Raw genomic sequence first — 144,179 nt, 5'->3', positions numbered from 1 at the left:
GGCATTAAAGGCTGTTACTCATACCCCGAAGAATCAGTGAATGTTCATTACATGCAGTGAAGAAATACAGGTGTACTGGTCCCTCTATTAGTTGCCCTGCTCACCTCAAAGTCAGCTGACAAATCTCGCTACAGTGAAGTTATCTCTGATCGAGAAGAGCTGCCATATACTGATGTTACTATTGTTGCTTATTGGGTCACAGATATTGTCAGTATAAACACATATTTCTATTGTTGAACCAGATTCTCTCTTTTTATCGTGTTTTATGTTGATCCTATCCAGTACTACCTATGGAAATTATTATATAAATTTTTTCTTCTTCACAACGCCCACTTATGGTATGGTTTGTTCTAGTTGAACCTGTCATGTTAATAAACCTACACTGACGCAATCTCAGAATAGCCGTAGTTGAAGGTCTACACTCTTCATAGAGTTCTTACTGCTCAAGGGCGCCCATACCCGAGAGCAATTATTGGGGAGGTGGGCAGGGGTCGCTCTCTGCCCTTGTTCTCAGGGGAAAGAAAAATATGGTGCAATTAGGTGTTTTTCTTTCAGTGAAAAATTAAAAATCGCTATTACGCTCATTTTTACGGCACATTTTTATGGCTACTTGCTAGTTGTCATTAGTCTTTCAAAATATTAGAAACACTCCATACCCTCAAATACAGGCCCCCCCCCCCCCCCACCCTCCACCCCCCACCTCTCTATCGTATGAGAGCCCTTGCCTATTGCTTAACACGAAAACTGCGGAGAAGTACAAGAATGCATTCCGTAGCGCTTGTAGAAAGCAATTTACACGAAATGATAAAGAGGATACATATGGGAAATTGCCATAGGTGACGTTGCCGCTAGAAAACTAAACATCTGTAGTTTGTCACTGCATAGAATAATCTTGGCAGGAGAACAGGGTAGTTGAAACACGAAAGAACGGGACATTTATGATTCTTAATGTCATGGTTCTGCATAACTCAGATGGTGAGCACCTACTGGAGGATGTGGATGATACGGTGACAATGACGTATATTTTTGTTGACACTTGCGCATTTCTACTTAGATGTACGGAAACAATGGAAAAATGTAATATACACGCGCTGTGTATGTTGTTAAATGGGCGGTTGCCGTAATTGTATAAATTTCCTCACTTCTTGAACGCCTAACCTTCTTAATTACATTGGGCTTTGCATTTCCCGACTAGAAAAGTATTTAGATATAGTTGCTGAAGAATTCACTAGAATGCTGCAAAAATGGATCTTCATTACTTTTCATCTTGTCAAACTATTGTTGGATGCTTTCTTTTGCGTATAATATCCTTCTTCGAAACATGTGCTTAGTAAATAACACTTTAAAATTTTCAAAAAGCCTTCATTATCTGGCAGCACGCTAACGAATTTGTGAAGCACCGTTGGGAAACTTTACTGAGGCAGACAAAGCCAGACGGTTTCAAAGCTGTAAAGTTGTCAGTCGCAGATAATGATCGTTTCTTATCTTCGCATGTGATGACCGTCAGAGACTGCGGAGGCGTAGGGACAAGAGGTTTTTGAAGGTTATATAGGAAGGCGAGCACACATCTGCAAAAGTAGTGTGTCAGAGAAGGTGCCATCGAGCGGCTCCAACATGAGGAGGGCTTTCGTCTGCCTGGCTGTCTCGCTGCTGACGGCTCCGCTAATCGCCGTCCAAGCTATCGGTACGTAACGTCCAGCCTACCTACACAGCAGCAGCTCTTAGATCGTAGGGCTGAGGACCGAAGTCTTTTGGTAAGTAGTACCGAAAGACGTAGACTTGCGTAGATGGAAGAAATCGTGCAACTTGAGTGTGATTGCGCTTCCGTGGAGGAAGTGATGCTGTTAATGATTCTTCACATCACACTGCATCCCTAGCAGCGCGATTTCCATTGAAGTTGAAGTAAAACACTTATCCCCTCCAGTCACTCCTTTTATTTCATCCCACGACTCGTTTCGAGAGTTTACATTCTCACCTTCAGGTGCATCAATGATATTGTGTTACAAATTTGCTCGCAGGACGCTGCCAGTTGTTTTTTTTTGCTGTTTCATTTGGAATCTGTTCCATTGCTCACACCCCACGATTCGTCATAAATATAAATTTGTAACTTAAGTTTTCTCACAGAATACGAACCAGTAACATTATGTTCGTGTGTATTTACGATGAACCGCAGGGTTCCGTGCACTGGAACAGATTCAGAATGAAACTACAACAAACAACTGGATGCATACAGCTAATAAATACATAACACAATACCACTGTTCCACCCGAAGACGAGAGTGTGAACCCTCGAAACGCGTCGCAGGATGAAATAAAAAGAATGACTGACGCATATAACTATTGTATTTGAACTTCTTTTATCACAAACAGTCGCATTTCTTTACAATAGTCCAACATGGACGACGTGAGGTTGTAATTCGCATCACCTATATTGAATGTGATGCACGCTAGTGTCCAAAATTAAAGCAACAAACGGAAATTTTGTAAGGTTGAGTCTATTTTGTCACAAAACAGGATGAACAGATGAGAGTAAAGTAGAAACAAGTAAGGAATACAAATCGTGAACAACTGCAGCATGCGTAACGGTAGACAAAAAGTCCTTCGTTGTTTCCAGCTTAACGGATTTGCACACACATTCAGACAACTGGTTAATGTGCTCAGTACGGTGTGTGGCCACCTCTGGCAGCAATACAGGGCTGACAACGACTGGACATGCTATGACTGATGTAACCAGTAACCAATCTCATGTCGAGGCAATAACGCCAATTATTCCTACAGAGCTGCTCGCCGTCTTGGAAAGCGTTTGCTGGATGCCGACGTGATGGAAGCCTACTGCATTCCAGGCATCCTCTACGAGATTCAAATCGAGAGACCAAGCAGGCCACGACATCTGTGCCGCATTTCCCGTTTCTAAGAAAAATAAAAAAAAAGACCACCCGTGCTCTATGAAGTCGACCATCATCGTCCATAAATACGAAGTCTGGGCCGACAGAACCTCGAAATAACCGCAAATGAGGTCCGAAGATCTCATCACGATACTTGACAGCAGTTAAACCTTGCCGATTCACCCATACAATTTCATGAAGAGTTGTAAGAGGCGTAAACACCCACACCATTAGGGATCCTCCTCGATAAAGGTCTCTTTTCACAATGTTTCGGCTTCGACATCGTGTTACACTTTCCTTCCAGATGCGAATCTATCGAGAATCACTCGCCAGACCACATCGAGACTCATCTGTTAAACAACATTGGCCCACTGTTCGAGTATCGGGGTGCCATGTTGAAGACTCCACTCTAGACAGTCCATTCCGTGAAGACACTTATGAGGTATACATACAGTAGGTCTCCAACAGTTAAAGCCAATCTGCCGAAGCCTTTTGCACACCGTTTGCCTCGATACAAGACATCCAGTAGGTGCCGCGAGCTCACAAACCAGTCGCCGTCCAGTACTAAGGCCGTACTGTCGTGTCCTCACAGATAAATAACGGTCGTCTCTTCTGGAGACACACGTGGTCGGCCCTGCCCTGGACTTCAGGTTACAGTTTCGATCTCTATAAAGTGTCACCCGTCCGAGGAACAACTGAACGATTCACATTAAGCCATCGGACCGCATCACTTTAAGTGTGTCCTGATTCCTGTTTTTCTATGGCCCTCCACCGCAGAAAGTCTCCTAGGCATCTCCTCTGTGCCATGCTGCACCGTCTGTGACTGTGTAGACAGCGATTGTGGGTGTGGGGCTACTTAGCAGATACTGCTTCGTTCCCCAACGTCGTCGTTGCCATGTCCACCCCGATAGCTGAGTGGTCAACGTAACAGATTGCCGTCCTACGAGTCGAGCTTCGATTCCCAGCTGGGTCAATGATTTTCTCCGCTCACGGACTGGGTGTTGTGTTGTCTGTGCCATTTCATCCCCATCCGGCGAGCAGGTCGCCCAATGTGGCGTCGAATATAATAAGACCTCCACTCACTACCTCCATGTGACAAAATTACAGCATCTAAACTCAAATAGCAACAGTGAACTACAAATAAAATAGTGACAACCGATAAATGAACACATTGTAGCCGGAATACCGACAAGCAAAACAAAAAAGCTGCGAATTTATGCACCAACCTGATAGATTGTGTGTTCAGTGGACAAGATACGCATTGGGATTTTTTCGTGTAGAAAAGTAAGGTAAGGTTCCGCGTTCTGGCCCAAGAAAGAATAATCAGCCCCGACTGACCGCCATGTCACTTTCTGCCAACGTCGTCATCAGATGTGATATGAAGGACTTAGGAACCGACACTAACCTGTGAGTAGCTCCTCAGTTGGGATCTCCATGCTGATTGCTCCCCACAGCAATCTTCCTACCAAGGAATAATCGCTGGCAGTACCAGAAATCAACCCTGGTTATCCGCACTGCAGTGAGCCTCGCTGATCATCCATCTAAGGAGAACATTTTTGTATAGTATCCGAACTAAAATATTACTGACGAAATAAATCTCGGGTGAACAGCCTGGTATGAGTGTGCATAGGACACAATATTTCGGCAATCGACCACGTTGCCATCATCAGGTGCGCTGATGTAGTGACCGGCGCCGGCCCACCGCCGGTCAGTGCATCAGCGCACCTGATGATGGCAACGTGGTCGATTGCCGAAATATTGTGTCCTATGCACACTCATACCAGGCTATCCCGAGATTCATTTCGTCATAAAATACTCCTGGAGAAATTGATGGATCACATAAAATATTACTTACTTTTATTGATACCTCGTTAAGCTGTTACCTGTCGGAAACTACAGTATCACCATGTATTCAAGCCGTAACATACCCTCTAATGTTCTGTTGGTCATACCGCGAAACAGAGCTACTCAGTTGTTGCTTATAACTAAGACCTGACAATCAAAGCCCCCGACAAAATTCTGAAGTATAACATGAACAATTTCTCCTTCTGAATGATTCCCTTTCCCAAGAATTTATATTCTCATACCTACACTGAACTGCAACAGATGCGTTCATCTTACACTACAGACACACAAAAGGAGCTAGATCAGAGCTGTAGGTTTCATGTTTGTCCTTACATAACCCAAAGCTCATCTGAATTCAATCCGGAAACTTTACTATACAGAAAATACCTCTTCTGTTTCTACCTGATTTAGGCCGCAACCATATCTAAATTAGAAATGGTGCAGCTGCTTTAATGAATAAGAAACAGTGATATGTGGTGATGTAAACTTACACAAACAAAATGAACTGAGGAATCGGTGAGTCAATGAGCAAACAACAGCCTGTTCCAGTGCTCAAGCCGTATTATTTGGAACTTCTCAGGTCACAAATAATCTCTAATACTTTCGTAGATTGGGAAATCTACAGACGTACCTTCCATGGCCATTCATTATCTCGTGAGAAACGTCTCGGTGTGGTATGTTATCTAATCACCTAATCTGTACCTTATAATTAATTAGATGATTATCAGTGCGCTAGGATGAAGGTACAGCGTCCATTGTTTAAGTAATCCTACATACATACTATCAGAAAGACGCTGGGCCGGGTTGCACCTATAAATGAAATGGCATCTATTAAAATGTGTTTGTTTATAACAAAATATTTTAGAATTTATTTCTTATTCATTTTTATTTGATTTTGTTCAATAAGTGAGAAAGGTTATAGCAGAACAACTAATATAACCTAAAACGGAACTGTAACGGTGAAAATGTCTCGCAACTAATTTCGCATTTTAGATCTTGGAATGTATTGGCACTTTATTTCTCCTACTGTAAAATTCTACAAGCAAGCAAATTATTAAAATCTGTCTGTCACGTTTTTTCAGTTTTTCGGAACCTACAGCTAATTTTAAGGTATTGTACAGAAATGGTTTCTGTTGTTCATCTGTTCCGGGTTCCACGCTATTATATAGGTGACTGCTGATGTTACTATAGCTGAAACGATTTTTTGTAGAAGAGCTTTCAGATGGACTGGCAATATGTTTGCACGATTTCCCCACTACCTTGGCACTATCAGATTCGTCCAAAATGAGATCGACAGCGCTTCATGCACTAGTTGTTCATTACGTTGCTTATCTTGCAGAGGAACGCCAGTTTTCTCAGCTTAGAGCTTTGGCAGGTTGGTCCATTTCATCCAACAGTCATATGCTTTGGAATATAAGAAAAATATCTTATGAGAACACAGTGGTCGTGCTATATATTACAACTCTTTTATGACTTCTCGTAAACTGATTATTTACGGTAGGGGCTAATCAAATATATTATAGAAAAATGTAAGAAAGTACGATTGTGTTGCTATGTAAAAATGGTAAAGAAAGCGAAAACTTCCAAGCTTAGAGTTCTGAAGCCCCAGACTGTGTCAAAACTGACTCTTGACTGAGACCACTTTGGGTATCAAATTACAAGTAACCACTGTAATTCCATTTTCTAATCGCTCAGTACTTACATACACTTGAAAATTCAAGTTTAGCAGTGCTGACGATACCAGTAATTTGAACGCGTCCTCATACGGGATGATGTAAGGAGCACATAATTTAATAAACATCGAAAAATTGCTATAAATATGAGTCACTGCATACATTTCCCTTTTTCCTGCCGGATTAACAATGATATTTTTCTGCATATTTCGATGACTGCAGCAGTCGTTCAGATATTGTTCAATTAAAACTACAATCGCTAGCTTATCTAGGCACAATATTCACAACCAGCGACTTCATGTTAATCTCGGGGATTTGCTTTTACATGCGCCACAGCAACACTTATAAAGTAGTTTTTATAGTTTTATGACAGCAGCTACTGAAAACCCATAAACACATGTACAGGCGGTAGTTTTATTGCTATAAGTCTACTTCTTAACAATATCTATACACTAATTGGTATAACACTGATTTTGACAATGTATACTGAACTATCACGACGTGTTTATCTTAGTACTTATATCAAACAGTGGTCTTCTCTTGAATTACAATCACAAAAGAGATTGTTGAAAATGAATGCTTCATTTACACAAAGGAATGAGACTTCTCAGAAGTAATTAATGTTTTCGATATTTCCAGAAACTCCTTCCTAAAACATACATATTTTTATCTGTTCCCACTTACTTCATACTTCAGTTGCGGTGATAACATAAATTTTTGTCATTCTCACTATATAATGAGTCCCACGAAACGCCCTGTGTGCTACTGTGTGAAAAAATTACTACTTTTCCCTTGCCAGACAAAATCACTGATAAACTTGAAAGAAAAAGACAAAATTCTGCAACAAGCATTGCGAATCCGATTACAAGCAGTTCATTTTCAGTACTGAATCCTCACAATTAATGATACTGCGAGTAAATACGATATTAGCCTGTTCGGTTAGCAGATCGGTCTAACGCACGGCTTTCCGGAGTGGGAAGGAGCACCTGGTCCCCGGCACGAATCCGCCCGGCGGCCTTGTATCGAAGTCCGGTGAGCCGGCAAGTCTGTGGATGCTTTTTAGGCGGTTTTCCATCTGCCTCGAAATGCAGGCTGGTCCCCCTTATTCTGCCACAGCTACACTATGTCGGCGATTTGCTGCGCAAACAAGTTCTCCAGTACGCGTACACCACCCTTACTCTACCACGCAAAAATAGGGGTCACACTTGTGTGGTCTGAGTCGTTCCTGGGGGGGGGGGGGGGGGGGGGGGCATTGGCCCGAACCGCACAATAACCCTGGGTTCGGTGTGGGGCGGCGGAGGGGTGAAGTGGACTGCGGTAGTCGTCGTGGGGCTGTGGACCACTGCGGCTGCGGCGGGGACGGAGCCTCTCCGTCGTTTCTACGTCCCCGGTTAACATACAATACAATACAATACAAAATACGACATTTGGTGAGAGAAACGAAAACCTAAGACCTGAAGAACGGCAGAAATCAGCTGAAAAATATAGAATGAGTAGAGTCCAAAATCAAAAAATGCGAGGAATATCTTACCTAGGGACATTACGTCGATTGCTGCTGCCAAGACGTAAGCAGAAGGTAAAGGTTAGTAATTCTAAAATTGATATTCAGCTCTAAGACATGGTGAGAAGTGTTTGGAAAAACTATAATGTTGCATTAACAGTTATCGTCTTACGAAAATGTCACACGAATAACAGCTGTAATGTTGCACTGATAATATTCTTCTAAGCGTGGAAGTACTTATCCATTCTATTAACACGCTATGTTTTAGGCTCTACAGTACTAAACTCTATAGTACTAGTGTAGCACTTCTATAGTATTGGTTTCTTTTAAGAACACAGTGCACTAACCACAGTTCACAAGAACAGTGCTACTGGATGCAGACGTCAGAATAAACATGCATTCTATTAGGCACATACGAATGACATGCTTGGAGTTTATGAAAACTTTCCCCCAACTACACACGGCTCTGTGCACTAACTACCATCATTTTAACGTTTTCATTGCCTCGTGCCTCAAGACTGGAGCCTTGAAGTTATCACGTTCAGTGTTACATCTTTCTGCATATGTTCAGCGCTCATGGAAACAAATGAAACAAATACCCTGTCGTTGTTGAAACTATTCTCCAAGCAAAGACTTGGATCCTTCAAAACGCATTTCGGCAGAGAACCGAATATTTTTCAGGCCATCTATAATTGAGCACCGCCTGCCGCCGTAGTCTAGCGGTTCTAGGCGCGCAGTCCGGAACCGCGCGGCTGCTACGGTCGCGGATATTGCTTGTTGCGCAACAGACCGAATTTGTTGTGAGATGATTCGTCATGTGGCAGAGCGATCCATCACTGCCACTCACGCAATATGTCTATCATCACGTGTGGTGGCGCAGCGAGGTGGGTGGAGACGGTCCCGTCGGTCCGTCTTTCCCTCTTGCATCCGTCGATTACGGATCCGCATCGCAGTTGCCCGGTTCCGTCCATCAAAATGGTTCAAATGGCTCTGAGCACTATGGGACTGAACATCTGAGGTCATCAGTCCCCTAGAACTTAGAACTACTTAAACTTAGCTAACCTAAGGACATCACACACATCCATGCCCGAGGCAGGGTTCGAACCTGCGACCGTAGCGGTCGTGCGGTTCCAGACTGTAGCGCCTAGAACCGCTCGGCCATTCCGGCCGGCCGCCGTCCAGCACGACGACCGATCTGTCTGAAGGATAATTCCTGTAGACAGCTATCCTTCCTCGGCCAAACTACAAAACGTGCTCATAAGCCGCTGGCTGTCGTCTAACAGGCATCCTAAAGCAAAAAAAACCGCACGATAGAACAATTCCATTAGATCCGTACGACTGTGTGTTCCCACTTCATATAGCGCTTCCAGGTGGCGTTACTGGTGCCTGAGATGCCAATCATGTGAATCTCTCGTCGCCGCAAATGCATGCTACAAATTTCAAGTGGGTTGAATGCTTCATTATAGTGTTGAATTTTGGGTGTCGGAATGCCGACACCAGGAGTTTGCTACAGACAAAGCTATTGACAACAAATATAGTGTACTTAGTGTTACTTGCGCTTTATTGATAAATCTGAGTCAGCTATCTGCAGCAAGGACACGTACATGACATCTCGGCAATTTACAATGAAGTGCGTGACACAGAGTTCATCGAAACCAAATCCAAGATATTTCTGTACCGTTCCACTCTCGAACAACGCGTGGGAAAAGCGAACACTTAAATCTTTTCGTGCGAGCTCTGATTTCTCTTATTTTTTATGAGGATTTGCAGAAAAGTAATGGCTCCGATTTCTTATGCGAAAACTCTTAAAGCTTTTTAAATAAAACAAACGTTATTGACATTCTGCATCTTTATTCTTCAAGTGTACATATTTATTTCTCAACATATTGTCACTAGCGACGAACACATTTATCCCAACGGCAGACTGGTTTGTCTGATACCGACATATTAGAATTTTTGTCTTCGTTGACGGTGCCATCACCCCACTTTTGGTAGAACCGCTTCATCACCATCAAATTGAGTTTCTCTAACGTGTTCTTCAAGTTTAAGCAGAAGATGAAAATCGGATAGGGGCAAGTCGTGACTGTTTGGAGAACGATCGATGACAGTGAACCGAAGGCGTCGGATTGTTGCAGAGATCACAGCGCTGGCGTGTGGTGTGGTCCGGCGTTGACATGCTGAAGGAGAGCGTACTCGATGTGCGAACAAACTCTTCGAATTCGGAACTCGTTTACAGGACGCTGTTGTCACGTACTGATACAGTTATGTTACACAACGCCATGTTACACGTTACAATTCGGAGTCCTGTAGGGCGAGACGGCTGCAGATACGAGTAATTAGACATGAAGTACAAAAAAACTGAAATACAGTAGAGCGTCGATTATCCGAACGACGGTCAACCGAACGACCGCTTAACCGAACTGCGTACTTGCTTACACCTGTTACTCTCCCACCCTACCGTCCATCATCCCCCTCACTCCCAAACCAAGTTTCCCACAGTAGTCGCCGCACTGGGCCACCGCTGGAGGAACATTGCTTCTAATGGGGCCTTCACAAGGCGCTGTTGACCGGCCAAGCCGCCAGTCGCTGTGTTTCAACAATCAGCACACTGCTCTCGGCTTGGCACTGGCAGTAGAAGTAGCGGCAGTATCAAAGCTGTTCACAGCAACAGCTGCGCCAGCTTAGAGTTGAGGCATGCCGCTCCGCGCAGTTTGACAGATTGCGCGCGCCCAAGAAGAGCTTCTCACGGTGCGAACAGTGACCTTCTGTTCTCTGTTACGACCGCTTGTGTGCTGCTGCGTGAAGAAGTGAACTTGACGATACAAAATGCTTAACGTGAACGTGTTGTCCTTTCTATGAGGGACAAGTACGAGATTATTACTATATATTCCTACTGAAGTTGCCTTTGTATGTTACTTTGTAATACCAAAAGAGATGCCTGTTTTCATGAATAAATTTACGGTACAGTACTTCTTTTTGGCAAATAAACATGTACAGTTCGATTATCCGAACAAACCAGTTTTCCGAAAACCCGTGTCCCCCAATTACTTCGGATAATCGACGCTCTACTGTATTAACAACGTTAGTATTACTTACAAAGTTTAATGAATTTTCAGACAAAAATATTCTGAGGCATGGGCAACGGCCTTGCCGCAGTGGATACACCGGTTCCCGTCAGATCACCGAAGTTCAGCGCTGTCGGGCGTGGCCGGCACTTGGATGGGTGACCATCTGGGCCGCCATGTGCTGTTGCCATTTTTCGGGGTGCACTCAGCCTCGTGATGCCAATTGAGAAGCTACTAGACCGAATAGTAGCGGCTCCGGTCAAAGAAATCCATCGTAACGACCGGGAGAGCGGTGTGCTGACCACACGCCTAACCGCATCCTCAGCTGAGGATGACACGGCGGTCAGATGGTCCCGATGGGCTACTTGTGGCCTGATGACGTAGTGCATTTCTCCCTATGTAGATGGGTGTCAACAAAATACTTTCGCGTTCTGAGGAGAAAGTTTGAGATTAAAATTGCATAAAAACATCCTACCGCAACGAAAAACGCCTTTGTTTTAATGATCGCCTCCGCCAGTCCTGTCTGATGCAGAGCCCATGCCGCACAGCAATATTCCAGATGAGCACGGGAAAGCATAGACTTGTTGCGTCTTCTAAGTGATTTGGCAATAAAACGCAATCTTTAGTTAGAGTTCCCCACATTATTATATATGTGATGGCTTTTGCTTTAAGTTATTCGTAATTATAATTCCTAAGTAATTAGTTACATTAATAACCATTAGATGTGTGTGATTTATCGTGTAATCGACGTTTAGCAGATTCCTCCTGACTTCCAGAATGAGATTTTCACTCTGCAGCGGAGTGTGCGCTGATATGAAACTTCCTGGCGGATTAAAACTGTGTGCCCGACCGAGACTCGAACTCGGGACCTTTGCCTTTCGCGGGCAAGTGCTCTACCATCTGAGCTACCGAAGCACGACTCACGCACCGTAGTCACAGCTTTACTTCTGCCAGTATCTCGTCTCCTACCTTCCAAACTTTACAGAAGCTCTCCTGCGGACCTTGCAGAACTAGCACTCCTGAAAGAAAGGATATAGCGGAGACATGGCTTAGCGACAGCCTGGGGGATGTTTCCAGAATGAGATTTTCACTCTGCAGCGGAGTGTGCGCTGATATGAAACTTCCTGGCAGATTAAAACTGTGTGCCTGACCGAGACTCGAACTCGGGACCTTTGCCTTTCGCGGGCAAGTGCTCTACCATCTGAGCTACCGAAGCACGACTCACGCCCGGTACTCACAGCTTTACTTCTGCCAGTATCTCGTCTCCTACCTTCCAAACTTTACAGAAGCTCTCCTGCGAACCTTGCAGAACTAGCACTCCTGAAAGAAAGGATATAGCGGAGACATGGCTTAGCCACAGCCTGGGGGATGTTTCCAGAATGAGATTTTCACTCTGCAGCGGAGTGTGCGCTGATATGAAACTTCCTGGCAGATTAAAACTGTGTGCCCGACCGAGACTCGAACTCGGGACCTTTGCCTTACGCGGGCAAGTGCTCTACCAAGGTTCGCAGGAGAGCTTTTCGCAACGTTCTGTTATCTTGCCTAAATCATTTCGCAATTTGTTTTCATGCTCTGATTACTTTACTCGACATAATATGACACTACCATCTGAAAAGTCTGTCCAACGCTACACGCGATGGGATGGTCTTTCCATCCATTTCTTACCCAATTTCACCCCTTCTTTTGATGCTTCGACGGTGGTGGCCAGAACCGCCCAGCATTGAAATCAGGCGTTTTTCTTGCGGGTTGCGGAGGAAAACATTTCAGAGACATTTCCGCTCAAAGCCTATACCAAAAGATCTCAGAGAGTGGCATAAATGGTGTTAATGACATCACCTCTTTTCTTGGAGCGCTGCTTCCCACACATTTCGCGACCGAAAACGACAGTTCGCGGTGCGGTATGCAACACCACGACGTTTGTGACAACCTTTGACACTGCTGACACCTCGTCGACGATGCCTCACTTCTCTAACGTCGTGGGGCTGGCATCGCATTGAGCATCATCTGCTCCTTTGCAGTACATCGCGATCGGAATTTTTGCCCTGGTAATTAGCGTGGAACTATTAGATACTATTCACACCCATTTGACGAAATGTAAATACGATACGAAGCTGCAAAGGGAGTTTGTGATTTTTCAGCCCTTTGTCTCGTGCCCTTCTGTAACATGATATTGTAAGTGCGCAACGTTGATAAGAGTGAGAATGAAGCGGTAAATGGTCCTAAGGCATCCACTAATTCTGAAATGCATTCGGTGCCACCCGTGTAACTTTGCTCAGAACTTTAAAAATGTGTATCTACAAAGACACCTATTCAGTTGATTGAGGCTCTGCCGCTGCCCTAGCGCCTGATCTGCGGATAGGCGGAAACTAACTGGTGTCGAAACGGCAAAGTCCCCTCAGGCACTAGAGCAACAGCGGGGTGCTACTTAAATGAATGGATGTCAATGTCTCTGTAGATGCACATTTTTAAACTGCTCAACAGACATGCACGGATGGCAAATAGAGTGTTGTCAAACTGGTTGTGGTGGTGGTTGAGAGCCATTCTTTGTCGTTTGATTCATGCACTTGTCAATGTCACACCTTCCATTTATCACGCCACAGGTTTGTGCTAAACAGAAGGATTGAAAATACACAAAAACGATTTACTGTTTCGGATAACGTACCAATTTCATCGAATCTTTATGGATGGTCCTTAACGGTTCCACTTGTACACCAGAGCAAAAACAGTGATCGCGCTAGGCTCTATAGGGGTCAGATCAGGGTCAATGTTGTGGCAGCGTTATCAAGTTCAATTTAGTGGCAGCCCTTGGATGTACTTAGAGAAGGGTGGAATCACCTGCGGGTTGACGGCAGTGTCAATGGTTCCCACGAACGTCGTTTTCTTACACAGTCCACTACGAACTGTTGGTTTCGAGACGCGAAATATGTGACAGTCAAAGCACTAAGAGAAGGGCTGGTTACATTGACGACCCTTACGCAATCCCCTAACGGCTTTCCGTTCCCATCCTGAGTGGTGGAGCGACTCGAACGGTATCCTCGGCAACCCGTAACAAAACTGTGTGAGTTCAATGCTGGACTTCGCGGTTCTGACCTCTTACCGCAGAGGCATCGAAAGAAGCTGCAAATGGGGTTAAGTTGGGTGTGACGACGTTCCCACTGGGTGACACGACCATGGTGGTGTTAAAATTTGGCGTCAGAGTGATATCGTTAAACCCATCTTATAGGCCTCATAAACTTTTGAGCTCTGGACTTGTTTTGGAGCGTGCCAACACCTTGGTTTTTGAAATGTCGCCGAGACCGACGCTGACTTCGCAGGGCGCCACGCGTTTGTTCTATTGCAGGGGAAATTTGTCGGCACCTTTGCGCCAAATTTTAAACATCTGCGTCATAATGGGAAACAACTTCATGGTCTCAAGGATCTGATCCTTTAACTGTTTTGTGTAGTATAGATTCGCAACAGCACAGGGCAATTGGTCGATAGCACTCTTAATTTCGTATGAATAAACTGCTGGTTGTGTTACAAAAGAACGATATTTTCTGAATCTGTGCTGACTTTTTGTCAATAGATAGTTTCGTTCCTGGTAATTCGTAACATTCTAACACAGTATGTGGTCCAAAATCCTACTGAAAATCGAAGTTAACGACGTGGCCTGTAATTCAGCTGATTACTCCTATTTCCTCTCTACAATATTGATGTGCCATGTTCAGCTTTCCTCTCTTTAGGTATGGATCTTTTTTCGAGAGAGCGGTTGTAGATGTTGTTGTATCAGCATACGCTGAAAGGAATTTAACTGGTTTAAACTCTGTACCTCAGGACTGGCTTTTATCAATTGATTTAAGCTGCTTCGCTAGACCGAAGATATCTACTTTTAAGTTACTAACGTTGGCAGCTGTTCTTGAATCGAACTCTAGAACATTTACTTCGTCACTAAAGTGATGAAATTACGAAAAACCGTTTTTCGTAGGTACTCTTTAGTGGCACTTCCATCGTAATATTAGCATTGATATCGAGCAGTGAAGGTACTTACTGTGTGTTGCTGCTGGCACACTTTAGATGCGGCCAGAATCTCTACGCGTTTTCAGTCATAATTCGAGACATAGTTTCGTTGTGGACTACATTAAAAGCATCTTGCTTAGAAGTTCGCGCCAAATTTCGAGCTTCAGTAAAGTATCGCCAATCCAGTTTGAATGATGTTTTCGCTGTTTATGCGTCAGCGTTCCGACCTGTTTAGTGAGACATGTTGGATCAGTACCATCTCTTACTATTTTATTTTGTATATATCTCTCAACTGACGTCGATAATACTTCTCTGAATTGAAGCCACATCTGCTCGCATCTATAGTACCGAAGGAGTGTAGACTATCTCTTGGGAAAGAGTGAAGCGAATTTCCAATTGCTTTTTAAAATAGAAATATTTTGTGCTTGTACTACTTTCATTTACATGTTACGTTATGCAGTCTTGCTACAACGACATTGTGGTCATTAATCCCTGTATCTGTCATGATTCTTCCTATTTGCTTAGGATGGCTTGTTGTTAAGAGAACAAGTATGTTTTCGCAAGCACTTACATTTCGAGTGGCGTTCGCAAATAATAGTTTACATTATTTCCAGGCAAGGCACTCAGTATGATTTCGGAAGGCATTTTACGCATACCGCCGTCTTTAAATATGTGTTTTCGCCAAAACTTCAAGTGTAGATTAAAATCACCACAAACTGTAATTGTGTGAGTGGGATACCTATTTGAACTGAAACTCAAGTTTTCTTCGAACTGTTCAGCAACTGCATCGTCTGGGTATGGGCTCAGTAAAATTTATCAGTTTCTTCCCTTTGTCAGGTATAGCCTCTACCCACGTTACAGGAACTCTGTTTCAATTACAGAGTATGCTGTACATCCCCGAACGTAAGTGGTCAGCGCAGCTGACAAACATTTGGGGGAGTCAGGTTCGATTCCCGGTATTGGTGGTGTTTTTCCTTCGTATGAGAATTTTTATTGGGTGCACTCAGCCTATTGGGGCCGACTGAGGCGCTAATCGATCGATTAGTAGCGGTTCCAGAGTCAAGGAAGCCGACTGCGATTAAAAGTGTGCTCACCACAGATCCCTCCATGTCGCATCCGATGACGGCATTGGCAGCGCGTGACAAAGCTACCCGCAAGGGAAAAATTGCTCTTACGTGGAACTTTATTTACTTTTCAACTACAATTGAAACTACCTCCAACAGTAATAAACACTCCACCACCAACCATATTTAATTTTTGCTTTCTAAATACCATTAGATGCTTTGTAAAATTTCGGCAGAACTAATCTACAGCTTCAGCCAGTCTCCAGTACCTTCACCGATTTCAGCTTCATGGCTTTGTACTACCGCTTGAAGCTCAGGTTCTTTCCCAACACAGTCATGACAGTTTACAACTACAATACCAATTGTTGCCAGGCCTGCTCTCGTCCTGCATATCCCCTGCACTCTTTGAGACTGAAAGCCTTTCTGCAATTTCATAAGCCCCGTAACTTAAAAGAGCGTGCAGTCCACTTCACATAGCCCCCGCTACCCGTGTAGTCATTACTTGTGTGTAATGGACTTATAACCAATTAAGAAGAACCCAAAAACCAACCACACAATGTCGCAAGTCGAGAAATGGGGGCTTTTTCTTTTCTTTTATTTTCTTTTCTTTTTTTGGTTTGATGCGACCCACCGTGTTTTCCGATCCTGTGTCAACCTCTCGAACTCAGAGTAGCACTTGCAACCTACATCCTCAATTATTTGACGCATATATTCCAATCTCTGCGTTCCTCTTCAGTTCTGCCCTCTTCAGCTCGCTCTAATACCACTGAAGTCATCCCCCGATGCCATAACAGATGTCCTGTCATCCCCTCTTTTCTTCTTGTTAGTGTTTTCCACATACTCCTTTCCTCCAAGATTTTGCGCAAAGTCTCCAAAATCCTTACCTTATCAGTCCACCTTATTTTCAATATTCGTCTAAAGCACCACATCTCAAGTGCTTCGTTTATCTTCTACTCTGCTTTTCCCACAGTAAATATTTCACTAGCATACAATGCTATGCTCCAAACGTACATTCTCAAAAATTTCTTCCCCAAATTGGGACCTATGTTTGATACTAGTAGACTTTTCTTGGTCAGGAATGCTCTTTTTGTCAGTGATTTTCTGCTTTTAATGTCTTTCTTGTTCCGTCCGTCACTGATTATTTTGCTGCCTAGGTAGCAGTATTCCTTAACTTCACCTACTTCGTGACCATCAACCCTGATGTGAAGTTTCTCTCTGTTTTCATTTCTGCTACTTCTCATTACTTTCGTCATTCTTTGACTTGCTCTCAATCCATATCTGTGTTCATTAAACAGTCCATTTCGTTCAGCAGATCATGCAATTCTTCTTCACTTTCATTCAGGACAGCAGTTACATAAACGAATCGTATAACTGATATTCTTTGACTTGAATTTTAGTTCTCCTCCTGAACCATTCTTTTTATCCATCAATGTTTCTTCAATGTGCAGATTGAACAATAGAGGGCGAAAGACTACATACCTGACTTACAGGCTTTTAAATTCCAGCACTTCGTTCTTCGTCGTCCACTCTTAGTACTCCCTCTAGTTTGTTGCACGTATTGTAAATTACCCGTCTCTCCGTATAGCTTACGGCTATTTCTCAGAATTTTGAACATCTTGCACCATTTTACATTGTCGAAACCTTTCTTCAGGTTGACAGATCCATTGTACGTGTTTCGTTTTTCTTAAGTGTTGCTTCCATCATCATACCCAGCGTCAGAATTGCTTCTCTGGTGCTTTCCCCCCCTCCTAAAGCCAAGCAGATCGTCATCTAACAAATCGTCAGTTTTCTTTTCCATGGTTCTGTATATTATTCTTGTCAACAACTAGGATGCAAGAGCTTTTAAATTGATAGTGCGATAATTCTCGCACTTGTCAGCTCTTGCAATCTTCTGAATAGTCTGGATGATATTTTTTCGAAAGTCAGACGGTATGTCGTGAGACTCACACATTGTACACACCAACATGAATAGCTGTTTTTTTGCCACTTCCACCAATGATTTTAGAAATTCTTTTGGAATGTTTTCTATCCCTTCTGCGTTATTTGATCACAGGTCCTCCAAAACTCTCTTAAATTCTGATTCTAGTATTGGTTTCTCTATCTTTTCTAAATCGATTCATGTTTCTTCTTCTATCATATCAGACAAATATTCTCCCTCATAGAGGTCTTCAATGTACTCTTTCCACCTGTCAGCTCTCTCCTCTCTATTTAATAGTGGAATTCCCGTCGTTGTTACCATCCTCGCTTTTAATTTCACCAAATGTTGTTTTGACTTTCCTATCTTCTGAGTCAGTCCTTCCGTCAATCATTTCTTTTTCGATTTCTTCACGTTTCTCATGCAGCCATTTCGTCTTAGCTTATCTGCACATCCTATTTATTTCATTCTTCAGCGACTTATATTTCTGTATTCCTGAATTACCCGGAACATTTTTGTACTTACTTCTTTCATCGATATACTGAAGTATCTATGGTTTCTTCCCAGCTACCTTCTTTATACATCTGGTTTTCTATCCAACTTCTGTAGTTGCCCTTTCTAGAGATTTCCGCCGTGCCTATTGAGCTGTTCCTCATTGCTGTATCTTTGGAGGACTTCAAGCGTATCTAGTCATTCCTTAGTAATTCCGTATCCCACTTCTTTACGTATTGACTCTTTTTGACTATGCTGTGAACTTCAGCCCACGCTTCATCACTACTGCATTGTGATCTAAATCTATATACGCTCCTGGGTACGCCTTACAACCCTGTATCTAATTTCAGAATCTCTACGGCACCATGATTTAATCTAACTGAAATCTTTCCGTATCACCCAGCCTCGTCGAAGTATACTTCCAACTTGTGATTCTTGAACAGGGTATTCGCTATTACTACGTGAAATTTATTACAGAACTCAAATACTCCTTCTCCTCTCTCATTCCTTGTCCCAAGCCGATGTTCTCCAGCAATTTTTTCTTCTACTCCATTCCCAACAACTGCATTCCAGTGGCGCATGCATATTAGATTTTCATCTTCCTTTACGTACTGCATTACCGTTTCAATATCCTCATATTCTTTCTCTATGTCTACATCTTCAGCTTGCGACATCGTCATGTATAACCGGACTATTGTTGTTTGTTGTTTGCTATCGATTCTGATAAAAAAGACCTATCACTGAACTGTTCATAGTAACACATTCTCTGTCCTTTCTTCCCATTCATAACGAATCCTATTCCCGCTATACCATTTTTTGCAGATGTTGATATTACCCAATGCTCATCTGACCAAAAATCCTTGTCTTCTTTCCACTTCACTTCACTTCACTGACCACTGCTATATCTAGATTGGGGCTTTGCATTTCTATTTTCTGGTTTTCTAGTTTCCCTGCCACGTTCAAGCTCCTGACATTCCACGCCCCGACTCGTAGAACGTTATCCTTCCACTGATTATTCAATCTTTTTCTCATGGTTACCTCCCCCTTGACGTTCCCCTCGCGGAGATCCGACTGTGGGACTATTCTGGAATCTTTTGCCAATGGAGAGATGAACATGACGCTTTTCGATTACAGTCCACAAGTCCTGTGGATACAAGTTATGTGTAGTTAATGTAGTCGTTTCCATCGCCTTCTGCATCCTCATGCCGTTGATCATTGTTGATTCTTCCGATTCTTCCGCCTTTAGGGACAGTTTCCCATCCGCAGAACAACAGAGTTCCCTGAACCTCTGTTCGTTCCCCCGCCCTCTTTGATAGAGCCGTAGGCAGAATGAAGGTAACTTCTCACGCCGGAATTTCGGCCGCCAATGCTTATTATTGATCAAAATATAAGCGGTGGTGAGTTTCGAACCCAGGACCAAGAACTTTTTGAATACTAATCAAAGATGCTAGCTCTAGACCTCGGATAAATCGACGTGGCCATAAAACCATGTGATCCTCTGGTTGAGACCCTCCAACCGTCTATGTATCAAAGGTCCCATCGACGATGCTGCAGATGGTGAGCTATACCTCCAAATCACAAGCAAGTCTAAACAGGTCGCTAATCTGATGTGATAAAAAAGCCAATAGTCCCGCTGTTGCAAAGTAATAAGTGCCCCATGACAGAGAAAAGAAGTAATAATCATTATCGTAAAATGTAGGACCATACTGAACTCTTACTAGATTCGTCTCTAACTTCCAAGTTCCACTTCCTGATATTGAATTCCAGTGTCCGAGGAATTTATCAGTAATTTGATGCAAAGGAGAAACTCGTTTGAGTTGAAAAGGTTTGCACAGGAGACGAATTCGTGACGGGCCGTAACAAACCAGTCAAAAGACTGATAGGCAAAAAAAGAAGCCCGGTTCTGAATGATTGGTTGTCCCGATATCGAGGATAACTTATATCAAAATATAAAATAACCCTGAAACATCTCCGAAATTTTGTGGTACTGTTCGGGCTCACCCTGTACAAAATGTCTTAAACAATTCCATACTTGGGGTTGCAGACCATGGAATGACGGGTGGAGCAAAACCAGGCTCAGAAGCGATGATATAATCCTTCAGTTAATATCTCTAGATTTTTCACTCAGATTTATCGTGGGCGGCGTAGCTATATAATCTGCCAGTGCTGGTTCAAAAATGGCTCTGAGCACTATGGGACTCAACTGCTGAGGTCATCAGTCCTCTAGAACTTAGAACTATTTAAACCTAACTAACCTAAGGACATCACAAACATCCATGCCCGAGGCAGGATTCGAACCTGCGACCGTAGCGCTCTTGCGGTTCCAGACTGCAGCGCCTTTAACCGCACGGCCACTTCGGCCGGCCTCTGCCAGTGCTGATCTTGGTGCTGCAACAGTCGTCTGTCGTACATTAATGGAGTGGCGGTAGTCTTGAAGAGGGCCTTAAAAGCACTAAAAATCGAAGTACGTCACAATGTGGCAACTAATGATATGAATGATGGGCAGCTGCAGTGAGTTGGATTCTTGTCTACATGAAGTCATTAATAACGAAACACTTCTGAAATCGGTCCAGCTTCCGGATCAGCTGTTCAGGGAGATGTACCCTTATCAATTGCACTTTGTCCGACCACTCGTCGCCTTTTCAAGTGGTTGGAGTGTGATAAAGAGGCCAAGGTGCCTGCACTCCAGGACATATGGAAGCCACGTGTTTGGTATTGCGAAATGGCCTGTCTCATTGCTGTGATAGCCGATTTCGTTATATTCAGGTTTGCGCTACTTCCTTGACGAAATTCTCAATTCACAGTTTAGATCTTTTGATTTCTTCTTCACTAGTTAGGATGATCCTGTTGTGTTTCTTTCTTCTTTCAGAGCTAGCTTCAGGCGAATTAAAGCGATATGCGAACGTCTTAGATGTTCCATAATACACTCTGTGTCTTCGGGATCGTGATCGCAATTGATGTGAATGAATAAACAAACACCGTCTCGTTCACATTTTCTTTCATTAATGATTATATTTCTCGTTACGTCCAGCAGAGGAGCTTCAAATCTGGCGCTGTAAGGAGGTGTTCGCAACAGTGATGTGTTATTGATACCGATGTTGAGAATCTGCAGTTTGCAGTGCCAAATCCGAAGCTGATCTGCTGCTTTAATCGAAATCTATTATCCGAAACGGTGTTCATTCAAAAAAATGGTTCAAATGGCTCTAAGCACTATGCGACTTAATTTCTGAGGTCATCAGTCGCCTAGAACTTAGAACTAATTAAACCTAACTAACCTAAGGACACCACACACATCCATGGCCGAGGCAGGATTCGAACCTGCGACCGCAGCGGTCGCTCGGCTCCAGACTGTAGCGCCTAGAACTGCACGGCGACTCAGGCAGGTGGTGTTCATTCAGTCATTATTGTCTCTGATGTTGCTCTTACGCAGTAGCGTACAACATTTGTGACGAGCCGCCTCACATTGTTCAAGTGTTTAAGAAATATTATGAAACGCGTTGTAATCTACATCTGTAAGCCTCAAACCACCTTACGGTGTAGGACGGAAGTAACTTTTGTACCATTGTCACGTCCTCTTTCTTCTGCTGCAGTTCCGAATGGTTTGGGGGAAGAAAGATTGCTGCTAAATCTCTGTTTGGCTCGATTCTCTCTCATTTTATCATCAGGGCACTCTTGAGACATGTCTGACTCTTCTAGTAACGTAAGTTCTCTGCACTTAACTGTAAACCACACCGCGATGCAGAACGCCTTTCTTGCGGTTTCTGCCACTTAAGTGGGCTGAACATCTCGATGACGCTTTCGTGCTTCCTGATTGAACCTGTAACGATACGTGCTTCTCTGTTTCCTCTATCAAACATACCTGGTACGCCTCTTAGACTGAAGAGCAATATTTACGTATTTGTAGGGTAGACTTCCTCTTTTGTTGGCAGACTACATTTTCTAAGGAGTCTTCCATTGAATCTCAGTCTGGCATCTGCATTAACACAATGAATTTTATATGGGCGCTCCACTTCAAATCGTTCCATACGCATGCGCCAAGACATTTAATTGTAGTAACTGCTTGCAGTGCTTGTTTCTTAATCGTGTAATCATACAGTAACGAGTCTTTCTGTCTAAGTATACGCAATACATTACACACGTCTAAATTGAGGGTCAGTTTGCACTCGATGCTCCGCTCATCGATACCCTGCAGGTCCTAATGCGTTTTCTCGGGCTGCGTTTTCTCTGTATGCAAAATCATCATCCGTGAAAAACCTCATGGAATTTCGAACGTTGTCTTGTATGTAATTTACTCATATTTCGAGAAGTGTTTGTCTTGTAACACTCCCCTGGGGCACGCCCGAAGCTATTTTTATATGTAAGGACTTCTCGTCGTTCAGAATTAAGTGCTGTGTTCTGCTTGCTGGAAACTCTTCAGTTCAATCATGATATGTGTTCGGCAAGCTCCTATATTGTTCATTAGGTGGCAGTGCGGAACTGTATCGAATGCGTTCTGGATGTCAGCGAACACGGCATCCATATGAGCGCCTGTGATTATTGCTTTCTGCGTCTCATGGGTGAACAGAGCGAGATGGGTTACACACAGTCCTTGCTTTCGGAACACATATTGATTCCTCCACAGAGGAGAAATGATGTAATCCGCGAGCACAAAGTATGTTCCAAAGTTCTACAACAGGCCGACGTCAGAGATATTGACCTATAGTTCTAGGTGTCTGTTCCTTCATGAAAACAGGGATGGTCTGTGCGTTTTTCTAACAATTAGGAAAGCGTCACTCCTCCAGAGACCTACGATACATTGCTGAAGCAAGAAGATCAAGTTCTTTTGCGTATTCTATGTAGAATGACATTGGTATCATTTCACATTCATTTGCCTTTCTTCTCATGAGCAGTTCCAGTTGCTTTCTTATCCCAAGGTCACTTATTTCGATACCCGTCATTTTGTGGTTCGTGTGACGATTTATATACTTAAGAGTCAAAGAAACTGATACACCTAACTAATACAGTGTAGGGCCCCCGCGAGCACGCAGAAGTGCGGCAAAACCACGTGGCGTGAACTCCACTAACGTCTGAAGGAGTGCTGGAGGGAACTCACACCATGAATCCTGCAGGGCTGTCCAAAAATCCGTAATAGTACGAGGAGATGGAGACCTCTTCTGAACAGCATGTTATAAGGCATCCCAGATATGCTCATTAATGTTCATGTCTGGGGAAATTGGTGGACAGCGGAAGTGTTCAAATGGCTCTGAGCACTATGGGACTCAACTGCTGAGGTCATTAGTCCCCTAGAACTTAGAACTAGTTAAACCTAACTAACCTAAGGACATCACGAACATCCATGCCGAGGCAGGATTCGAACCTGCGACCGTAGCGGTCTTGCGGTTCCAGACTGCAGCGCCTTTAACCGCACGGCCACTTCGGCCGGCAGCGGAAGTGTGTTGCTGCAGCTACTGTGTAGCAATTCTGGACGTGTTGGGTGTGGCATTGTCCTGCTGGAATTAACCAAGTCCGTCGGAATGGACAATGGACATAAATGGATGCAGGTCATCAGACAGGATGTTTACGTACGTGTCACCTGTCAGACGCATCAGGGGTCTCATATCATTCCAACTCCAGACGCCCCACACCATTAAAGAGCCTCCACCAGCTTGATCAGTCTCCTACTGACATTCAGGGTCCATGGATTCATGAGGTTATCTCCATACCCGTACTAGTCCATCAGCTCCATATAACGAGAATCATCTAACGAGGCAACATGTTTCCAGTAATCAATAGTCCAACGTTCCTGTTAACGGGCCCAGGCGACGCATAAAGCTTTGTGTCGTGCAGTCGTCAAGGGTACACTAGTGGGCCTTCTTTTCTGAAAGCCCATATCGATGTTGTTCCGTCGAATGGTACGCACGCTGACACTTGTTAACGACCTAGCATTGAAATCTGCACCAAGTTGCGGAAGGATTGCATTCTGTCACATTGAACGATTTGTAACGTGCGCGTGGGGCACACAATACTCATTAAAGCCTGTACTTTGGTAAGTGAGTGGGGTTTACCTTACGAGACAGGATTTTTGTGTAGATATTGACCGCGCGTACCTGAATGGAGGCAAATCAGACTTACACCCACTCTGTAATAACAATGGTACGTCAAGCAAGTCCGAAATGCCACTACACGTCAGGACGGACAAAAAGCAACACAGCAGATGCCACCAATTTGTTAATAATACGGTCGCCAGCCTAATTAGGCATTAACTGAGTTTCTTCTCTGTACAAGGTGATGTACATTCATGCAAAACAACACGTAGTAACACTGCATAATATAATAAATTTTAGAACTAGAAAATCTATTGAACTGATAGTTTCACTTTCTGTACTGATAGGGAAAAACCATGAGTACACAACACCATACTATAATGTATACTACCAAACTTCGTACTGTCTATTGATTTGATTAAAATCGGGCATAGGTTACCCTAGAAATAGTAATTTCGTGCCAAAAACAAAATGTCAATTTTAATAAAGATAAAACACTGATAAATTTTGGCTTTTATATTGACTTTAACTTTTGCTGTTCAAATCAATTTAAAACACTTCAGAATTCAAATGAATAAAAAAAAGGGGGGAGGACCTTGAAACTGTTATGATCACTGTGTTAAAAAAAAATTAATTACTGACACTATTATGCGCTCAAGATTTCCAATATATGAGTTACTACTCTCTTTATCTTATTTCCTACTCATTTAAATACCTTTATATCTGTCTCGAAATAATTAAACTCCATTACTAAATCAATATTAAAGTTATCTTCCAACTTTGTCAGACCTTGGTTATTCATTTACTGGTTCATTAACAAAACAATTCTTTAAACACCATTCTAACATAGTTAGGTCTGCAGGTAATTATTATTAACACAAACTTTAATTTTTCATCTCGGGACACTCGGATTGCACAACATTTGGAAAGGACCCTATCTAGGTTAGTTGTGAGGATAATTAAATGATAGGAAAGTTCTGGTAAAATTTAATTTGTTATTGGACAGTATGGAACAAAATTAACACTGGTCCATACGAATACAGTACTAAAAGTTTCAACCTGTTTGTATCAATGCGGCGGTTGGCAGGCGGCGAGATGGCGAGGCACAAAGCACACATACAACCACAGCTATGGCTCTTGATGTGTCGGCACTTTAATTCTTCTTGGCGTCGCAATACTTTTCCATTTAGTGCCTATGGAATTTTGCCATGCTGTATGGGCGTTGTAACGGCATACCCGAGGCTCAATGAAACTACGTCTTCCAGGAGAGCCTCCCCGCTCCAGAACGTGTTGCTCAGACCAATGCCAAACTCCAACTACAACAGTTGAGCCCGTTGTGCCGTGCAGCGCCCGTGCTCATTTTCCCGCGCTCGCCTGCCTACCTTAGAAGAGAGGAGGAGTGGTACTCAAGCGTCAACTTCAGGTTACAATATCTCCGGATGTAATTAACATTTTACAATGCAACAAACGGCACTGATTACGTATTTGTTTATATGCTCAGATGTGCTAACAAAACTAACGGGGTTCCATTTAAAAAAAAACGTAGGTTTGTGTCAAAAAGCATACTTCCGTGCATTTTTGTATGGTTTGTATTAAACAATTAGACTAGCCCCTCTCCTCACGTTCGGTCTGTGGAATCGGTTCGTCAGTATTTGATGTGATTTACGAAATATATCCAGCGTTAACGTTAGGTAACTCACCCTGTATTTGTTGACATCGAACCAGACGTTGGGCCGATAGAGAAAGTATATTATTATACTGAGCGATAAATTAAGTATGTATAGGAAGGTGAAATTCTGATAATCATGACATACTGGAATGCAGTTGAAAGGGAAAAAATAGCAGAAAAGCTTATTGCAGATTATGGGATTTGCAGTAGAAATGAAAGAGGGAAAAGTTTAATTGCATGAGAGAGGGGAAAGACTAACTGAATCCCGCAATTAATATCAGATGGTATTAACAAATACACTGTTAAAGAATCACAAAAGAAGGAGTACGCTTTCGAATGGCCCAGAAACACAGGAAGATTCGACTTGGATTACATAATGGTCAGAGATTTCGAAATCAGTTATTGCAATGAAAAAAGAAATAGGAGACGTTATGGAGGAAAAACGGCTCCAGTATTAGAATCAGAATTTACAAGAGCTCTGAAATACTTCAGATCAAACGTGACGGATTGGATACATAACATTCCATCGAAATTTCTAAAACCATGGGAGGGAGTTCTATGGCAACAGCTATTACAGATGGTGTCTAGAATCTATATGACTATATACGAAAGATCAGACCATCGGAAAAATATCATCAACGAAATTCCGATGACAGCAAGGGCAGATAAGTGCGCACAATGAGCTTAACATCACATGGATCCAACATTATGACAAGAATAATGTACAGCATAATGGGAGAAAATGAGGATTTGACAAATGAGCGAGTTGGTTGTGGAGTGGTAAAGGCAGCAGAGAGGCAGTTCAGATAATGCGCTTGATAATGACAGCGTGCCTGAAGAAAAATCAGGATACATTCATAGGATCTATCAACCTGGAAAAAGCATTCGACAAAGGAAAACGTTGCAAAAAAATTAGGAGTAAACTACAGGAATAAGCAAATAATTTGCCAGAACCAAGAAAGAAAACTGAGATTTGAACACCAAGAACGTGGTGCTCGGATTAAAAAGGGCATAAGACAGATATGCTGTTTGTCGTCGCTAGTGTTCGATCTGAACTTGGAAGCAGCAATGAGGGGAATGAAGGAAAGGTTGAAAAATGGGATTAAAATTTAGGGTGAAAGAATACCAATGATAAGATTCGCTCATGACACTGCTATCCTCATTGAAAGTGAAGAACAATTACACAATCTGCTAACTGGAACGAGCACCCTAATTAGTACAGTATATGGATTAATAGCAACCGGGGAAAGAGAAAAGTAATGAGAAGTAGAAATGAGAATAGTGCGAAACCTAACACCAAAAAAACAAAGTAGACGTAGTTAAGGATTCTGCTTCCTTGGAATCAAAGTATCGCATGACAGACGAAGCAAAGAGAACATAAAAAGCAAACTATCACAGGCGAAGAGAGCATTACTGGCCAAGATAAGTCTACTGGTATCAAACATAGACCTTAGAATGAAGAAGAAGTTTCTGAGAACGTAAGTTTGGAGCGTTGCGTTGTATGGCAATGAGACATGGATAATAGGAAAACCGGAACAGAAGAGAATCTAACTATTTAAGATATGATGCTACAGAACAGTGATGAAAATTAATTATTCTGATATGATAAGCAACCAGGTCAGCCACAGAATCGACGTAGAAAGAAATATACGACAAACACTGGCAATAAGACGGGACAGCATGATAGCACATGTCTTCAGACGTCAGGGAAATATCCACTATATTAGAGGGAACTGTAAAGCGTAAAAACTCCGGAGGAAGATAGAGCCTGAAGTGTTATTGTTGGGGTGGTCTTCAGTCCAAAAACTGGTTTGGTGCAGCTCTCCATGCTACTCTGCCCTGTGCAAGCCTCTTCACCTACGAGTAACTACTGGAGCTTAAATCCTTCTGAATCTGCTTACTTAATTCCTATCTTAGTCTCCCTCAACGTTTTTTATCGGCCCAATTCTATTCGTTACCTCCTTTCTTGTTATGTGATCTACATATCTAATCTTCGGAGTTCTTCTGTAGCACCACATTTCGAAAGCTTCTATTCTCTTCCTGTCTAAACTCACTGTCGTCCGTGTTTCACTTCTATACATCGCTACACTCCATACAAATACTTCCAGAAAATATTTCTTACACTGAAATCTACATTCGATGTTAACAAATTTCTCTTCTTCAGAAACATTTTCCTTGCCATCGCCATCTATATTTTATATCCTCTCTACTTCGACCGTCATCAGTTATTTTGCTGCCCAAATATCAGAACTTATCTACTACTTTACGTGTCTCATTTCCTAACCTAATTATCTCAGGATTGCCTGACTTAATTCGGCTACATTCCACTATCCTCGATTTGCTTTTGTTGGTGTTCACCTTATATACTCTTTTCAATACACTGTCCATTCCATTCAATTTGCTGCCTCTGACGGAATTACTGTGTCATCGGCAAACCTCAGAGATTTTATTCCTTCTCCCTGGACATTAATTCCTACTCCTAATTTTTCGTTGTTTCCATTACTGATTGCACAATATACAAACAACTTTAATAGCGTCGGGGATAGTCTCACTCCCTTCTCCATCACTGCTTCCCTTCCATGCCACCTGACTCTATACCAATTGTACATAACCTTTCACTCCCTGTATTTTACCCCTGTCAATGTTATCAGAAGCTTCCTCAAAATCTACAAATCCTAGAAACTTAGGTTTGTCGTTTCTTAATCTATCGTCTATGAGTAGTCGTATGGTCAGTATTGCTTCGCTTGTTCCTACATTTCTCCAGAATCCAAACTGCTCTTCCCCGAGGTCGGCTTCTGCGGGTTTTTCCATTCCTCTGTAGAGAATTCGTGTTAGTATTTTGTAACCGTGACTTATTAAACTGACAGTACGGTGTTTTCACATCCGTCAGCACCTAATTTCTTTGGAATTCGAATTATTATATTCTTTTTGACGTATGCGGATATTTCGGCTGTCTCGCGCATCTTGTTCACCAAATGGAAGGGTTTTGTCATGGCTGACCCTCCCAAGTCTATCAGTAGTTCTAAGGGAACGTTGCCTACACCTGGGGCCTTGTTTCCACTTAGGTCTTTCAGCGCTCTTTCAAATTCATCAAGTGATATCATATCTCCCATCTCATCTTCATCCACGTCTTCTTTCATTTCCATAATATTTCCCTCAAGTATATCTCCCTTGTATAGTCCCACTAAATACTGTTTCCACCTACCTGATTTCCCTTCTTTGCTGAGGATGGTTTCCCATCTGAACTCTTGATATTCATGTAGGTAGTTCTCCTTTCTTCAAAAGTCTTTTTAATTTTCCTGTAGGCGGCATCTACCTTACCCGTACTGATATACGTTTCTACATCGTTATAGTTGTCGTCTAGCCATTACTACGTGGCCGTTTTGATCTCATATTTTAGTCGTTTGTATTACGCTTCACCTGTTCCGTTTATTGCAGTTTTATACACTCCTGGAAATTGAAATAAGAACACCGTTAATTCATTGTCCCAGGAAGGGGAAACTTTATTGACACATTCCTGGGGTCAGATACATCACATGATCACACTGACTGAACCACAGGCACATAGACACAGGCAACAGAGCATGCACAATGTCGGCACTAGTACAGTGTATATCCACCTTTCGCAGCAATGCAGGCTGCTATTCTCCCATGGAGACGATCGTAGAGATGCTGGATGTAGTCCTGTGGAACGGCTTGCCATGCCATTTCCACCTGGCGCCTCAGTTGGACCAGCGTTCGTGCTGGACGTGCAGACCGCGTGAGACGACGCTTCATCCAGTCCCAAACATGCTCAATGGGGGACAGATCCGGAGATCTTGCTGGCCAGGGTAGTTCACTTACACCTTCTAGAGCACGTTGGGTGGCACGGGATACATGCGGACGTGCATTGTCCTGTTGGAACAGCAAGTTCCCTTGCCGGTCTAGGAATGGTAGAACGATGGGTTCGATGACGGTTTGGATGTACCGTGCACTATTCAGTGCCCCCTCGACGATCACCAGTGGTGTACGGCCAGTGTAGGAGATCGCTCCCCACACCATGATGCCGGGTGTTGGCCCTGTGTGCCTCGGTCGTATGCAGTCCTGATTGTGGCGCTCACCTGCACGGCGCCAAACACGCATACGACCATCATTGGCACCAAGGCAGAAGCGACCCTCATCGCTGAAGACGACACGTCTCCATTCGTCCCTCCATTCACGCCTGTCGCGACACCACTGGAGGCGGGCTGCACGATGTTGGGGCGTGAGCGGAAGACGGCCTAACGGTGTGCGGGACCGTAGCCCAGCTTCATGGAGACGGTTGCGAATGGTCCTCGCCAATACCCCAGGAGCAACAGTGTCCCTAATTTGCTGGGAAGTGGCGGTGCGGTCACCTACGGCACTGCGTAGGATCCTACGGTCTTGGCGTGCATCCGTGCGTCGCTGCGGTCCGGTCCCAGGTCGACGGGCACGTGCACCTTCCGCCGACCACTGGCGACAACATCGATGTACTGTGGAGACCTCACGCCCCATGTGTTGAGCAATTCGGCGGTACGTCCACCCGGCCTCCCGCATGCCCACTACACGCCCTCGCTCAAAGTCCGTCAACTGCACATACGGTTCACGTGCACGCTGTCGCGGCATGCTACCAGTGTTAAAGCCTGCGATGGAGCTCCGTGTGGCACGGCAAACTGGCTGACACTGAAGGCGGCGGTGCACAAATGGTGCGCAGCTAGCGCCATTCGACGGCCAACACCGCGGTTCCTGGTGCGTCCGCTGTGCCGTGCGTGTGATCATTGCTTGTACAGCCCTCTCGCAGTGTCCGGAGCAAGTATGGTGGGTCTGACACACCGGTGTCAATGTGTTCTTTTTTCCATTTCCAGGAGTGTATTTTTTTCCATTCATCAACGAAATCCAGTATCTCTTGTATTACCCAAGGATTTCTACCAGCGCTCGTGTTTTTACCTGCTTGATGCTCTGCTTCTCCTCGGAGGTTCGAATCCCCCATCGAGCATGGGTGTGTGTGTTGTCCTTAGCGTAAGTTAGTTTAAGGTAGTGTGTAAGCCTAAGGACAGATGACCTCAGCAGTTTTTTCCCATAGTCCTTACCACAAATTGCTCATTTTCTCTGCTGCTTTCTTTATTTCATCTCTCAAAGCTACCCATTCTTCTTCTACTGTATTTCTTTCTCCTGTTCTTCTCAAACATTCATTAATGCTCCCTCTAAAATTCTCTGGAACCCATCGTTTTTTCAGTTTATCCAGGTCCCATGTCCTTAAATTGCCACCTTTTTACAGTTTCTTTCATTTCGATCTACTGTTAAGGGTCGATAAATTGTGGTCAGGCTCCAAATCTGACTTTGGAAATTTCTTAAAATTTAAAACCTGGTTCCAAAATCTCTGTCTTACCATCAATCTGAAACCTTCCGGTGTCTCCAGGTCTCTTCCACGTATACAGCCTTCTTTCAAAGTTCTTAAATCAAGTGTTAGCGATACTTAAATTATGCTTTGTGCAAAAATTCTACCAGGCGGCTTCCTCTTTCATCCCTTTCCCCTAAGTCAATATACACCTACTACTTTTCCCTTGCTTCCTTTTCCTGCTATGGAATTCCAGTCCCCAATGACTATTAAGTTTTCGTCTCTCTTAACTATCTGATTAATTTCCTTTATCTCATCATACAGTGCTCCAATCTCTTCATCATCTGTGAAGCTAGTGATTTGTACTGGAATACATGAAAGAAATATGGATGTAGGGAGCAGGTGATACTCTGATATAAAGAAGTTAACACCGGAGGAGAATTCGTAACGAGCCGCATCAAACGAGTCAGTGATAACAAAAAAAAAAAAAAAGAAAGATGTACGTTAGCCTGGAAAAACCATTCTCAGAGTCAAAGGCGTAATGAACAGTTTGATGTTTGCTACACAACCATAACTACTCATTATTAGGGCAAGTCTGACAGCGTACAGCACCAAACAAGAGTAACTAAAAGCACAGTAACTTGACACGTGTCATGAAACAGCTTTCTGAACAATAAACTACTGTCTTGTTTACTCCACATATTCTGTCACGGAACATTAACAATAAACCTTAACATGCAATGTAACACTGTGCAAAACGAGGCTACGTAATGTCTCATCTATAACCAGCTCTATCATTAATAATCGACAGTTAACAAAATTCTTTTAAAAGCAAAGTGATAGACATATGGAATTAGTTGCACTACTGTAACACTACTGAGAATGTTAAAATCCTCCATATTTAATTGCTATTTCAGTGAGCGTGAAATGATCAAACTTCAGAAAGAGTAACCATACCTGTTCTTTTCAGCTTATTTTTTTTCAGTCATAATTTTTTGTCCTTCCTTTTATATTTCAGCTACTCGCAGTATTTGGTTTCAAACGTACGCTGAAAAAACTTTATCTTACTATCAAAAACAACAGATAGTTCAATTTCCTTGGTGCATTAAAAAAAGAAAAAAAGTTTCTTCTCTACTAATATTTATTACGACTCTTCAAAGTATGTTCTTGATAAAACATTTTCGTTTCCTTTCATTGTTAAACCACTGTTGCACATTAGATGCGTCTAACCACTAATCCTTCAACGAAATCATGCACTTACAATTCAGAGTTCAGATCTCTCACAGCAAACTGGATCTCCAATCTCTAAAAACATCTTAAAATATCTTGAAACTTCTTCGAGCAAATGCAGTGTTTTCTCCTCGAAAAACCTCAGAGTCCCTAGTTCTTTATACTCTGTTGGACCCGCAACCTTGTTCTACAGGTGACCTTCCTATGAAATTATGGAGAACAAATTGTCTTTGAAGTTCTACCGCTCGTAATACATATTCCTCCAGAAGGAATAAAATTTACAAATGTGTAGACATACATACATAATACATGATTTACAGATTAACCGTACGAAATTAACATCTTTAAAAAGTCGATCCTGAGATACAACATCACTAGATTGAAAACATTTGCAACCACTAGCACCCCATGACTATCACCAATGAATCAAGCATATCTGTTGTGCTACACAAAGAAGAGATGGCGTCCGGCGTCCATATATACCTCTTGTCAGTAGCCCGCATCCTAGTCGTACATACTATCACACACATATGCAGACGAGATACATTGATACGTTATGAGTCCTTCCTACGATAACTTATTTTTCGAAATTTGTACAGTTTTCCTGCACCCATTTCGCCTTGGTTTCTCTGTACGTCCCATTTATTTCATTCCTGAGTGATATGTATTGCTGTTTTCCTGTCTTTTCCTTAAAATAACTGCACTTCCTTCTTTCGTCGACCAATTGAAGAAATTCTTCTGTCAACCAAGACTTCTTCCATGTACTTGTATCTTATTGGACAATTTCTATGATAGCCCTTTTTAGTGGTTCATTCTTCATCAAATAAACTGCCAAGCCGAAGAGAACTTAACACCTTTCTCGCCGTTAGTTAGTACTTCAATATTCCACTTCCTTCCACAATGGTTCTTCCGAACTGTTCTCTTAAACTTCAGTCTACTCTTCATCATTACTAAATTGTTATCTGAATCGATATCTGATCCATTGTACATCTTACGGTTTCATACCTGTTTTGGGAAATCATTGTCTGACCATGATTTAAGGGGCTCCGGAAAGCCCTATACTTGCAATGTTAAAATAACCCTTATAAATTACATATTTCCTCAAAAGTATTTGCGGTAGGAAGTTGAACTTTTTACAGATTATTTATTGGAATATGGGCTACAACTTAACACAGGGATTTTACAAAATTTTAGTTCAGTTATTAAAGATGATTTTTTTTTCAATTGTAATGAAAATTCACAACATTTTTTTGCAATTTTTTATTTATATATTCAAAAATATACAGTTTTTTGGAAAAAGGCTGTGTTAAATTATGCAGAAGGTACTGTGCAACATTTACTGAAAGTTTGAAACAAATATGTTTGGAAGATCCTTAGAAAACATGCAATTAGTATGAGACAATAAAAGTTTTGGGAATCGAGCGACAAAGATTGGATTAACGTTTTAGTGCATTCCAGGTCCATAGGATGGATTATTGTCATCCTCTGCAAACTCCTCCTGCAGCTTCCTCTTGTTCCTCCTCCTGTTTACTCTTGCTTGTATTTCTAGACTCTTTACAGCCCTGTCTGCAGCCCGAAGGCGTTCCTTGTCTAAAGCAAGCATCGCTCGTTGTTGTGTTCGTAGATTTTGCTACCATTTTCTTCAGTTGCAGTTACTGCAACACTGTTCCAAAAGGTGGTCATGTATGAACACTTATCACATTTCAGCTGTATTTCACGAGCAAGTCCTACGTGCTTTATTATGGAGAGTTCCAGACCAACATCACTACAATGAATACATCTTACACAGTTTGAAAAAATTCCTTTGAGAACCGACATATCAAATACACTCATGGAAATTGAAATAAGAACACCGTGAATTCATTGTCCCAGGAAGGGGAAACTTTATTGACACATTCCTGGGGTCAGATACATCACATGATCACACTGACTGAACCACAGGCACATAGACACAGGCAACAGAGCATGCACAATGTCGGCACTAGTACAGTGTATATCCACCTTTCGCAGCAATGCAGGCTGCTATTCTCCCATGGAGACGATCGTAGAGATGCTGGATGTAGTCCTGTGGAACGGCTTGCCATGCCATTTCCACCTGGCGCCTCAGTTGGACCAGCGTTCGTGCTGGACGTGCAGACCGCGTGAGACGACGCTTCATCCAGTCCCAAACATGCTCAATGGGGGACAGATCCGGAGATCTTGCTGGCCAGGGTAGTTCACTTACACCTTCTAGAGCACGTTGGGTGGCACGGGATACATGCGGACGTGCATTGTCCTGTTGGAACAGCAAGTTCCCTTGCCGGTCTAGGAATGGTAGAACGATGGGTTCGATGACGGTTTGGATGTACCGTGCACTATTCAGTGCCCCCTCGACGATCACCAGTGGTGTACGGCCAGTGTAGGAGATCGCTCCCCACACCATGATGCCGGGTGTTGGCCCTGTGTGCCTCGGTCGTATGCAGTCCTGATTGTGGCGCTCACCTGCACGGCGCCAAACACGCATACGACCATCATTGGCACCAAGGCAGAAGCGACCCTCATCGCTGAAGACGACACGTCTCCATTCGTCCCTCCATTCACGCCTGTCGCGACACCACTGGAGGCGGGCTGCACGATGTTGGGGCGTGAGCGGAAGACGGCCTAACGGTGTGCGGGACCGTAGCCCAGCTTCATGGAGACGGTTGCGAATGGTCCTCGCCAATACCCCAGGAGCAACAGTGTCCCTAATTTGCTGGGAAGTGGCGGTGCGGTCACCTACGGCACTGCGTAGGATCCTACGGTCTTGGCGTGCATCCGTGCGTCGCTGCGGTCCGGTCCCAGGTCGACGGGCACGTGCACCTTCCGCCGACCACTGGCGACAACATCGATGTACTGTGGAGACCTCACGCCCCATGTGTTGAGCAATTCGGCGGTACGTCCACCCGGCCTCCCGCATGCCCACTACACGCCCTCGCTCAAAGTCCGTCAACTGCACATACGGTTCACGTGCACGCTGTCGCGGCATGCTACCAGTGTTAAAGCCTGCGATGGAGCTCCGTGTGGCACGGCAAACTGGCTGACACTGAAGGCGGCGGTGCACAAATGGTGCGCAGCTAGCGCCATTCGACGGCCAACACCGCGGTTCCTGGTGCGTCCGCTGTGCCGTGCGTGTGATCATTGCTTGTACAGCCCTCTCGCAGTGTCCGGAGCAAGTATGGTGGGTCTGACACACCGGTGTCAATGTGTTCTTTTTTCCATTTCCAGGAGTGTATTTCATTCACATCCGATTCGCCCATAAAATATTCATAGTTTTCACTCATTGAACCAAGCTTCTTCTGTGAAGTATTTTCTTTCCCACTTTGACTGCTATGGGCAGGTGTACTTGAGAGGTTAGTTTCACTCACTTGGTTATCGTCTTTATTGTTTACAGTAATAACACATACCTTTGGCTTTCCAACATTTCTCTTTTTCTTAAAAGCCTTCAGAGGATTTCTAATAACTTTACTTTCACTCATTATTATACTTCAGCAAAACAGAGACTCAAGAAACAGAATTAATTACGAATATTTTCGAGATAACGACAGAGTAAATAAATATGAAACAATCGACAATCACACCAGCGATATATATTGAACCATCACAGGTTAGCCACAACACATAGTTTATCTCACATCACTAAAATGTACCTGATGAACACGGACGTTAATAATAACACCATTTGACAGCAGTTTAACAGCGCCACAGTGGGTCACGCCCATGTAGAACACATTTTAAAAAAAAATTAAAAATAGTTGTAGTCTTCGGAATTGAATAAATTATATATCTATTAAAAGGTAATAGAAAACGCAAAAAAGTAAAAATTGAACTTTTCATGATTTTGAGCCTTTCCGGAGCCCCTTAATATAGAAGACACTGGAATCTTTTCCATCTATATCTCCTCCTCTGCTGATTTTAGAACATCGTATTTGCTGTTATTAACTGAAACGTATTGTAAATCTCGATTAGTTTTTCTCCCCTTTATTTCTACTACCAAGCTCAAATTATCCCATAACTCGGTCACTGCCGCTTCTCCTACTACTGCATTCCAATCACCCGTGATTTTTAGACTTTCATGATCGTTTACATACTCAATTACCCACTCAGTACATATGCTCTCTACCTCTTCCTCTTCTGCTTGTGATGTGACCTGTATAACGATGTAAGTACTGTCTCTATCTTTTCCTTTCCTGCTTGTGATGTCGATCTGTATACCGTAACTATTGTTGTTGGTTTTCTGTCTATTCCGATGAGAACGACCTTTTCACTATTCACATCGGCTCACCCTCCACCCTACCGTCCTATCCGTAACGCATTTTGCTTCCTGTATACCAATTTCTGCTGCTACTGCTATTAATCTCATCAGAAATCCTTACCTTCTTTCCATTACGCTTCACTGATTCTCACTATAACTCGAGTTAATCTTTCCAATCTTTACCTTCTTTCCATTACACTTCACGGATTCTCACTATAACTCGTGTGAACCCTTGCATTACTTATTTCAGATTTTCTAGCTTACCAGCCTTGTACAAATTAATAACATTCCACGCTACGACTTGTAGAGTGTGAAACCTTCCCGTCTCCTCTATACCTCTTTTGTTACGCAACCTTCCCTTCTAAAATAACCTATTAACATATGAAACCTTCCCTTAGGATTTCTATCTCTTGCTTAACAACAAATGAAATTTTCCCTTTGAAATTCTCTTTCTCAATCTTCGCATACAAATTTAAATGCTGCTTATTAAACGTCATTTTCTGATTATTTCGACGAAACATAGAATGTGTCGTCGTCGTGGTACTCAGTCGTTACCTGCAATAACCCAAAACTGTTCCTCACCTTTTTTACTGTTACTTAATCGCCATCTGACTGCTACATCGAACTGCGACATGAATATACTTACTCTGTTTTACCATACTCTATTAGCTGCTGGTGGACTGTCATAATAAGTGGCTGTATTTATTACCAAAGCTGACGTTATTCTTTAATAGCAAAGCTGACGTTATTCTTTTATTAATTTGACTGAAGTTGGGTAATTCATAGTTAAACTTCTTCTTGACAACAATAAAATTTTGCAAAGTTTCACGTTGATGGTTTTGGGGATGGATTATGATCAGTAATGCAATATTGCTGTCAAAAATTAATTATATTCTGAATGAAACGACTTTACAAACGTTCACATGGGATTTGCTTTTTTACAATAATCTTACAACTAGCATTGCGCCAACGTACCTTCAGTAGTCTTGAGTTTCTCAAAAAAAAAAAAAAAAAAAAAAAAAAAAAAAAAAAAAAAAAAAAAAATAAATTTCAATAATATTAGTTCCTCTTATGATAATAGTTAGCTGATGTCTCTGTACATCCGTTTATAATCTCGTGTAAATCATAGCTGGTGGCTGGCAGGCACACCGCTCCTCTCAACCACTCGCTTCAGACCTACTACCGACTCGCCTCACATCTCGCTTACTACTGACTTCCTACGAAGGCTAAAGTGCGGTCTCTCCCGCCAACAATGTTTTCTGGTGCTGAGAATCCCTGCTACCATTACAAAATGTATCAATGCGAGGTCTTTCCCGCTCTTTTCTTAAAATGTATCCATACGCGGTCACTCCCACCCTTTTAAAAATTATATCAATGTGTGGTCTCTCCTGCCAACAATACTGCCACAATTATTTCCAACATGACAAATATTAATTATTTCTACTTAATCCTATTAATAAAATATAAACATCTTTCATAAATTGTGGTGTGACAATAGAAATATACACATCTTACAAGTGTTACCTTTTCATTGGTGATTCAACTTTTCTTCATACTCACCTCCGCGTTGGCAGTCTCGTCCCGGAGCTCCGAAAGAGTAATTAATCCTAAATCTTTTGTAAATATAGAGACGATACTGAGACTTGTTTCAATTACATACCAACGTGTAGATACACATTGTGTGTCTTTAATACAGTGGCTTCCATTGCCTCTGTGACTAGTGGGGTTAACAGCTGCTGATTCTTCTGCCTTTTAGGGACAATCAACAATCCATAGGGCGAAGGTTGCCCAGAAACTTCGTCCGCTCATCCGCCTTCTTTGGCTAGGTTGTTGGCAGCATAAGCGTTACTCCTTGTAGCGTAATCCTTCGGCCCCATTGCTGTCGGTCTTACTTAAAAATTTAAGTAGTGGCAGTGTTCGATCCCGCGAACACGAATGTTTTGATTACTAGTCAGAGGCGCTATCATCAGTGTAAAATGTCTCCACATAAACGTCAATTTATCCTATTTTCCAATCGTAGTCGTTTCATTTAATGTGCGCTTCAATTTTAACCATGAAACCTCTGTCACTGGACGCCGTAACATTCTTTCTAGCCGACAACGTGATAAAACTCTACGCTGGTCTTAGAATTTTTTTGTCACCTCTCTCGATCCAGTCTCTAAAGTTCATCAGCTTTAATATTTAAGAATCGGCCAGAAAAGAGTTTTGTAGGCCGCTCTTCCGTTGATTTCCTTAAGATTCTTGCAATGAATCTCAGTCAGGGACCTACTTTCTTACAACTAGCCTTATGTGCTCGTTCCATTTTTGGTCTATCTTGACGGATACTCGAACATAATTTTTGCACCATCAGTTGTGTGAAAGCGGATATCGTTTTCTAGACATTAAGGAAAGAACTGAAAATTTGTGTAAGAGCATGATTTACGTAATATGACTTTGTATTTTCACGTTACAGATGAGCTGCATCCTCGTCACCCATCGCCTTCATCGCGATACCGAATTGGAACCGTGGATGAGGTCGAAAAAGGTAAGCACGCATCACTCTTTAAGTTCAGTTTTCAAACAATATTAAGATGGTATAGACTTAGTTGCTGAGAGTTCGTAACTAACGGGTCTCCAGCAAATGCCGAAGTGGAGAGGTCAATTAATTGCATGCCTTATTTTACGTATTAATGGGAATGAAAGCAAGAGATGAGGAGGACCTCAGTGTGACGTCCTCTTGTGAATACTCGAGACGCATCCAAGACGTTGATAGTCTAAGGCAACAGTAAATGATGACCGAGACTGCAACAGTTTGACTGTATAACAACGATCTTGGATCTGACAGGTTTAGATTACGCCATTGGCATTATGGCTGGAGATCGCTCTAAATATCTCAGGGGTCTTATAGACAGGTATTATTCAGTTTCTTTCGCCAAACCCGACACAGATTTGCATAGCTGCAGAGGACACTATACTATCCATTACTCAGTTGTGACAGATCATAATATGGCTGTGGAAAATTAGCTAAAACTAGACATCGGTGGAAGTGTAACGTGTGAGAGAAAAGCTATCGAAAGAATAATACATCTAGAACAGAGAAAGCCTTGGCTGATGTATATGCTGAGGTGACAAAAGGCCTAGGATAGCGATATGGACAGTGACAGATGGCGTCAGTATCGCGTACACAAGCTATGAAAGCACAACTGGTTGGCGGTGCTGTCAATTGCCCTCAGGTGATTCATGTGAAAAGGTTTCCGACGCGATTGTGGCTGCTCGACGGGCAAGAGTCGAGAACAGCACATTTCAGGCATTACCGCTCACCACCGACAACGCAGTGGCCGACAGCCTTCACGGAACGACCGAGGGCAGCGGCTTTTGGTAGGGTTGTCAGTGCTAAGAGGCAAGCAACACTGTGAGAAATAACTGCAGAAATCAAATTGGGACGTACGACGAACGTAACCGTTAGAATTATGTGGCGAAATCAGGCGTTACTGGGCTATGGTGGCACACAACCTAAGCAAATGCCTTTGCACACAGCACAACGTCCCCTACAGCGCCTCTCCTGGTCCAGTGACCACATCGTTTGGCCCATTGACGACTGGAAAACCGTGGCCCGGTAAGATGAGTCCCAATTTCAGTTGGTAAGGGCTGATGGTAGGGTTCGAGAGTGGCGCAGACTCCACGAAGCCACGAACACAGGTTGTCATAACAAGCCGCTGTACAAGCAGGTGGTGGCTACGTTTACATGAAATGGACGGGGTCATCTGGCCCTACTGAACTAATCACTGACTGGAGATGGTTATGCAGCTATATGGAGACAATTTCCTTACATTCATGGACTTCGTGTCCCAAACGATGATGAAACTTTTATGGATGACAATGCGCCATCTCACCGGGTCACTAGTGTGGTCTGAAGACCATTCTGGACAGTTCGAGCGAATAATTTTGCCATCCATCGAACATTTATGGGACGTAACCGGGAGATCAGTTCGTGCACAAAGTCTTGCAATTTTTGCAGTTATGGGTGTAGAGGTTGGAACGCTCAGTGTTTCTGTATGCGACTTCCAAAGACTCTTTGGGTCCATGCCACGTCGAGTTTCTGCACTAAACCGGACAAAAGAAGGTCAGACACGATATTGTGAGGTATCCCATGGCCTTTGTTATTTGTTAATGTGCTGAGGAGGCGTCTTCGTGATCGTTATATAGGTGCTGCAACATGGTGAGACGAGTCCCAGCGTGTTCGGTCGGACTCCACCACTCATGCAATGTGGATGTCTCTCGGCTGGAAGCAATTGCAGTTTAGTGTGGCCAAAAATGGTTCAAATGGCTCTGAGCCACTATGGGACTTAACTGCTGAGATCATCAGTCCCCTATAACTTAGAACAACTGAAACCTAATTACCCTAAGGACAGCACACACATCCAAGCCCGAGGCAGGATTCGAACCTCCGACCGTAGCGGTCGTGCGGTTCCAGACTGTAGCTAGTGTGGCCAGCAACGGGTCACAAGTGTGACTTAGATGGTAGACACTATCCAAGTTAATGAGGCAAGCTGTGCTCAGCTTCTAAAAACACATCTTTCTGACCTAGATAAACGTAAATGGCCTGCTCCAAGAAGTGTTGCTGAACGCAGTGTTGTCTGCCTCACTTACAGTAGTTCATACTCACACTGCAAGCTGAAGACACCACACGTCTGCAGTTCCACTAAATCCTTATTTCAGGCAACTATATCCCTAATCTTCTGCGTGCTAGGAGGCTTGCTCTAACATCATATTTCTTAAGGATCATTGCAATGTTAACAATTGGTTGTCCTAATTATGTCAGAAACGGATAACCAAGACACTGTCTCGACACTTCGCTGGAAGATGAAAAGAATTACACTTAATCCAATGTCACACCACTTACACGAAATAAATGTGGATGAAATCCGTATGTTAGTTCAACTTGACAACAAAGACAACGAGGTCTTACTTGGAATTTTTTGTGTTATTAGTGTTTCATGAGTACTGGGAAAGCTTCTGGAGGTACAAAAGATAAATCCACTGAGGTATTTATTACTTCTGCATTCATCTCAAAGTTGTGTTCGACATCTGGTGCTGAGAAAAGTCCAATGCACATAAATAATTGAAAGCATATATTTTACTTATTTTTCCCATATCAATGTACCGGAGAAAATTCTAGACATCCTTAGCAAATGGCAAATCGTAATTTGTCCTCTAAACTGGAAAATACCCGTTTACGAGAGTAGAAAGCATAAACTCCAATATGTGTGGAAGTGAAACACGGACGATAAATAGTTTGGACAAGAAGAGAATAGAAGCTTTGTAAGTGTGGTGCTACAGAAGAATGCTGAAGATTAGATGGGTAGATCACACAACTAATGAGGAGGTGTTGAATAGAATTGGGGAGAAGAGTAGTTTGTGGCAAAACTTGACAAAAAGAAGGGACCGATTGGTAGGACATATTCTGAGGCATCAAGGGATAACAAATTTAGCATTGGAGGGCAGCGTGGAGGGTAAAAATCGTAGAGGAAGACCAAGAGATGAATACACTAAGCAGATTCAGAAGGATGTAGATTGCAGTATGTACTGGGAGATGAAGAAGCGTGCACAGGATAGAGTAGTATGGAGAGCTGCATCAAAGTAGTCTCAGGACTAAAGACCACAACAACAACAACAAGAGTTGTAAGAGCTAGGAAACGGCTGTTAAATTGCGCTGGAGGGTTTGTAACGGTAATGAAGTAATCCAGCTGGTACAGTCTGACGGACATATTAATCATGTTACGGAGGGTTAAGGAAACACGTGGAGTTAAGAAAACATGCTGACATGTCTAGAAGTTTAGTAAATTATATTAGGAAGCGAAGGTGTCATTTTTCTCACTAGTTATAAGCATCTAGTTCATTCGAGGGTGATGCAGCGATAAGGAAAAGAAATTAACAGACAAAAAGGGAGACTTTAGCCTACTGGAATAATTAGTACCTCATAGAAGTCATTTCAGTTGAACCACTCAAATAGCGGCTAACGATAGCGAGCAAGTTTAGGGATTCAAGGTGGTCCGCCGATCGCGGATGGAATCGGCAACGCGGATTAACGACGATGCATGCGAGATTTAGACGGTTTTCCGCACCCGAATCAGTTAATACTAGGTTTTTACCCCAAGACTCCGTCCTCAAAAATGTGTGCTGGGAGTTAGACTCCAAATTTACTTTCATTTCTTTCCCAAGTCCCGATCCAGTTAAACGATGCATAAACACTTCGAAAAGGCTCACAGAATGTCGCAAGGACAACTGTAGACCCAGACAGATGGGGTACACAATTTCCGTCCCAGAAGGGAATGGGTAGCAACGAAAAGGGTTTTGGGTCGCCCAATACCTCCAACAATGCCAAATCCAGAACAATATGACTACTCCTCGTTATTCTACAGGGTGACAGTTATTGAATTACATGAAAAAACGTAAATCAGTTACAAACATGTAAACGTCAAAAATGTTTCAAATGGCTCTGAGCACTATGGGACTTAAAATCTGAGGTCGTCAGTGCCCTAGAACTTAGAACTACTTAAACCTAACTAACCTAAGGGCATCACACACATCCACGCCCGAGGCAGTACTCGAACCTGCGACCGTAGCGGTAGCGCGGTTCCGGACTGAAGCGCCTAGAACCGATCGGCCACACCAGCTGGCACTGATATTCGTTATTAGGTTATGACATGTTCGATTTGCGTGCCATCATTGGTGATGGTGTGGCACGGACGAATATCGAAATTCTGCATGACCCGCTGAAGTGTCACAACATCGATGCTGTCGATGGCCTCCTGAATGGCTGTTTTCAACTCAGCACTTGGTTTTGGGGTTATTGCTGTACTCATTGTCTTTAATACAGGCCCACAAAAAGAGTCCCATGTGTTCAGGTCAAGAGAATACAGCGGCCAATCGATGCCTGTGCCAGTGGCATCTGGGCCCTCCAGAGCCAGTATACGGTCCCTAAAATGCTCCTCCAGGACATCAAACACTCTCCTGCTTCGAACGGGTCTAGCTACGTATTGCTTAAACCACATCTTGTCGAAATCAGGGTCACTTTGGATTATGGGGATGAAGTAATCTTCCAAAACCTTCAAGTAGCATTCGGTAGTCACCGTGCCATAAACGAATATGGCACCGATTATTCCGAGACAGGACATTGCACTACACACAGTCACCCGTTGAGGTTAAAGAGACATCTCGATCGCGGCATACAGATTCTCAATCATCCAAATGCGCCAGTCTTGCTTATTGACGAACCCATCCGAATGAAAGTGAGCCATGTCGCTAAACCAAACCATGCATAAGCATACTAATTCCCATCATGCCTCGCGGTCAACCGTGTAGTCTGAACAAGCTAACTCAAACCTTTCACAAGTTAAGACGATTTTGTTTCATATACTTCAATAATTGTCATCCTGTAGGATAAATCTCAATGAAAAAGAAGTTATTTGTGTTGGTAATTTCGATGTTGACTCGGGAACGCACTGAAGCGATATACCTTTGATTACGTATATCATGTGGATTAGTGATAATATTGGAAGGAAAAAGGAAGGAACGTTGGGCTTTAACGTCCTGTCGACATCGCGATCATTACAGATGCAAGCGATGATGGTGCCAAGGAAGGGGAAAGAAATCGAAAGTGCCTTTTCAACGGAAACATCCCGGCATTTCCCTAAAGGTATGTAGGGTAATCACGCTAAATTTAAGTCTGGATAGCCGCATGCGGGTTAACAGCCGTCGTCTCGAATGCGAGTCCAGTGTGCTAACCACTGCGCCACCCTCGCTCGCTTGCAAAACTGGCGTTCTCGTAGTCATTCCGCTAGTAAAGACATTTTCTACAAGAATTTTTTAATCGATAATAGTTGTACTGATATTCAGTTACGTCTCGCCAAATATGCACCCACTGCAAGCATCTCAACCCGGCACTTTTAATACAGAATTGGAAAGCTCAGCACTTGATGAAATGTAAAAAAGCAGCAACCCTTCCTCGCAATAGGAGATAGATAAATTATTCTGTTCTAGAGCCAAACTTCTCTAAACCGTCCCTATTTCCGAGAAGAAATACGTCTGCATTTTCGTGTCTTTAACATTTTTAGCACCTATTTAATTTTTTAAATTTTTGTAAGTTTCAAAATTTAAATTTTATAAATCAATTTATTCCTAAACACAAAGACACGTATTTCAGATTGTTATATACCTGATGTCACCTGTTATGAAATAAGCCTTGGTAGCTGCGCAGTTTCCTTGGACCACCACCTGAAAGTTCTGTTGTAGAATTTGTTCTTAAAATGAATTTTAAGTGTGTAAATCTTTAATTACGTCCTCAAGAACCTAACTATTAGTGTTTGAACACAGTTTGTTAGTACGCACATTTGCGTAGGTTCGTAGTTAGCTGTGCAGAAGTAAAACTACATCCAGATTAGAGGAAGTGATCATAATTAGTTTCAACCGCAATTAAGAAGAAAACAAAGTCACAGGACGGTTCCTACACAGGTAGTCAAAACTATTATTCCACTATGAGATTTTCGCTATGCAGCGGAGTGTGCGCTGATATGAAACTTACTGGCAGATTAAAACAGTGTGCCCGACCCAGACACAAACTCGGGAACTTTGCCTTTCGCGGGCAAGTGCTGTACCATCTGAGCTACCGAAGCACGACTCACGCCCGGTACTCACCGCAATACTTCTGCCAGTATTTCGTCTCCTACATTCCAAACTTTACAGAACTTCTCCTGCGAACCATGCTGAACTAGCACTCCTGAAAGAAATGATACTGCGGACACATGGCTTAGCCACAGCCGCGGGGATGTTTCCAGAATGAGATCTTCACTCTGCAGCGGAGTGTGCCTGATATCAAACTTCCTGGCAGATTAAAACTGTGTGCCCGACCCACACTCGAACTCGGGAACTTTGCCTTTCGCGGGAAAGTGCTCTACCATCTGAACTATCGAAGCACGACTGACGCCCGATACTCACCGCTTTACTTCTGCCAGTATCTGGTCTCCTACATTCCAAACTTTACAGAAGCTCTCCTGCGAACCATGCAGAATTAGCACTCCTGAAAGACAGGATACTGCAGAGACATGGCTTAGCCACAGCCTCGGGGATGTTTCCAGAATGAGATTTTCACTCTGCAGCGGAGTGTGCGCTGATATGAAACTTCCTGGCAGATTAAAACTGTGTGCCCGACCCAGACTTGCACTCGGGAACTTTGCCTTTCGCGGGCAAGTGCTCTACCATCTGAGCTACCGAAGCACGACTCACGCCCGGTACTCACCGCTTTACTTCTGCCAGTATTTCGTCTCCTACATTCCAAACTTTACAGAACTTCTCCTGCGAACCATGCTGAACTAGCACTCCTGAAAGAAATGATACTGCGGACACATGGCTTAGCCACAGCCGCGGGGATGTTTCCAGAATGAGATCTTTACTCTGCAGCGGAGTGTGCGCTGATATCAAACTTCCTGGCAGATTAAAACTGTGTGCCCGACCCACACTCGAACTCGGGAACTTTGCCTTTCGCAGGCAAGTGCTCTGCCATCTGAGCTACCGAAGCACGACTGACGCCCGGTACTCACCGCTTTACTTCTGCCAGTATCTCGTCTCCTACCTTCCAAACATTACAGAAGCGCTCCAGCGAACCATGCAGATCTAGCACTCCTGAAAGAAAGGATACTGCAGACACATGGCTTAGCCACAGCACCGGGGATGTTTCCAGAATGAGAATTTCACTCTGCAGTGGAGTGTGCGCTGATATGAAACTTCCTGGCAGATTAAAACTGTGTGCCCAACCCAGACTTGAACTCGGGAACTTTGGCTTTCGCGGGCAAGTGCTCTACCATCTGAGCTACCGAAGTACGACTGACGCCCGGTACTCACCGCTTTACTTCTGCCAGTATATCGTCTCCTACCTTCCAAACTTTACAGAAGCTCTCCTGCGAACCATGCAGAACTAGCACTCCTGAAAGAAAGGATACTGCGGAGACAAGGCTTAGCCACAGCCTCGGGGATGTTTCCAGATTGAGATTTTCACTCTGCAGCGGAGTGTGCGCTGATATGAAACTTCCTGGCAGATTAAAACTGTGTGCCCAACACAGACATGAACTCGGGAACTTTGATTTCGCGGGGCAAGTGCTCTGCCATCTGAGCTACCGAAGCACGACTGACGCCCGGTACCCACCACTTTACTTCTGCCAGTATCTCGTCTCCTACATTCCAAACTTTACAGAAGCTATCTTGTGAACCATGCAGAGCTAGCACTCCTGAAAGAAAGGATACTGCAGACACATGGCTTAGCCACAGCCTCGGGGATGTTTCCAGAATGAGATTTTCACTCTGCAGCGGACTGTGTGCTGATATGAAACTTCCTGGCATATTAAAACTGTGTGCCTGACCGAGACTCGAATTCGGGAACTTTCCCTTTCGCGGGCAAGTGCGCTACCATCTGAGCTACCGAAGCATAACCGACACCCGGTACTCACCGCTTTACTTCTGCCAGTATCTCGTCTCCTACCTTCCAAACTTTACAGAAGCTCTCCTGCGAACCATGCAGAACTAGCACTCCTGAAAGAAAGGATACTACAGAGACATGGCTCAGCCACAACCTCGGGGATGTTTCCAGAACGAGATTTTCACTCTGCAGCGAAGTGTGCGCTGATATGAAACTTCCTGGCAGATTAAAACTGTGTGCCCGACCGAGACTCGAACTCGGGAACTTTGCCATTCGCGGGCAAGTGCTTTACCTTCTGAGCTACCGATACACGATTGACACCCAGTACTCACCGCTTTACTTCTGCCAGTATCTCATCTCCTAAGTTCCAAACTTCACAGAAGCTCTCCTGCGAACCATGCAGAATTAGCACTCCTGAAAGAAATGATACTGCGGACACATGGCTTAGCCACAGCCTCGGGGATGTTTCTAGAATGAGATTTTCACTCCGCAGCGGAGTGTGCGCTGATATGAATCTTCGTGGCAGATTAAAACTGTGTGCCCGACCGAGACTTGAACTCGGGAACTTTGCCATTCGCGGGCAAGTGCTCTACCATCTGAACTATCGAAGCACGACTGACGCCCGATACTCACCGCTTTACTTCTGCCAGTATCTGATCTCCTACATTCCAAACTTTACAGAAGCTCTCCTGCGAACCATGCAGAATTAGCACTCCTGAAAGACAGGATACTGCGGACACATGGCTTAGCCACAGCCCCGGGGATGTTTCCAGAATGTGAATTTCACTCTGCAGCGGAGTGTGCGCTGATATGAAACTTCCTGGCAGATGAAAACTGTGTGCCCGACCCAGACTTGAACTCGGGAACTTTGCCTTTCGCGGGCAAGTGCTCTACCATCTGAGCTACCGAAGCACGACTGACGCCCGGTACTCACCGCTTTACTTCTGCCAGTATCTCGTCTCCTACATTCCAAACTTTACAAAAGCTCTCCTGGGAACCATACAGAACTAGCACTCCTGAAAGAAATGATACTGCGGACACATGGCTTAGCCACAGCCGCGGGGATGTTTCCAGAATGAGATTTTCACTCTGCAGCGGAGTGTGCGCTAATATCAAACTTCCTGGCAGATTAAAACTGTGTGCCAACCCACACTCGAACTCGGGAACTTTGCCTTTCGCGAGAAAGTGCTCTACCATCTGAACTATCGAAGCATGACTGACGCCCGATATTCACCGCTTTACTTCTGCCAGTATCTCGTCTCCTACATTCCAAACTTTACAGAAGCTCTCCTGCGAACCATGCAGAACTAGCACTCCTGAAAGAAAGGATACTGCGGATTTAAGGCTTAGCCACAGCCTCGGGGATGTTTCCAGATTGAGATTTTCACTCTGCAGCGGAGTGTGCGCTGATATGAAACTTCCTGGCAGATTAAAACTGTGTGCCCGACACAGACTTGAACTCGGGAACTTTGATTTCGCGGGCAAGTGCTCTGCCATCTGAGCTACCGAAGCACGACTGACGCCAGGTACTCACCACTTTACTTCTGTCAGTATCTCGTCTCCTACATTCCAAACTTTACAGAAGCTCTCTTGTGAACCATGCAGAGCTAGCACTCCTGAAAGAAAGGATACTGCAGACACATGGCTTAGCCACAGCCTCGGGGATGTTTCCAGAATGAGATTTTCACTCTGCAGCGGAGTGTGCACTGATATGAAACTTCCTTTCATATTAAAACTGTGTGCCTGACCGAGACTCGAATTCGGGAACTTTGCCTTTCGCGGGCAAGTGCGCTACCATCTGAGCTACCGAAGCACGACCGACACCCGGTACTCACCGCTTTACTTCTGCCAGTATCTCGTCTCCTACCTTCCAAAAATCACAGAAGCTCTCCTGCGAACCATGCAGAACTAGCACTCCTGAAGGAAAGGATACTGTGGAGACATGGCTTAGCCACAGCCTCGGGGATGTTTCCTGAATGAGATTTTCGCTCTGCAGTGGAGTGTGCGCTGATATGAAACTTCCTGGCAGATTGAAACTGTGTGCCCGACCGAGACTCCGCCGCAGAGTGAAAATCTCATTCTGGAAACATCCCCGGGGCTGTGGCTTAGCCATGTGTCCGCAGTATCCTTTCTATCAGGAGTGCTAGTTCTGCATGGTTCGCAGGAGAGCTTCTGTAAAGTTTGGAAGGTAGGAGACGAGATACTGGCAGAAGTAAAGCTGTGAGTACCGGGCGTGCGTCGTGCTTCGGTAGCTCAGATGGGAGAGCACTTGCCCGCGAAAGGCAAAAGTCCCGAGTTCGAGTCTCGGTCGGGCACACAGTTTTAATCTGCCAGGAAATTTCATTATTCCACGAAATCATAATACTGATTTTGGTGTCTGTTTCTCACGAATATAAAATTTGTTCTCTTATCTTGAGATAACCGAACGCAGAGGCAACACATATGTATCCCGAGGCTGAACTAAAGTACAAGACTGATGTTGTACCACACGAAGACTAGGAGCACAATGAAAAGTATAGAATGAACAGACTGATTGAAATTACGCCGGGTTTGGCCTTATAAAGTCTCGCTCCAGGATATCATTCAATTTTTTAAATTTGTAATAGTTTATAAACTCCATAGGAATAAATTTTTGCCTTTCTTTGGCTGACAAGATTGTTATTATATTTTGTTTATATATTATTTGGTATGCGCGGCAGCTAATAAAGGAAGTAGCACTGACCTGTGTCTATGCAACGCTAATCCCAAGTTAAGAACATGGAATCCATTCCGGAATGTTAAAATTTAATTATTGAATATGTAGCACTTTTATTTAGGTTCTTGCGCTCATCAATATAAGTGTCAATGAATTTGGAAAAAATTATCCAATGGAAAGTATGTCAAAACATCCCGGAAATTTACTGTGGTTTGGCTGTAATTGGCACTGAATGTTTGAACCATGTGAAATCTTTAATCAACAATACCTTCTGAACTATTTAAGTTTGGTTTAAGGTAAACATGGTGCTGATAAGTGGAAAAGCAGCTCTTCAATTTGAAAGAGGTCTTTACTTCCGAATTCTCCTATTAACTCATCAGATTTTCCCTATTTCCCGATGTACGAAATTTTATAAGCGCAATAATTGTTTATTACCATCACTTCTGAAAAAACTAATTAGCTCGTCGCAACCAGAACAACAAGCTTAATGACCTGACTAACAAATTCTTATGGAGGGAATTTCTTCCTAACATTTCGAGCAGTTGCATACTATGCGCTTGATGCAGGAAATTTAGAATCAGAATTTTGAAAAGAACGTTAGCATAAATTTCATATATACCGTAATACATGAAGCAGGGGTGCATACAAAGTAAGACAGTGGGAACCAATCGGTTCTGTCACATGGTCCTGCAGATCCCTCCTTAGATGCACCGATTTCAGTTAGTGCCAATATGATCACAACGTCTTCCCTCCTATTTACGCATAGCTTCGTAAATAACAGAATCATGCATTTATAAAATAACTGATATTCCTACTTCCATATCACTCCTGTATTTTTATTCCTGGGCCTAGTTACGTCTTTAGTAGCCATCTAGCTGAGTTATTTATTTTTTTTTTTTTTTTTGCTCTAAGCTTCATTTACATTCAGTTAGAAGCGCTATAAAATACCGGAAAATTAGTGACTACACCTCTGAAATTAGTTCATTACAAAATATTGCACTTCCGTTACAAAGAATGTATTGGCTCTAATTACTCGAATTTTCTCCTCGTGGTCAACACACGAGATATATGTGGGAGGAAGTAATATGTTGTCCGACTCCTCCTGAAAAGTGCTTTCCCAAAATTTCAATAGTAAATCTCTACGAGATGCGCAACGTCTCTCTTGTAACATCTGCCAATGGAGGTTATTTAGCATCTCCGTAAGATTCTCTCGCTAGCTAAACTATCCCGTGACAAAAAGCGCCGCTCTTCGTTGGATCTACTCAATTTCCTCTATCAGTTCTACCTGATATTCATCCCAGATAGGTGAACAATACTCAGGAATCGGGCGAACAAGCGCCTTCTAAGCCACTTCTTTCGTGGATGAGTTACATTTCCTTAAGATTCTTCCGTTGAATCTGAGTCTTCTGTCTCCTTTTCCCACTATCTGTTTTATATGGTCATTCACTCTGGATAGTTATACCTAGTTATTTTACGGCAGACGGTGTCTCCAGACTTTTGCCATCAATAGTGTAGCTGTACAGTAGTGTATTTCTTTTCCTATGCATGCACAATATGTTACACTTGTTTACGTTCAGGGTCAACTGACAGAGTCTGCACCATTCACCAAATCTCTGCAGGTCGTTCTGCAAATTCTTACTATCTTCTGGCGTTGATACTTTGGTATAAACAACTGCATCATCTTCGAATAGCCTTAAAAAGCATCCGACGCTTTCCACTATATCATTTATATATATTGTGAATTTCAACGGTCCTATCATACTTCCCTGGGACTCCGGATATTACCTTTACATCTGTCGATTTAGTTCCGTTAAGAGCGACATGTTGAGTTCTGCCTGGAAGAAAGTCTTGAATCCAATCGCAGGTCTGCTCCGATACTCCGTAAGCTCGTATTCTTTTCATTAAACGGCAATGTGGAACGGTGTCAAAAGTGCTTACTGAAATCAAGGAACACGGCATCAGCCTGAGCGGCGTTGTCCACTGCGCTGTGGGTCTCATGGAGGAACAGAGCGAGCTGAGTTTCGCAGGATCTCTGTTTGCGGAATACATGTTGATTTTTATAGAGGAGCTGTTCATCTTCCAAAAACGTCATAATTCTTTAGCATAAAACATGCTCCATAATTGTACAACAGATTGATGTCAACGATAAAGGTCTATAATTTTGTGGATCTTTCTAACGGCCTTTCTTGAAAACGGGAACGACTTGTGCTTTTTTCTAGTAGTTAGGTACATTTCGTTGCTCAAGCGATGTACGACAAATTACTGTTAGAAGGGGAGCAAGTTCTTTCGTATAACCCTTACAGAATCTTATAGGTATCTCATCTGGTCCTTAAGTCTTTCAATTACTAAGCGATTGTAGCTGCTTCTCATTTCCGTGATCGGTTATCACAATATCTGCCATTTCGACATTCGCACGACGATTGAAAGGAGAGACAATGTTACGATCTTCCGCGGTGAAACAACTTCGGAAGACAGAATTCAGTATTTCGGCTATCTCTCTGTTGTCTTCCGTTTCGGTGCCGGTGTGGTCGCTGGGAGAATGAATACATGATTTTTGACCCACTAACTGATTTTACATCCGACCAAAATCGGTCAGGGTTTTTACTCAGGTCGGTTGGCAATGTCTTACATTCGAAATCATTGAATGCTTCTCTCATTGCTCTCCTTGCGCTCTTTTTCGCTTCCTTCAACTTTTGTTTGACAGCTAGGTTTTTACTTCTCTTGAATCTGAGATGAAGTGCTCTTTGTTTACGTAGCGCTTTTCTAACACTGCTATTATACCATGGTGGATCTTTCCAATTCCTTAAAACATTACTCGCAAACATATTTGTCTAGGGCACATTGAAAGATGCCTTCGAATTTTTTCATTTGTTCTCCACATCTTTGTCCTCATCATGGAATATTTGATGCTGACTGCTGAGATATTCTGAACTTTGTATCTTGTCACCACTGCTGAGCAAATATATCTTCCTACCTTTCTTAACATTCCTCGTAGATCGAGCCGGCCGGTGTGGTCGAGCGGTTTTAGGCGCTACAGTCTGGAGCCGCGAGACCGCTACGGTTCAGGTTCGAATCCTGCCTCGGGCATGGATGCCTGTGATGTCCTTAGGTTAGTTAGGTTTACATGGTTCTAAGTTCTAGGGGACTGATGACCTCAGAAGTTAAGTCCTATAGGGCTCAGAGCCATTTCAACCATTTTTTTGTAGCGGGTAGAACCGCTCGGGCCCCCCGGCCGGCTTCACTAACCTACTCTTACGATAAACATTCCAGTCTGAACTTAGGATTACTGTTCTCAATACTATCTGTGCATTATAATCTTCAATAAGCGATACTAATTCTGGGACCTGTCCTTGGATACTACTGCAGTTTACTAAAATCATATAAATATTTTATATCTCTGATCTGCCACGACAAAGATACTCTGAGGTAGCTGTGGCTGATTTAACAGGCAAATTGTGTTTGCTCCCAAACGAGGGGTCTTCTAACCTAACAAACTCAATGTGCACGCCACACGTCCTCCTCAACCCTAGTAGTCGCTTCCTGTGTGTAGTGCACGCCTAAGCTATTAAGGGGAAACCTACAATTCTGCACCCTATAGCGGATGTCAAGAAATTCGCACCCGATACCGTCGCAGTGCCGTCTGAGTCTGTGGTTTAGACCTTCGACTCTGCTCCAAACCAGAGGACCGCCAGAAACCCTGGGTACGATGCTGCAATTAGACAGCCGGCCGGTGTGGCCGAGCGGTTCTAGGCGCTTCTGTCCGGAACCGCGGGACCGCTATGGCCGCAGGTTCGTATCCTGCCTCGGGCATGGATGTGTGTGATGTCCTTAGGTTAGTTAGGTTTAAGTAGTTCTAGGTTCTAGGGGACTGATGACCTCAGATGTTAAGTCCCATAGTGCTCAGAGCCATTTTTTTACAAATAGACAGCTTAGCCAGCACACCGTGTACGTTGCTAGTTACCTTCCCCAAATCAGCCAGCCGCCGAAAGGATCCGAGGATGACCTGAGAACCCAAGCGGCTGGCGCCATTCGAGCCGACATGTGCGAGTACATGTAGCTGATTACACACAGTGTGCTCGATAGCCGCCAGCACGGCCTTTTCGACATCACGGATGACACCTCCCGGCAAACATACCGAATGCACGCTGCAATTCATTCACGCCATGCCTGCTGTCTCCCTGAGAAGCTCCATCACCGACCTAAAATTGGAGCTCCAAACGATTAGCATACACACCCTCTGAACTTGTCCGTTCTGAGCAGGAAACTCGACCGTTGGCCCAACAGGAGAGGCATCCCGTGCTGGCTCAGAGTTATCATGAACACTGGGAAGCACCTCGCACCTCTTCCTAAGGCGTAGGGAGCCAGTCGCACGGCCTGCTCCGTTTTTCGCCTTCCGCCCAGTGACACACGATCCCACCAACTGTCTGCCACCCACTCTGGAGTGAGGACGGACCGGTCAGATGTTGCGTATGGGAAGCCGCAGTGACGTCCAGGCCACAAGGGGGTTCCAGCGACACCAAAGGTGTCGCAGGTCTCGTCACTGTCGCCCAGACGTCATCGCAACTATGAGCATTTATCTAGAAGCTTGTCGACGGCAGCCAATACAGCTTCCAGGTGTTTACGGACAGCAACCAACGCTCCTTGTGTCTGCTCACAACAAGCACAGTCCCTTCTCACATCGTACTTTGTATAAAATAGATATAAGGTCTGAAATAGCGATACTGAGTTTGAAAATATATCAAAGGAGGATAAAGTAAGTTGGTGTGCAGATTTGTCACTGAACTCTGAGACCGCAAGCTGTTAAACGGAAATAATGTTCTTTACAAGGAAAACGTACGACAGGAAGCCGCGCTACACAAGGATGTTCATAAGACTCACGCCAAAACAAAAACTATGAATAATTTTCTAACCACTAGCCTGCACAGTAAAATACACACGTACAGTTCACTTCTTTGCAGAAGCACGTGAACGAAAACGAAAACTAAGTTGATTTACGGTTTATCACACAAGTGCTGCTACTGCTCTGCTGCGCGTCCTCTCGGCTCGGCGGCTGCCTCTACAGTTAAGTAATGAGACTTCTGTACATTTCGGTATTACTGTCTTCCAGATGCGGCCCATTGGCACAACCAAGCGCAGGCGACGCTTTTAGACACACTGCGCCAGCAGCGGCTTATGGGGCACGCCAAGAACGTCATCATGTTCCTGGGTGACGGCATGTCCATCCCCACTATGACTGCGGCGAGGATCCTGCTGGGACAGCGCTCCAACACCACAGGGGAGCAGGCACAGCTCAGCTTCGAGAAGTTCCCCTACACCGGACTATCAAAGGTGAGCGGGGCCAAGTAACGGAGCGCTGTCAGTTACCACTCGATTCATCTCGGTAGTAGATTGCGTGATGAAGATCACTTGCTGTTGTGCCAAATCACATGTGAATTTTCTGATAACGGACTCTGGCAACGGTTAAGAAACAGATGGTTTTTTTACACGGTTTTTCATAAATTACCCTCTTTTGTTTAATCGCGTCCACAGTCTATAGAAAATGACTGCAATTCCTGATAGAATTATTTTGTACTTATTATACAAATATTACCTTCAACGTTCATGGGCGCATAGTGTTTCCACCTCATGTCATATGAAGATCGTCCAGTATTGTCGAACACGATCGTTGTGCTCGTCGAGGAGTTTTGGTGTGGTCAAATATTATGCTGGATGGGCACAGCGGACGCATTGCTCCACGTTATAGTGACACCATATTCCTTTGCCTTGTGCTGCTTTCCAGGAGTGAATTCGGCCCTGATTTCATTTTCATGGAAGACAGTGCGCGACGGCATCAAACAGCGCAGGTGGAGCAAATTGACTGGTCTGCTATCTCCCGACCGATCCCATCGAGCACCTGTGGTATGCATAGGGGAAGGTACCGCGGTACGTCTACTTGCATCAGTGACCATACAGCAGCTGTGAACCGCGTTAGTGAAGAAATGGTCAGCCCTGCCACAACAACGGCTTACCAACCTTGCGGCCAGCGTGGGAGCACGTTCCAGAGAACTGCTGCGTAGACTGGGACGAATGTTATTGTTGTTGTGGTCTTCAGTCCTGAGACTGGTTTGATGCAGCTCACCATGCTACCCCATCCTGTGCAAGCTTCTTCATCTCCCAGTACTTACTGCAACCCACATCCCTCTGAATCTGCTTGGTGTATTCATCTCTTGGTCACCCTCTACGATATTTACCCTCTATCCTGCCCTACAATGCTAAATTTGTGATCCCTTGATGCCTCAGAATATGTCCTACTAACCGGTCCCTTCTTTTTGTCAAGTTGTGCCACATACTCCTCTTCTCCCCAATTCTATTCAATACTTCATCATTAGTTATGTGATCTACCCACCTAATCTTCAGCATTCTTCTGTAGCACCACATTTCGAAAGCTTCTATTCTCTTCTTGTCCAAACTACTTATCGTCCATGTTTCACATCCATACAAGGCTACACTCCATACAAATACTTTCAGAAACGAATTCCTGACACTTAAATCTATACTCGATGTTAACACATTTCTCTTCTTCAGAAACGCTTTCCTTGCCATTGCCAGTCTACATTTTATATCCTCTCTACGTCGACCATCATCAGTTATTTTGCTCCCCAAATAGCAAAACTCCTTTACTACTTTAAGTGTCTCATTTCCTAATCTAATTCCCTCATCATCACCCGACTTAATTCGACTACATTCCATTATCTTCGTTTTGCTTTTGTTGATGTTCATCTTATATCCTCCTTTCAAGACACTGTCCATTCCGATCAACTGCTCTTCCAAGTCCTTTGCTGTCTCTGATAGAATTACAATGTCATCGGCGAACCTCAAAGTTTTTATTTCTTCTCCATGGATTTTAATACCTACTTCGAAATTTTCTTTTGTTTCCTTTACTGCTTGCTCAATATACAGATTGAATAACATCGGGGAGAGGCTACAACCCTGTCTCACTCCCTTCCCTACCACTGCTTCCCTTTCATGCCCCTCAACTCTTATAACTGCCATCTGGTTTCTGTAAAAATTGTAAATAGCCTTTCGCTTCCTGTATTTTACCCCTGCCACCTTTAGAATTTGAAAGAGAGTATTCCAGTCAACATTGTCAAAAGCTTTCTCTAAGTCTACAAATGCTAGAAACGTAGGTTTACCTTTCCTTAATCTTTCTTCTAATATAAGTCGTAGGGTCAGTATTGGCTCACGTGTTCCAATATTTCTACGGAATCCAAACTGTTCTTTCCCGAGGTCGGCTTCTACCAGTTTTTCCATTCGTCTCTAAAGAATTCGCGTTAGTATTTTGCAGCTGTGACTTATTAAACTGATAGTTCGGTAATTTTCACATTTGTCAGCACCTGATTTCTTTGGGATTGGAATTATTATACTCTTCTTGAAGTCTGAGGGTATTTCCCCTGTCTCATACATCTTGCTCACCAGATGGTAGAGTTTTGTCAGGACTGGCTCTCCCAAGGCCATCAGTAGTTCTAATGGAATGTTGTCTACTCCCGGGGCCTTGTTTCGACTCAGGTCTTTCAGTGCTCTGTCAAACTCTTCACGCAGTATCATATCTCCCATTTCATCTTCATCTACATCCTCTTCCATTTCCATAATATTGTCATCAAGTACATCGCCCCTGTATAGACCCTCTATATACTCCTTCCATCTTTTTGCTTTCCCTTCCTCGCTTGGAACTGGGTTTCCATCTGAGCTCTTGATATTCATAGAAGTGGTTCTCTTTTCCCCAAAGGTCTCTTTAATTTTCCAGTAGGCAGTATCTGTTTTACCCCTTGTGAGATAAGCCTCTACATCCTTACATTTGTCCTCTAGCCATCCCTGCTTGGCCATTTTGCACTTTCTGTCGATCTCATTTTTGAGACGTCTGTATTTCCTTTCGCCTGCCTCATATACTGCATTTTTATATTTTCCCCTTTCGTCAATTAAGTTCAATATTTCTTCTGTTACCCAAGGAGTTCTACTAGCCTTCGTCTTTTTACCTACTTGATCCTCTGCTGCCTTCACTACTTCATCCCTCAGAGCTACCCATTCTTCTTCTACTGTACTTCTTTCCACCATTCCTGTCAATTGTTCCCTTATGCTCTCCGTAAAACTCTGTTCAACCTCTGGTTTAGTCAGTTTATCCAGGTCCCATTTTCTTAAATTCCCACCTTTTTGCAGTTTCTTCAGTTTTAATATATCTGGGACGAAATTAAATGTAAATAATCCAAAGATTAAATCAAATCACTGAGGATTGTGATAACGAAGGGGACAACCATAGTTCCAGTGAGACTCTCACAAGATGCGACTCTAAATGATTGCTGAGAAAAATAAATATACGTGTGCAAGGGATTAACCAGGATTAACAGTGCTACAGGTTGCTCACAAGTGTTCTGTATACCTTGCCAAAACGAAATGCGACTGAAGCTAACCCAAAAATGACGAGACAGGTTTGTTAAGAGACTGAGAAAATGATGACCATCGGATAAACGATACGGTGTAGAAGAAGATAGACAGTAACTTTGGATAAATAAGAGTGTATACATTATCATATGGGGCACATAAATGGCAAGAAGATTTGAAAAATCTGTACAGTGAGAAACAGCAGTTCAGAATTTTGATATAGCAGAGGAGGACACTGTAGCGAAATAAATAGGTGCTGCACTATTTCACAATAGGAAAATGAAACTAATAATAATCGTTAAGTCTCGCGTTGGACGTAATACAGAGGTTGGACATAAATATAGAAACACGGCGACAAGATAACAGAACGCAACATGTCATTCTCAATGGAGAGAAGTCTTCCGAAGTAAGGGTGATTTCAGGTGTGCCGCTGGGGAGTGTCGTAGGACCGTTGCTATATATATATGACCCTGTGGGTAACATCGGATGTTCACTGAGGCTATTTGCGGATGATGCTGTAGTATATCGAGAGGTTGTAACAATGGAAAATTGTACTGAAATGCACGAGGATCTGCAACGAATTGACGCATGGTGCAGGGAGTGGCAATTAAATCTCAGTGTAAACAAGTGTAATGTGCTGCGAATACATAGAAAGACAGATATTTTATCATTTAGCTACAATATAGCAGGTCAGCAACTGGAAGCAGTTAATTCCATAAATTATCTGGCAGTAGGCATTAGGAATGTTTTAAAATGGAATGACCATAAAAAATTAATCGTCAGTAAAGCAGATGCCAAACTGAGATTCATTGGAAGAATCCTAAGGAAATTCAATCCGAAAGCAAAGGAAATAGGTTACAGTACATTTGTTCGCACAGTGCTTGAGTACTGCTCACCGGTGTGGGATCCGTACCAGATAGGGTTGATCGAAGAGATAGAGAAGATCCAACGTAGAGCAGCGCGCTTCGTTAAAGGATCATTTACTAATCGCGAAAGCGTTACGGAGATGATAGATAAACTCCAGTGGAAGACTCTGCAAGGGAGACGCTCAGTAGCTCGGTACGAGCTTTTGTTGAAGTTTCGAGAACATACCTTCACCTAGGACTCAAGCAGTATATTGCTCCCTCCTACGTATACCTCGCAAAGAGACCATGAGGATAAAATCAGAGAGATTAGAGCCGACACAGAGGCATACCGACAATCTTTCTTTCCACGATCAATACGAGACTGGAATAAAAGGGAAAACCTATAGAGGTACTCAAGGTACCCTCCGCCACACACCGTCAGGTGGCTTGCGGAGTATGGATGTAGATGTAGATGTAGACAAGAGCATGCATGAACATAAATTCAGATGCTAGCCAGTGCTGCCATTCGCACTGTTGTATTTCACCATGAACGGCACCTGTACATCGTTCTCAACATGTTGCAAGTGTTACTCGTGGTCATAACTGTGTTCTGTGTAGTTGTGAGTGCATTATGTCGGTGCGAAGTGAATTCGAACGTGAGAAAATTGCTGGTGCTCGTGTGATGGGTACTTCCTTAACCAAAGTATCCGAGGTTCTAAGTGCTTCAAGAGGCATAGACAAGAAAAACGGGGAATCATCACGCTCTAAGTCACAATGCCGATGGAAGTGTGTGTTATGTGACTGTGAGGCACTGTCAGTGATGAGGATTGAGACTAGAAATGAGAGTTCGACACGTGAAAACATTAGTGCTGAACTTACGTCTGTCAGCACAAAGTACAATACGAATCGAGCTGCATAAAGAAGAAATTGCAGAGCGAGTTTGAATTCCGGAACCACTCATCAGTGATGCACGTAACATGAGAACTTGGTGCCGGAGCCCTAAAATCTGGACTGTGGAGCAATGGAAGAAAGTGATTTGATCAGATGCGTCTTGTTTCACACTGTTTAAAACTTCTGATGGAGTTTGCGACCCAAGAGTGAAATATGGCGAGACTTCGGTGACGGTCTGGGCAGCCATATCGTGATAATCCATAGGCGCCAAGGTTACTCTGCAAGGTCGTATTACTGCCAAAGATTATTTGAACATATAGGCTAATCCGGCCCATTCAGTGGTGGAATATTTGTCCCCGAATGGTGATGCTGTGTTTGAAGACGACAGAACACCTGTTCGCACAGCTTTTGCCGTCCGCAGTTGGTTTTGTAAGAATGAGGATGAATAGGTCGCATCTTCCCTGACCACCATGGTCACCTGATCGCAACATTATTCAGCCTTTGTTGTCTTCTTTGGACAGCAGGCTGCGTGATGGCTGATCACCTCTTCATCGTTACGGGTACTTGTGACTATTTTACAGATATCCTAGAAAACCATTGAGGACCTGCATTTATCCATTCCGCGACGACTGGAAGCTATTTTGAATCCCAACAGTTTTCCTACACCATATTAGGCAAAGTAATGTGTTGTGCTTTTGGTATTTCCAAATTTTTACCACCATCTTAATTCGATCTGAAACTAACTAAGTCTTCGAACTAGGGAGCACATTTGTCAAAGAGTTTTAATCGTTAACGTAGATGCGATGAGATAAGGACGAATGGCGAAGCAGTATTTGCAGTCAAAGATTTTTCCTTTTGATGAAGTAAATGCAGAGAATTGTATGGGGAAAAATGTAGGAAATATTTGCTGATGGTATGTTAATACCAAGAGTGGCTGAAAAATGGAAAATAAAAGTCTTGTCTGTCCCGAATAAGGTGGAAAGTCATCATTAATTAGTAAACACAGCTTGGGAAGACTTTCTCATTTGTTAACATCTATGATTAATTCTCTTCCTCCTGAATTTAGAGCCCCATCTCTAATCTGAAAACGGACTTTCGCGATAGCTGAAGATCCTCTCTGAAAAGAGTAACGTTATCGGTGATTGTTATGATAAGGGCAGTTAGCGTTATTTCAAAGTTTCCTGGGTGATTAAAATTTTGTGCCGAACTGAGACTCGAATCAGGAGCCTTTACCTGAGGCGGCAAAGTGCTCTACCGACTGAGCCATTCACGCGCGATGCACGATTCACCCACACACGTTTGCTTGCACCAGTACCTTACCCATAACCTTCCAAACTTCGGATAAGTTTTCCTGCATAGCTTGCAAGATGAGCACTCTTGGTACAAACATGAGGTTATACTGTAGCATGGCGAACAGTTTATCTACATTTACATGGATACTCTCCGTATCAAACGTAAGTGACTGGCAGAGGCTTCATCGAACCACCATCATAATCTCTATTATTCCACTCGCGAAGAGCGCACGGAAAAACTGAGAACATACGGCCGCAAAAAACGGCTTTATTTCAATATTGTCCGTCCCAAATCCTGTCTCATGTCCGTAATATTCTTTACCCTATTTCTCGATAGTAAAAACGCGCAGTCCTTCTCTCAGTTTTCTCGATGTGCTCCGTTATCCCTATATGGAAACGATCCCAGACTGCGCAGCCGTGCATACTGTAGTCAGTCTCTTCAGTAGATCTGTTGCATCTTCTAAGTGTTCTGCCCCAATAAAACGCAGTCTTCGGTTCGCCTTCCCCACAACATTTTAAATCGTTCGTAATTGTAAATCCCATATATTTAGTTGACTAAGGCCTTTAGATTAGATTGATTTGTCGCATAACTGAAGTTTAATAGATTCCTTTTAGCACTCATGTGGATGACCTCACACTTTTCATTATTTAGGGTCAACTGGCAATTTTCATAGCTTACCGATATATATTCTAAATCGTTTGATCTTCTAATGACTTTTCAAGGCGATAAACGACAGCACCGTCTGCAAACAACCTAAGACTACAGCTCAGATTTTCTCCTAAACCGTTTATATAGACACGAAGCAGCAGAGGATCTATAGCACTACCTTGGGAAACAATAGAAATCACTTACGTTTCACTCGATGACTTTCCATCAATTGCTACGAACTGTGACCTATCTGACGGGAAACCTCGAATCCAGTCACATAACTGAGACGATATTCATTAAGCAACAATCCGAGTACAAGCCACTTGTAAGGTACGGTGTTAAAAGAACTCTAGAAATGGAAACATACGGAATCAGTTCGAAATCCATTGTCGACAGCACCCAACACTTAGTGCGAGTAATGGCCGAGCGGTTCTAGGCGCTTCAGTCCGGAGCCACGCTGCTGCCACGGACGCAGGTTCGAATCCTGCCTCGGGCATGGATGCGTGTGATGTCCTTAGGTTAGTTAGGTTTAAGTAGTTCTAAGTCTAGGGGACTGATAACCTCAGTGCTCAGAGCCATTTGAACCATTTTTAGTGTGAGTAAAGGGCTAGTTTTATTTCACAAGCATGATGTTTTCTAAATCCGTTTTGACTGTGTGTCAATAGAGCGTTCTCTACGAGGTAATTGACAATGTACAGACACAATGTATTTTCCATAATCCTGCTGCATGTCGACGTTAACGAAATGTGTAATTTAGTGGATTACTCCTATTGGCTTTCTTGAATATTGGTGTGGCATGTTTAACTTTCCAGTCTTTGGGTCAGCGACTTACGTAGAGCGAGCGGTTGTATATGATTGTTAAGTATTTAGTCTTGCTACAACAGATCTGTGTTTACTAACCCCTGTGTCCGTTTTGATGCTAGTTATTAGCTCAGGATTATTTGTTGCAAAGAGGACACGTGTGTTTTCACAACGGTTTACTAGAATGCGTTTAGCAAAATCTCGTAAGAAGTTTTATGTGTACCTCCAGATTTGAATATGTATTTTCGGCAACATATCGAGGGTAAAATTAAATCAACCCAATTATAATTGTACGAATCAGGTACTTGTTTGTAATTAGACCAATTGTTTGAAATTAGACTAATGTTTTGTTTGAGTCCTTCAGAAATTGTATCATCTGAGTTTGGGAGGTCAATAGAAGGACCCTAATATTATTTTGTTCCGGTTGCCAAGAATGACCTCACCCATACCAACTCACAGGAACAATATACTTCAATTTTGCTACAAGATAAACTACTTCTAACAGCAACAAACAGGCCACCGCCAACTGTATGTAGCCTATCCTCTCTGTACACCGTTAGGTTCGTCGAAACATTTCAGCTCAACCTATCTCCGGCTTTAGCCAGCTTTCAGTGCATATAACGATTTGAGAAGCAGTGCTTTTTGTTGGTGCTTGGAGCTCTGGTGCTGTCCCAACACAGTTACGACACTTTACAGTTGTTGTACCGAGGATTCCTAGATATATGTTCTTCCTGAGTTCGACCTGCACTCTGTGAGAATGAAGCCCTATCTGTGTTTCCCAGACGCACTTTAACCTACAAAACCGTTCGGTCCACGCAACACAGCCCCCGCTACCCGTGGGTTGCCTCAGTACAAGAGGTTCGCAATCGGTTCCGTCGATTATGCTTCAAATGGCGAGCTGTGCTTTCATCTCACAAAGAAGACTGGCAGCCGTTATAACTTCTGATAGCAGCTCGAAAGCAGAGAGAATCTCTTCCGACCCCAAGTGACACACATCATTCGTACCGACGTGAGCCACCCCCTGCATCCTGTGTTCTTCGTTGCACACGGAAGGAACCGTTATGGTGTGACTCCACCCGGTGTGCACACGGAGTGCGTTCCTCCTTTCCTTGGCAGTCGTGTCCTTAAGGGGCAACGTAACGCTTGAACTACCAATAATTCCACCCCTTGTGACTGTCCGGATCTTTCACTGTTCTGCTTGCAAACCCTGCAAGAGGTAAATGATAGTCTGTATGCATCTGTACAAACTCTAATTTTCCTTACTTGTCCATTACCGTCCTTAAATGAGACAAACGTTGGAGAACTGGAATCGTTCTTCAGTCTGTCGTTAATGCAAGGTCACTAAATCTCCCCGTTAGTGTTTCGGTGAAAGATTGTCTTCTTTCCTCCATGAACTGGAGTTTAAACATACGGTGCACTTCAGTAATAATACTGTGTTGATCGAAAGGATCGGCAAAAAAAAAAAAAACCGAGCAGCATTCCTGTGAATTTCTATTATGTGTTGCTTCATTCTGACTTTACGTGGGGCTACAGGTGTTCTAAATCGCCCCAGAGTTTTCCCTGTGGCTGATCGCACTCACTCCGTCCATTTCACGTCATTTTGCAGGATCTGAAAGTGCATTCCTGGATGTCCAATTCCTAAAGCATGTAATCTCGAAACCGTGACGACTGTGACAGGAACAAAGTTGCTGCTTATCGTAAAGATCTTGCAATTGCGAAGTCGTAGGCTATTTAAATTAAATTCTTTATTCCTTATGAAATGCAAATGTTAATGTAGCTGAATTGAATAATTTCATTTAGAAAAATAGATCTATGTATTTTAATTAATAATCGCATACAGTTAAGTTAAAATATTGTGTAGATATGCGAGATGACTTACTGATAAACAGAAAAATTTTGTACATTGATAATACTGTTCAATGTCTAGAACAGTGTTTCTAGACCATTACCCTGACTGCAAACAGACATTAGCTAGTACCCTCCTCCCCCCACTCCCCACTCGCCAATCTTTGCTCTCCTCCACCACCTTATCACCAAGTTCAGCACCTAACTAAGATGCAGAATGAAAGACTTTTCTTGAAGCACTTTTCTTTTCAAAATGATTAAAGATGAATGATATTTAGTTTATTTGTGTGTGTGTGTGTGTGTGTGTGTGTGTGTGTGTGTGTGTGTGTGAATCGGTTAGAATGAAGGAATTCGAGGTGCATCACAAGTGCTGCCCACAACTCCTCAGAAAAGAAAGCTAACTAACCACAGTGAGGGTACACAGTTGTTACAAAACATGCTTCCCCTGCATAACTCCTCTCCATTGTGGCACTTACTTGACCTGCACTCCGCAGCCCCATTTACAATCCAACAAGTTCAGATGTGTGCACTGTACTTACTGTTCATAAATCACTGCAATTCTGTACTCCTTACTTCTGAACTGGCAGAAATAGGATAACTTCAGGCTTTTAATGCTTTGTGGCTCACCGCTCTAACAGTAATAATAACAATAACAAAACTGTGTACATGGCTGTAGTAGCCCTTATGTACTTACTGCTGTGTTTTGCTGTCAATTAATTCATTTATCTGTTTCGAAGCGAGTAATAAGGATATTTCTGCATTGCTGCAAGGTATCATCTACAGCTTGGACAAGTAATTTTCTTGAGATATTTAACATTTATTACGTACATGTCTCACTTTTATCATCAGCGGTGTACGGGACAAAGGACAACACACTTGCGTAGCGGGTGGACTACGTAAGGAACTCCTACGTCCATCGCATTGATCCTACTAACTGAGAAAAAGTAATTATAGATAACGTATATAACCAATATTAGAGTCTTACAAAACTATGATGACTAATTATCTTTTGTAGATTATTTAGTTTCTGGACTGATACAATCGAATCGTTTAGTTTTTACTCCCCAGAAGAAGTTATTTTACCTCTGAGGGCGTAATTACTTCCAGGTTTGAAACCACTGCTCTGCAAATATAAAAGTTTTCATATTCTGTTTCATTTTTAGAATTTCTTACAAAGTATTGTTGTATTCTGAATACTCATATTTTCTTGCAATTAGTAATTAGATAAAAGGAAGTTAATGTTTTGACAAAATTAGGATTCAGTATTTCTTAAATACTATTTCCATTTGAAAATAAATAAATAATTTGAATAAAAAGTTACAACGGCCGATAATCAGACCAGTTACCTTACGGTTACTTATACTTGCATGCTACACACTTTATTAAATGTGGCTTTAGGTAACAAGCTATATGTATTTTTCAAGACTTAAATTTCGATTTTAAAATTATTCACCTTCGTTCCATTGACCGTTTAATTGACAGTGTAAGAAAAACACTTTCAGCACTTGTGAACAGTGTCACAGTGAGGATTACGAATTTAGGAAGTTATAGATTTCAGTAACTACACAACATATTGAATGAATATCGGCGGCAAATACAAAGCTAAACATATAAAACATGGCCACATTGCATTAAAACAGGTATATTCAGTCTCATAGTGGTAGCAAAGTTGTTATTGTCTTTCTGATTACTAATCAAAATCCATCACACTAATGTGATAGAAGCTGATAAGGCTCAGTTGCCTATTTTTACTTAGCACCAACTAAATCCTTCATCCAGTCAACAAAGATTTCTTTATTCTTCTTGAGAACTAAAAAGTTACTCAACACAATAAATGCCTTAATGAAATCCGAGTTTCTCAAATATGCCACATAAGACTCCACCGATTCCTGTTAGGTCAACAACCACCTTGTTGCCCGTACGTTCATGAACGAGATTTATATACTTCTGTGAAGTACTCGAAATGATAACCTGTCTTTTTGACGCACTTCACAAAACACACATCTATTAGGAATATTGTTGTCGAAGATACTCGGTTCTCAGCTACCAGAGAAATTGCCAATACACACTAAATGCTTGTACTTAACAGAGCAGGAAAATTTTGAAATCTTTTTCGTTTTGGTATTGCGTCGTATTGTTAGGACACTAATGTCGGGGCACCGCCCTTGTAATCCAATAGGTATGGAGAAAATCTTAGGGGGCAGAGCAGTCTTTAATTAATATCCGTGACTCAGATCCTAATACTGTATACGAATGTTTCTTCTGCTTGTCCACATTAACTTACATTTTTTATCCACAATTACAGCAAGATGTTGTCCATCGTACCGAACTGACAGTCTGCCCCACGAACGACACGAAATTCAATTGACATATAGATCCTTATCACGTATCTGTATGTCTTTTATTCTCCAAGAGAATCTGTCCGTTTCCCAACAGATGCTTCTTTATCACTTTGGACAATTCTTCCCAAAAAAATTTCCTCTGGTCCACCCCCCCCCCCCCCTTTCACGAAAAAAATAGTATCAGCCCTCCAGCCCATATTATTAATGAAATAACCTGATTTTATATTTTGATTGCCTGATGCTCTGGCTTACGAACGTGAATTTAGATGGACTTCTACTCAATAGAAATCAAGATTAAATCAGTTATTATAGGTATAATACGGAAAGTTCATTATCTTTATCTTATATTCATTTATTCGTAAGATCTGAGATGAACGACACGTACAGTTCAGAAAACAAGGATTACAAGGGCATTAAAATTTTATATTACGAAGTTCATTGTGATGAATGAGCCTGCTTTTGAGAAGAAAGTTTCTATGGACGTGGTGTAACAGTACAAATAGCCACTAGAAATTCTTTCCTTACATTTAGGTTTGAACGATAATTTGGCTTTGCAACTTTCACATCTATGAAAACTATCTCTGAAAGCTATGTTGTTGCAAAAGGATTCAGGATCTCGGCTGCATTTTGGCTCAGTGATAGAAATTGTTGATAATAAGTCGCCAAAAATAAAAAATAAATGAAAAAATTCGTTACATTTCTTCTTCAGTGAAGTGTCACAAGTAAGATTAACTAACTTTTATTGCTGTTTTATATTTCGACACGATAGTCTAGCCGCAAAGTGGAATTAATTTTTAATCAAATTCAGTTCTTAAAATCCGAAGCTTAAATATATTTCGAAGCGAACTTTCCGTCTTAAAGGATTAAGAAGAAGGCTGGCTTATATGTCCATTGGAAGTATCAGAATAGCTTTTACCTCTGACTTTGACACTAGAATAGGGAATAAATGTAGCATGTCACTTTCCATTCCGTTTCGCAACAGCTCTGATTGCTATAAGGACGCCTTCACTTTTTTATTTTAAGATAGTTCAGTTGCCTGGTTATCTTGAAGTGTTAAGACTACTTCATTTGTCAAAACTGACGATGAGATGAGCCATTTTCAATAGAAAATTTCCGTTGCTGAAACAGTCTGCCAGAGAGTGACTTTTCTCCTTTAAGAAACAGAATACCTTATTCCTCAGCTCGAACTTTCGTTTCAGTACTTCAGCCTTTTAAAGCCATCGAGCATTACTAAGAAAAGAGCAATTGAGTGTGATAAGAACCCATCTCCTCACATAGCACTTGAAAAAGCCTTGAATTTACGAATTTTTAGATTAATAATTTTAACTGTTTCTTTAGCTTTTGCAGTACTTCATGAGGAAATGGGCTAAGTTATTTTAGCGGCCAGAGCCTCTCAGTATACCATACAGTAAGTCCATACTGTATCAGTATTTTCATCTTTAATAAGAGACTCTAAAACCCTAAGCGCCCAAAGTACAGACAAAAAGTTTTCAGAAAAACAGTTGAAACTTCCTGGCAGATTAAAAACGTGTGCCGGACTGAGACTCGAACTCGGAACCTTTGCCTTTAGCGGGCAAGTTCTCTAGAGCAAAGGTCCCGAGTTCGAGTCTCTGTCGGGCAAACAGTTTTAATCTGCCAGGAAGTTTCATATCAGCGCACAGTCCCCTGCAGAGTGAAAATTTCGTTCTAGAAAAACAGTCTCATAGGTCTGACTTGTTTCCTTTTAGCCAAGTCTGAGCACCCTCTTTATTTCTTATAAAATTATGAAATTTTAATTAACATTCTGGATTATTTTTATAACGCTAATCCAAAAATTCTCATATATAGTCTAGTTGCAACAGGTTATTTTTGACTGTTGTGTAGCTTATAAATAATGCGAAACAATAATCAGAACTTAAAGAACACGTACTAAATGTAACATACCCATAATTGTGACCTATTCCAACACTTCATGTTCCTCGTTATCATCGTCTATATTAAGCACATTATCAGGCTTGAGATTTAGATAAAACTGTTTGTTCACTTCGGGCATGATATTTAAGAGTTTTGTTAAGTCTGCGTGTTTCAAGCTTGTTTTTCTAAACCAAAGCTCAAGTTTTTCTAAGCCTCCATGTTTCAAGGTTGGTTTTCGCCAGCTCTTATGAAGAAACCGGGTTTCAGTGCAACCAGTGAGCGTTCCTTTAGCAATGAAAATTTATACTTTGGGCCCATGTGTAATTGATGCAGAGAAATGGGTTTTTCGCAAATTTTCGTATATACATTGTAAGGGCACAGCACTGATAAAGCTGATTCACCGTAAGATCAACAGATGTCAGGAGCATGCATACACGCTACAATCCCAGAATCGACGACGATGCGCCTTTGGCCCTTATGGTTCTTATTGCCTCATATGTTTTCGCTTCTATTTGGTGTAAATCTGTTCACAGCGTTAAATGTCGATTGTAGTTGTAACTTGAATGAGTACACTCCTTAGCACATTTTTTATAGACTGATGACGTAATTTATGTTTCGATATGAGTTAATTTTATGTCTTTAACAGATACTGCAGGGCACTAAATATGTTGTCAAGCTCGAAGCTGGCCATTTTCCTTAATTCACGGCCAACTCTGAGCTTGACAACATGTTAAGTGTCATGATATATATGTGTTAATGATGTAAAATCAAATATTTCAAAATGGCGTATAAAGCCAAAACCGGGGTTGCATTTAAATTAACAATAAAACAGTCATATGGCGGGGTGTTCCTTTAAAAAGGTTTTATGTTTCGGCTGTGAATATTTTTATGAACCTGATGATGGTTCGACGTCTGAAAGTGGTTGTGTGAACAGACTATTCTACCAGTCGGTGATATCACGTTCTTTAGCATTAATTCTTGCTTGTAATGCATCGTGAATTCCAGACGCTGACCGAGCTCCATCTGTGCATACTACACTGCACTTTTCCATGATATCCCATTTTGATTAAAAATTTATTAATCATGTCAAAAAGGGTTTAGCGAAACTAACGTAAGCAATCAAATCTTTACGAATACCAGTCACTTCGTCCACTTGAAGCGTAAAACAGTTGTTAACGCAATTTATAGATTACCTGCTCGAATAAATTTTCAGATATGCCTACAATTGTTCTACCCGATGTATCAGCAGAGATAAGAATGCTTTTCAATTGTGGAGCAAATGAGTCACCAGACATTGTTGATTCTGTATCGATCACTGATGCTAAAACCTGAGTTTCTGCAAGCGTGTGTAGTTTCTTTCATTTAGCAGTCCTATGCGAAGAGGCTAAAACGGCCATCGAAGTCACATTGGTCGGTTCACAAAACTCTTCCACGTACAGTACACAATAAATTATTTCGTTTTCCGATAGAATAAATCCTTCTGTTTTCTCATTACTTCAAAACATTTGGTTTCTAGTTGTATCTTTAACATTTTAGGCTTCATCCAGCAACTAGAACGGTTAAATAGCTTACCCACTGCAGCCATTCTTCACCATTGATTTAGTTTTCACGAAGCCTAGCTATAAGTAGTTCTCGTCGTATCTTCTCGTTTTCGTCTTTGGCGTATCTTCCTGCCCTCCGCCAGCCGATGTGCCTCAGGTGTCTTAATGTCTGTCACCTACCAGGAACCGTTCCGTACTGCAGTCAAGTCTTAATAGCGAAGTCTGACAGACTGTACGGAGGCGTCGAGATAGAGGAGGCAAAGCTTGCTCTGAGCGCGATACTGTTAGGGGTAGGGTCACAGCGCAGTTGATAAGGGGGGATCCCATCGACGGCCGACATCGCTCACATCGTTTCAAACAATGCTAAAAATACGACCGTGGTTTCTTTCATTGTTTTTAACATACCTAGCTCACCTTGTACGTTACTCAACTTCGAAACCCCCCACCCCTTTTCCGATTGTGGTCGCACCCACAGCTGAAGAACCACTGTTTTACAACAGAAACTGATATGCTTTATGTATGATGCTAGGAAAAACTCAGCTCACAGCAGGTAAAACTGTTCTTCGTTAAGACACGACCGGTTTCACAGCTTTAAGATACATCATCAAGTGAGCAATGTCAAAAGATCGTAGGTATATCCATCGCTCCTAGTCGAAAGTTACTATTCAGAGAATATCGTCAAAATTATGGCAAGCGAGAGGTAAAGAAAAAGTGTCCCATTCTTTAAAATTTGCCTGCATCGTGACAACATGGAAACTCATTGCAGGGCGAGGCAAAAGCGGCCCGCACGAACGACAGATAGAGAACAATTTTACGAGCTGTGAACGGAGTTCTTCCTCATTATGCCTGTCAACAGAAACCGTTGCCCGGAGTATAAAATAGTTTGTGATATGCTAGCATTCCAGTCCGAACAGGTGCAAACACTGCACACATAACTCGAAGGGCGTATAGGTCTAGTTTCATGCGAAGAGTTTCGGCGTTTCACTGCGCCATCTCCAGAGCCCCAACCAAGGTATAGGAGGAATTGAATCTCATGTGTAGTCGAAATATCTGCCAGCATTAAGTAACTGGTATCTGTAGACTCCTAATTTCAACCAAACGCGATCCCTTCGTTCATCAAATAAAAACTGCTTGCAGAAACTGTCGCATACGTAAATAACACTCAAAATACATGCGGCTGAGGTGTTCCTAATTTTACAGTTTATACAGGTCTAGATCCACACTCACGCCCGCATCTGAGATCGATTCCGTCACCACTCGATTAAGGGCTACACGATTTGGCGAACGTGGCTGCCAGTGCCACCTATATATATACATAACATAATCATTCCGGCTAATTGATATAGCAAGGCAACCAATGACGTATGGTAAGTGAACTCGGAATCCTAGTGTAACGACAGTTTTGTTGTCTGTGCGCAGACGTACTGCGTCGATGCTCAGACAGCTGACTCGGCGTGCACAGCGACCGCCTACCTGGACGGAGTGAAGACCAACATGGGTGCCATCGGCGTGTCGGCGGCCGTCCCAGTCGGAGACTGCTTAGCGCAGAACAACACGGAGTACCACACCACCTCCATCGCCCGCTGGGCCCAGGTGAGCTTAGCGACGAGCACACCGTGTAACACCGTCTTTTCTTCTTATTATTATTTTTAATCGCATTTAGTATTAAATGACACCATGCGCATTATCAGTGGCACAATAAAATCTACGCTCAGTGTATGGCTGCCAACCCTGAGCCACATACCACCCTCGGATATGCGGTGAAAAATCCCTCTTCTCAGTGAGTTCAACAAGATAACTACGCTCATTCTCAAAAATTAAATATAACTGCAGAATGTGGTGCCACACATCGTGGCACTACACAAAACTGGCGCAACTAGCATAGGCACATACGGAACACACACGATGCAGATAATTAAGTCCACGGTATTGGTGATAAGTTGAGAAAATCGTCGAGAAACTCATGTGCTACAAAACGCCACTGTTTCCTGTGCATTTACCCCGACATCAATATGGGATATGATCACCATTCATACGCACGCAGGCCGCACAACGAGTTGGCATACTCTGGATCAGGTGGTCGAGCAGCTGCTGGGGTATAGCCTCCCATTTTTGCACCAGTGTCTGTCGGAGCTCCTGAAGTGTCGTAGGGGTTTGAAGAAGGGCATTTATATGTCGACCGAGAGAATCCCAGACGTGCCGTTGGTGTTTAGGTCTGGAGAACAGGCAGGCCACTCCATTCGCCTGGTATCTTCTGTTTCAATGTACTCCTCCACGATGGCAGCTCGGTGGGGTCGTGTGTTAACATCCATCAGGACGAAGGTGGGACACACTGCACCACTGAAAATGCGAACATACTAGTGGAAAATGACGTCCCGATACACCAGACCTGTTACAGTTCCTCGGTCAAAGACGTGCATGGATGTACGTGCATCAATCATAATCCCACCCCACACCATCAAACCACGACCTCCATACAGGTCCCTTTCAATGACATTAAGGGGTTGGTATCTGGTTCCTGGTTCACGCCAGATGAAAACCCGGCGAGAATCACAGTTCAGACTATACTTGGACTCGTCCGTGTGATAACCTGGGACGACTGTTCCAACGACCATATACTGTGTTCTTGACACCAGGCTTTACGGGCTTTCCAGAGACTAGGGGTCAGTGGAATTCACCTTGCAGGTCTCCGGGTGAATAATCCATGTCTGTTCAGTCGTCTGTAGACTGTGTGTCAGGGGACAATCGTTCCAGTGGCTGCAGTAAGGTCTCGAGCAAGGCTACCTGCAGTACTCCGTGGCCGTCTGCGGGCACTGATGGTGAGATATCGGTCTTCTTGTGGTGTTGTATACTGTCGACGTGCCGTTCTGCAGCGTCTGGACACGTTTCCTGTCTGCTGGAATTGTTGTCATACTCGCGAGATCACACTTTGTGGCACACAGAGGCCCCGTGCTACGACCTGCTGTGTTTGACCAGCCTCCAGTCCCTCTCATATTCTACCCCTCATAACGTCATCAGTATGTGTTCTTTGAGCCATTTGCAACGCACAATCACGATTAGCACGTCTGAAAACGTCTGTATACCTACTCCCTACACCGTACTCTTACATGCACCAACACACTTCTGCGTATGTGGACTGCTGCCAGCGCCACCATGCCACGACCGCAGGTCAAATGCACCGCATGGTCATACCTCAAGGTAACTTAAACCCGTAAACCGACATCCAGAGCTTTGTTTCATTTTGTATCAGCATTATCCTTAATTTATGAGCGTAAGTGTAATAACCCACAGTTGCCCATACTTGGAGCGCAGGAGACTTAAATCGAGAATACCAGCATTACTCTCTGCTAAAGAGATGACGAACTCCAACTTTGATGTCGACTATCTGTAGAAACAACACAGGCATGAAAACTGTCCACCAAAATGCTAAAGTTACATGACATCTGAGAAACCACCTGGCTACAACCAGTCACGCAAAGTGTGGACAACTCTAAACCGCATGCGTACTGGCCACGGAAGATATGCTGACGCCCTCTGCAAATGGGGAACGAAACCAACACCAAATTTCGATGGCGGCGCTGGAAAACAAACAGTCCGACACATAGTGGTTCGAGCCTACAAGGGAACCTTCAAAGATTTCCTCGCTGCAACAGAAGAGGTAATCGATTGCATTAAATGTCTTGATGTCGATCTGCAATCATTCTATGTATAAAATGTGTAAGGTTTGTGATGTATGCCATACGATAAACCAAATAAATAAATTTTAATCGCAATCGCAATGGAAGAAAGTGATCCACGCACGTTATATTTCGCTATGTTTTAGACATCTTTAAATATAATTACAATCATTAATAGTATCAACTGTATGACTGCAAAGTTCGGAATCTACCAGGCATTTGGGGCATTTGCCACCTCGTTTTTGTCTTTCACTCGTGATACTTGTATCTGAATGAGGACTTTCGCATCTGTTGGGTCATAGGGCTGGCTTTCATTAATCAAGCTTACTTTAACAGAAATTACTATATCACTTATTACTTAGTAGAACAAAGCAGGGAACATAAGACGTGCTTGGGACAAGTATATTGCATGAGGGTTTAGAAAGTAAGAAACGATTTCTAAAAGTATGCTAAGGAATTGTCAGCTTACGTGAGTATGGAAAATGGCCTCTTAGGAAGACTGCCCAATACAAGGAGTTTTTAATTAGTAGTTATTTGCCACTCTTCATTTTATACTGAGGATTATTACATCACCTTCTACGCTCTAGAATCTTACGGAAATTTCACTCATAGAAGATACGTATTGGGTAGTTATAATTAAAGTACAACTACTCACAGAGATCTAGTCCAGGCTGTGATTATGGCATGGCAGAACTTGGTGGATGTTCTAATACGTTAACACAGAACTGATTTACGCTGGAAAAACATTAGTTCCGTTTTGATCACCAGGTTCATATGTGACTTTGTGAATACAAGAGAGACGTTTGTAAATGTTTCCATATGTAATGGATTAGTAGAAGGGCATTGGAGAAAAAGTCAAAAAAGTGAGACAGGCATTATGTCTGCTATATTATTAATGGCCGCTTACACAGTTCGTTCAATATGGGCACCGAAGACGTCGAAGAGTCGATGCACAGTGCCAGATTTGTTCCTGGTGGACGAGATAGGAAACAACTTTCTTCCAGCGCATATCGGTTCTTTAACGCGTTAGCGTATCTACCACCTTTCTCTGTCATTAGGTAATTACTAGCCACACTGAACTTCCGTGAATAGCTACGCTTTAATTATAAGCACCCAGTAAGAGGGCGGCTCAACGAGTAATGAAACACTTTTTTTTCTGAAAGCATGTTGATTTTATTCAGGACTCCCCACTTTTGGCTACAAACCCCGTCTTTCAATATAATATCCATTCAGTTCGCTCTCATTACGTCGTCTTACTGGGAGAGCCTGCCTGCGCGCATGGTACCACTCTACTGGTCGAAGCTGGAGCAAACGTCTTGATGCATCAGTTCAAATGGTTCAAATGGCTCTCAGCACTATGGGACTTAATTTCTGAGGTCATCAGTCCCCTAGAACTTAGAACTACTTAAACCTAACTAATCTAAGGACATCACACACATTCATGCCCGAGTCAGGATTCGAACCTGCGTCCGTAGCGGTCGCGCAGTTTCAGACTGTAACGCCTAGAACCGCTCGACCACTCCGGCCGGCGATGCATCAGTAACTTCATAATCATCCGCATACTGGTTCCCGCAAAGTGCATCCTTCATTTGGCTAAACAGATGGAAGTCGGATGGTGCGAGATCCAATCTGCTGAGTGATTAGGAAGAGTAGTCCAATGAAGATTTGTGTGAAGCTTGCGTTCTCATGCTGAAGTTAGTTCGCATTTTTGTTGCTACCAACACACTGAAGTTTCTTAAATTTCCTGAGGGTAGCACAATATGCTCCAGAGTTCATCACTGGGCCAAGAGGAAGGGCACCAAACAGACTAATCACTCAGTCCTTACCAACTGAGGATACGGCTTTGATCTTTTTCTTCGGAGGTGATTTGTTGTGGTTCCACTACATGGATTGCTGTTTTGTTTCCGGTTCGAAGTGATGAACCCATGTTTCACCACCAACAGAGACTTCCAGTTGTGAAGTCAGATGTTTGACTGAGATCCGCGGGTTCCAGCATTGAAAGAGTCACGGCAGTGTGTAGCCAGCTGGCACGAGGGAGATCGGACAGGTTTGCGCGACCTTGTTGCGATGATGACAGACGTCTCGCCCAAAGACTCATCGTGCTTTTGTTCACTACCCCGTCCGTAGACATTCTGCAAGCGTCTACAAATATCGTCGATGGTCTCGTTTTCCGCTCTGCTTGCAACGTAACCCAATTACAGACTCCATTTTGAAGTCTGCGTATAGCGCCGCTACCTATAGGAACGTCATGAAACTACAGGGGCAAAAGAAGGGATATTCAGTGATGTCCCTCAAGAAATTTCACTTTTTTTTCCAACGAGAAGTGGCCGAGGAAAAAAGCGTCGTATTAATTATTGAACGCCCCTCTTACGTTCCTTGTCAAAAAAGTGGAAAACCAGAAAGGACTGGAGAAAACGAATCTAAATTTCATGGTCTGATAGGGTATATGGTGTCGTTTCAGTGATTAACGTACCGAGTCAAATTTACAAAGAATTTGGCAGTATGGCCCCACTTTAAGCACAAAGTAGCACTCGCTGTGGCCTGGATTCAGGAACTAATTCAGTTGGGATGTGTCACATAAAGCTGTCGCATCCTCTCGTGAGGCAAAATCCGAAGAGAAGACAATGTATACCATCCGTAATAATAATATATAGATTATTATGATATATTGGAGGCGTTCCATTTCACCTTGATATCCAGAAGTCTTGTCTCACAACTGTTGCAACTATTCCTTGATATTGTGGGTACTTGCACTGGGACGAGGTAGACATCTGAGTTGATCGCACACATGTTCTATCGGGAACAGATCTGGGACTTTAGTGCCATAGGAGTACCTCAGCTTCACGCACGGAGTTAATAAAGACATGTGCCACTTGGGATAAGCATTATCCTATTGAAAAAGGGCACCGCAACGCTGTTACTAGAGAGGTAACATGATGCAGAGCGTTCGGAAGCACAGCTATGCCGCCAGATAACTCTCAACCATCACCAGTTGTGACATGAAGTCGTATTCGATTATACCACTCACCATGCCGCCCTGAGAAGCACTGCTATGCTTCTCCAGAACAGTGGAACAACGGGACCTCTCTCCAAGAGAGAGGATGCTCGCCGAGGATGGCTCTCCGAGGTAACGCACGACCACGATTCATCGCTGAACTCAGTACGACGCCATTCATCAGCCATCCATACATCAAAGTCATGACATCACTTAAAACGCAGCCATATGCGTGTTTTAGTGCTAACAACAACCTACACGCGGGATGGTAAGTCTATAGTGTAGCTGCTGCTGGTCTCCGACCGATGGTGCGGGATGGCACAAAATGTTTCAGGCATTCCACTACTTGTTCACGGATGGGAGGCGCGGATGTGAAGAGGCTACAATGCGCTACAACGATCCTACCTAGCGGAGGTCAGACGTGAGAGACCGGAACCTTAACGAGAAATGCCTGTCCTCACGTTCTTATGCAGTAAAACATCCTGCCACTGTCACATCCAATTGCACAAAAAATCTGGATATTGCATAATTCGTCCAACATGCCTAAATGCAGATCCACAATGAGACCACTTTCACACTGCCAGGTGCTCAAAACGCTGTCTCACACACGAGTAAGCAGGATCTCGATGTTCTTCACACACCACTTAATATCCTACCATGCCTGATAACATTAAACACGAACAATAGTAGTGCAATAAGGTGGTCGTTCTATCTGTCCTTAGAACCGTAACTGTAATAATTTGTAGACCTGCCAATGATACGTACATCTACAAAGTTTCATTGACATCCGACCATTTCGTTTGGGTGTCTCTCTTTTTCGTTGGTAAATGTGTATGTCACAGACAGATGTTCTGTGTAAATTGTTTCATAAAATACAATTTTATCGTAATATGGGAAGTCATACGTTAACCCAGTAAATATCGAATTTAGCTACACGGCTTTAGATTCAAGTATAATTATTAGAATTTACTTTTATACTTAAGTGTGAAACCTTTTGAAACGTAGAACCTTAGATCCATGTTGATTTCAGTGTAGTTCATACATCAAAATATATGTGATGTTATCAATTAGCACAGTTCCTTTTAGATTAAATGAGGCTTGGACCCTAAACTTTTCGGTTCATCTCCAGTTCTAATTGTTTTTTACCCTTATAAAACCGGGCGTAATAAAAAGAATTGTTAGGTATAGGTGGTGTTTGTTCTTTCGGACATCTGCGAAAGAACAGACACAGCCTATATATAACAGAGGCGAGAACGGCCAGTGATCTCTTCAATGCGAATGCACACCAGACCCGATCGGACTCTGATTGGATTCGGCGAAATGGCGCGAGTAATGACAATAATGGGCAAGGAGCACTAAATTCGTAGTGTGTGACAGAATGAGCATTTGTGTCTGACAGGAGGTGTTCCAGGGTAGTCCGTGCAGCTACGATGCCTACTGCTTCCGGATGGCGCAGTGGTCAGCGCATCCTCTTAATGAGCGGGAGAACTGGGTTCGAATCTGGTCCGGCACAAGTCTTCAACCTTCCCCGTTGATTTAAATCAATACCCACTTACAGCGAATGTCTGTAATTCCTTTGTGTCGCAACTGCTAGAGTTAGAAATAAATATTCAAAAATTTTGTTAGGATACGAATTACAGGCAGTAAACGTGGGTGAGAACCCCACAGCAGTGTATTTTACCCAGAGATGTTATTCCGGCCGTTGTGTCCAGTGGTTTCTAAATCAACAAGATGAAAATGCACCAGAAGACGCATTTCGGAGCACTACTCAGTGGCTTCAATGATGACAGGTTATTCGATCACCTGCTGTAAAGCTGCCTCAGTTTTTGTTCATGACTGAACTTACATTTCTGTGTAAATTTTTTCGTGAGTTTCCTGTGAAATGAAATAACCAAAGCTAGGTACGGTGTTTGGACTGTCAATTCATTTTAAAAATATCATTGTGCTTACTTCCTATTTTGAAGTTGGTTTTGACTCACCTTCCTGTACTGCTCACACTGTGTCACATATGGACATACTACCAATTTACTAAGATATCGATAAAAATCTATACATTTTCTTATACATCCAGTGAACTAAACACAATTCGCATACAACTTCTTAGTAATAAAATTAATTACAACTTAATCATAAGCTTAAGTCTTAAAATAAATGAATCACAGAATTCTCAGAAACATTAATTGTTAATATTAATATCAATACATAACGCGATGTTTAATTCTTGGCATGCACTATCACTAGTCACACGGATTCTGATGTAACTTTCTATTAGATCCTATGCACCACTGAAGCTGCCCAGCTACCGTAAGTAAATTTTAAATGCGATTTGTAAAGTACTCTGTTCATTACATCTTCATCTACAGCTGCTTTAATAACTATTGAATTACGATCGTTACTTCTGCTGCACTGTCTAGGAAATTTAATGTAGTACCTTCACTGTCTAGACACTTGGACGATTATAGAGTGATCAAAGGTTTAAATCGCTGCTTCAGACGCTTTGAAGGAGCTACACGGAAGATTTTTTTCATCAGTCTTCTGACTGGTTTGAAGCGGCCCGCCGCGGATTCCTCTCCTGCTCCAACTTCTTCATCTCAGAGCAGCACTTCCAAACTACGTCCTCCATTATTTGCTGGATATTTTCCGATCTGTGTCTTCCTCTACAGTTTTTGTATCGTACAGCTCTCTCTAGTACAATGGGAGCTATTCCCTGATGTCTTAGCAGACGTCCTACCATCGTGCCCCTTTCTCTGTTCATTATTTTCCATATATTGCTTTTGTCGCCGATTCTGCGCAGAACCTCGTCATTTCTTACCTGAACAGTTCACCTAACTTTCAACATGCATCTACAGCAACACAAATCATTTTTTGTGATTCTCTTCTGTTCAGGTTTACCCACAGTCCATGTTTCACTACCATAAAATGCGGGTTGGAATAAAGTTTATTTACTTTTCCAGTAAGCTACATTACGCTCCCAAGATAGTTTTGACAAAAATTTGTGTTTTGAGGGGCGTGAACTGAAACGCAGAGAAATTTTCTATGTCTTCTATTACACTAGACATAACTACAGTTCTGAATCAGATACTGAAACGTACTGTAATGAATAATAACTTCTTCTTGAAGTGAAATTTAAACTCACGTGATCACTGCTGATTATCGACTCATCTATCGTTTTCCATAAAACGTAACACGTCCTTTCATGACCGCAGCGCAGCTTCACTCCATTAAATGCCTTTCGTACGTATCTACATCTGCTCCCATGTCTCAACTCACCTTCAGTTAGGACTGTGACGCTAATGCCAGCAAATATCGCCTGAAATTAGTGTGATGTGAGCTTCTAATGTGATGCGTAAGGAAACATTAAATTCCATACTTCACTAACCCATGCCTCAAAATCTCGAAACGAATTTCAAACTTCGATATTTAATAACTGAAGTAAAAAGGAAAGGCATGCAGTCAGTTCCAATACTTCTAAAAGGATAAACTCCATACCGGTACTTGAATAATGTACATGACTATTAAGGATAACTAACGTAGCCGAACTCTATATTCTGGATAAAACTGATATATTCAAACCGTGTTTCATACAGTTTAGACACACAAATTTTTCAAGAAGCTTTTCATATAGAACATGAATCATATATACATATGTTAGCTACGCAAACCTGATGCCACCTGGACACAGTGGGAGGGGGGGGGGGGGGGTGATGCATATTCAGTTACTGAGATATAGCGCCCGTGTTACAGTAACATTAATTCCCAGCGACTCCCACATGTGGTGCACGACTGTACGAAGAGTGAGGGAAACACTATCTACTGATCATGGAACACAAAAACTTGGCTATCAGGAACTCCCTTCACCCTAAATACAATTCGGAGCAGATACTGACAGCATTCATATACTACGGAGGTGGAAGACCATGCCCATGGATTCTTGGCATAGGCCACACGAACCCACACAAAGAAACTCATAAAGAAACTCCAACTTCATATATCATCATATATCGTAAAATCATTTGACCACCGACTATAAAACTGGTAGAACATATAAAATCTCGAGAGAGCTCGAAACATAACTAGCCCGCGGGGCTAAGAGGGAAAATCACATTTATAGTTGCCTTATGCTTTTACTATTATAAGCTATATTTAAAACAATGTAGATGAGCTTTCCTTACCGAAAATCGTATAAAACTGAACTTGAAACTCATCTTCGGTTCAAGTAAAGCAACTTTGGCACAATCACACCACATCATGATGATCTACGTTCCCTGGGTCCCAGCTGAACCAGGCGGTGTCACGTGTACAAATTAAGAACTGGAGTTTTAAACGTGCTAAGGACCGAAAGTAATATTTTGAGACATAACAAAAAACAATACTGTAGGACATACGAAACAAGTACGTATGTTTTTAAACTATTAAACATTTACTGTCATCCAGGAATTATATATTATACAGAAAGTTCCGAGAAAATTGAGCACAGTTGTCCAGAAAAAGGAAATTAAAATCGAGAGAGCAGAACGTGTCTTGCACGTTAACTTATCTGGGCTAATTGGGCGAAGTCCAACGAAGATATCATGCTACAACTACTGACAAAACGCAACCAAATATAAATGTCTTAAAACATGTGCACAATACGAAACAATAATCGTCAGTGGGCAGTATCATTACACATCAGTAAAAACTGATGATGATGATGTTGTATAAAGGGTACTATAGAAAGCAAGTCCCTTTTTAGCGTACTATCGCGGAATACTTTCTACTACTGCAATCTGTATGTGAACTAATTCATCAACAGTTTCGCTTTTCTTTAGGATGTTTACACCTTCCCATCGGTCCGTGTCACTGAATGTCCCTTTGATGCCCACTATTCCAGGTGACGCAATTTTAATTTATGCAGCAGAACTGATGTACAGCTTTGTTGTGGTGATGACTTTATCAGCAGCAGCCCGGAAGTCAATAAATTCCTTTTCCTTCATTCTGTTGAATGGTAAAGGAGGACGTGTTCGAGTAATTTCTTCTTGTAAATCATCATGTACCCAGCGCTTGATTACCTTATTGCACTTTTCTATTAAGACAAAATGTCAATCACAAGATAAAAAACTGTGACCTGAAATCAGATACTTACACACTGTGCAATTAAACAGGCCACAAGACATTACGACCGTGTACATATACAAAAGTACACGGTTTTTGTTTTGTGCACTAAAGCTGTCAAACCCAACCATAAGTTTACTTTTGTTGCCAGATACATTAAAAGTACTCTATGTGCAATTCAGGACATGGAATAGGCATGAAGCAATATTACTAGCTCCATGAAATCCTTCACCCTCACGTTTTAAACAGATTACTGCGTCAGTGCTGTCATAAGAGCGAACACAAAAATCGTAAATGAAAGCTGGCGTATGTAGACCACGCCAAATGTGTAAGTGATGAAAGAAACAATGCATGTAGCATTGCAAGCTTAAGCTTCTGAGGCCACTGTCACAGTCATAAAAAAATTTTTCGGTCTGCTAATGTACAAGTGTTGTTTCCAGGCATAGCTGAAGAAGTCGTATCATACTTTATGTTTGTCATTGCACTTTCGTGTTTCCTATGATGCAGTTACAGTGTTTTTCTGACCTTTTCTGTTGTCTGGTGCGTGCCCTTTCACCTCAAGGTGCAAAAACTCACATTTCTGACAAGTATCTGACTTTGATCTTTCAAATGATAGATTTAAGAAGAATTTAAAAACTATCATTCTATACTGAACTTCTTTAACTATGGTCTGTGGAAATTTTACGTAAATTGTTTTGAATAAGCGACAAATATTAAGTACACAGCTGAGGTGTTCTGTAGAAGACTTACTTCTACTGTAATGACTCTCTTCCCTTGGTGCAGACATTATAAGTTGCGATGCCAATAGAATATAGTCCTCAGCATTTCTGCAGTTGTTTGAACCACCTCTATTATCATGGCACGGCACTCGACACACCTTCGGTTTAAACTTTAATGTTACAATTTCCTTTACTTGAAACACAAAATACGTTTATCAATGTCTCTGGAATGACCACCACTTCCATCAGGAATCAGTTATCACACCTGATTGACGAAGGCTGTCCTCAGGTTCGTCATATTTATTACTGCGCCGCCTTGGCACTAGCAGTATTTTCATTAAACCCATTAGAAATGTGCCTTGAATAGTTTTATTTTGCATAGAGAAGTCTGAAATAAATTTGTTCTTAATTCATTTGACAAGGACCTGCAGTTCAGTTGAAATGGGAAAGGTTATTACTTTAGTTTCGATATGTTTAGAAAGGGTGTCTTGTTACGCTAGGTACATCTCCATTGCAAGTGCTTTAATGCTTTAATACGTACATTCTACGTTGTTTCCCGGTCGTGTCAGAATCAAACCTATTCCCGACAAAATTGTAACCTGACAGAATATAAATAACATTCCTACCTGTATCTTTTCAGATTTTTCTGGAACTATTTTCCCACAGCTCGTAGTACATTCTGCCCCTTTAACTCGAGCATTATGAGATATAACTTACACAGATAAGCAACGTTGAGACGTAACTAGTATCATTTTGTTTTTTCCGTAGGGGAAGCGTGCCCACAACAGAACAATATGGAAAATGTTAAGTTCGCACTTAAACTGGTGTAATTTCAGCGCTGATTGTCAAGCACTTCTGGAATGAAAGAGCATAGGAGCTAGCACCAACGCCGTCTGTTGATCACTGTTACATGATAAGGCGCTTGTAGTGTAATATTCTGGCATTGATGTAGGGCCATTAGAGCGACTAAAATTAATTTGGAAGGAAATGGTACGTATAGAATGTTGGGTGTTCAAATGTGCTCTGCGACTGCATACCACATGGCCAAAAAGCATGTTCCCGGACATCCTTTTAGTTCAAATCCCAACGAGCCAAAAAAACTGGTGCAAATCTCATACAACACTCCACGCTAATAACACGTCACTCTACCACGAGCTCTCACTGTAGGTTGTTCTTTGTGGCCACAGCCGGTTACGCCAGAAAAACGTCGGACGCGGTGTGAATTCAAACTGAATCTGGTGAGAATGTAAACTAGGTTACGGGAATGTCATCAATTATTTACCCAATTACATGCTGATCCTTTATTCTTTTCTGGTCAAGGAGATATACAAACATGATTAAATGTAGCTAGTGGATCACTTACGTGTGGGACCATTTCCATGTAATTTTCGCATCGAGTTTTCAGCCTACAGTCTTCGTTAATAACGCAAAGTGGGTGAAATGTGTCAGTATCATGATTGGAAACGTTTGATTGTTCACAAAGACATACAAAGGTACTGACAGAATAGGACTGAAAACATTTGATCACCCTCTATGACGCTGAAAGCTACATGTTAGAACAGGACTATTACAATGTTTCACTACGTTGACTCTGCGTGATATAAGCACAAAAAGTCAGCGGGACGTGTTTGGCGCTATAGAAATGTAAGTCGGAGAAACTACGTAGAAAATAACAGTAAGAGAGAAGTGTGATTATACAACATAATGATTAATGATGATTCGGTTAACACTATTGTACTTCTTCGCCTCCATGACACCATACTGTTTATGATGGAAACAAATACAAAACCTAGTGTAATAACCCTCTTACAGTGCACTACTGTTTGAAACAGCTGTTATTACTGTTATTGTTATTAAGCTGTGAAATTCATGAACGCTTTCCTCCGAGGAGGTTACAGTACTGAACAAATTTAGTAAATACTCATAAATTCCCGTCTCTATGGTGTTTCAATAGTCCTAGTTCACATTGGAACATTATTATGATATCTTTTAGGTGGATATCCAGATCATCTTTCAGTGGTCAGCCCTACCAGTCTATTAATGGTCCTGATTACCAGATCTATCAATTACAGTCTTTTGACCATTCTATAGGCATTAGTATAACTGTACCGTATGGATCGAAACAATTTCCTTAAAATATCGTGCTTAGATAAGCATTACGTACTGTCCTCGTTTTTGTGAAACCCACAATTCAGATCTGTTGTAGACAACAGGAACAAATAATGTTTTGGATATATGCTATGTGGGTGACATAGACAATAATTAGATTTTGAATCCTGACGTGGATATTAGCAGGTTCAAAAAATTTAATTTTATAAACTGCGTTCGCGAAATTTTTAGTATGATTTGGAAGGAGGAGCAGACCCCAAATGATTGGAAAGATTTTCCTTTACATCCTGTATACGAAGGGTTGCCCTGAAAGACTGTTCAAAATGTGAAGGACTTGTTTATGAAGTAAAACTAACAAATTGATGGCAAAGATACTTTGAGTAAGGCTAAGTCTTCTTAGTGAAGATTCCCAGATGGCAACCAGTGTGAATTTATATCAGACATATACACTATTAATAACAGACATTGTGTGCAGGATAGCGGTATAGAAAACAGTACCTATTACGGATTATTTGCTCAACATTTTACACAGGAGCTCAAACGTTTATATGCGTGTTGGTACAATTCAGTGTGGGGGTACTATTTGTATCTCGACAGATATCAGAACGGTATTCTGTTTCCCGACACATATTCAGGTCTTACAGCCTCTAATGCGGCTTAGATCCGCTGTCTCAAAACTCTCCAACCATCAATTGTCAGTTGATGGTTGGAGAGACATCACAGTTACAGGTAGCCTGCGGGAACCAGTCGTTGGCCTGAAGAAGGTGCGCTGGAGCGCCGAAATTAGTAGCTACGCAGTAACAACATAAGGATGGCTGTAGGTGTTTTATTATCTTACAAATTACTCAGATATGTCAGTATTCAAACATTTTCTAGAACCTCCTACTATCTGATGTAAGTGTTCTAACAGAGAACGAAAAGGGAAATCAATTACTCTTCTTACAAATCATGAAAAATCAGCCCTCTGGTATCTGACTGCCAATTTTAAAATATTCTCTAACGTCTCCTAACAATTATACTGCAGTGCTCCTTTACGAGACAGACAACTTACCTCGTCTTGTCGCTGCAACTGAACGTCCAGCAACATGCTAAAATTATTCAAAAGATATACTGCGAGCCATGCAGAGTGCAGTGCATGGTTACAACTGCTGATGCAACTACTCCCATGTTTATTTTTATATAGAAATTGAATGATCAGGAGTGGTCTGCTGAACAATTCTTCAGTGGTGCAAAATTGAAAGGAATCTATAAAAATCCTTTAGTTTATTATATTCTGAAAGTGAGCATTCATTCATTGACAAACTTTACTTAGACCTTTCTTTTCCGTGGACAATTTGAAAAATTTAAATATTTCACAATGTCTGTAATCACTAATCACGTATCTGGCCGCTGCAAAAGTACGAATATTAGTCTCAGTGTTATTAGTCTCAGGGTATGCATACACACATTTGACAAAACCCCTCTAGTACGCAAGCAAGCAACGACTACGTGCAGCGAAAAGGCAAATTACCCAAAATCTTTGATTAATACCAAAAATCTCTACTGGCGCCACTAGCAGGGTCAGGGCAGGCTGCGACCTTCCCTAACGCGCGGCTTCTCTTCACGCCAGGCTGCGTCATACTACTTTCAACAATTGTTCGCTCGCTACATAATATCTCAGTCTCCAGAGTTCGACTATGCATGCCACATTATAATCAGTGGCCACCATCCAAGGAAATATTAACGTCCAGCTTTCAGCCTAACTCAAACTTTAAGCTTACCCGTTAGTTTAACATGTTACCATGTGTAGCAGCTGATACCACAACTTCAGAAATCAGCGCCAGGTAACAACAGTCCCATGGACAAGTTGGAGCGAATGACCGTATGCGTACCTTTGCCCGAAAACGTTTGTCTTTTCTTTGTCCGGTTTTAATACTGAACGTGTAGGCTTATTTAACGTATTTAATGGACTTAATTTATAGCTCGCTATTTCACAAAGATTGATTCAGAATTAATAAAACTTGTTCAGCTTCGTGTTACAGAAGGTACAAGGGAAAACGTCTTCCACGACATTGTCTTCTAAAACGTTAGAGAGCAAAGAAGCAAAGAGAAATCGGATCTTTCATTATAAATGCAGCAAAAAGGCTGGACTATAATATACCTAGATTACATGAAAGACTTAAAGCAGTCCAGTACTCAAGCAAGCAACAGCTACGTTCAGCAAAAAGGCAAATTACCAAAAATCTTCGATTAATACCCAAAATCTACTGGCGTCACTTGTACGGTCAGGGAGCGCTTCAAGAGTGCACTTCCTGAGAGACAAGAGACTGAGTTGGCGGAACACTGTATCAGTCTGGATTGTTCTGTGGCATTACGTTTAAAAACTTCCACATTTTTATACAGCAGTGTGCCGAAAGATGCCGCAAGCCACCCATATACAAAATAAACCCCTAGTATCTGGTGAATACGTCGCTCAGTCATCGTTCGTCGTGACTTAAGTTTGATACAACCGATAAAATCAGTATCAAGAGGATAATGGGGTTCAGTAAAGCACAAATGGTACTTTCTTCATGATCTCCGAAACTTTGCAGTCTAAATAGAGGTTTTCGCTCCATCGAGCCTATAATAAAGATGAAACAGGAATACAGACCGTACCGGGAAATCTGCGGAAAAGTGTGGCAAGAGAAGGCAAAGTAATAATAATAATAATATTAATAATAACATGTGTTTCTTTCACTTACAACGTTTTGTACTTAAATTAGTGATTTGTTGGCGTCATGTTTTGGTCATTCATACGCTCACGAAGATGGAGGCATTGCTGTTGAAGATGATTGCGATGATTTATGTAGTAAAAGATTGTACAAGTTAATAATGGGAGCACCTGTAATTCTCCTGGAGTCTGTTATAAATGTAACAATTTTTTTGGTGGAATTTTGCCTTACAACAACAGGATGTTTATCCTAGGCCTTGCAAAAAGATCCATTTTCTTCATTTCTAACATATTTTTAAATATAAGTTTAATATTTCATACGAGCACTCTTGAAATAATGTAGTATGTAAAGTATGATCCTAGTTGTATTGTGTACAATTTGCGTTGTCATGTAACAATAAAAACGCAAGGGAAACATAGAAAACTCTTTAAGTGCGCACCTTTGCCCCCTCCTACCCTACAGGAAAGTCCAACGCCAAGTAGATTATTCTGTGCAGCTTTTGCAATGTTTATGGATTCTGCTTGACACAGGCACCGTGGCATCATATAACCACATGTCTGTACTGTGTTTTTATACGTAACTGACGTCGCCATATGTGGCCCTCAGGACGCGGGTAAGGCCACGGGCGTGGTGACCACCGCGCGCATCACACACGCGTCACCGGCTGGAGCGTACGCCCACATCGCGGACAGGGACTGGGAGTGCGACGCCGACATCCTGGACTCCGGAGCGACTACCGACACCGAGGTGTGCCCAGACATCGCCCTCCAGCTGGTCACCTGGGAGACGGGACGCAATTTCAAGGTACGCTACGGAAACATCTCCCCAGTTCCTGTCCCACTATGAATGTCGAGGTCGAAGAGAAGTTTTCAGAATTTGACATTAAAACACTGAATTTTAAAGTCAAGAACGCCTTTATTATTCGATGATTACCCGTTCTTAGGTAAATTCGTGTTGCCCCATATGTTACGAATCACCTGTTTCCGCTCCTGCAGTAGACTTCAGAAATATAACAAACAGCCCTCTTAACTTAACTGAAACTTTGTTTTAGGTCACAAATTTCTTTAATTTTGAGAAATTGGAGCATTGAGAGGATACCCCCTGGTCAATACGAAATTCCTTAGTTAATATCACTTATATCACCTACGTGGTTTGTGTAATATTATGTTAAAAGGTGATATTTTGAGGGTTTCATGCATCAGTTCGTACAAACAGAAGCTTTAGAGAAACGGTCGTCCGACTGTTGTCTTTGTGTCTGTCCGACTGTTAAAAACCCTTTTCCTCAGGAACGGGTAGACGTATCAAGCCGAAATTTGTGACACGTCCTAAGCTCTACGGTCCCTGGGTGGTGTAAAATATGGAAGCTTCTACGTGAATGCAATGAAAAGTTACGACCATTTATGTTACATATTTCGATACTCCCAAATCACTCATCGAAATCTATAGGGGACTTCTCATTGACCTAGAATCATAAAGTTTGGCAATAAGCTAGTTTGCACATTACAAGTAAAAGACAAAATTAGAAAATTGTTGATCTGTCATAATATCAAACGAAAACGAAATTTCTTAGTCATTTGTTATCCGTCTGTCTGTCTGTCTGTCCGTCCTTCTGTTAAGATCCCCTTTCCTCAAGAACGGATAGACTAATCAAGTTGAAATTTATCTGGCGGTGTAAAATAGTCAAGCAGTCAAAGATACGACCATGTACGTCACATATTTTGATGCTTGATGCTGATCGAAATTTTAGGGTACTTCTCTCTGACATAGAATCATGAAATTTGGCAAGAAGCTAGGTGTCGCAGTAAAAGAAAAGAAAAAAAATCCGAAAATTGACAATCTGTATTAATATCGTATCAAACTCCTTGTGTTTCATGAACCGATATCTTGCAACCATCGATATCGAAATTCTTGATATAAGTAATTAAATAGATCACCAGTCCTACTTGCACTTGGCCAATTTTTTAAAATATTCTGGGTCAGTTCAAGTCAGAGTTTTCTCGGTGCTGGTCCAAAAGAGTTGCGCATTAAATATCAATTATTATTTTAATGCCTATATCAGAAGCACAGAAAGAAATCAATAGGATAATCAAATACTACGTTTTCGATACTGCTCGGACAATGCCGAGAATTAAATTTCGTATTTGCTTTTGAAATTTGTCTCATAGATCTGTCATAGTTCAGTTTCTGAATAAAGAAGACTTCACTTTTTCTCTGATATTCAAGGTTAACTTCATTCTGATATACGTTTGATATTTATCACATATAGGAATCACAATTTCTAAACGTTCTCTCCTGAGATAGCGATCTGGAAGTTTCATCACGTGCATCATCTAATGAAAAGCACGTTATATTCTGAAATCAACCTCTGATTTATTGGCTGTTAATAAGCATGGACAAGATTGCTAGCAAAACTGCACAAGTCTTGAATGAACATCATTTAAGGTCACAAAAGGTGTCAGATATGAAATTTAATGACGCGATAGTTTCATCTGTACCATTTTAATCGAAATACACACAAGACAATTAGTTTGAAATAACATATGAAAACCTGTTGCAGAGACTAAAATGACTACCGGCTTGCTTCATTATGAAAATCTGCCACAAGAAAGGTGGTAGTACTCACTATGAATATTTTATTATCTCTTTCCTATATTCTGTCGTATCTTGGGGTTAAAATTTGTAACCTGACCTAATGTACTCCATACAGCCAAGAAATATTAACTGCCTGAAATTCATTATATATTTCAACTAACGTATTGATCAACAGAGTGAGAACTTGTTTCATGATTTTGAAGTATCAGCTCGCAATATAATCATGAAACCGAATTGGAGGAGGCCAGTATCGTGTTGGAAGTGCGGAGTTTATAGGACAGCGTAATTAAGGAGTCTATCGAAAAAAATGATACCAGAAAAACTAACAAACAAGGGTGGTAGGTGTGGTGAAGTCGCATTTACGATGTCCGCACCCCTTCGGGTGCGTGCTGCTAACGGTTTGCGTGATGAGTGATGGGAAGTGAACACGACCGGTCATGAGTCGGATATATGTACGTAGCAAATCCCACTGTTCGTTCATAATGAAGTGAGCTGCAATTTAAGTCTAGCTATTAGATCCCACTTCTGAAATCCCTATGTATTACGGTAAAATGGCGCGTATTATAAAAACGACTGAAATTTCTTACGAGGTAAAAACTCGAATACGGGGCTTTTGCCTTTCCCGGGCCTGTGCTCTGCCAACTGAGCTACCCAAGCACGAAGCAGGCCCCTCCTCACATGTGCACTTCCGTCAGTACATCATCTCCTACCTATGTAACTTCACAGTTCTCCTGCAAAACTTGTGGGACTACCACTCCTGGAAGAAACGATATAACCGAGACATTATGGATAAAATGACTGTAAACATCTTTGCTGCTCGTTTCACACTCAGCTATTTAAGCTGTGCTCTTAGGTCCCATCGTAGCCACCACCTTTAGCTCGCGAAACATTCTGAAAAGCAAATATTTGTGACAAGGATTAAGCACGAGCGAGTCTCATTGCCTGTATCCCGATTGTCCACGGTCTATTGTAGCGAACTGCCGATAGCACACGCAATGGAAGAGCAGCGAAAGTGCACTTTTGCAGAGGTTTCGATTTAAACAAAGCTCAGGATTCGGCTCTCTGTTTATTAAGATCTCTCCGGTCACTACATCAGCCACAGCCGGGCAGCCACAGCCGGGAAACGCAGGGGGAATGTGCGTTTCACGGATTATCAGTCGTGGCTTTGAAAACAGAAGAGCATCAAAGGCCGTAGTGGACATCGGGAGCCAAACTCGGCTATGAATAGCGACGCGAGACCAGCAATACTCCACCGTCTGCTCCAGGGCACTATGGTACTAGCACTATGGGACTTAACATCTGAGGTCATCAGTCCCCTAGACTTAGAACTACTTAAAACTAACTAAGGACATCACACACTATGCCCGAGGCAGGATTCGAACCTGCGACCGCAGCAGCAGCGCCTAGAACCGCTCGGCCACAGCGGCCGGCTTCTGATTGAAGATCAGGCAGCGAGTACACGTAGCAGATCATCTCACAGCACCAGAAGAAGAAGCGTGGGTCGCCCGTCGAAATATTCTACATAAAATGGAAACAACAGTTCGGCAAATCACCCGCAAGCACAGCATTAACCACCACACAGCGCTTGATACTATATTTTAATGTAGTTCCTTCCAAATGCGGGTACAAACTAGCGTTTTCTTGGAGTAACAGGTTTTTTTTTTTTAATTCACTGACCTCAACTGAAAAACTATTTATGACTTCCCGGGTAATCGTAAATCCGAAGAATCTACTACACAATTACATGGCCGATTCTGAACTACATTAACACTGTTTGTGTTTTCAATTTACCTATTTCATGTTCCACATGGATACTTTCATACTTTACAGTGCAGTTCGTACGACTGAGAATGGGACTAGTGTACTCCATTTTGAGAATTTCCACCTGTAATCCTGTTATGTTTAAAACCCGTCAGCAATCCGTAAAGCACAATATTTGTTTCCTGCCTTAACCAACTGATAAACAGTATTTTATGATGTGAAATCTGGTCTAAAATGAATCAAACGGCACTACCCAATCTTTACATCAGTACCAAACATATTTCATATTCTAACAAACTGTCTCAATATGTACAACATTGCTACACAAACCTTTACTGAAGTAAAACCCGGTAGCAGGTTTGACTAACGCATTGAGTAGAATAGTAATACTTCTTGTGACAATGGAAATTAATTTCCAAACTGAAATTTCATAAGTTAAGCCCTTTCAGTCACAGGATCATGGAGGACATGACACTCCAAATATACCTCCCAAATAGCTTCTTCTTAAACGCACCACTCAATATTATCAGACATGAAATAAGGAAGGATTATGTAAGCTATCTATATTACAATAACTGAAGGGGACAGACGCAAAGCAGTATAAGTACACTTCTTGTAGTTTCGAGAAAACTGGTTTCAGAATTATCTTGACATTAAGAAACGGAAATTCAAACTTTTGTTTGTGTTAGACATAAAAATACTTAGTAACATTTTCTGTTCGGATGTCGGATAACAGGTTAACATAAATGACCAGTTTTATAATACAATTCATTAAAGTCTGCATGCACTTTTATGCCTTTGCTGCCAGAACATTGTGAACTAAGAACAATATGATTTTTGTTTTCCTTGTAATGCTTTATTATTGTTTGTTATTAGTTCAGTTATCACAAAATTGCTGTTTGCAGCTAAAACAAACATTTATGTAATGCTACCTTGAAAACCATGATTTTTGAGTCTTAGAATTCTGAAACTAAATAAGAAGGAACACAGTTTAATTCATTATTCCATAACTGAAAATAGTATCAGTCCCCTCTTCCCATGTGTCATAAAAACTTTTATTCAGACACTAGTTATGTACAACGTCAAAAATTGTATATCGCTACACGAACGTAACTATTTCGTGACAACTTGTAACGAACTTTCTCTTCGTTTTCCATGGAGCACCACAGAGTGGAATTTCACATGTGTCCCTTCGACACAACAATTTTACATACCTTATCATGCTGTAGATGCAGTTATCTCATTTGTAAATGATAATTAATTGAAAACCTCAGCTGCTGACAGGTGTTGTTGATATACCTCGATGTGGGAAAGTTGAAAATTTGTGCCCCGACCGGAATTCGAACACGGGATCTCCTGCTTACATGGCAGACGCTCTGTCCATCTGAGCCATCGACAGAGATGAATAGCGCGACTGCAGGGACTTATCCCTTGCACGCTTCCCGTGAGACCCACATTCTCAACTGCCCATAACCTACATACGTAATGTACCTAATAGATATTTGCCCATCCACTCATTACCCGCGCACACTAAGGTGACGATTCCCGTAAGAGTTCGAGCAACCTGTGCGCATTCGCACAGACGAAGGTCAATGGACGGGTTGCCTTTAACTATACAGGGTGTTACAAATAGGTACGGCCAAACTTTCAGGAAACATTCCTCACACACAAATAAAGAAAAGGTGTTATGTGGACATGTGTCCGGAAACGCTTAATTTCCATGTTAGAGCTCATTTTAGTTTCGTCAGTATACACTGTACTTCCTCGATTCACCGCCATGATTTCATACGAGATACTCTACCTGTGCTGCTAGAACATGTGCCTTTACAAGTACGACAAACATGTGGTTCATGCACGATGGAGCTCCTGCACATTTCAGTCGAAGTGATCGAACGCTTCTCAACAACAGATTCGGTGACCGACGGATTGGTAGAGGCGGACCAATTTCATGGCCTCCACGCTCTCCGGACCTCAACCTTTTTGACTCTCATCCATGGGGGCATTTGAAAGATCTTGTCTACGCAACACCGGTACCAAATGTAGGGATTCTTCGTGCTCGTATTGTGGACGGCTGTGATACAGTACGCTATTCTCCAGGGCTGCATCAGCGCATCAGGGATTCCATGCGACGGAGGGTGGATGCATGTATCCTCGCTAACGGAGAACATTTTGAACATTTCCTGTAACAAAGTGTTTGAAGTCACGCTGGTACGTTCTGTTGCTGCGTGTTTCCATTCCATGATTAATGTGATTTGAAGAGAAGTAATAAAATGAGCTCTAACATGGAAAGTAACATAACATATTTTCTTTCTTTGTGTGTGAGGAATGTTTCCTGAAAGTTTGGCCGTACCTTTTTGTAACACCCCTTATATGAAGATAGTAACTGCTCTCGAAAGAACAGATACCATTGACGACTGTACAGCTGCTCTAAAATAAATGATCTATTAGGTATAATATCAGACTAGCTTATACAGTGAGGAGTAATGGAAAGGGTAGAACAGCATCTCACACTTTTTTCCGTCATGGATTTGTCGCCACCTCCAAAATTTGAAGAGAACACACAACTACTTCTTGATAGCCTTAGTCAAATGAGTGCTGTTTCTATCAAGAAAACAGTGGAAGAGACTATGGTGTGCAAGAAGGTGACACTGACATAGCTGCAGCCTTAGATGAACCATGGCAGAAAAGTGGTCATCTGTCGTTGAGTTGAATACTATGTTGCAGTTCCTGTGTTATTTCGATTTTCGATGCAAAGCTCCTTTGGACTCGTACGCGTATACACAATCGATATATGAGTACAGCTTGTAGACACATGGTTGACGACATATCAAAGTTTTGGTCTTGCCTTGAGTCGTGCACGCATAGCCAATTGGTAAGTGCGAAATTCGGGTTCGAGTCCCGGTTCGGAACGAAGTTTCATTCTCGTCATTCCATTATACAGCTGATGGTTGTCCATATTCGCAACTGCGAATACATTTAATGTGTCTAATAAAAGAAAGTTGATGGACATATAATGTTTGATAAACTACTGACATGGCTGAAAAGGAAGAACCAGAGTCATGCTTCCTTTCAGAATATTTTTAGTACAAAGGTGGTATGGAATGAGAGCGATTGTCAGAATCTTCCGAAGGTCAAAAGAGAATTATGGTGTCCATTATGTGATGTACCTTGCAGATAGAGAGTCGAAAGGGATTGCAAATGTGTTGGAAAATGTGACATACGAAATTACCGTAAAAATTGAAAACTAGACTGTTTTCGATAGTGCAAATGAGGCTGGGCACACGTATACATAAACTATTAAAAGGTATGAAAGGGAAAAGCCCAGTGATGGCAATCTTCAGGGTAGTCGTGGTCGTCTCACTAAGGAGAAGAAGGATAAACAGCAGTTCTATTATGGTTTAGCCATAAGAAGGAATCAGGGTGACACAGAGGCCACGAGAAAAGCAGTTTGGGGCTACCTTCTTGCAGAAAGCTTCTACCGATTACAGTCCGCAGCAAGGGCTTTGTCAAAGTAAAGTAGATTCGTAGTGTGGATAAAGGTAAGCACTTGCAAGTGGTGAAGTTTATGTTTAGCATCACTCCCTGCCATTTATAGTGTTAGAAGCCTATACACAGAGACCTAAGTAACGGTAAACAATTGTCAATGTGCTCACATGGGAAGACACATATTATAAATGGATGTTTCAGCCCCCTGATATGGAAACTCCTATAGTAAACATTGTTTCTTGGATTCTAAACTATGAGGTTACGTGTGTTAGATGCTGTCATTTGTTTCGGTCATGACGCAGTTAGCAGATGTTTAGTTCTACAGCTGGTAGGAATGTACTCTCGGCTCAGTGTGACAGACACTAGTGACACTTGACTCCCTGAGAGCAACTATAACGGTAAGAATAACGAGCAGAAACAAGAAATGGCGGAGAGAAATGAGGAACATGTAAACCTACAAGATTATGCAGCTGTGAAGTATTAGGAACCACACAGGAGAGACATAGATCAAATACAATTTTGAATTGAAATGCAGCTGTCAAGTATTAGGAACCACACAGGTGAGACATAGATAAAATACATTTTTGAATTGAATTTCCCGAGAGATACAGTTGCCGGTCGGAAATTTCAAAAGAACCACCCCAGTATTTGTGTGAAGTGATTTGGGGAAAATACAGAATACTTCAATTTGGATTCTCAATGGGAGATTTGAGCCACCGTCCGCCACAGTAAGTTTCTGGGACCTTACTCCGCGCCACGTCACTCGCTAACAATGAGAAACCGGTAGTGTGACCTTCTGTAAGACATCCAGCAGCTATATTTAATTACGCGCTGCAAAGAGCAGAAATTGTGGATGATGGATTTATCGAGGGCGCTGAGTAGCTGAGGTGTTTAAAGACTGGGCTCAAAATTAGAACACAGAGTACGCTCTCAAGACGTTCTAATTACAAACGTACGTGTAAATCAAGGTAGTTGATTTACTGACGTTGATTTAAAACAAGAACATGCAACACTTGAGCCAATTTTTTACCGAAAATTCTAGTTTACTTCTTACAAAATACAGTGCGTAAATAATTAAAGTTCCAGATTCACAACACTGTAGGAAAACAACCACCGCTCAGAATGACTTCACATTTGAGCAGCATATTATTGATTCAGGGGGGAAACGTAATGGACCAAAAAAATTTGAACGAGTATTTCACCAATAAAGGCGGTTTAAGCATCTTTTGTTCCTTGACGGTTGCCCCCTGAATGAATAATATGCTGCTCAAATGTGAAATCACTCTGAGCAATGGTTGTTTTTCTACAGCGTTTTGAAACTGGATCTTTAATTATGGACGCATTGTATTTCGTAAGAAGTAAACTAGGATTTTCTTAACATACATGAAGTCGCTTAGAAATGGTAGATGAATCGCAAAACGACGCAACGGTTTGAGTACCACGTTACACCATGCGTACTGTTCAATATGCATGACTACCCTAGTTAGGCAATGAACGGTTGGAATACTGTTAGCAAGGTAAGTCCATCTGCCACGAAAAGATCGTATCAAATCCGATGGAAAAATTGGTTTTTAATTGTTCTGTGGCCTAAAATTGCATAAAAAGCAAAATGACATCCGTTTTTAATTGTCCTGGGGCCAAAAACCGCGATAAAAATGACATCGGTTTCTAACTCTCGTGATACTGGCGCAAGACATTTCCATCATGCTGGCCAAGCTTTCTGCCACAAGATGAAATCGAGAAACAGAATGTTCGACAACAGATCTAAGTCTCTTGGGGGCCACGTCCATAATGCATTGCCCGATGCTTTCCTTCAGTTCAGCAACATTCGTAATTGAAGCACTGAACACAGCATCGTTCAGATAACCACACAGCCAGAAGTCAGAGGGGTTAAGATCAGGTGGTCTGAACGGTCAGGCTGCAGGGAAATGACAGCTGATACTTCCAACACTTCCAAAATGCCTCTGCAGCAGACACGTATCACTACATAAAAATGATCCTAGCGATACATCAGCGCTATTGAACGAGTGATATGACGCTGTTGCGCAAAAAACTCTCACAGCGTATACCAGTGACGGTACAAGAGACAGAACTAGCAGGACTCCTTACAAAATACGGCCCTACGATAAACGATGACGTCAATCCGCGCCATAGTCGCCTTTGCAAAATAAAGAGGTACCGCTTCATGTGCATGCGGATTTCTGTCGCCCATATTCTGCAATTCTGCATATTCACGCGTCTTTGTAAATGAGTTTCCTCTATCCAAAGAATGTTCCATGGCTATTCATTACCCTCTTCCACAAGAGCAAGATACTCCAGAGCGAACGTATGTCTTGTTAGCAGGAAGGAGCTCCCGAACATGGACGATTTTGTACGGATGGCAATGTAGGATAATATACAACGTGCTCTCAGGCGTGTCCAACGTTCGGGCAATTCCCCGTTCTCTGCATGTCTGCACACACCGCTTAACTCCTGCAGCAGTGGTGTGGCCAGGTCTTCGACAGACGTCGAATCAGCTGCCCTCTCCCTCTGCCACATTTTACTTCAATTGAAACTCTCCTCTCGAGTTCTCCAGTCATTTTCTCCAGACCATTGGCAGCCATCAGACCAATACCTTTCTTTATACCCTTGAGTGTCCGGAACTTCTGCAGAGCTACCGGAGACAGTCACCGTTTTCATAGCAGAGTTCACCGGCAACGCGCGATCCTTCACGGAGACAGTCAAGTTGGGCCTCTCGGACACATACCGACAAACAACCGTGCCCCACGCGTCTGTTGATGCGCATATTCTGACGCTTACAGCACTATCTATTGACCAAATTTTCGTTAAATTTGTTTTTGTTCCGTTACGTTTGCCCCAGTTTCAGTAATATGCTGTTCGACATAATTCTGAGATGTGGTGCTGTTTTTCTACAGGGATCTCAAAATGGTACTTTAATTATGGACACCTGTACCTACGGACGTACCTTCATTCAAAGCACGTAACTTTCGTCCTTTATACGAGTATAATGTTCAAATGGTACACTTCATTCCCTCCAGTGCATTACTTAGTGTCTTTGCTGTACGTTCATGATTATTACAGGTGCTGTTGGGCGGAGGTCGCAGCAAATTCATTGGCAATGAAACGTCCGGCGTCGCCGGCGCTGTGGGCAGCAGACAAGACGGCAGGGACCTGATATCAGAGTGGCTGGACGACCACCAGCAGCGGGGCAACGCCAGCTACGTCTCGAACCTGGAGCAGCTCAGCAGAGTAGACATCGAAAAGACCGACTACTTGCTGGGTGAGACGACCCTCTGATGTGGTATCTGAGATCCCAATGCCTATATTACATCGGTGATAAAGTGTCGTATAGTCAGAAGGAATCACACTTGCCATGATATCAAATCGCATTGTCGCTATGTCATTTTATACTTGTTTCATTAAATCACTCTGTGAGTTCAAACTAGCGCTTTCCCTCTGCTTGCAGACAATTTCGAAAGAACAGACTCCACGCGGAATCTACCGAACTATGTAAATTGAAAAAGAAGGGGGGGGGGAATGAAAGGAAGGGGAAGGTATTGATTATGTCAGCTGCATAGGGACTTTACGCGAAATCAGCGGCGACAAGTGAAAATGTATGCCGGATTGGGATTCGAATTTGGGGTCTCCTGCTTATTAGCCAGTTTCGTTAACCCCTGCATCGTCCGGACATGTCCGAAAGAGCAGACATCATGCAGTCAAATAACAGATTCAGCTCGATGGGCAATGAACCGCCCACCTTCAGTGCGGATCCACATTTAAGTCCGATTTCCTGCGGGAACGAGGATGGACAGCAAGGACAAGGCCTGTGGATATGTGGCGCTAGGTGGGAACGTGGGCCGGCAGAGAGGCGTGCCGAGACACTCCGCGTAATTTCGATAAACACTGTGTCCCGGTGACGCAGTGGTTAACGCAACTGCCTAGTAAGCAGAATATCACAGGTTCGAATCCCAGTCAGAAAAGCATATTCACTTTTCATCCCTCATTCAGCATAAAGTCCCGATGCAGCTGGAATTAGTAGTCCCTTTCCTTTTCTATCTCACCCTTCCACCTTCAATTTGCCCAACAGATTTCCTTATCAAAGGTGAAATAATGTCAAAATGAAATAACCATTTGGGTTTACGACTGAACTTCGCTAGTCAGTGTTCGATGTATGACGAAAGATGCGTTACTTGCTGGGTATCTCAGTATTTTCACAGTTGGTAGAAACGCAGGCTCCTTATGGTCAAGATTTTTGCTTTTGTTTGTACGTTTTGCAAAGCAACATACAATGACCAGTCGCATTAATGTGACCACGTATCAAAAGCCTGAATAATCAGCTGTTGCTGCGCGGGTCGCTGCGAGACGTACAAGAAAGAGTCAAACAGGTTCTAAATGGCTCTGAGCACTATGGACTTAACATCTGAGGTCATCAGTCCCCTAGAACTTAGAACTACTTAAACCTAACTAACCTAAGGAAATCACACACATCCATGCCCGAGGCAGGATTCGAAACTGCGACCGTAGCAGTCACGCGGCTCCGGACTGAAGCGCCTAGAACCGCATGGCCACAACGGCCGCCTCAAACAGGTTCTGAAACGTACCCACACTGATGTGGATGTGGAGCCATTCCGTCTTAATAAATTAGCAGTATACAGGTCTGCACAACATACCAAGCGTTCAGCACGTGCCGTCCTCGCGTCTAACACTGATGGTGAAATGACAAACACCTTGTGTAAGTAATAAGGAAACCTAACCCAAAAGCTAAGTGTCGGGTGGTAATAATTATAGTCGAGCTGCTCAAGATGTTCAGTACGGGTTGTATTTATCATAAGGCAGCAAAACTTGGTAGACGTGCTAATGCAATAATGTGGAACAGATTAAAGCTGGACAAAAAATTTAGTTCCAATTTTCGCCGCCAGGTGCAAAACTGGCGCTGTGCAGCATCTCGTCGATGTCTCTAGTTCTGATATCGAACAAATTGTGTAAGCGGCGATTAACAATAAGATCAACTTCCGGCCTTTCTCACTTCTTTGACCTTTCCTGCCCAGGTCCTTTTCCCAATCCACTATTTGTGGGATCACTTCTATACGCATTTATTGCACTCACTGAGCTAGATTTGCATCTGGCGGCGAAATTTGGATCCAATTTTTTTCCAGCGTAAATCGGCTCCACGTTAATGCATTGGAATATCTACTACAGCCCACAACGGACCTCTGTGTGTAGTTGGCTGTAACCATAACCATCCGGTAGCTCAGACGCTCCGCAGCACCGAAACGACACACCTCCAGACAGTTGTGTCCCCACTTTAAAAATGGCCGTCTTGTTCTACGTAGTGAACGTTCTCGGAGATTTTTCTGTGATCACTTTGAGTCATTAGGAATTACCGACTGTTTCCCATGTCAAGTGTGCACATCAACTATGGCTTCAAATTGCTAATTTGCCTAAATTTCATTGTACCACTCATCTTGCCAATCAACTGATTGTAAACGCTGGTTTCTTCTAATGTTGCAGGCCTCTTTGCAGAGAGCCATATGGAGTACAACCTGGAGGCCCCGGACACACAGCCGAGACTCGTGGACATGACGAGGGCGGCCATACAAATTTTGCAGAAGGAACCCAATGGATATTTCTTATTCGTTGAAGGTTGTATCTCTGTCTATTTTTCCACGTCTGTAGTTAAAAATTCCGCATTACAGACGTTCCTCGTAATCTCACCCGGCGAAACATTCAAGTGCATATATGTCATATACTGAAACATAATGTGAAAATGGGTTTGCCGCATGTTCCACACACTTACGATAAACGCTAAGATTTGAAAGCATCTTTAGTTCAGAAACTATGTACTGTTAGTTTGAAGTGGTTTATGGGTATGTGCTTGCAAATTTAAGTGAATGTAACTGGTTATTTACTTCTGTTTTGTACACAAATTAGCGCTAGAATTAAAGACACCTACCTACTGTGAGCGGCAAACCGTTACAGCAGGTAGTAGGACGTACTGTACTATACAAACGAAGCATTGAAAGACCATCCAACTCCATGTTCGCTTAATCGCCATTCGTAAAAAAACGGAATGGGAAAGAACTGTGTAAATTTCACGTACAGTTTGCTGAATGACGTCCGAGCTACGTTCAGCAGTGTGGAGCTCTCGTAAGGTTGATGAGGGGGGTCGAAGGGGTGTGTTGTATTGGTTGCCTGAAAAGTGACGTAAGTGAACAAATGGAAAGTGCAATTGAAGATTAGTGTTTAACGTCCCGTCGACGATGACATCATTACAGATGGATTGGGGAAATAAGTCGGCTCTTTCGAAGGAACGATCCCGGCAGTTGCCTTGAAGTTCTTGTTCAGATTCAGCAGCTTTTGTTCCACACTCTAACTGGGTTTCCCTTCCCCCTTTTGTCTCAGTCTCCTCTTGGTGAGATCTTGTGTTTGTTCAGTGCGGAGATCCCTCAATCTGAGGTCTGTATGGATGCTTTCTGGCCAACGTTTCCTCGATCTCACAGCAACTTTGACTTTCAACCAACACTCGCTAATTATCATCGTTTCGTAATCTACCTGAAGTAGATATCCATAGCGTTGTACATGGCTTTCCGTATCTTCTCAAAGAGAGGGGACAATTCGAACCGCCTGTGAATCTCTCATGAGGTGTTACGCCGGATATCCACTGAAGCATTTTGTTTTTCATTACACCATATCTTTGCTGTGCTGCTTTCGTCGCTAGCTACAACAATACCAACTATCCACCATTTTAGACATGTGTTGATAATGCAGTTTGTGATTTCGGAAGCGAATGAGCCGTTGACAGTGATTTATGTGTCAGTGGACGTGAAGAAATTTGTCTTCTGGTACATCTATACCGTCGGTCTTCATAGTGGCCGAATTATTTACATATGTTCGTAGGTATTCAGTCTTCTTTATATAGAGGCATTGTCCGGACAGTTCAAGGAGGTTCTTCTACGCTTCGATTTCATGCTAGAGATCGATCTTTTCTTCAGCAGCCATTAGAACATCATCATCATACAGATGTGACCGCAGTGCTAATTGCTGAAGATCTCTAGGGATTCCGTGTATTTTTATGATTAAGAGAATGGTAGAGAGAGTAAATCCCTGATGGACTCCCTGCTGGAATAGGAAAGGCACCTGGTATCCCAGCAGAAGACAGTACTCGACTTTAAAAACTATTGTGGGGAGGCCACACGCGTTAAGTTAGTTCTTCAGGTGCCTCACACTTTCGGAGAGCAAACCACATGAGACCACATGGTATTTGGTCAATGACGTTAAAGATTTCAAGTAAAGCAAAGTGGAAATGCTTATACTTGGTCCAGTGTTTCTCAACAAGACAAGCGATCTAGGGAAATATGTATTCGCTACGTCTGGACGACTGGGTGGGAATTTTAACCGCCACCGTCCACAGAAAGAGCTATAGCGACTCCAAAACGGTGTAACGAACCATGACAATTGCTGACAGCACGTGGTGAAGGTTATTGCCTTCCTTAACTATGGTGTCATTCACAATCGGAGATGCCACATCTCATTTCTTGGGATCGTAATTGCCATTACAGCGAAACAGTCACTCACATCCCAGTATCTAGGCGGCCGTTAAAACGGAAAAGCCAGTCACACTGTATCCACAGAAATGCCATATTGGTCATTTTCAAAAGTATCCAAGAAATGCATATTATCTGTCACGTTCAAAATTATCTATATAAACATTAAGTGTAGGCCTGCTTAAATTCCTGGACCACTCCTCGTGTAAGGCACAATTAAATATCTTTACACAAAAAATATGTGTAAGTGTCATTAGCAAAGTACCAAAGTAAAAAATGTTATTCCTATGTCAAAGTAGTCTCTACTGTTTGTCGACAAATCTTATTCCAGCTAAAACTGATAACAAGGTCAAAGGAACATTATGGTCATCCTTAGGTTGGTTTGTGGGATTAAAGGGACCGGACTGCAACGGTCATCCGTCCCGTCATCCTTAGGCTAGGGTATTATATTAACCTCTCAGTACAACAGTTGGTCAGCATCAGCTATCACAGTGAAAACTGCATGACTTTTCGGTAAAGTAGCATACTCAACAACAATAATACACATTCTTATAGTTAAGAAAGAATGGTTTCAACGCTTTCGGCTACCCACTTTCAAAGTTCCCCAGCAATTAACGTGACTCAATGCTGGGCTATTATTAACAGTCTCATAGTACGAAATGTTTGTTATCTCTTGCTGATAATGCTACTTTGTGCTACTAAACAGTAGAGACAACAAGGAACTCACCTTCCATAGATCGTCATTTCACACTAAAATTGCAGTAGATTGCTCCATTCAATTAAAAGTTACAACAACACTGTAACGTATAGTTCTATATGTTCCCATGTTACAGCAGTATTGTACAAAATTACGTAATACATCGACCTGTTACAGCAAAACTGTAACAAACTTTTGCCACGTGTTACAGCAAAATTGTAACAAATTGACCTATACATCGACATGATGCAGCAACATTTTAACTGGTGACTGTATACATTGTCATGTAACAGCAATATTCTAATGTGTGCCCCATATTTCGAAATACTATAACCAAGTCATAACTAATTGTCCTGTATATCCATATGTTACAATGAAACTATAACAAATATCCCTATGTGTGTCAGTGTAAACTGAAACTAGTTGGCCCCTACAACGTCATATTTCAGTAAAATCGTAACAAATTGCCCATACATAGCCAATTTCTTGCATAGTTGTAATAAATTGCCCCATGCTTCAGCATGGTTACACAAAATTACGTGTTGTGACACCATGGACAGGGTACTGAAATAAGCCACAAACTAAGTGTTTTGCTTGATGGAATAATTTGCAGTTGATTGGAACAAGTGGCATATTGTGTAGTCAGTGACGAGTGGGATAACCTGTTACAATTCTGATGTGGAATTTTGTTGCAATTTTTCCTGTAACGTGATTATGTTTGGAGCAATTTATTACAGATTTGCTGTACACGTTGAGGAATGGGGCTATCTGTTACAATTTCGTTTGACGATTATCTGTTAACGAATTAAAAGTAGGGATATCCACTAGCTGACAACGACTACCAAGTTATAGTCTGCCAGTTTATTGTGACATATAATATTTATGATTCAGTAACTGATATCCGTTCGGTCTAGGTTATGTTACATTTATAGTCACTATACATTCAGGGTAATGGTAGTTACTGTATTCGCTGACCATTATTGCCTAATACATTAGTATCTGGAGCAATGTCAGTCACTATATCAACTAAACATTTTTGCTCCAACAGCATACAGGGTAAATAAAGACAGCGACCATACGTAAACTAACCGTTGTTGATCCAACCAGTTCTATCCAGAGTAATGGTAGCTACCATATAAACTGATCATCCTTGTCTGCAGCAGTATTTACCACGCATTAGTGATGTTTGGAGCAATTCGTTGCAGTGTAATATAAAAATTGTGATGTATGAGGCAGTTCGTTACCATTTTACTCTAACATGCATAAGGCAATTCGTAACAATTTTGCTGAAACGTAACAATGTATATGTTAATTTGGTACAATTTACACTGTAAAGTTAGCTAATCAGTCACAATATCACTGCAGCATTAAGCACTTTGAAACAACTTTGTAGTAGCATGATGATGTATTGGGCAATTTTTACCAATTTTACCGTAACATGATGATGTTTGAGTAAGTTTGTTACAATTTTTGCTGTAAGATGGGGCAATTTGTTACAATTTTATTGCCTCATTTTAATGGCAAGCAATAGTGGAACGTGATGTAGAAATTCATTTTAATGGCGGACCCAGTTCCAAGGAATGAAATGTGCTTCGTTTCAGTGTGGGAGACGTAGTATTATTGGAATGTGGCTTGTCGAGTCATGATAGTGACATCATAGACAAGAGGGTGTGGCTAGTGATGGCATCAGTAGTGAACGGACGTACGTAGTGTGACGTCACAAGCTTTCAAGGTCAGTCAAAGTGTTCTGGGGTCGCTGCAGCCCTATTGCTAGATTTCAGTGCCTCACCACTACACCACCTCACTCGGTAAGAAACAGAGGTATATGATAAGCAGTAGGTTCCTGTGACATTCAGAGGTGATGGACAGTAGCACTGGTAAATTACTTCATTTCAGCCCACGTAAATTCTTCATACTAGAATACATCGATGTAATGTTTGAATAGCAGCTCTGGTCGATTTTGTCATGCTATACCCAGTCACCAACTTGTACTAATGTATTATGTAACACATTATGCCAGGTTACCTCACCCTTCCTTCGTGTATCCATTCTCGGTTTTCCTTCACATACGTGACAAGTAGTGAGCACAGCTACATCTGCTTGGCGGTGACGTTCGTACCATATCGTGATAATATACTTCCTGCAGATGTGTTGTCCAACTTTGCAATGCTGAGAGATATTCTGTAGCATGCCACGCCTATCCCCTGTTACAATGTGCAGTAGTTGACAGTAAACCTTGTTATCTCCTTGTTGTTGTTCAACTGTGAATGATGTTTCTGGGTACAGTTTACCCCAAAATGATATTTACTCACAGCACACGTTTGATATACTGCACGCAAACTGCCCAGTGCCTGATGGACTAGAAAATGGAGTGTTGCACGCTTCACTCACCTAGGACCTGGCTTCTGTCACATTTTTTGATATGGGGAGTCATCCCCATCCTGTAATTGACTGTCACTTCAACTGCCAGTACAATATCCGGCTTCGGTTCAGTCACGTAATACGGCGAACTTTTCCATTTGCTGTAGCGAAAGGAACGCCCTGTGTTCAACACGACAGCAGTTTCTATTACAGGAATTAGGTGACTGGAATAATCAAGAATCATGAGTTTCAGTCTGCTTCCGACATTTTTCAGTGCTCAAATGTACTTTGCTACCTACGATCTCTCGGAACTATACTCTTTGTTGACATAAATCTTTGAAGACATATACCAAAAAACTTTTGCGTCTGATATTATATTTGTCGACGTCAACGCTACTTTTAAAAATTTACAAACTTCCTTTGAGGGTGAAGGAAATATTCTGGAGGCCTATGATTCTAATCCCCAACTGGCTTCACAGGTTTGAATTGGTTTCCCGAAATCTTCTAAGGAAAAATCCCACTATGGTTTCCTTGAACAGAACACGGCCGATTTCCTGTTTCATTCTTCCCAGTATCATTTGGTGGCTTCATCTCTAATGTTCTCCTCCTCGAAATGGATATAAAACTCTTCCATGCCTTCCTTCCAGCAGGGAATTGTTGATAATCGTAATGTTTAACACATTGTATAAAGTACGTTCAAGAGTGAAAACTTAATGTGTAAGGATAGAGCTACCTCCATCGCATTACACTGAACGCCTTATACTAAAAAGACACTATCATCCTCTTAACTTGTCTCAGATGTAGTATTCTCCTTACTTTCGTATTCAAGACAGTCTGTGAAACAGTGTGACCTAGCTAAGATTTTGGCTGTCTCCCGGAGCGCCTAATTTCAATCTTGTGAACCAAAGAACGTTATTAACATTTTCAACATTACATTATTTTATCGTATAACCCTTTGCTTAAATTTGATCGTTTGTTTACGTGACTGAATTTTAATTTGGTCGTCCCCTTTTTTTCTGAAGAGTTTAATAGATAAATTTTTGGGTATTGTGCATGGCAACGAATCATTAATTACGCTCCACTGCTTACACTAAGTTATTATTTTTGTAATTTATGTTCTTCTCTAAACATACTGACAGCATTTACTACTGGAAAATGAAATATGCATAAACTCTTTTTGAAAACTTCTCACTGAAATTTAACCAGACTATTTACTATTTTGGTCGCCATGTACCGATGGAACGAGGTTTCAGAGTATAAATCCGTTCAATCAACTTCAAAGACGCATTTAAATTGTATTTTAAGGAAATTTAAGCTTGCTTATTAGAACCAGAATTGACAGAAACAGTGTAAGATCAAAAACATGAAGCCACACGAAGGAATTATCCGAATGGGACGGGAGCTGGTAGATGTGATGTACATGTACAGACAAACAAGAGGTTAGAATTTCAAAAAAATTGCATGACTTATTCGAGGGAAATAACTTCACAAATTTAGCAAGTAAGTACAGTTTTGCTCCATCTCCGGCCCTTATGCAGGCAGTAATTCGACTTGACATTGATCGAAAGAGTTGTTGGATGTCGAGAGACACCGTGCCAAATTCGGTCCAACTGGTGCATCAGATCGTCAAAATCACGAGCTGGTCGGAGAGCCTTGTCTATAATGCTCCAAACGTTTCAAACTGGAAAGATGTCTGACGACCTTGCTGGCCAAGGTAGGGTTTCGCAAACACTAAGACAAGCAGGAGAGATTTTCGCCTTGAGCGGATAGGCATTATATTGCTGAAATGTAAGTCCAGGATGGGTTGCCATGAAGGACAACAAAAAAAGGGGCCTGCCTGTGAAAAGAAATGGCACGCTGGATCTTCACTCCTGGTTGTTGGGCCGTATGGCGGGCTACAGTCAGATTGTTTGGGGCATCTCCAGACATATCTTCGGTCTGGAATCACATTGACTGGAATAGTCTTCAGTGATGAGTCTCGCTTCGAATTAATTCCCGATCAACATTGAAGGCGTGTTTGGGGCGCCCCAGATAGTGGTGGGATACCAACGTGACAGTCGCCTGCTATAAGGCCCAAAAACCTCGAGTGATAGTCTGAAATGACATTGTTTTCGTACTAGGACCCCTTTGGTAGTCATCCGCGACACTTACAGCATAGCGGTACGTCGACGAAATTCGACACTCCCTTTTATTGCCCAGCCTGGGCTTATATTTCACGAAGACACTGCACGGCCACACACAGCGGCTATTCTATTGCTCTTCTTCGTGTTTGTGAAACCCCACCTTGGCCACCAAGGACGCAGGATCTCTCCCCAATTGAGAACGTTTGGAGTGTTTTGGGCAGTACCGCCCAACCACCTAGAGTTTTGACGATGTGACGCATCAATTGGACTGAAGTTACCACAGAATTTCTCAGGAGGGCATCCAGCGACTCTGTCAATCAATCGAAAGTCGAATAACTGTTTCCCTAAGGACCAGTGGCACATCAACCCATTACTGACTTTTTCATTTTGTGAAGCTATTTCTCTTGAATGAATCATCCTATTTTTCTGAAATTTTAATCATTTGTTTGTCTGTACTGTACATCACCTTTACCGATTTCCGTCCCATTCGGATAATTCCATGTGGTGTGTCGTTTTATTTTACTTTATTTTTTCTTCCTGTCATTACTTTATAGCTTTTCAAGAGACCTTTAAAGTTAACAGTCGTCACTTCAATGGAGAGAATTGACTTTTGAAACTTTAAGCGCACGATTTGAAGAAAATGTATTTAATGCAAACAAATTTTACTCAAATACTGCAACAAAGCGACCCATCAAAAAGTCTAATACTTTGCCTCATTAAACTGATTCATAACAACGCAATTATTGTTGTTGTTTTTGTTACATGTAGCAATGACCACTTTTAAGATTGGGATTAAGTAAAATGAACAGGTACTTGAAATTAAACAGTAACGAACTTTTGATATCCATGTCTCTGTACTGACCGAAAAACACACTTGCTCACAGTACACATTGAAATAAGTCTAGCTCTCCTTTTACGAGAATAGTCTGTAGTTTGCCTTATCAGTCGCACACGCGGTTGTAATCGTGATGCCAGAAATACTTCTGCAGATTCTTCATATCACTGATTAAAATGACGGACCAAAGGTGTCGTAATGTCTTCCCTTCGTATATCAGCTTGAAGCAAACTGGTTCAATCTTCGTAACATCATAGTTTAGCCTTGTAAGTCTTGCAAACATGGTAAATCCTTACATGCCAAAAGTTCTCAGTGCAGAATTGTTAATAAACGTATTTCATCCAATAATACCAAAATTAAAAATCTTGCTGATTTCACCTAAACGCAACATCCCACTGTTTCTACTGGTTGGTCACTGTCCACCACTTAATCTGTCTGCGATTAAACATTTTTCCAAATAGAACGCGACGAGGCCAGGTGTTACCTTGCCCCTACCACTACGCTCCGCGCAGGGTCCACCTACGAAGCCTTTTCCCTTGTAGAAAATGCAATCAAACAGAACGACAAGGACATAAGCTTTGCGTTTCCCAGGCCTAATGGTTTCTTTCGTTCTTCGAATTAATTTATGCACTGCGTAATAATAAATAATATTAAGTTAAGAGTTAACTCAAAGCATGCGTAAATGATTTGATGTATTAATTACAGAACAATAAGGTAATAGTGCCTTTTCCGCTGCAAAAAAAATTACAGAATCTTAGTGACTGTGTTAAAATTGTGTTACAGCGGGTAAAGCACAATTATTTTATTGTAAGATTTCGACAACAATGTACTTGCATGGCAATTAATACTATTCCGTTATACCACGTACAGCTGCGTACAGGGTGAACATTAAAAGAACGGACAAACCGCATGGACGGTTTCCTGAGTGGGGGTACCCTACGAACATACGTGCGGAAAAGGGTGGTGTGCTGCATGTAACGGCAACAAATCTTCCCAGAGCGATGGCCTCCATGGTGATAGGGATAGTAGCGGTTGTCATGCAGGATACACACGATCGTACTTTGGCTTACACTATGTTGGCGGGCCATATATTTGCAGCTTGTACTAGGGTTTCTCACAATACCTTGTAGAACCTGGTACTCCAAATCTGGTGTACACACAGTCCTCTGCCCCCCTTTATGTTCGTCTGTCTGAAAGGATCCATGGTGTCGGAAACGCCCAAAAAAGGGCTTGGTGTGTTGGGCTTGATATGTTGTGTGATGTGGTCGGTGTCTGTGAGGTTACTTGTTTTGGTATAGCGGTGCTACCTCTCGGTCGTTTCCTTCTGCTTCGCTGAACACAAACACCATCTTGTCTTATTCCCCACACGAATACCGGGCCATTCTGGTGCTTACAGTACACTGCGTCAATCACACAGCCCGCAACACAAACGAAACACACGACACGTAGTCAGATCTCATCCGTCAGTGTCATCTTCCTAGGCAACGATGGAGTTCCACACAGGTGTTCATAGGACATTTTTCCTCCATTTCCAGTCAGTTGTCTGTCCCTGCAGTTTGTCGGTTTCATTAACGTTTACCATGTTTAATTCTTATCAAAATCTACATCTACGTGACTACTCTGAAATTCACGCTTATGTGCCTGGGAGAGGGTTCAAAGAACCATTAGCATACTGTTTATGTACCGCTCCCCTTTCGGACAACGTACAGGAAAAATGAACACTTACATCTTTTCGTGCGTGATGTGATTGCTGCGATCGTGTCTCCCTTTGTGGGTAGGCGTCAACAGAATATTCTCGCATTCGCAAGAGAATGTTGCTGATGCAGTATCATAAAAATATCTCAGCACAATGCTAAACTCCTTTATTCTAATGACTGCCACCCCAACATCCGTATCACATCCGTGACACCATTTCTTCTGTTTCGCAGTAGTACAGAATGAGCTGTCCTTCTTTGAACTTTTTGGACATCCTCTGTCAATGCCATCTGATAAGTACCCCATATCATACAGCAATATTCTTGCAGAGAACAGAAAAACATATTGTTGCCAGTCTCTTTGATGGATTTGTTGCATCTTCTAACTCTTCTGCCAATAAAACGCATAACATTATCTATGTCGTCATTGCAATTTAAGCTGTTCGTAAGAGTAATCCCTAGATATTACGTTGCAGTGACAACCTTTAGGTTTCTGCAATTTATCGTGTAACCGTTGTTTAACGGATTCCCTTCATTACTGATGTGGATAACCTCACACTCTTCATAATTTGTGTCAGCTGCCACGTTTAGAATCGTACCCATACTTGCCTAATTCAATTTGGAACTAAATTTCATCATCCGATAGATTTCCTAGACTGAAAATGACAGAATCATCTACAAACAATCTAAGGCCGCTTACTTGTGCCTAATTAATGATCATTATTCTCTTGACAGCAGAACCTCTTCGCCCTTGATTTGAGGAGTTCTACAAACAGAATGTTTTACAGTTTGAATTTTCGGAAGTCGATATGTCCAGAAACTTCAAAATATCTGCCTTGTGAACAAACTCCCGTTATCATATATCTTGGTGGTACTACATTGCATTTGAGTGCCCAGCGGAATAATATGCCTATGTCTGAAATCCAGAGCGTTTCCTGATCCTGAAGACATTTAAAATCCCCCTCTTAAACCTTTTTAATGTTTGGATTGTTGCTACTTCTTAATGCATGACAACTAATTGTAGTATTAGAAAAATAGTTAGCTTCCATCACCTGCTTCTAGTAGGAAAAGTCGTATTTCTTCCACTGAAATGAAGTCTCGTTCACTCAAATGACAGACAGCCACAAGACATACTAAACGATGATAACAATAATAATAATAATAATAATAATAATAATAATAATAATAATTTTAATATTAGTAATGATAATAATAATAATAATAATAATAATAATAAAACCCTTGGAGGCCCGGGAAAAGAATAGGCCTCCCGTATGTTCTGCCAGTCGTAAAAGGCGACGAAAAGATCAAAGCACTAATAGGGCTAACGCCCCTTTCAGTATGATTAGTTGGTTCGGTACAGAACTAATGAACCCTCAGACAAGCACTGTCATGGTCAGGGACGACACTTGAACCCAAAGCCCGTCCACAGTGGTCACGACACTGCTAGCCAAACGGAAAATGATTTAAATCCAAATATAAGTGTTTTGCAGGATATGCTTCCTGCAACCACGCTAGAAGGAAAACAAAGACAGAGGATGAAATGGTCAGATGAAGTTAACCGACACCTCATGTTCTGTTATTACCAAGCAACAAACTAAGGAACCAACACAACTGGATACAGATCACAATTATACGCAACATTTTTTACGACATACCCGGAATTAAAATTTTTAACAGAACAACGACTAGCTGATCAGATCCGTGTAGTAATCAAAAATAACAGGATACCCCAGTCAGAATTAGAAAACATCAAACAACAACTACAACAAATACTGGAACAAAATAATGTGCAATCAGAAGAAGAAGAAAATACAGTAATGGACTCAAACATCCCAGAGCAAACAAACAAAGAACAACACGCATTGATTAAACATTCAGAGGAATACGAAATCTTGAGACAGCCCCCAGAACAAGCACAAATCGAACACGAAGTGACACACATGTTAGATAGAGAATAAAAATTTCAGCTAACATATATAGAATACAAAGACACAAATACAGACATTAGACCATTCTTGCATAGACCACCAAATAACCCAAAAATCGAAACAACAATAACAATTATCAACACGATCATACACAACAAAATAAATGAAAATACAACTATGAAAGAGTCACAACAACTGGTTTATATAGGAGCACTCACTACACTAAATATACACACTAGGCAGAGATCAGAACCAACCAACACACAGAAGAAACCCACAAAACCAGCGTGGCAACACAGGCTACAGATCAGAATACAAAAACTGAGAAAAGACATTGGACAGCTAACACAATTTATAAGAAATGAAATATCAGGCAAAAAAAGAAAAACGTTTAGCTAAAATCTCACAACAAGAAGGGATAGAGCAATTAGATGAAAAGAAGCAGAAATTACAACCATTGGCCAAACGACTAAGAAGATACAAAAAAAGTGAAAAAAGATGGAAACAAAATCAAACATTCAACACAAACCAAAAGAAATTTTACCAGACAATAGGTAACACACACATTAAAATAGACAATCCACCAAACATAACAGACATGGAACACTTCTGAAGCAACATATGGTCAAACCTGGTACAACATAACAGGAATGCACGGTGGATACAAGTAGAAACAGACACATACATGATGATACCACAAATGCCTGAAGTGATAATTTCGCAACATGAAGTCACCCCAGCAATTAATTCTATGCACAATTGAAAAGCCCCTGGAAAAGATAAAATAGCAAATTTCTGGCTAAAGAAGTTCACCTCAACACATTCACATCTAACTAAATTATTTTACACTTACATTGCAGACCCATACCCAGTCCCTGATACACTTACACAAGGAATAACTCATCTGAACCTAAAGATCAAGCAGACACAGCAAACCCAGCAAAATATCGCCACATAACATGCCTACCAACAATATACAAGATATTAACTTCAGTCATTACACAGAAATTAATGACACATACAACACAGAACAAAATTATAAATGAAGAACAAACAGGCTGCTGCAAAGGATCACGAGAGCGTAAAGAGCAACTGATAATAGATGCAGAGGTGACATATCAAGCTAAAACTAAACAAAGGTCGCTACACTACGCATACATTGGTTACCAAAACGCTTTTGATAGTGTACCCCACTCATGGTTACTACAAATATTGTAAATATACAAAGTAGATCCTAAATTGATACAGTTCATAAACATAGTAATGAAAAAATGGAAAACCACACTTAATATCCAAACAAATTCAAATAATATCACATCACAGCCAATACAGATTGAGTGTGGAATATACCAAGAGGACTCATTAAGTCCTTTCTGGTTCTGCCTTGCTCCAAACCCAGTATCCAACATGCTAAATAATACAGATTATGGATATAATATTACTAGAACATACCAACACAAAATCACACATTTGCTATACATGGATGATCAAAAACTACTGACAGCAACAACTCAACCAATTACTAAAGATAACAGAAGGATTCAGCAATGATATAAATATGGCTTTTGGAACAGACAAATGTAAAAGAAAAAAAACATAGTCAAGGGAAAACACATTAAACAAGAAGATTGCATATTGGATAACCACAGCGACTGCATAGAAGTGATGGAAAAAACAGATGCCTATAAATATCTAGGATACAGACAAAAAATAGGAATAGATAATACAAATATTAAAGATGAACTAAAAGAAAAATATAGACAAAGACTAACAAAAAAACTGAAAACAGAATTGACAGCAAGAAACAAGACAAAAGCTATAAATACTTATGCTATACCAATATTGACCTACTCATTTGGAGTAGTGAAATGGAGTAACACAGACCTAGAAGCACTCAATACACTTATACGATCACAATGCCACAAATATAGAACACATCACATACATTCAGCAACAGAAAGATTCACATTAAGCAGAAAGGAAAGAGGAAGGGGATTTATCGAAATAAAAAACCTACATTATGGACAGGTAGACAATTTAAGAAAATTCTTTACAGAACGAGCAGAAACTAGCAAAATACACAAAGAAAGCTCTCATATAAATACATCGGCTACACCAATGCAATTTCATAACCACTTCTACAACCCTTCAGATAACATAACATCAACAGATACGAAGAAAGTAAATTGGAAAAAGAAAACACTACATGGCAAGCACCCGTATCATCTAACACAGCCACACATCGATCAAGACGCATCTAACACATGGCTAAGAAAAGGCAATATATAGAGTGAGACAGAAGGATTAAAGTTTGCAATACAGGATCAAACAATAAACACCAGATATTACAGCAAGCATATTATAAAAGATCCCAATACCACAACAGATAAATACAGACTTTGCAAACAAGAGATAGAAACAGTAGATCACATCACAAGCGGATGTGATATATTGGGAAATACAGAATACACCAGAAGACATGACAATGTATCAAAAATAATACATCTACAGTTTGCCATACAACATAAACTAATAAAACAACACGTCCCCACATACAAGTATGCACCACAAAATGTACTGGAGAATGATGAATACAAATTATACTGGAACAGAATCATTATAACAGATAAAACAACACCACATAAAAAATCTGACATCACCAATAAAAAGAAGAAATTAACTCAACTAATAGAAATGTCCATACCCAATACAACAAATATTCAGAAGATAACAGGAGAAAAAATTGAAAAATACATCCAACTGGCTGAGGAAGTCAAGGACATGTGGCATCAGGATAAAGTTGACACTATACCATTTATACTATCAACTATAGGAGGCATACCACACAATATCCACCAGTGCATCAACGCAATACAGCTACATCCAAATGTATATATACAACTACAGAAATCTGTAATTATTGATACATGTTCAGTTACCCGAAAGTTCCTAAATGCAATTTAACATATACCGCACAGTTAAAAGGAAGTCACGCTTGATCAAGGTCCGCGTCACTTTCCATTTTTAACCAGACATAACGTCTGAGAAAGGAAACAAATAATAATACTAATAATATTTCCTCATCCTTTAATCGTTTTGTGCAATGATATGGACACATCACTTCTAAAGAGTTATACAGTGGACAGAATGTCGATAAACACACACGCACACACACACGCACGCAGCTAACATCAAATAGTTATTCATTCACGTCAAAGAACTGTTATAGCTCTTCGAGAAACTCACGTATTGGGGACCAGATTGCCTGAAGCGATCAAAACGAAGAATCAGTATCAGTGTCTTTTCCTATTTGAAAGACTTGATAAAACCCACCGTGTATATTCTTCAACACTTCCTATGTTGGTAATTCATGGAATAAAGTCTAAGAGATGTTAGCTCTTCGTTAACTTTTCGGAAGTATGCTCATATTCTTTATCCACGGGCAGTGTGATGACAATTATTTTAGGTTTACAGAGGACACTTTTCAGACATTTCCTCTTGTTGCATCCTGCTATCTACAGTACTTCTCTGCTGAAACTGTGATGGAGAGACACGCGACGCTATGCTAGCTGTGATTGCCTGCAGGTGCGCGTATCGACATGGGGCACCATCATAACTGGGTGCACAAGGCGCTGGACGAGACCATCGAGATGTCCGAGGCGGTCCAGCTGGCGGTCGACATGACCAACGAGGCCGACACGCTCATCGTGGTGACGGCCGACCACGCCCACACGATGAGTGTCAGCGGATACCCAGCGCGTGGCAACAACATCCTCGGTAAAGCTTCCATCACTGCCCGTGAATATAAGCACTCACATACCTTTCTGTTTGTGTTTCTATCGGTTTATCTCATATGTTTCCAACTTTCTTACATCAATGACTGAAGTAGCAGTTTCAATTTCATTTTAAAATTTAGTACCTACAGAGTTTTGTTTGTGTTGTCGTTTTGGTCTACAATCCGAAAACTAGCCCAACTAATCTACCGTGTGCAAGCGTCTTCCTCTTAGCATGGCTACTGCAATCTACATCCTTCTGAACCTGCTTACTCTATTCAAGTCTCCCTCTACAATTAGTATCCCCATCTCCCTCCTAAACACTTTACTCAGTTATCCAGTGTGATTCATTAACGTCTCACCATGTGTCCAATCAAATTGTGCCATAAAATTCTTTCTTCTCAAATTTGATTCAGTACCTTCATTTCCGTTATCTGAACTGATTATTCATTACCCACAAGGGAACCTCCCCATCGCACCCCCCCTCAGATTTAGTTATAAGTTGGTACAGTGGATAGGCCTTGAAAAACTGAACACAGATCAATCGAGAAAAAAGGAAGAAGTTGTGTGGGACTATGAAAAAAATATGCAAAATATACACACTGAGTAGCCCATGCGCAAGATAGGCAACATCAAGGGTAATGTGAGCGCAGGAGCGCTGTGGTCCCGTGGTTAGTGTGAGCAGCCGTGGAACGAGAGGTCCTTGGTTCAAGTCTTCCCTCGAGTAAAAAGTTTAATTTTTTATTTTCAAACAATTATTATCTGTCCGTCCGTCGGTCCGATGCGAGGCAACTGCGCCGTATTATGTGGACGCTACACCTAAACGGAAAAATTTAAAAACGTTAAAAACATATGTTTTGTCAGAGCACAGGAAAAACTGTGCGACTGTGAAACTGTTGCATTCATTTGTTGCAGTTTATGTAGCAAACTGTTATGTTTTCATCACTTTTTTGGGAGTGATTATCACATCCACAAGAAAACCTAAATCGGGCAAGTTAGAAGAATGTTTTTCCTCATTCGCCAAGTGTACAAGTTAGGTGGGTCGACAACATATTCCTATCATGTGACGCACATGCCGTCACCAATGTCGTATAGAATATATCATACGTATTTTCCTGTGGAGGAATCGGTTGACCTATGACCTTGCGTTCAAATGTTCCCATTTGAGAAGCACGTCCTTTCGTCTACTAATTGCACGGTTTTGCGGAGCGGTCGCTAAACACACACACTAAACTTATTACAGTGAACAGAGACGTCAATGGACGAACGGACAGGTCATAACTTCGCGAAAATGAAGAAAGTAAACTTTCACTCGAGGTAAGACTTGAACCTAGGACTTTCCGCTCAGCAGCTGCTCACGCTAATCACGAGACCACGGCGCTCGTGAGCTCATCTTATTCTTGATGTGACCTATCTTGCAAATGGACTACTTAGTTTGTAAATTTTGCTTATTTTTTCGTAGTTCCACACAACTTCTTCCTGTTTTCTCGATTTATATGTGTTCAGTTTTTCAAGGCCTATCCACTGTGCCAACTTACAACTTAATCTGAGGGGGGTGCGATGGGGAGGTTCCCTTGTCAGCTTCCTCCGATAGCACCTCATATGAAATGTACTGTTCTCCTCTTCTCTGAACTGTTTATCATCCATGTTTCACTTCCCTATGAGGCTACATATTACACTTTAATAGTAGAAAATACTTCCAAACAACTGAGTTATTATATATTACAGGACTCTCACTATAAAATGTCATTGTTGCAAGGTACTGACATCAATGGTTTACAGAAGAATGGAGAAGCAGGGGGAAGTCTACCTTAATGAATCACTTTAGTCTTTGGAGAAATGTGGGAATGCATCAGACAACATTAATCCTACGACCAGACTAGGCTTTTCCAGCTCTATGGGGAGAAAATTATTTATACCGACAGATAGTGGGAGGTTACACGGGGCAACAACAAAAATTTTCTCCGATGTCAAAATTATTTTTTAACCGCTCTCAGCAATCGTGCAAGTACGCATAACCCGGAACGTATCAGCATGTGCTCGATCTGGAAACAGATGGTTATCCACTAAGAGCACAGTATTTGCAGTGGTACCTGAATCAGTGTCAAATGCATCAACGACTCCGTCCTCTGCGCTGCTTCTACATGAAGCTACGTTCAGGTATGATGGGATCAAGATCCACAATTCGTTTCTTTTGTATGACGTTGACGCACATGCTATGTTTCCTCGGTCATTAGTTGCGGTTCTACTTGAATGTGTGGGCTGATGTTAATACCTTTAACTGATGCATATCTGCTACCTATACCATTAAAAGGCATAAATGGAATTTTCTCGTCAGAGCACTGCTACAGTTACTGGATGAAGTACCACTCGCTACAAGACAATGCACGCCGTTCCTGCATGTCAAGGCACTGGCACATTTCAGTCGTTGATTGGCAGCGCTGGTCCTGCACAATGACCTATTCGTTTCACTGATTTGACCCCTCTGGACGAGAAACGTGCAACCTTGTTTACAAAACCCCTGTTGAATCAGAAGAGGATTTAATTGCCTAGATAGTGCCAGCAGCAGTAGGAATTAATGAAACTTCTCCAGTCTTTGACCGTGTTAGACGGAACATGACCCAACAGCGTGACCTCTTTTTGCAAGCCAGTGGAGGCATTTTTTAACTTCTACTTTAACTGAAGGAACTTATTTTTCATGTTGAACGGTCAGCTCTCCTTTATTTTGCACAATTCGCTTCGCTAGTAGTTTCGTTCAAATGGCCATTATGAAGCTTAAGCTGGCATGAACGGCTGGAAAGTTATAGCATAATGAAATTTGCTCTTTGAAGCCCACCATAGTAGTAAACATTTTTTTTCGCTAGTGTGTGACTATCTGTCGTTGTGAACTTTCCTTCTTCGAAAACTGTTGTGCACAGCTATTATTGCACATTTTTTGGTTTGTCTTTTTCAATAATTTTAACCCTGTATAGAAGGAGTCACAAACGGTGACCGTCGAGTTTACGCTTCTTCTGCGCGCTTACGTCATGCATTCTCTGACAACCAGTGAGCATCCAGTGGTGCTTTCAGCACTCCGCTGCAGTAGCGTAGCCAAGGCGCGCTTTATGAGTGACCGTAGCGTCCTGTTCAGCGAATTTTTTTTCCATTTGTTCAAAAATGTGTGTTAAATATTGTGGGACTTAACTGCTAAGGTCATCAGTCCCTATTTCCATTTGTTACGAGCAGTCATCGATGACGGTGGTGATAAGCGACAAATTCTACACAAGCGTGCGAGAAACACAATTTGAAGAATACACAGGTTCTTCAAGCACAAACACGTGTCGCTGGGAACCAGCAACACTGCAGTCTCCGCCTGTGCCTCGACCTGTGGGAATCGCCATCGTTCTTGAATTGAACTATAGTACCTGCCCATCGGCAGTCAGGCACCTGAGAAGTGTATAAACATGATACCACCCTGGCTCTGCACCTGTGGGCGGGGATACCCAAGTGATACGGGCATGTGGAGACCACGTGTAATTGTCAATCTCAAGAGTAGCCTGTACTACCTTTCCCTACCCATGAGCGAAGAAGGATAGGTTGACGAATGACAAACCTACGATTATGATATTTGTAGGTGAAGTGAATGATATTGACAGTGTATTCTGCGCTACTCTCTTTGATATTCTGAAGGAAGTATCTATAAAATCCAGAGAGCGAAAAGGTTTTCATAATTTACACAAAATCAACCCCGTCATTCTAGGAGTCGTGGGACACGAAAGGAAAGCAGAAGTTAATAGGGGCATGCGACAGCGTTGTAGCCTATCCCCGATATTATTAATCTGTACAATGAGCACGTTCTAATGACATTCACGAAGATATCTGGAAAGAGAATTGAAGTTCAGAGTAGAGAAATTAAACCTTTCCTGATGAAATTATAATTCTGTCAGAATCGTCAAGGGACTTGGAAGAGCAATCGAATGGAATGAACAGTGCGTTGAAAAGAGTCTTTTGACACGGAAATTTTGGTTCCATGACAAAACTGCAGTTAGGATTACCTCAGACGATTAAATGATTTTATTTGTTACAACATACACTCCTGGAAATTGAAATAAGAACACCGTGAATTGATTGTCCCAGGAAGGGGAAACTTTATTGACACATTCCTGGGGTCAGATACATCACATGATCACACTGACAGAACCACAGGCACATAGACACAGGCAACAGAGCATGCACAATGTCGGCACTAGTACAATGTATATCCACCTTTCGCAGCAATGCAGGCTACTATTCTCCCATGGAGGCGATCGTAGAGATGCTGGATGTAGTCCCGTGGAACGGCTGGCCATGCCATTTCCACCTGGCGCCTCAGTTGGACCAGCGTTCGTGCTGGACGTGCAGACCGCGTGAGACGACGCTTCATCCAGTCCCAAACATGCTCAATGGGGGACAGATCCGGAGATCTTGCTGGCCAGGGTAGTTGACTTACACCTTCTAGAGCACGTTGGGTGGCACGGGATACATGCGGACGTGCATTGTCCTGTTGGAACAGCAAGTTCCCTTGCCGGTCTAGGAATGGTAGAACGATGGGTTCGATGACGGTTTGGATGTACCGTGCACTATTCAGTGTCCCCTCGACGATCACCAGTGGTGTACGGCCAGTGTAGGAGATCGCTCCCCACACCACGATGCCGGGTGTTGGCCCTGTGTGCCTCGGTCGTATGCAGTCCTGATTGTGGCGCTCACCTGCACGGCGCCAAACACGCATACGACCATCATTGGCACCAAGGCAGAAGCGACTCTCATCGCTGAAGACGACACGTCTCCATTCGTCCCTCCATTCACGCCTGTCGCGACACCACTGGAGGCGGGCTGCACGATGTTGGGGCGTGAGTGGAAGACGGCCTAACGGTGTGCGGGACCGTAGCCCAGCTTCATGGAGACGGTTGCGAATGGTCCTCGCCGATACCCCAGGAGCAACAGTGTCCCTAATTTGCTGGGAAGTGGCAGTGCGGTCCCCTACGGCACTGCGTAGGATCCTACGGTCTTGGCGTGCATCCGTGCGTCGCTGCGGTCCGGTCCCAGGTCGACGGGCACGTGCACCTTCCGCCGACCACTGGCGACAACATCGATGTACTGTGGAGACCTCACGCCCCACGTGTTGAGCAATTCGGCGGTACGTCCACCCGGCCTCCCACATGCCCACTATACGCCCTCGCTCAAAGTCCGTCAACTGTACATACGGTTCACGTCCACGCTGTCGCGGCATGCTACCAGTGTTAAAGACTGCGATGGAGCTCCGTATGCCACGGCAAACTGGCTGACACTGACGGCGGCGGTGCACAAATGCTGCGCAGCTAGCGCCATTCGACGGCCAACACCGCGGTTCCTGGTGTGTCCGCTGTGCCGTGCGTGTGATCATTGCTTGTACAGCCCTCTCGCAGTGTCTGGAGCAAGTATGGTGGGTTTGACACACCGGTGTCAATGTGTTCTTTTTTCCATTTCCAGGAGTGTATTATGGAACTGCAATTATTCAAAAAACTGTTGTGTACCCAATAAAATACTGTGGATCAAACAACCGTCTTACGGTTCTCATCATTTTTCAAAATTAACCTGCATATCTGAAGATATAGAAAAGATTTTGAGGGAAGCTTTCATGTTCACTGGTAACATGAAGAGTTTTAGGGGAACAACAGATAGCACAAACCATAAAAATTCTCTTGATGTTACGTAACAAAAGATTAATTATGTTATAGACTATAGTTATACCCATAAATATTGGTTTGCATTTTGATCCGCATTTTCGTGTTGCAGGCATTGCGGATCTGGACGATAACAAGATTACCCGCATGACTGTCAACTACGCAAACGGCCCAAGCTACGAAGAGGGCCGGAATATTACTGAGAAAGACAACACCAGTAAGTATCTACAGAAGGGTAGGAAGAAATAAGTCCTATTAGAACTACAGCGTCACAAATAAGGGAACATACAGAATATCTTGAGTGCACAATGCCACATGCATTATGAGGACGCATGCTGAAGTACACTCTTCTGTTATACGTCTAGTAACCCACATACCTAACCATCTATTTAGCGCACAGATGACCTGATTTACGTAAGTTACACTTGACAAGCCATCAAATATTTTAGGAAACTGATACTTTTAAATATCATTTATTACATAGTTAAGGACTCCCTTTCACTACTATTATTACTGTTGTTGTTGGTTGTTGTTGTGGTCTTCAGTCCTGAGACTGGTTTGATGGAGCTCTCCATGCTACTCTATCCTGTGCAAGCTTCTTCATCTCCAAGAACATACTGCAGCCCACATCTTTCAGAATCTGTTTAGTGTATTCAACTCCTGGTCTACCTCTACGATTTGTACCCTCCACGCTGCCCTCCAATACTAAATTGGTGATTCCTTGATGCCTCAGAACATGTCCTACCAACCGATCCCTTCTTCTAGTCAAGTTGTGCCACAAACTCCTCTTCTCCCCAATCCTATTCAGTACCTCCTCGTTAGTTATGTGATCTACCCATCTAATCTCCAGCATTCTTCTGTAGTACCACATTTCGAAAGCTTCTATTCTCTTCTTGTCCAAACTATTTATCGTCCATATTTCACTTCCATACATGGCTACACTCCATACAAATACTTTCAGAAACGACTTCCTGACACTTAAATCTATACTCGATGTTAACAAATTTCTCTTCTTCAGAAACGCTTTCTTGCCATTGACATCCTCTCTACTTCGACCATCATCAGTTATTTTGCTCCCCAAATAGCTAAACTCCTTCACTACTTTAAGTGTCTCATTTCCCAATCTAATTCCCTCAGCATCACCCGACTTAATTCGACTACATTCCATTATCCTCGTTTTCCTTTTGTTGATGTTCATCTTATATCCTCCTTTCAACACACTGTCCATTCCGTTCAACAGCTTTTCCAAGTCCTTTGCTGTCTCTGACAGAATTGCAATGTCATCGGCGAACCTCAAAGTTTTTATTTCTTCTCCATGGATTTTAATACCTACTCCGAACTTTTCTTCTGTTTCCTTTACTGCTTGCTCAATATACAGATTGAATAGCATAGGGGAGAGGTTACAACCCTGTCTCACTCCCTTCCCAACCACTTCTTCCCTTTCATGCCCCTCGACTCTTATAACTGCCATTTGGTTTCTGTACAAATTGTAAATTGCCTTTCGCTCCCTGTATTTTACCCCCGTCACCTTCTGAATTTGAAACAGAATATTCCAGTCAACATAGTCAAAAGCTTTCTCTGAGTCTACAAATGCTAGAAACTTAGGTTTGCCTTTTCTTAATCTAGCTTCTAAAATAAGTGGTAGGGTCAGTACTGCCTCACGTGTTCCCATATTTCTACGGAATCCAAACTGATCTTCCCCGAGATCGGCTTCTACCAATTTTTCCATTCGACTGTAAGGAGTTCACGTTAGTATTTTGCAGCTGTTACTTATTAAACTGATAGTTCGGTAATTTTCACATCTGTCAACGCCTGCTGTCTTTGGGATTGGAATTATTATATTCTTCTTGAAGTCTGAGGGTATTTCTCCTGTCTCATACATCTTGCTCACCAGATGGTAGAGTTTTGTCAGGACTTGCTCTCCCACGGCTGTCAGTAGTTCTAATGGAATGTTGTCTACTCACGGGGCCTTGTTTCGACTTAGGTCTTTCAGTGCTCTATCAAACTCTTCACGCAGTATCATATCTCCCATTTTATATTCATCTACATCCTCTTCCATTTCTTCCACTTCTTTCACGATTATTAAAATGAAAATAAGTCGTTTTCAGAGGTTCTTGCTATTTTGATTTAAACTTCAGTCTACATCAGCAAAATGCATCGCTCTACCCAACCAGAGGACAACCACAGTCGTTTTAATTAAAAATTTTCACCCACGCCGAATTTCATCTCACAGTATGGACTACTGCTCTCGGTACTCTTACGTCACTGTCCCTGTTCAGGTTAACTTCTCTACGCAACCTAAATATTTCCAGACCTCTCCTCATTTTGGATAACTAACGTAGTTACTCCTTTATGTCCACCTATTAATGTTAGCTTCTTGTTCTGCATTTGGGGCAATGGAACACTACATCTGTCGTATTCCACGGATCAGGTGCAATGTGGTATCTGCAATACGGAAAGAAAATTTATTTAAGTACCATAAAATTAATTTACGTAATACTATGAAATGTTGCATTACTTAGCTACTCTTACTTACGAAATAAACAAAATCATTAATTTTAAAGATTCCTGTGATGACATTCTTTAGCGGAGTCAGGGAACTGTCCAACAGAGTTTTTCTAGTACCTTCTTTCCTCCCCTTCAGCTCTGCCTTACTCTAGCCAATATTCTTCCTCCTCAGCCTGGCTTCAATGTAGTTAACTTTCTTCTCTGGAATCGTAAACTTAAATTTTGAACCGCAGGATTTTGTGAACAAAGCACTCACAACCGAAGTGCATGGTGGTACTGAAAATATGACTTTGCTTTATTATAAACCAGTTTCAAACCTTCACTCGTGTAATTTAATAAAAATTTTCTTTTCTTCACAAGGCATCTCAAATCTATGAGGCAATATAAATGAAACACTATATGGAATCTTTATTTTACAACTTCCATCGAAATTAGAGTTCTCCTGAGACCTCAGGCAACCATTCGCCAAGGCAGGTGGAAGGGTTTCGTATTTGTACTAACAAGTACTTAACATTCCCTATTTTATAGTTCTAAGTGTCTGTTAAACGACACTGAGACCGCAGAAAGAAATACAGAAATTATCTTCAGTAAAGGAGACATATCTATCCGAGAGCGTGTGTGTGTGTGTGTGTGTGTGTGTGTGTGTGTGTGTGTGTGTGTGTGTCAGTGTTTTTCGACGATTTATGGGCGATTAACTACAGGGTAATCAATGCAACCCAAGAGTAGAGCTAATACTAAGATTTAAGAAATTTGTTAACATCGAGTATAGATTTAAGTGTCAGGAAGCCGTTTCTGAAAGTATTTGTATGGAGTGTAGCCATGTATGGAAGTGAAATATGGACGATAAATAGTTTGGACAAGAAGAGAATAGAAGCTTTCGAAATGTGGTACTACAGAAGAATGCTGGAGATTAGATGGGTAGATCACAGTGAGTGACGTTTTAAATACTGATGTTCTAAAAAGTCCAGTTGAAAGACGTACGATAATCTCGTACTTCTTTGTTGAATCTGTCAATTTGTAATTTGCCAAAGGACTATATTGTTTGTCCTTTCTCATTCGTGAACGATCTGGTCGTAGCAATGCCGAGAAAATATGTTCTCTTGGACATGTTCTTTAATTTCCATTCCCTATATCGCTGTGTGTGATCACCAGCCTTTAGTCTGTGCATATAACAAACCGTGCACTAAATGTATGCTGTGACTCACCAGTGTGCTAGAGCAGGCTTCTTCTCTATCTTTCTGCTGGAAGATAGGGGGAGTTTCTATAGGGTTTCTCTGGCCAATAGCTAGAAGGACCTTCTAAATAAACGAGTAGGCCATTAACCTGCACATTCCTGAGTGTCCTACGTGCCAAGTTCGGGGAATTCGTGGTGAAACTTCAGCGGCGGAAGTGAGGGTTTCTTCCTATTTTAAACGCCAGACATGTCACTGGCTGACATTTTGTTGTAGAAGACAGAATGTTTGAGAATTTTTTTGGTGGTTCTGGAAGATGATCGGGAAGGAGACCTATGCTTTCTCTCAGGCCCTAATTGTGTCAAAGCATCATGTTTTCCGACGGCGGCTGCGGATTGGTCACTGAAATCTCTCCAAAATAATGACTCTAAGGGTTGCGTTTGCTGAATGCTGTCAACGAGCATTTGGTAGGCTGTTGTGAAGGGAACTACGGAGGAAATGGTCGTGAAGCAAAATTAATTCTCCGAGCTGGTGAATGTACATAAAGAACTAGTTTCAAGTCGGGTCATGCAGGGTTTTGGACGCGGTATATCTTCATGGCATCAGCGCTTTCAGGGGTAGAGAGTGGTTGTTGACACTCAAATTGGCTTTGCGTCTGAATATAGCCTTTTCGATTCAAACTTAGTACGATGATTGCAGTGCGCAAAAGCATCCAGTGTCCAATGGTGTAGGAAATCTTGGTTCACAGACTTTTATGCTTTTCTTGTGAATTGAGATTTTATCTAACGAAACTCTAGCCTTTCCACGCCAGTCGGGTTCTGTGTTCATTCTACAGAACTTTCTAAACCTACAAGCCTCAAATGACCGTCCTTTCTTTCCGCTGTTTAATAGACGATGCATGCCACTTGCATGGATAGGAACCCATCTGTTAATGGATTACGATCCGTTTAGTACACAGAGGCGACCCCAACGCTAGCCTTAATGCGAACTGTGTTTATTTTGCACATTGAATACGTATGGGACGTTCCCAGGTAGAAACCGCAAACATAATATTCTTTAATTTTTGATTAACATTCGTCCTATGTTAATAAATCTCAGCTTTCCATTCGCTTTATTCTTTGCTAGATTGGTTCGTCTTGTTCGCTCCTACTGCAGCATTAGTGAGTGGTATCCGAGATCTGATAGGCTTGACACTGAGTATGAAACAAACATAGATGTCACCATAAGGTTATACCAAGTTTGTCCGTTTTCCTTGAGCAGGATAAGTTTGGGCGTATCTCACTTTAACATGAGGGCTTAGATGGTTCATGAGTGACATAGAAGTCGGCATATCCATTGAACTTGTGGTGAACGAACGATCAAGCTTAAAAAGAAAGAACGTTTGGCGGTAGTAACATATAAGAAGCACGAAAGCGTGAAGTCATCCACTGGAGCAGCAAAATAAGTCCTCTACATTTCGGTTACATAAATCACACAAATCTAAAGACTGCAAAACTCAACTAAACACTTCGTCATTAAAACTATGAATAACTTAATTTGGAACGATCTCACAGAAAGTGTTGTGGGGAAAGCAAAGCAAAGACTGCGATTAATTGGAAAAATACTAAGAAAGTGCCACATGTCTGCAATAGATACTGTTTACACCACGTTTGCCCGCTCTTTTCTGGAGTACTGCTGTGCGATGTGTGGTCCGCATCAGACGGCACTGTCGGAGGACACTGAGAAAGTTGAAAGAAGGGCAGCTCGTCTGTATTATCGACGCATAGAGGAGAGAGTGCCACGGACATCATATATGGGCTGGGGTTCCAATCATTGAACCAAAGGCGATTTTCGTTGCGGCTCGATCTTTTCATGAAATTTCAATCACCAACTGTCTTCTTTGATTGGAAAAATATTTCGTTCGCGTCCATCAACATAGGGAGAAAGATCATCATAATAACATAAGAGATCCGAGCTCGCATTGTCAGATTTAAGTGCTTGTTATTCCGCCATTATAGAGTGGAACGGTACAGAAATGGCTTGACTGTGGTTCCATGAACCCTCTGCCACGACCTGAATTGTGTATTTGCAGAGGAACGGTGTGGATGTAGATGTAGATATCGATAGTGGAGAATTCAATATCATATCAATTTATACTACTGGGTACGAGCTTTCTGTTCACCAGAGTTCCTATTTTATGTGAAGTAGTGATCTGTTGCGGGCGATGCGTATTGTGGTCTCTGCTCGTCCGTTACGGATTCTCTTACGAAGACATGAAATATCGGGACTATGTATAGCTCATGGTAGAAGTTATATGTGTGTAAACTAGAGCTAACAAATTCCCACCGTAATTATTCAAACCTTATATTGTGATTTCCGGATTATAATTGAAGATATAAGACGCGATCAGGAGTTTACGTTTGGGGATGTTGCTGCAGCGTATATACAACCCATCGTGACTCCGATGAGGCTACATAAGCATCGGCATTTAGACAATGGTCAATAAAATTCTTCTGGGCTGTTGACGGCATTGTCAGCGTATAAAATTGTTCGACGTTTCGGCCAGTAATGCAAGTCACCTACCTCAGGGCTGTGCTGAGCTCAGACAAGGGGTTAGTATGGCTCTCGAAATGAAACATTTTGATTCATCCTAATACTAATAAAAGACTACACTGGCTTATGTGAACCTAAACCTGTATTACAGTGCCCGTGTGGATATTTTGAGATTGGAAGATGAAGTGTTTGTGGGTAAGGATAAAAAGTTTGTGGCACTGTTCACACTAGCAGGTAATTGTGTGGCTATATCGAGAGCCTGCAGTTGGAGACGAGTTTAATCGCATTTTTCCAGCGAACTATACCGAAATTCCATGATTGCCAACCGTTAACTGCACAATCGAGCGAGCATTACACCATGCAACACACTCCAATACTTACCTCCCACTAAAAGGAACTTAATTTGGGTTAAAGAACAGGTAGGTGCTCCTTACACCGACCCATTTTCATATAATTAGCAACTAATATTAAAGACATTTAATAGGTCCTCCCTCATCTCTAAACCGAGTTATTACGTTTCACAGTGTCATTCTCATTCGCCTTAGCGGAAATACAGCACACACCAAGCCATGAAGCCCATTGAAAGAACACTGAAAAGCCAGGCAATTTTTTTCGTGCACAGGATTAGTCACTTAAACTGTAAGATAAAAATTTTACTTGGCAGTTGTTAATGTAAAATACACTAGTGGCGATTAAAATTGTTACACCACAAAGATGACTTGCTACAGACGCAAAATTTAACAGACAGGAAGATGTTGTGATATGCAAATGATTAGCTTTACAGAGCATTCACACAAGGTTGGCGCCGGTGGCGACACCAACAACATGCTGACATGAGGAAAATTTGCAACTGATTTCTCATACACAAAGAGCAGTTGACCGGCGTTGCCTGGTGAAACGTTGTTGTGATGCCTCGTGTGAGGAGGAGAAATGCGTACCTTCACGTTTCGGACTTTGATAAAGGTCGGATTGTAGCCTATCGCGATTGCGGTTTATCGTATTGTGACATTGCTGCTCTCGTTCATCGAGATCCAATGACTGTTAGCAGCATATGGAATCGGTGGGTTCAGGAGGGCAATACGGAATGCCGTGCTGGATCCCAACGGCCTCGTATCACTAGCAGTTGAGATGACAGGCATCTTATGCGCATGGCTGTAACGGATCGTGCAGCCACGTCTCGATCCCTGAGTCAACAGATGGGACCGTTTGCAAGACAACAACCATCTGCACGAACAGTTGGACGACGTTTGCAACAGCATGGACTATCAGGTCGGAGACCATGGCTGCGGTTACCCTTGACGCTGCATCACAGACAGGAGCGCCTGCGATGGTGTACTCAACGACGAACCTGGGTGGACGAATGGCCAAACGTAATTTTTTCGGATGAATACAGCTTCTGTTTACAGCATCATGATGGTCGCATCCGTGTTTGTCGACATCGCGGTGAACTCACGTTGGAAGCGTGTATTCGTCATCGCCTGGGTGCACGAATGGCAAAACGTCATTTTTTCGGATGAATCCAGGTTTTGTTTAGAGCATCATGATGGTCGCATCCGTGTATCACCCGGCGTGATGGTATGGGGTGCCATTGGTTACACGTCTCGGTCATCTCTTGTTCGTCGCTTCTTGTTCGCACTGACGGCACTTTGAACAGGGGACGTTATATTTCATACGTGGTACGACACGTGGCTCTACCCTTCATTCGATCCCTGCGAAACCCTACATTTCAGCAGGATAATGCACGACCGCATATTGCAGGTCCTTTACGGGCCTTTCTGGATACAGAAAACGTTCGACTGCTGCCCTGGCCAGCACATTCTCCAGACCTCTTACCAACTGAAAACGTCTGGTCAATGGTGGCCGAGCAAGTGGCTCGTCACAATACGCCAGTTACTACTCTTGATGAACTGTGGTATCGTGTTGAAGCTGCATGGGCAGCTGCACCTGTACACGCCTTCCAAGCTCTGTTTGACTCAATACCCAGGCGTATCACGGCTGTTATTACGGCCAGAAGTGGTTGTTCTGGGTACTGATTTCTCAGGATCTATGCACCCAAATTGCGTGAAAATGTAATCACATGTCAGTCCTAGTATATTATATTTGTCTAATGAATTCCCGTTTATCATCTGCATTTTTTCTTCGTGTAGCAATTAAATGACCAGTAGTGTTCTTAGCAATAATCCTGTACAGTAAGGCGACATTCATCTAAGACTATTTTCGCTGAAACACGGGCAGCACCAGTGGAACAATCAGTAGTGAGGGTGTTTACTCTCTGCCCCGCCTCTGCCTGCAGGCGCCCCCAACTTCCAGCACCCTTCGGCGCAGCCGGTGAGTTCAGAGACGCACGGAGGGGACGACGTGGCGGTGTTGGCGCGCGGGCCCTGGGGACACCTGTTCGTGGGCGTCCACGAGCAGAACTACATCCCGCACGCAATGGCGTTCGCCCTCTGCGTCGGCGACGGACCCAAGGCCTGCGACAGCAGCGACTCTGCTGTCCATCGTGCCACCGTCTTCTCTGTTGTTGTCTCGGCTGTCGTCGCCTACCTGGTCGGGAGACGCTAGGGAGAGGTATGCACTCTTACATCTAGGCGTATACCTAAAGTCTACAACAGAATTAAGAAATAAACTTCGTGTGTCCTACGGTATGGTTCCGCAGGACAGCACAAGATGGTTGATTTGAACTACAGGGTGGGCCTAAAGTGTTCTTAAAGTTAGCATTATTCAGTTTGCAAAAAAGACACAGAACTTACAAGTTTGTCGTTTGTCACAAGTAAAAAATAGATGACCAATTTTTGTTACGTTGTCAATAAACCTCAACATTTGCGCCGTTTATTGCTCGAACAAGATCTAATCGATATTCGATTTCACGCCTCACATTTGACAATATTCCTTGAGCACTAGCAGCATCAGAATCTGTTATTATTATTCTTCATGCGTCCATATCATGTACTCGTGTATAGTAAACATTATCCATCACGCTGCCCCAGCCAAAGAAATCTAAAGCTCCTACGTCGTGTAATCTTGCAGTCCAAGCAGTGAGACCATAACGCCCAATCCACCTGTCAGAAAATCTTTCGTTATGAAACTTTCTAACATTCAATACCGAATGCGGTAACGCACCGTCTTGTTGTAAAATCACACCAGGCTACAAGTCTCTCAGTCGCAGTTCCGCAAACTGCTGCTGCATATCCAAATAGCTGTTAGTGGTTACTGAAATTTTCAGCAAAAAATAAAAGACGTATCTGTGACTCCGTTGTGCACTAAGCCACACCACACATTCATTTTAGGAGATCCCTAACGTGATCTAAGGCACAGTGCGGACTATCTGAAACCAATATCCTCACATTATGCTTGTTAACTTTACCTGCTACGTGGAAACCAGCCTCAGCTGAAAAACAAATTCGTTGAAGGTACTCGCTCCTAATTCCTATCCGCGCCAATATCTCACTCGCAAAAGCTGATCGACAAGTTCCATAATATGGCTCTAACGCGTGTTTAATCTGGACCTTACATGCATGTTCAAATGTTCAAATCTGTGTGGATTCCTAAGGGACCAAATCGCAGAGGTCATCGGTCCCTAGGCTTACACACAACTTAAAATAACTTATGCTAAGAACAACACACACACCCATGCCCGAGGGAGTACGTGCATGTAGGTGAGCTCTGTTGTGAAGAATATTTCGCGCTGTAGTCTAATGAATACGAAGTCACCAGATGCGCGTCGCGTGCATTTGGAAGGGCTTGGTAATAAAGAACACCTTTTGCACAGCTCCGACGTTTTGTTCACTTGCCGAAGGCCGTCCTGTTCGCAACAGATCCAAACAGACGGCCCATCTATTTCAATTTTATGTACCACACAGCAATACTCCTTCTATCAGGTATTTCCCTTCCGTATTGTCTTCAAAAGTTTCGTTGCACAGTAATTGCAAAATTTTTATCGGGATACCACAAAACACACTACGCCTTCTCCTCGCGTGGCGCCATTTTACTAAGAGTACAGCTTTCTCAGCTTCTCTCGGCTTCTACCTGCGACAGTGGTATGCAAACAGACTTGATGATTTCCTCCTTCAGTTTTCACAAACCGCAAATCTGTAAGCTCTATAAGTTTTGTAGGATAATATTGATAACTAAAGAAAGCTTTAGGCCCATCCCGTACTTACCACCAGATGAAACATACGCAACACGTACAGCTATAGAACCAGTTATGAAAAGCCACCTAATTTTATGCAAGGTTAAATTTATGAGACAAAGTCTTCTTAGTTTGAAGTTTTTCATCCTGATAAAAAAGAAAGCCAGTCATGCAACATTCACCAAAGGAAAAAAGAGAGCAGTAGGATCAACCACACCACCATCACCGTCACCCAACTGACATAAGAACTTCCTCTACACGTTTTCATCCATTACAGTCGTCACCTATTTACATGTATGTCTCTCCTGCACGTATTGTAACTTCATCCATCAGTTCCCATTAGATGGTAGTCCCGTCCTTGTGTGAGATCATCGATTAGTTGTTTATTCATCAATACATCATATACAGAATAATGTCAGACGTGTCATCTTAACTGAATGGGATTTTTAAAACATTAAATATTTCATACTCTGTGGTGTGTGGGGTTGATCTGAGATTCTGTTATTCTGCGCAATGGATTAATCTGAGATGTACCCTTTACCCTGCGGCTCCTGCAAGATGCAATTTCCACCCCCACACTACTACAGAAGTCAGACAGACGCTCCTAACGTTCTGAAGAGAAATACCTGAAAAACTTTCACCAATAAATATCTTCTGAAGTCGCCCACTGTAAGGAAATGACATAAAAATTCACAAAATTTCTTACATAACTAGCAGGATACTTGGGTACTGGTGTAGTGCTAGTTTGTCTAAGAAAAACATGAAACTAACGAAAGTTATTATTTATTTTGCAAGAATTCCGAGAAATCACAATAGCACTTTTAGTTACGAATTGAACAACTTATATCCTGGTTCTTTTCGGAGTGTGAAGTTACCTCTCAACGATGGGATTCGCTAATGAAATTTCTATACACAGTTTAAGATGGTTGTTGACTTGGCAGAATGGCTGAGAGGGACGCCTACTCAACTTGAATAATTACCCTTTAGAATGTTGCTAGGTACAGTCAAGGCTGTATCATGTGAAATGCAGTGAAGTGTACTGTTGTGGAGGAAATATGGGGCTCGCAATAGCTGTAGCACACAATACCATAAGCTGCGATGACTGCTATCTGCGCCGCTCGCTGCTGACAAATAAGATAAGTCTCGTTCTATCTGGATTGACCTTCGCCTTGATGAAGTCAAGGATTCCTATTCGCCCCTAGTCTAACTACTGGCGTGGTACTCCGGTCGGATAACCAGTCCACCGCGATGCCACTCAAAAATTCGCTCGCAGGCGTTTAACTATAACTCTGTCCGTTCACACCGCACAGTAAGTGTGTCAGCCAACACAGTGAACAACGCTTAATCGCAAGGACTCAATATAGAGTCGCACTTCGATTCGCTCTCAACAGAGGTGCTGTCCCAGTGAAGTACTGAGGAGGGACTTGTTCCTCACTCCAAGAGCGACAACGGAACGGCGCCTCTCCAAGCCAGACGTGAAGGGGTATATCTTTCGGTCTCTTCCATTACTCCTTCAGCTCAAGGTTTCAGAAATATCGTCTGCCAATGAGCATTGCTCTTCTAAAACGGGAGAATGACGTTTTGTTTAAGGCTACCAATCCAGAAATCTGTAGTATCGGCGTTTGGCCTTTGCTGTCTCCCTGTGAAAATCTCTGAAACTGCGTGCTGTGTGTAAAGAATGCGTAGGCTGGCCGCTCCCACACAATGTAGTGGAATTTGCTTTTAAGCCGAACACGGGGTCGTTCCTTCTTTCCCTCGGGCGAACACTGTCCGCTCCACAGGCGGCCACCGGCCGACGAAGATGGTTTGGGACTGGCCTCCTGGCGTGCGGTTGCCTCTCTCGAACTAAAAGCTCCTGTGACCGTCGTGTCTGGAATGTGTGTTTGTACGCCAGCCTCGAGTATTTCAACCACAGTGTGCACTTGCAATTTATTAGTTATTTGCATATCGTTTACATGAATTCATACAACATTGACTTTATCTTATCGAGTTTGGGTTCGAATGAAGCGTCTTGATGTGCAGAATATGATTGTGAGGGCGGAATATGTAAGCAATGAAGGTCAGGAGACCACAGCATCTTACAATAGGTGCAGTATAATTATACTTTATCCTGTTTATCCGTATCACATCATTAGCCACCTCCCAAACTAAACACCCACACACACACACACACACACACACACACACACACACACACACACACACATGCGCACACCCACGCATACATACACACACACACACACACACACACACACACACACACACAAACAGTCAGCTGGCATCAGCATCTAAACGATATTTCCGTCCTATTATTTAGTTCTTCGAATTGTCCCATGGTCTATCTGGAAATGCTGAGACAGTACCTCACTAAAATGAATGACATGTTGAGGTGAAGAAAATGGAAATAAGTCAGAACTATTCATCACAGATCCTGGGCAAAGAGTAAGACTGATTAAAAGATGTCAGTGTACTGCAGAATTACAAATGTTTATTATTAAGTAATGTTGACTTTACCCTCCCTACTCTGTTTCCATCTAAATAATTCTTTAATTTGTAGTATGACGTATTTAAGAAATATGATTTAACTGAATTTTTTAATGTTTAAATTTCGTATTCTCCTTAATCAACTCGGCCAATTTGCTATACAATTTTATTCCTTTTGGAAAACTCTGTATCGTGTTTTCCTTTGTTTACTCTTGGTAAGTGTAAGGTTAGTCTGGCTCATGTTCCTCAATCACAAAAACTGCTGTTTGTGTAATAAGTCCTGGTTTTGTACTTGCATTCAGGAAAGTGATTCCTTTGACCTCTCATTCACGTGGCTACATCTCTCGCCCATTCCCACTGGTCCATTTATTAGTTTCCCTGTCTTATCTACCTACTCTCAACATTAATCACTTCATTGGTTACTGAGAAAGTCTTGTGTCTCTGTGTCTTAAGTGAAAACCGGTTATAGGAACTCATTCAAATCTTTCCTTTTCAGAAGCTTCGGAAATTTGTTTGGCAAACGCAGACAATGAATTATTATTTATGTACATTATGTATAAAACTTGAAAAAACCAATTTTATGACGCCATACTCGATTTGCTATTGAATTTTGGAAGACATCGTCAGTTGCACGTAGACGGACGTAACCTGAAATTTAACAATGAAATATTACACGCATATGAACAAGGAAGAACAACAAAAGCTAATAATGAAAAGCAATACAACTATTCCACTATATTTATTTGCTTTCTTGTTCTACCGCCTACAATAAATACAAGAATAAACGACTGGTTCCATTATTTCTTTGAAATTTAGTGCTACTTTCTATTCACTGTGTGCATTGTATGTTTTTTATCCATACTCAAATTGATTTTAGGCCTACTTTCAGACTTACTTTACTATTTTGTAGTACTCATAGTTGAATTTTGTCCACACTTGAGGGAGAAACTTCAATAATATCGTAAAGCGAATGGAGTTCAGACATAATTTATTTCTTTTTTTTTGTCTGAGGTTCTAAAACTAACTCTAGGATTGCTAAAAATGCTTTAGGTTATACGGAATCTCTTTGTGTGATTCCTGTTTCACACTGCGCTCCTGACAACTAATCCCGCATGTATTCTTCAGTTAACTAACGTAGGAGGTGCCAGTGACTTGCTCCCAATGGCTCTTAGGTGAAATATAGTTGCAGCTGAATCAAACATTTTCTCAAAAGCTATTGCTACCAGGCATGCGATGCTCATGTTCATTGCTCTGTTCTATAAATTTGTCTAAAATATTCCTGGGGGTCTCTGTGCTGTATCTGTTTCTATAATTGGCTTGTTCCTTTGCTTATACATTCCAATCTTTTTTCGTCTGATTCGTCATATATTTTGTGAATGTGTTGTACATTACGAAGACACTGCCGATGGCCCTATAGGATATTAGGATTTTGACAAGTTTTTTTGCATTACTTTCCTTTCAGTTTTAATCGTTTAACTGATCATCCCAGAAAAAATTTTGTTTCTTCACAATTTGAGTAAGAGTAAAGGGGACTCAGTGGCATCCAGATGTGTTCATTAAGATCCGCATAAAATCCCCTTGTTCAAGATGTCCTCCTTACTAAACGATAGAATTTTTTATCGTGCAATAATCTGAAGAGGGTACTGTATACCGAAATCGGTAGCCAGTTGGTAAAATAAACTGAGACTGTAGACTAAAACGTAAACTTTTTCAGCTAAATAAAGCCCAAAAGATAATATTACTAACTAGTTTAACTGCCATTTAGGTACGATTCGACACACAGACAAACATAAGTAACCCAATGTATCTTTCACACCAGGTTTTATTTACTATCAACTGAGCAGTTTTCTCATCAGCGAATTTAAACTCGCATCCCGTAACCGTAACTCTGCGTTTAATAGGCAAGCCATGTGCCATACCTAAATTCCATAACGTTCTGTAACCCTTCACTGGTCCAAACGGATAATACAGTGTTCTTATGAAACACTGTATCAGTAAGGCGAATGACAGCTGGTCAGGAGTTCTTCAGGCAAACGTACCTTCTGGAATCGGAAAACAAGTTATTAAACTGATAGTTAGCATTGCTGGCAGTACAGTTCATGAGAAGTAGCTATCATCGGTGTAATGAGTGGGCTGAAGGCATAAAATCGTCTCACTATTTCTATGCAAGTCATTAGTACAAAGCCTCGACGTTACTTAATGTTACCATTGTGAAAGATTACAGTTCTTGTAAATACAAGGTGTACGACTTTGCTTCTGCCATTTGCCGAGAGGTGGCGACAACGGTAAGTAGAGGTCGAAAGAAATAGATCGCAGACGTCACGCAGTTAGCTTGGACCTCGGTCAACATAACCTCATTCAAACATTACTCGATTTGTGTCTGCATCATAAAGTTGTTCTCGATTGAAAATGGCAGTTTTCGAGCTTAATTCTCGCCATTTACGGGAAGTGTTACTGTTTTGTTTCAATATGAAGAAAACAGCAGCTAAGTGTCATAGAATGCTCACAGGTACGTATGGTAAGGACGCTATTAGTGAAAGAAAGTGTCTTGAGTGGTTTCAACGCTTCAAGAATGGTGATTTTCTCGTCATAGAACGGCATAGTGTTGGAAGAGAGAATGTTTTCGAAGATGCAGGATTGGAGACATTGCTGAGTGAAAACTTGCGTCAAACTGAAGAAGAATTGGCACGATTAGTGGAAGTGACACAGCAAGCCATTTAAAAATGTCTCAAGGATTTCTTTTTTTCTTTTTTTTTTTTTTTTTTTTTTTTTCCATCAGTCTACCCGCCACGAATTCCTTTCCTGTGCTAACCTCTTCATCTCAGAGTAGCACTTGCAACCTACGTCCTCAATTATTTGATTGACGTATTCCAATCTCTGTCTTCCTCTACAGTTTTTGCCCTCTACAGCTCCCTCTAGTACCATGGAAGTCATTCCCTCATGTCTTAGCAGCTGTCCTATCATCCTGTCACTTCTCCTTATCAGTGTTTTCCACATATTCCTTTCCTCTCCGATTCTGCGTAGAACCTCCTCATTCCTTACCTTATCAGTCCACATAATTTTCAACATTCGTCTATAGCACCACATCTCAAATGCTTCGAATCTCTTCTGTTCCGGTTTTCCCACAGTCCATGTTTCACTACCATACAATGCTGTACTCCAGACGTACATCCTCAGAAATTTCTTCCTCAAATTATGACCGGTATTTGATATTAGTAGACTTCTCTTGGCCAGAAATGCCTTTCTTGCCATAGCGAGTCTGCTTTTGATGTCCTCCTTGCTCCGTCCGTCATTGGTTATTTTACTTCCTAGGTAGCAGAATTCCTTAACTTCATTGACTTCGTGACCATCAATCCTGATGTTAAGTTTCTCGCTGTTCTCATTTCTACTACTTCTCATTACCTTCGTCTTTCTCCAATTTACTCTCAAACCATACTGTGTACTCATTAGACTGTTCATTCCGTTCAGCAGATCATTTAATTCTTCTTCACTTTCACTCAGGATAGCAATGTCATTAGCGAATCGTATCTTTGGTATCCTTTCACCTTGTATTTTAATTCCACTCCAGAACCTTTCGTTTATTTCCATCATTGCTTCCTCGATGTACAGATTGAAGAGTAGGGGCGAAAGGCTACAGCCTTGTCTTACACCCATCTTAATACGAGCACTTCGTTCTTGATCGTCCACTCTTATTATTCCCTCTTGGTTGTTGTACATATTGTATATGACCCGTCTCTCCCTATAGCTTACCCCTACTTTTTTCAGAATCTCGAACAGCTTGCACCATTTAATATTATCGAACCCTTTTTCCAGGTCGACAAATCCTATGAAAGTGTCTTGATTTTTCTTTAGCCTTGCTTCCATTATTAGCCGTAACGTCAGAATTGCCTCTCTCGTCCCTTTACTTTTCCTAAAGTCAAACTGATCGTCACCTAGCGCATTCTCAATTTTCTTTTCCATTCTTCTGTATGTTATTCTTGTAAGCAGCTTCGATGCATGAGCTGTTAAGCTGATTGTGCGATAATTCTCGCACTTGTCAGCTCTTGCCGTCTTCGGAATTGTGTGGATGATGCTTTTCCGAAAGTCAGATGGTATGTCGCCAGACTCATATAATCTACACACCAACGTGAATAGTCGTTTTGTTGCCACTTCCCCCAATGATTTTAGAAATTCTGATGGAATGTTATCTATCCCTTCTGCCTTGTTTCACCGCAAGTCCTCCAAAGCTCTTTTAAATTCCGATTCTAATACTGGATCCCCTATCTCTTCTAAATCGACTCCTGTTTCTTCTTCTATCACATCAGACAAATCTTCACCCTCATAGAGGCTTTCAATGTATTCTTTCCACCTATCTGCTCTCTCCTCTGCATTTAACAGTGGAATTCCCGTTGCACTCTTAATGTTACCACCGTTGCTTTTAATGTCACCAAAGGTTGTTTTGACTTTCCTGTATGCTGAGTCTGTCCTTCCGACAGTCATATCTTTTTCGATGTCTTCACATTTTTCCCGCAGCCATTTCGTCTTAGCTTCCCTGCACTTCCTATTTATTTAATTCCTCAGCGACTTGTATTTCTGTATTCCTGATTTTCCCGGAACATGTTTGTACTTCCTCCTTTCATCAATCAACTGAATTATTTCTTCTGTTACCCATGGTTTCTTCGCAGCTACCTTCTTTGTACCCATGTTTTCCTTCTCAACTTCTGTGATAGCCCTTTTTAGAGATGTCCATTCCTCTTCAACTGTACTGCCTACTGCGCTATTCCTTATTGCTGTATCTATAGCGTTAGAGAACTTCAAACGTATCTCGTCATTCCTTAGTACTTCCGTATCCCACTTCTTTGCGTATTGATTCTTCCTGACTAATGTCTTGAACTTCAGCCTACTCTTCATCACTACTATATTGTGATCTGCTCCTGGGTACGCCTTACAATCCAGTATCTGATTTCGGAATCTCTGTCTGACCATGATGTAATCTAATTGAAATCTTCCCTTATCTCCCGGCCTTTTCCAAGTATACCTCCTCCTCTTGTGATTCTTGAACAGGGTATTCGCCATTACTAGCTGAAACTTGTTACAGAACTCAATTAGTCTTTCTTCTCTTTCATTCCTGGTCCCAAGCCCATATTCTCCTGTAACCTTTTCTTCTACTCCTTCCCCTACAACTGCATTCCAGTCGCCCATGACTATTAGATTTTCGTCCCCCTTTACATACCGCATTACCTTTTCAATATCCTCATACACTTTCTCTATCTGTTCATCTTCAGGTTGTGACGTCGGCATGTATACCTGAACTATCGTTGTCGGTGTTGGTCTGCTGTTGATTCTGATTAGAACAACCCAGTCACTGATCTGTTCCCAGTAACACACCCTCTGCCCTACCTTCTTATTCATAACGAATCCTACAACTGTTATACCATTTTCTGCTGCTGTTGATATTACCCGATACTCATCTGACCAGAAATCCTTGTCTTCCTTCCACTTCACTTCACTGACCCCTACTATATCTAGATTGAGCCTTTGCATTTCCCTTTTCAGATTTTCTAGTTTCCCTACCACGTTCAAGCTTCTAACATTCCACGCCGCGACTCGTAGAACGTTATCCTTTCGTTGATTATTCAGTCTTTTTCTCATGGTAACCTCCCCCTGGCAGTCCCCTCCCAGACATCCGAATGGGGGACTATTCCGGAATCTTTTGCCAATGGAGAGATCATCATGACACTTCTTCAAATACAGGCCACATGTACTGTGGACACACGTTACGTATCTTTAATGCAGTGGTTTCCATTGCCTTCTGCATCCTCATGTCGTTGATCATTGCTGATTCTTCCGCCTTTAGGGGCTATTTCCCACCCCTAGGACAAGAGAGTGCCCTGAATCTCTATCCACTCCTCCGCCCTCTTTGACAAGGCCGTTGGCAGAATGAGGCTGACTTCTTATGCCGGAAGTCTTCGGCCGCCAATGCTGATTGTTTATCTAAATTTAGGCAGTGGCGGGGATCGAACCCGGGACCTAAGACGTTTTGATTATGAATCAAAGGCGCTACCCCTAGACCACGGGTCAGTGTCTCAAGGCTATGGGCATGATTCAGAAAGAAGGAACTTGGTTCCCGTGTGAGCTGAAACAAAGAGACGTTGATCGGCGTTTGTGTGTTTGGAAACAGTTGCTTCAGAGGCAAAAACAGAAGTGATTTCTGCATCGCATTGTGACCGGGGACGAATAATGGGTCCATTACGATAACCCTAACCGCAGAAAATCATGAGACTATCCCGGCCATGCTTTCACGTCGACGGCCAAACCGAGTACTCACGGCTCCATGATCCTGCTCTACATTTGGTGGGAATAGTTCTGCGTCGTGTACTATGAGGTGTTAAAACCAAGTGAAACAATCTCAGGTGCTCGTTATCGAACGCAATAATGCGTTTGAGCAGAGCATTAAAAGACAAACGGCCGCATTACAGCGAGAGACACGATAATATGAATTTGCAGTACGACAGCGCTCGACCCACGTTGTAAAAAGTGCTCAAAACGTACTTGGAAACGTTCTAATGCGAAGTCCTACCCGACCCGCCGTATGCTCCAGACATTGCTCCCTCTATCACCTGCTTAGATCAATGGCGCATGGTCTGGCTGACCAACACTTCCGATCTCATGAAGAAGTCACAGATTGTATCGATTCGTGGATCGCTTCAAAAGGTGAACAATTTTTTCAATGCAGAATTCGCACACTGCCTGAAAGATGGGAGAAAGTAGTGGCCAGCGATGGAAAATACTTTGAATGATAAATGTGTAACAGTTATTTTTTCATTAAAGCCTCAAATGTTGGGGAAAAAAAGGTGGAAGCAAACTTGTACACTTTCTAAATTAATAAAAGAAACGAGATACAAATAAAAATATCAACTTTTGTATCAACATGTGATTATTAGTTTCCCACGAAAACAAGTATTTTTACACAGCACAGTAAGAATCACATCACAAGAACCACGTGGTATACACCACTATAACAAAAAGATCTGATTATAAATAGTGGTTAATTAAACATGTACAGATATATTTTGAGGAATGAAATATTGACTCCAGAACTCAACCTCAAACCAATACAGCATGTAAACCTCACGGAAGCTGCCTCACGTTAGTGGTAATAACGAATACCACTCCACTATTCAATCTGCTGTAGTAACCATAGGGAACTACTTTTCCAGTGAGGCGCCCTAAGTCGTAAAATAAGGAAACAAATTATACTACTGGCCATTAAACTGCTACACCACGAAGATGAAGTGCTACAGACGCGAAATTTAACCGACAGGAAGAAGATGTTGTGATATGCAAATGATTAGCTTCTCAGAGCATTCACACAAGGTTGGCGCCGGTGGCAACACCTACAACATGCTGACATGAGGAAAGTTTCCAACCGATTTCTCATACACAAACAACAGTCGACCGGCGTTGCCTGGAAAAACGTTGTTGTGAGGCCTCGTGTAAGGAGGAGAAATGCGTACCATCACGTTTCAGACTTTGATAAAAGTCGGATTGTAGCCTGCGCCGATTGCGGTTTATCGTATCGCGACATTGTTGCTCGCGTTGGTCGAGATCCAATGGCTGTAAGCAGAATATGGAATCGGTGGGTTCAGGCGGGTAATACGGAACGCCGTGCTGGATCCCAACGGCCTCGTATAACTAGCAGTTGAGATGACAGGCATCTTATCCACATGGCTGTAACGGATCGTGCAGCCACGTCTCGATCACTGAGTCAACAGATGGAGACATTTGTAAGACAACAACCATCTGCACGAACAGGTCGACGACGTTTGCAGCAACATGGACTATCATCTCGGAGCCCATGGCTGCGGTTACCCTTGACGCTGCATCACAGACAGGAGCGCCTGCGATGGTGTACTCAACGACTAACCTAGGTGCACGAATGGCAAAACGTCATTTTTTCGGATGAATCCAGGTTCTGTGTACAGCAACATGACGGTCGCATCCGTGTTTGGCGACACCGCGGTGAACGCACATTGGAAGCGTGTATTCGTCATCGCCATACTGGCGTATCACCCGGCGTGATGGTATGAAGTGCCGTTGATTACACGTCTCGGTCACCTCTTGTTCGCATTGACGGCACTTTGAACAATGGACGTTACATTTCAGATGTGTTACGACCCGTGGCTCTACCCTTCATTCGATCCCTGCAAAACCCTACATTTCAGCAGGACAATGCACGACCGCATGTTGCAGTCCTGTACGGGCCTTTCTGGATACAGAAAACGTTCGACTGCTGCCCTGGCCAGCACATTCTCCAGACCTCTCACCAATTGAAAACGTCTGGTCAATAGTGGCCGAGCAACTGGCTCGTCACAATACGCCAGTCACTTCTCTTGATGAATTGTGGTAACGTGTTGAAGCTGCATGGGCGGCTGTACCTGTACACGCGATCTAAGCTCTGTTTGACTGAATGCCCAGGCATATCAAGACCGTTATTACGGCCAGAAGTGGTTACTCTGGGTACTGATTTCTCAAGATCTATGCACTCAAATTGCGTGAAAATGTAATGACATGTCAGGTCTAGTATAATATATTTGTCCAATGAACATCCGTTTATCATCTGCATTTGTTCTTGGTGTAGCTGCTTTAATGGCCAGTACTGTAACTGTACTGTACTGTAACTGTCGACGTATAGAAAAATATTACGTCCTCTTCTCAAAATCGCGTCATGAGTACTGAAACCTCCCTTAGAAAAATTTTTCTGTTATTGTAGTGGTTAATCTCTTATGCTATTTGCTTTTTAAACAGTTGAGCAGAACTGAACGTACTCAGACATTTCTCTCTTTAATTATTCTGATCAACACTAAACTGACACACAATATTTTTAGCGCAACGCAGTCTGACTTTCAATAATCCCTACGAAAAAATTGCCCTGACTGTCAATAACCTATACCTTTCATGAATCACTTACAAAAATCTTCGTTACTCGAACCA

General features: G+C 42.2%; 1 protein-coding gene and 1 pseudogene across 1 annotated transcript; both read left to right on the top strand.

Moving 5' to 3' along the window:
• The first annotated feature begins 11,041 nt into the window (after positions 1–11,041).
• LOC126475887 (5S ribosomal RNA) lies at positions 11,042–11,159 on the top strand (annotated as a pseudogene).
• Positions 11,160–55,265: 44,106 nt separating this feature from the next.
• LOC126474472 (membrane-bound alkaline phosphatase-like) lies at positions 55,266–131,155 on the top strand. The gene is made up of 8 exons (XM_050101945.1): positions 55,266–55,436; positions 72,042–72,215; positions 88,510–88,707; positions 98,824–99,022; positions 101,254–101,385; positions 116,513–116,704; positions 122,494–122,598; positions 130,887–131,155. Exons 1-8 carry the CDS (start codon positions 55,281–55,283, stop codon positions 131,153–131,155), a joined length of 1,425 nt encoding a protein of 474 aa, XP_049957902.1. The 5' UTR covers positions 55,266–55,280.
• The last annotated feature ends 13,024 nt before the right edge of the window (positions 131,156–144,179 follow it).

Source organism: Schistocerca serialis, chromosome 4 (genome assembly GCF_023864345.2).
Source record: "Schistocerca serialis cubense isolate TAMUIC-IGC-003099 chromosome 4, iqSchSeri2.2, whole genome shotgun sequence".
Taxonomy (NCBI): domain Eukaryota; kingdom Metazoa; phylum Arthropoda; class Insecta; order Orthoptera; family Acrididae; genus Schistocerca; species Schistocerca serialis.
Note: the sequence above shows the minus strand (reverse complement) of the source record. Positions and strands in the feature narration are given on the sequence as shown.

Coding starts and splice junctions, on each gene's coding strand:
- LOC126474472 (XM_050101945.1), top strand. CDS start 55,281: ATGGGGCACGCCAAGAACGTCATCATGTTCCTGGGTGACGGCATGTCC. Junction 55,437..72,041: donor CCTACACCGGACTATCAAAG/GTGAGCGGGGCC, acceptor GTCTGTGCGCAG/ACGTACTGCGTCGATGCTCA. Junction 101,386..116,512: donor ATATTTCTTATTCGTTGAAG/GTTGTATCTCTG, acceptor GATTGCCTGCAG/GTGCGCGTATCGACATGGGG.